General features: G+C 31.9%; 4 protein-coding genes and 5 long non-coding RNA genes across 9 annotated transcripts; 6 read left to right on the forward strand and 3 right to left on the reverse strand.

Annotated features, from left to right (window-relative positions):
* The first annotated feature begins 27303 nt into the window (after positions 1-27303).
* LOC143080185 (proteasome subunit alpha type-7-like) lies at positions 27304-38177 on the forward strand. The gene is made up of 6 exons (XM_076255914.1): positions 27304-27452; positions 29025-29151; positions 30541-30665; positions 31471-31593; positions 35185-35367; positions 37915-38177. The coding sequence occupies exons 1-6, from the start codon at positions 27351-27353 to the stop codon at positions 38002-38004; spliced, it is 750 nt and encodes a 249-aa protein (XP_076112029.1). The 5' UTR covers positions 27304-27350; the 3' UTR covers positions 38005-38177.
* A 3517-nt stretch (positions 38178-41694) lies between these two features.
* On the forward strand, positions 41695-43392 carry LOC143080184 (uncharacterized). Its single transcript, XR_012979647.1, has 3 exons — positions 41695-41833; positions 42500-42643; positions 43116-43392. It is a non-coding gene; the product is annotated as an uncharacterized LOC143080184 (long non-coding RNA).
* Positions 43393-48512: 5120 nt separating this feature from the next.
* On the forward strand, positions 48513-61887 carry LOC143080186 (uncharacterized). Its single transcript, XM_076255915.1, has 8 exons — positions 48513-48977; positions 50259-50441; positions 52106-52549; positions 53928-53975; positions 55528-55977; positions 57971-58018; positions 59806-60249; positions 60873-61887. Exons 2-8 carry the CDS (start codon positions 50375-50377, stop codon positions 61628-61630), a joined length of 2259 nt encoding a protein of 752 aa, XP_076112030.1. The 5' UTR covers positions 48513-48977; positions 50259-50374; the 3' UTR covers positions 61631-61887.
* Positions 61888-75989: 14102 nt separating this feature from the next.
* On the forward strand, positions 75990-85646 carry LOC143080187 (uncharacterized). Its single transcript, XR_012979648.1, has 5 exons — positions 75990-76156; positions 77773-78216; positions 79332-79379; positions 83404-83847; positions 84466-85646. It is a non-coding gene; the product is annotated as an uncharacterized LOC143080187 (long non-coding RNA).
* Positions 85647-90997: 5351 nt separating this feature from the next.
* LOC143080188 (uncharacterized) lies at positions 90998-96353 on the reverse strand. The gene is made up of 3 exons (XM_076255916.1): positions 96235-96353; positions 92695-92795; positions 90998-91832 (listed from the first exon to the last, which is right to left on the reverse strand). The coding sequence occupies exons 1-3, from the start codon at positions 96270-96272 to the stop codon at positions 91057-91059; spliced, it is 915 nt and encodes a 304-aa protein (XP_076112031.1). The 5' UTR covers positions 96273-96353; the 3' UTR covers positions 90998-91056.
* A 5513-nt stretch (positions 96354-101866) lies between these two features.
* On the reverse strand, positions 101867-109026 carry LOC143080192 (uncharacterized). Its single transcript, XM_076255922.1, has 6 exons — positions 108730-109026; positions 107967-108153; positions 106159-106248; positions 105307-105453; positions 103741-103790; positions 101867-102586 (listed from the first exon to the last, which is right to left on the reverse strand). Exons 2-6 carry the CDS (start codon positions 108151-108153, stop codon positions 102500-102502), a joined length of 561 nt encoding a protein of 186 aa, XP_076112037.1. The 5' UTR covers positions 108730-109026; the 3' UTR covers positions 101867-102499.
* Positions 109027-109319: 293 nt separating this feature from the next.
* On the forward strand, positions 109320-119008 carry LOC143080194 (uncharacterized). The gene is made up of 3 exons (XR_012979651.1): positions 109320-109478; positions 118005-118128; positions 118677-119008. It is a non-coding gene; the product is annotated as an uncharacterized LOC143080194 (long non-coding RNA).
* Positions 112466-125847, reverse strand: LOC143080193 (uncharacterized). Its single transcript, XR_012979650.1, has 6 exons — positions 125754-125847; positions 123458-123644; positions 121773-121862; positions 121076-121222; positions 120127-120176; positions 112466-112885 (listed from the first exon to the last, which is right to left on the reverse strand). It is a non-coding gene; the product is annotated as an uncharacterized LOC143080193 (long non-coding RNA).
* A 3821-nt stretch (positions 125848-129668) lies between these two features.
* Positions 129669-130530, forward strand: LOC143078290 (uncharacterized). Its single transcript, XR_012979157.1, has 2 exons — positions 129669-130070; positions 130393-130530. It is a non-coding gene; the product is annotated as an uncharacterized LOC143078290 (long non-coding RNA).
* The last annotated feature ends 13649 nt before the right edge of the window (positions 130531-144179 follow it).

Genomic DNA, 144179 nt, shown 5'->3' on the forward strand with positions numbered 1-144179 from the left:
CGTGCGTCTGGCGTAAATACAAAATTCAATCCTGGTATAGATGATAAGTTTATTCTCTAGGTATAACTTTCTCGTATATTTCATTAAGTATTGAATATTGATAATATATCGCAATACACGAAGAAGTTAAAGTATACCAGAATGAATACTATGTCATCTAATCTAGCATTATATAATGATTCCAATTCAGCAAATATCTAGTATTAATATAATGCATATCTGCCGTTTTAAAGTAACAACTAGTGTTGTCAACGGTTAACCGGTTAACCGGTTAACCGTTCGAACGACCGAATATCGAATACCAAAAACGCTAACCGGTTAACCGGATTTTTTTTTTTCAATTTTAATAGATTTGATAAAAATTTATATTGAAATCATTTCAATAGATGCGTTTTCTTTAAAAAGTGTCGTCGTGGTAATTAACTTGACTGATCAATTGTCCAGTATATTGATTGGTATTGTTAATCCAAAAATATAAAAATTATAAGAACTTATCTCTCAGCTCGGGGCTAGATCTTAAGGAAACATAATTAGTTACATGTTTTTAATAGTAATTTCTAATCAGTAACACGATTACATTTTACGATTTACTTCATTATTTCATTTTTGATCTTATATTGTGTAGACCTACATGTACATCTCAATGTGCAATCTCCGTCGTGCAAGTCTTTGTCATACTTTAAACTAAATGCTAACTCAAAAACTGTAAAAAATCAATGTCTACTTGATGGTACGAATAACAAATTTAATCAATTTGAATTGAAACATCTCACATTATGTTTTTGGAGACAACAAGACAAAATGGAAGAATTATCGGTTTCAGACATATTCAAATCTACGAGATCAAGACGTTTTTTTTCAATCTGAAGTAACTACAAACGCCAAAGCCTTTGATATCATGTATTTGATAATGAACTTAGACAGGAATCTTCACCGACCAGCCTTATAATACCAAAGTACAAACTTCAATTCATTGTATTATAAAAACGTAAATGTATGACTTGGATGGAAGGTAGTCACATTGACACTCATACCTCATCCTCTTATATCTATGTGTAGGGTACTATTTGTAAGGCCTTCGAACATCAACTTTAACTACCGGTTAATCGGTTAACCGGTCGAACGATTATACGAGTAACCGGTTAGGCAAAAGTGTACGATTTGACAACACTAGTAACAACACACTATATTTTACCATCGGATATTTTTATGTTACTGATACATGAACTATATCCTACTTCACCGAAAACAACACCTCACATTCCTGGGCATCACATATATAAATGTCTTTTTGATATGTAATATGATGTGTCGTCAACGGTCGAATCATTATGCCGAACCTATAAAAACTTGCAAAAATAATATGCTTGTTTTTTTTTTAATAAATTCCAAAGTTTGATGGATATGAAAATATGATCATTCCTCAACCTCTCCCGTCAAGCAGCTAATCCATGATATTGAGCGTCCGTATATTGAGCTGTGTAAAATGTATGATTACGCATAAAAGTCCGATCAAATAGGATCGAGCAATTTGGTGACACCTAAACGGAAAGTTTTGCACTATCTACAAATGAAACAAATCTTTTAACAACTCTTTGGATTATGAAAATAATTTGGCTCTTTTCTATCTCCATTTACAATTGAAATTCCAGTCTTTTATTCGAGCGTCCAATTCTGTTTCCATAGATATAGGAAACAAAGATAAACAAAAATCGAAATAAGAAACAAAGTACGCCACAGTTATGGAATACTTCATTTACTTATAATTATTCGCCTCCGTGTAAACTATCTGATTAATATGATCATGCAGATCATGCCGAGCATGCAGTAATTTAAATGTTTGAACTAAATGGAAACAACATCAATTGAGTTTCAGAAAAAGACCAAGCGATATTTCAAAGTGTGAAGTTAATTGAAAATTCGCATTTTTTAAATTTCTTCACGTACAAAATTAATGAAATTGATCTATATTTGGATTGAGCATGAACATTACCAGATTACTTCATTGTGAACACGTATGAAAATTTTATCATTCTTTCGGGTGTACTTTGAACCTCCCGGTTTTTTTAATTGTTTGCTCACTAGGACGAACTCTTTTAAACGTTAAGGGATATATTTTAAAGACAAGAAATCAATTTGTTACACTTATATTAATCAAACCAAGTAGTAAAATTGTTTTAATAATTAATCTATATTTGATCTGATCATATGGTTCAATAACTCTACAATGAGCACCTGTTACACAGTCGACCTATATAACCTCAGGTTTGCCCACAAAAAGGTGATCTTCATCAATAAAACTTGAAGAGGTGCTCAATCAACAGTTACGAAACTCTTAGGAAAAAGAATTTAGACGTGCTAAGTCAACACACACAGAACACTTGGTAAGAATATATGACTTCTTGAAATATATTTTATATGTTTACAAAGTAATTTAAAATAATGAAAATTGTTCAAAATATTTACTTGAAATTCATGATAATTTCTTCAATTTTATTTATCGTGTGTTTGTTTGTTTAGTTATTTAATCCCTTTACTCCGCAAGCATGAAATTCAAACCAAGTGAACAACATATTAGCATGTGTTAAATTAAGTATACATATTACAAAATATATGTGACGATAAGTTTAAACTTTTTGTACAGTAAAAAAAAATGTTAAGCAACACAATTTGGTAACAAAGACATCAATTTATATGAAATTAAGGACAAATTAGTATAGTAAATGTAGTAAGATTATTTTAAGAAGTTAGAACCTTTTTAATGACAAAACGGTACATATTTGACGGAGAAAAAAATATCTTATAGAAAACGTTCTAGTAAATAGTAAAAATAGAAATAATTTGAAATAAAACAAAAGTTCGCCTCTATGTCATCATTTTCCTCCTAAAGTAGCGAACTACGAGTTCCTCAGGCTATAGAAGGGTGTGAAATTTGTTTAAAAGGTTGCTATACGAATAAATTCCCAGAGTACCAACTTTTGAAACACTCCACAAATTGGTGACACGAAAGATCTGTCGATTGTGTATGTACATGATATTTTACAATCTTTTTTTTATCAATATGCAGCAAAGATTATCATTTTTAAAATTTCGCAAGCTTCTGAAGCAATACTCTCGATAAATACTGAACCTGATACATCGTGTATTTGCATTTATATTTCTAATAATACAGTTGAACAAATGTTTCTTTAAAGTACAATTATTATTTAGAAATAAGTTTTGATCAGTATTGTGACTGGTATTGTTTTATTATTGACATTCTCGACTCTATCAAAAGAAAAGTGAATTTTCTTTTGTTTTCGTTCACTGGAAATCCAACTGACGTATTTATACTGCTATGAAAACCTTTTAGTCGGCTATATCTGAAATGTCCATTATTTTTTTCTTTCTCTTGATTATAGTGTTTTAAATGTACATCCTTTTCCATGTTATTTAAAACGAATTTGGGAGGGATTTCAATATATATTATCATTTTGCATTGTGAATGTGTTGTATCTTAGAGGAAAATGATATCTCCTTTTTATATATATAAATCCAAAATATAGATAAGTTTAATAGCTTATTAAACCAATATTGTCGTAATTGCTACCTGCATATAAACTTCCTTACAGTATATAAGTTATGTTGATTTGCTTAATGTGTTTGTTGTTCTCATACCCTGAGGACCTTCCTGCACGAGGTCTCGAATTGATATAAAACTTGATATTTGAAATTCGACAAATTTGTATTCGACTAAATATTGTGTTGATGTACAAACCAACCGTCGACTTTTACTTTAAAATCATTCGAGGATTATACATGTTATAACAGAATGTCAGTACTTTCTTATTTTCTTTTTTGACATTGAAAAAATCACAAAATTTAGTGTAAATAGTTCAAACAAGCAACATTTTCGTCTACTAAGGTTTATCCAACTTACGATACCGTTGTTAACTGAGGATTATCCAACCATCGATTTAATTTTTTTTAAATGAAGATTGTCAAGCAAACGATACAGCTCTGAAAAAATAGAAACAATCAAAGTGAAAATTGCATGCGTGCGAAGCGCTTTTCCAGATTAACCTTCATCCGGAACGTTCTAAGCCTAATATAAGAAAGCCGAGGATTTATAAACCGAACCAGTTTAAGAGTAATGTGACAATGTAAACATTAAAATTTACTAATCCATCTAACGTCAACGTTGCCTGAGGGAGTTGAAGTCTCACTTTCTTCATAATTTCCAAATTTATAAACAGAAAATTTAGTAAGATTCTATATAAGGACAATAACAAACAAAACCAAGGAGTAAACAAAGACTCACAAAACCAAAGGACATTTACATCAACAGTTATAAATAATAATTAAGAAACTACACGAACTCCACTAATAACCGGGAGTGAAATCAGGTGCTCCGGAAGGGTAAGCATTTTCTGCACCGTATACGGCATCCGTCGTGTTATTTCTTTGTGTAGTTCGGTAATGATGGAAGGTTATTATGACTGAGGCAGAATATCAGATATGATTTCTGACACACTTTTGTCATAATGGCCAATCAGCTCATGATGGCGACCGTAAAATTTCTTGAGTGATGACCTTAATTTAATTAATCAGCCCTGTCTTACCAACTTTTGAGAAAGCAATATTCCTCGTTCAACAAAATCAACGTACTTTGAGCTAGCTCTAGAGTAACGTATCACTTGAGACACATATACTCCATTTGCTGGTGCCGCTGGGATGTTGCGAAACAGAAATTGACTATAGGAAAATTAAAATCATCGCGTTTGTCATAAATTTTGGTATTCAACCTACCATCAGTAGTCATTTCGAGAAAAAGGTGTAAATATGAAGCACATTTATCTGTGTCGGTAGTATCTATAATTTCAAGTTCACTTGGATATATTAAATGTAAGTGATCAATGAATCTATTATTATTAAGAGACAGTACATCATCAATATACCAAAAGGTGAAATTAAAAGACTGGGCTAATTTCTTTTCTCCTTTCTGTACAAGCCCTTGGATAAATGCTGCTTCATAGGAATATAAAAACAAATATGCAAGTAGAGGAGCGCAATTGGTACCCATTGGGATTCCAATAGTCTGTTGGAAGATCAAACCTCCAAATTCAACAAATATGTTGTTAATTAAAAAGTCCAGCATGGCAGTGATATCCTCGTCGGTATATTTTTTCCTTGACCTTGTATGATTTTTTTACAAAAATCATGTCATTTCCAGAAGTACTGACTTGATGATTTCCTCTTGAACTGATAGTTCAGCAGCTGAGGTATTGACTGATAACTCAAAATGGCCAGCCAACGATACAGTTTGTGAGTGAAGATTGTTTAGCCAACGATACAGTTGTTTATTAAGGATTGTGTAGCCAACGATACAGTTGTGTATTAAGGATTGTTTAACCAACGATACAATTGCTTACTAAGAGATTGTTCTACCAAAGAAACCAGTCGTACACTGGGGATTACCAGCCAACAATACAGTTGTCAACTGATGATTGTCCAGCAACCAATAAATATTTTAACTGAGGATTTTCCAGTCACCAATATAGTTGTTTACTTAGGATTGTCCAACAAATACAACAGTCGTGCTATTGGGATTGTCCAGTCATCAATACAATTGTTAACTGAGGATTGTTCAGCCTACAATATACTGTTAACTGGGGCTTGTCCATCCAACGATATGGAGGAGAGCCAGGCAATGTCAAGCAACTGATAAAATTTTAACAAAGAGTTTCACAGATGATACAATACCCTTCCCTTTTCACGAACCTACATAATTGTATTATTTAACGGGTTTGTAATAACATGTGAAACACGACGGGTGCCACATATGGAGCTGAATCTGCGTACCTTTCCAGAACACCTGAGATACTCCAAGTTTGTGGTGGCTTCGAATTGCGTAGTCTTTCGAAGATGTGTATTGTGTACTATTATTGTCTGTTTGTCATTTTCATTTTAGCCATGTCGTTGTTAGTTTATTTACGATATATGAGTTTGACTGTCCTTCTAATATCTTTCGCCCTTTTTCAAGACTGTATGAACCGATACAGTTATCAAATGAAGAACGTCCAATAAGTGATGTGGAAGTTAACTGGCGATTTTCCAGTCACAAATGCAATCCTTGTTATCGTCAAAAAAACGGTTGGTAACAAGAGGTGTCATAAAAAGGATAAAAGACTTTTACGAAATAATGTAAGATTTACATGTTTGATTCTCTAATAATGTTATGCGTTTCTGAAGCTTCGCATAGTATTTTAAAAACAGTTTGAATGTTTAGTTTGATGTAAGGGTAATTAAATAAAAATTTCGGGATCATGGTTTTTTGAGCGATCTTTGTAATCTGCATTCTTTTTCAGATATCAAAATGTTCTTCCTTACTGTAGTTAAGGTAAGTTTAAATTTTAAAGTAGTGGTTGAATACCTCCTTATTATTCCAGTCTATGTATGCCAATAGGTCTGAAAATATATTTGATTTCATTAATATTGTGGTTTTTCTTTATTATGAGTGTTGACTTTATATATGTGTTTTTATGTTGTACTTGGCACGGCTTAAGCAAACAACTAATTCACTTAAAACAATAGCAACATACCACACAAAAAGAAGAGCACTATCCCCATTATGTTTGTCGTAGAGATAACGTTTCTATTTTATATAACTTTAACAAAATATTTAAAATGCACTAAAATTCTTTGAAAATTAAGATATTTTATTATCAGTTTTGACTTCTTAGCATTGTGAACCCAAACAAAACCATTTTTTTCAAAATTTATTAAAACTTTTCACAAGACAAAAAAGGGTGATATCCGTTTGACATGACTCGGTACCTATACATCCCGTCAATGTGTTGTTTGTAATATCTTTCATTTTTGCTGGTGTGTTTCGTACGTGTGACTTTTTGTGTTTCTTTGGTACCTATGACGTGGCTCTTTACTTTTAAAGATTCCGCCATAATGTTAGTGTTCTGTTATAATGCAATTATGTTATTGTTCTGTTATAATGCCATTATGTTATTGTTCTATTATAATTTTGTAAATATTGAGTGATAAAATTATTTCACTCGCGTAGTGGTATATACATATCTGGATTCTTAAAAATTCTAAAGATCTTCTGGATAATTTTAAATCTCGGTCTTTTTCTGAAATTAGTTTTAACAAAACTTTTCATTTTTCAACCCTGTATACCACCATTCCCCATATGAAAATATAACTTTGAAAATACTTTGAACGACAAAATTATTTTATATTTCTTCCTGTGTGACGTTTACATTCTGACGTTAAACACGCGACTCTACACTATATAGCCAGAGTTGATGTGAATGCAGTCACAGGACTTCAAATATTTCAATCCTTTATAGGTTGATTTAATATGTATACATATGTAAGTAAGCAATGAATGTAGTTGTTAAATTTTATAGATACTTTTTGTGCCTATTTGTTAAATATTTGTTGTTGTTTTTTGTTCTAATTGCGATTGTGACACAGTGATGACTGTTGTACTCCTATTTTGACAATTTTACCGTTTATGTTTTGTTCGCGCATCGTTGTAAATATAATGGAACTTGATGCGACTGTCATACAAGTGAGAGGTTTAGCGCTATAAAACTAGGTTCAATCCACCTATATCTACATTTGAAAACCCTATACCAAGTCAGGAATATGACAGTTGTTGTCCATTCGATTGATGCGTTTTGTCATTTCATTTTGCCATTTGATTTGGGACTTTCCGTTTTGAATTTTCCTCGGAGTTCAGTATTTTTGTGATTTTACTTTTGAATAAGTTCTTTCCTGCTCAATTGTTTTTTTTCTAATAACAAATTTAGAACTGGCAAATTTAGAATTGACAAATTTCTAACTTATGATTATTGACTTTTTAAATGAAATCCCCATTTTGGCAGCAAAATAATATTTTCACTTTAAATCCGTGGTTTGGTATCAATTTTATGAGTGCATTGATCTAGTTGCTTGCTATTTGTTAGCAAAATCAAGAAATCATGAAAGTACTATGTATGGAAGAGAAATTGTGCTTTTTTTGTTGTGTTCTTGGGTATAGTTAATCAATATTTACTTACACAGTATACTCATACTTTTATTGCTGACTATGTATGGGTTTGTTCATTATTGAAGGCCGTATAGCGACCAATAGTTGTTAACTTCTACCTCATTTGGTTTACGGTGGATATTTGAAATCATACCACATCTTCTTATTTCTATATTAGCCATTATACATTATAACAGCCCAGAGAAATGAGAATATTTATATAATGTTTTACTTATCGTATAGGTGTTGGTTATACTTGCCGCAACAGAAGCGCATTATCATTACACACCGAAATGTAATGCAGTGGCAGACATCATTTTTGTATATGATACCAGTGGAAGTATTGGAAATCCAAACGACCCATCAAATTTTAATGACATGAAAATGTTTATGACAGAATTTGTGGATTTGTTCAACACAGTAGGAGTCACTGGGACCCAGTTTGCAGCCCTGTGTTTTTCGACATTACCAATTAAGCATTTCTACTTAAACGAAAATAACAATGATCCTGATCCTAAACAGGCAACAAAAGATGACATTGCTGCTTTCCCAATTGGTCCAAATGGCGCAACAGCAATCGGAGACGCTTTACAAGTATAAAACTAAAATAGAATGAGTATCTATATTTATTGATATTTATCTGGATCTGATTACCTACATTGTACATGTAATTAAACATTCAAAATAAGGGTATGATTACCATTCCTAGGAATATAATATTTAGGTCAAGTGTTTTAATCTCAAAGTATACAAAGTATAAATATTGAGTATTTTGAACTTGATAGGGAGTCAGTTACTGTGTGAACTCTTGATTACGTACATTCGATATGCAAACTGTTTTGAAATTATTACCTAGCAGATATCAGTTCTTATTGGTTGAAGTATGCTTTGGCTAAAAGTTGATCGGTTAGAATTTGAAATAGATATATAATATCACAGTTTCTGCATGTAAAGAACTCGTTCAAAAACTCTTTGTTTCCATCCCATCAACCTCCAATCACCTATTACATTATATATGGTTTGATTTTTCTCATTGGTGTATTTGGTCACGTGTTTTCCAATATTTATTTGGTATTCTTTCACTATTTTGCCATATTCACTCGACGTTACTATATTAAGAAAAGATATTGACGCTGTGTTACTAAAAATAGTAACAAAGCGTCGATAGCATTTCCCAAAATAGTAACATCGAAGTCAATATCTTTTTCAAACTTAAACTATGATCTACATAATTAATGTAATATAAAAATTAAGGACTTTCTCTCAGTAAATACTTTATATATGAGCCTGTTAGATAACACTGAACCTCGGGCTTTTTCATCGGTCAATATAGTCTGAACAGGTCCATATATAACGTAATGACCTCGTCAAAATTCCATTATTGATAAGTATTCAATGTGGACTTGGTTATGAACACTCGTGTTATATTTGCCACCGAACATTTAAACAAACAGCAATCAATCAAATCCTTTTGTTCATATGTATACTGGTATAGAAGTTGTTAATGAAATACAAAAACATATATGTCATTTCAGACATAGTTATTCCATAGATAATATATCTAATCAGTATTTCCAATGTTTTAAAAATCGAATAAACGATTCAAAGTTTCACTGTGAGTACAACCAATGAATTGCAAGAACGACACCATGAGGCAATCAAAATTTAACAATAACAGACAATACCATGGCAATACCATGGGGGGAAACTACAAAAGGGCAAAAAGCAATAACAAAACATTACGTAGCAAACTGAAGACTGAGCAACACAAATCCAACAAAACATAGGATGACATATACGATATATAACAAAAGAAGAAAATATTGATATGTGAAGGATCATAATATTTCAATCTTAGTAATTTAATTTTGTACAATATTTGTTTAAATCTAACTTGCTAATGGCCTTAATCTGGTATCTGCTCTTTGGTCGGGTTGTTGTTGTTTCTTTTACATATCCGCCGTTTCCATTCTCTATTTTATTGCTAACCTTCTATATCTTTTAATTTCGATTTAGATATTTGTTTCGCAAACTCCAACAGTAATGTTCACGACTGTTCCAATAACTTTAAACTAAATAAACAAATAATAATTACAATGATTGCAATGAATTACCATGATTTCGAGGTTATATAAACGAAGGCAACAGCAGTATACCGCTATTCGAAAGTCATAAGTCACAAACAAAAATCGAGAGAAACACCCCAACTTTAAGGTTCAAAACTTGACCAAATTACACTACTGATAAACTCATTCGATACGCACGTTCGTTAATAAATGTGTTGTTCGGTCACTTGTTGAATATTGTTTTATATTTGAATTATTCGATAAATTATTTCTTAAGTATTCAATAACCTTAAGACAATTGACGTGTGTTGTTTTTATGTTGAATATTTATTGACTTGTCTGTTTTATCTCAGTATACTGTATATATATTGTGACTTTATTCTGATTGCAAAAATATTTTAGGAAGTCAGTACCGATTTCCTTACTCAAGCGAATGGAATAGGTAGGACGTGTGCTCAGTGTTTTGTTATTTTGATAACGGATGGTACACAGAATGCAGGCGTCGCTGATCCCGTGTCAGAAGCTAATGGACTACGAGCAAAGAACTGCATTGTCTTCGTAGTTTCAGTTGGACTAGCAAATAGTCCACAAATAGAGGCAATAGCCGGAGGTCCAAATAACGTCTTTAACGTAGATCAGTTTGGTGATCTAGAAACCATTGTTCAAGAATTTGTGCAGGCTGTTTGCAAGAATGCAGCATGTAGTAAGTAAAATATTTACATTGGCGTACGACATTATGTACATACAATGTATAAGGTAAAAAAAGGAATAATGGGAGTGATTGACCAACATGTGGGTTGTCCTACTTAAATATAAAAATAAGTATTTTAATGTGTTCAAACAAATGAACATATACGGCAGAAAATTTAAGTATACGATCATTTCCATCTCCCTTTGGGAGAGGTGACAGGATTGTAATATGTGGTATTGTCCTATTTCAAAGAAAAGGAGAACAAAAATATGTTGGTTTTTTTCCCGTGATTTTCAGAACAACATTCAAATGCTACTTATTGTCCTTAAAACTAAATTGAAAAATGTATTATGTTTAAGAGAATGATAGTTATCCCGTGTACAATTCTGTAAGTTCAAACTTAAGTGCATTGAAGTCGCCATTGTAAGATGAATATGTTAGATTGTTCGGTGTATATACCATTAAAAAGCTATTGTTAATAAATTGACATGTATTACTATTTTGACAGTTTTGCTTTCAGTATGTCTCTCTATGAATGCCAATTTAGGACCTCCCAAAGATCTAATTTGAATTTGATATCTCAGAACTAGATCGTTATCACGAATTGTAGAATTAAGGTAGACGAAATAGCAAAAATAAAAAAAAAAAGTTTTACTGATTGATCTTTTTTTTTAAGTGGTCATCACCGTCATATGATTGTGAAAAAATGTTGTCTTGAAAATTACTTTAATTTCTGTCGTAATGTTCGATTACATACAAAAGTATGGAGTGGGTCATTTCAATTAAGTCTCAAAGTCGGTCGATATGTCGATATCAATACCAAAAAGAGAATCACGATTATGTCTGTGCTGTAACTATAAAAACATTAACATTGTCGAAGACGAATATCATTTTGTCCGATAAACAGACATGTGAGATCACATTATTCATCAAAATACTTTTGTCTTTAATGTCTGTACGCTAGACCAATTGTGTAAAGCTGGCAATACATTTCAGGTAATAAAAATATAGTTTAACTTGGACAGCACTGAATATGAGATGTCATATTATTTATCAACATTGTAGAATTTGTGTTCTTATCTCGTGTTTATCATATTTATAATAAATATGTTTTTATTGCTATAGCATGTATATGCTTTTTTGGAAATAAAATTATTTCAATGTTTGGTTTGTCATTCGTAATCACAGTTCGTGATAACTTTTGAAATCGTGATTTCTTGTTCACATATATATCTCGGTCCTTAATTTTCTTTTAAAGCTATTTAATACCATGAATACCTTACAATATCGAAGTAATTACCGAGAACTTCATGTAATTCCCAGTATTACGATACAATTTTTAAATAAATAGGAGGAATCTAATCGAACTTTTGAGTATATTAACGACATTTTCTTTAAACAATTTGTTTTAGTTACTAACCTCACACAAGTGTATCTGATGCCAAAAACTAGATACCAATATTTGCTGTGAAATAAAAGTTTGTTTAATTTTTTTAATAACTAAAATTTTGAATTTTCTTCATTATATAACGTCAAATATTTACTTGATTTTTTTAAGCAACTGACTCTGATAACAATGGTGGTGGATATAGCAACAATTATAAGAAGACTTACTCACATGGACATTACGGAGGAGGTATTTATTATAAGTTACTCATAGTTTATTTAATAATTGAATGCTTCTTTTTGTAAATTTATTGGGGTGTAAAAGCGTTGACCGAAGTACATTTTGTATGAAGCGCGGAAGCGCTTCATTCTAAAAATGTACGCACGGTCAACGCTTTTACAACCCTATAAAGTTACAAAAAGAAGCATTTAATACTTATAATTACATTTTTAGCTATGATTATGAAAACACGAATTTTATATATCTTATTATTTAATTCACCTGTGCACTTTATTGTTGGAGCACGTGTTATCATGAATGAAAAGTTGTATTGAGCAATGCAACTGCTTACGGAAAAACACGTGATGTGCAGTTAGCCAATCAGAATAAAATATTATAATGAAACATACATCTAATGTAATTATTCATATTTTAAAGTAAACGTATATATAATGTAAGTAAAATAATTAATATAGAACTGTATGACCAACATCTGGATTGTGAACTTTTAAATATAAAAATAGTTTAACGTGCTCATACAAAATTACCTCAGCTGAAGAAAATCAAATGTAATTATGTTTATTATTTTTCACTTTTGCATTTTTCAGATAAAAGTACAAGGCTTCTTGTTGACCTAAAAAAACAATTAACTAGAATATGTGTAAAGCAAATTGTTGTTCTTTGACATATTATCGCCCAATTTTTGGACTTTGACTTTGAACTCTTGTACTCTTCTATGAAAGAATTTCACAATGCACAATTTTCCAGTTGAAATGTTTTCCATATACAGACTATATTTTATTATGTATCGTACGATGTTTTGACTTATAAGTATAAATGTTCCTCTTGTATCTTTCTCCTGTCTTTTTATGATATGTATTGCCACCTACCGTTGTTAACCCTTTGCCTACATTTTATCTATCTACATAAAATTATCGAATTGAATGAAAAGAACGTATATATGTATTTACCTGATTTAGTCAACGCTTTCTGCTGTTCCGTTGTAAATAGCTATAAGACAGTACTCGTATTTAAACGTTGTACGTGGAACCTGATGTTAGTATAGATAAAAACAATTTTGTCACCTGTTTTATTGAGAGGAGAACTAGTTTTTTTTATCAACTGATTTAAAGTAAGTTGATTTTGTACGTATTTGTATCATCTTTATGTTCAAGCCGTTGGAGACAAAGAAAAACCAAGTAAAAAAGAGAATGTTTGGTCGTAGCAATCCCAAATCTGAGATCACCCCAAGATTTTGGTATGGTTCGTGTTGATTAGTCTTTAGTTTCTATGTTAGGTTTTGTGTACTATTATTTGTCTGTTTGTCTTTTTCTTTTTTAGCCATGGCGATGTCAGTTTGTTTTTTATCTATGAGTTTGAATTTCATTCTGGTATCATTCGCCCATGTTTAATTGAATACTGCATGTGTAACCTGCATACGTAGATATGATTGTTTTATTATGTTGTTTGTTTGATTTGTATAATTTCAGACATTTATTGTTTGTATTTTAAGCTACTAAACCTAATTATAATGGTGGATATAGCGACAATTACGGGAAGAGTTACTCATACGGAGGAGGTAGGTATTGACGGGTTTTCTTATTTCATTTCATACCTTAAAATTATACTGGTATATTTGTTTCTGGCATTCATTAGAATGATGTATTCTAAACTAGAGGTCCGTCATTTAAAGAATTTGTATTTATATAAGGAGAGTATTACCGACATCTGGATTGTGTTCATTTTAGATTAAAAAAAAATATTTCAACGTGTTCAAACACCATTACATGTACATCATGTTCATAGGCAGCAGAAAATATGTTTATGTCAATATGTGAGAGGGAAATGGGGGGAAGTGTACCATTTTCAAAGAAAATAATGCATGTTCTTTATTGTTTAACAACAACACAAACTATAATGTAGCCGTCTTTAGTAATCTATGTTGTGTTTTGTGCTCTATTATTTGTCTGTTTGTCTGTTTGTCTTTTTTAATTTAGCCTGCCGATGTCAGTTTATTCTCCACTTATACGTATAAATGTCCCTCTAAAATTTTTTGCCTCTCTTAAAAATGTATTTCCATCTTTTGCCCAAAACCTTCATTACATCTTTCTTAACAGTTCGAAATGAATAAAAAGAACTATCAAATCTACACTTTCTGCGCTTATGATATATCGAAATGCCTATCGTGCAGTACCCAATCAAAGAGAAAGTTGTATCGTCGGTCTTGTGTTCTTGATTATTTTTGTCACCTGTTTTGTTGCAGCGCCAATTGTAGAGTAATATCCAAATTGTAGAGCCAAGGCTCCGTGTTGAAGGCCGTACTTTAACCTATAATGGTTTACTTTTTTAAATTGTTATTTGGATGGAGAGTTGTCTCATTGGCACTCACACCACATCTGCCTTTATCTACTAACTAATATCGTCACATCTTCTGTCAATTACAATGCAGGGTTTAAATTGAAGTATGTGTGTGTGTGTTTTTCAGTTCAGTCATCCTGCGGTGTATGTTGTATTTTACACCTTGTGTTCGTCCATAAAAGAATGTGTATTGACAACATTACTTTGATAACCTCTCCAAAATTCATCTACGTTCACTTTCTACGTAGTCAATGGCCTATACTGAGCTTGATGTAAGATACTGACACTTATTATCCTTTCACGGATTTGGCTATACTTTTTGAACCTTTTGGATTAAAGCTCTTCATCTTTTATATAAGCTTTGGATTTCAAATATGTTGGCCACGAGCATCACTGAAGAGACATGTATTGTCGAAATGCGCATCTGGTGCAACAAAATTGGTACCGTTAATTTTATTATTGAAGACTGCATCAGTAACCTGTTGACATATCTGTGTTTTCTCATGTTATTTTGTGTTTGATTTCCTTGTCCTGGATGTTCTCCACGTTACACATATGCTTTCTTATATGATGTCAAACGTTTTATGTTTGATTTTTAAGCAACTTACCCTAGTAACAATGGTGGATATAGTGACAATTACGGAAAGAGTTACTCACATGGAGGAGGTATGTATTATCTGTTATTAATGTTTTATCTCATAATATTTCAAAATACTTTCTTAAACTAATGTAAATCCTTTTATCACTAGGTAACTGGACAATGCGACATATGCATTCAAAGAATACTAGTATATAATGAATTAGCATTAAGATTTTTATGATAATAGTCATTAACCGATAAAAGAGGGACGAAAGATACTAGAGGGACAGTCAAACTCATAAATAGGAAATAAACTGACAACGCCATGGCTAAATATGAAAAAAACAAAAAGACAAAAAATAGTACACATGACACAACATATACAACTACAGAATAAGCAACCGTGCTCCGGAAGGGTAAGTAGATCCTGCTCCACAAGTGGCACTCGTTTCTCATGTTATAACAAATCCGGTAAATAGTCTAATTCGGTAAGGGAGCTACCATTTGATTTTTATGGGGGGGGCTAGGATGAAATTTGAAAAAAAAAGGCAGGACAGGATTTTTGAGTAAAAAAAAAGGCAGGATGAGCAACTTGGCAAAAAAAAAAGGCAGGATGACATATTATGTATAAAAAGTCAGGATAAACTAATAAAAAAAAGGCAGGACCGAATAGAGTGAAAAATAAAAAGACAGGACCGAGATCACAACTAAAAAAAAAAAGGCAGGACAAAATTTTTCATCCTAGCCCCCCCATAAAAATCAAATGGTAGCTCCCTAAGTCACATTCATGAAAGATGAGGGGATTGTAGTTACGACGTAAGGAACATAACCGATATCATCTATGACACGGTTATTCCATAACGGTCAACCAACTCATGATAAACTCGATTAATTACTCGTAATTATAAACAAACAAATTAACGGTAATTATACATTATCAAAGGAATGATAAAGGGACCACCCTTCACCAAATCCTTTAATGATGAAGTTATCTACTAAATTAGTCAATGTTAGAACCAACTATATATATTATGAAAGAAATAACAATTAATTTTAAACAGATCGATACATCTATAAGTACTGTTACAGATAAATCATATGGAATTTCCATGTAACTGTATGAAAAGAATGTCTTTTTAAGTTAAATGATGTGTTCGCTGAACTAAAGAACTGATATTGGTTTAACTTTTCATTTGACACACGTCTAAATGTATATAATTATGCTTACTAGTATATGGAAATACAGATTAACATTCAAATGAGTATAGTTATAATGTCCGTTTATTCTGTTTTAGTGAACACCAATATGAATCCTGCACCAATGCCTAACAGGACACCAACAAGCTATCCTAAGTATTTAAATCAGAGGAATAATTTGAGAAATCTGATATCTAGATATGGTTACGGATATAACTATCAACCCAAACCCAGTCATAATCACTACGTTTATCCTGGTCAATATAAGAAGTGAAGACCCACAATGGGAGGTGATGGACATGCTTATTCTTGGGTGTAAAATCAGTAATTATTAAAAAAAAATCTTTTTGACTTTATATATCTTATTTTTTGTTTCACACGAAGAATTATTTACTGATGCAGTACATGGAAATTGAATTGCATACGAATTTCAAATAAATCATGTATTAGTTGTTTTGGTACGATCTAGGAAACTTTATATCAATAAAATTAACGTATGACCGATATATCAATTATAAATATCTAATGAGAAATTTTGAATTATTGCTTTCAAAGGGAAGGCATGTTGTCAATTTCATTCCCAGAACTTTATTTTCCAGTGTTCTGTCTAGTGTGTAGCACAGTTACACTAGTTATTTCCATACTATACATAGACAAAAAGGATTAAAATCATAAAAGAGGGACGAAAGATACCAGAGGGAGAGTCAAACTCATAATATTCTTATTTTATTTTTAAAACCGACAAGGTAAAAGTAAAAGTAACAGTATTTGGAAGATAAAAATATTTTGATGTTTGTCCAAAGTAGTACGTACATTGTAATCCTAAAATTCACAATATTAAAATGTAGTAGGATTGCCAAAGAGACAGGTCCACCAATCGGACGACAAATGTCTTGAAAATTAATTCATCAAAAAAGATTAACATATTTGTTATGTTTAGTTGCAGCAGTATTCTAGATACTCCACACATTACTACAAGTACAAGCGGAGCAACACTGCTCATGTCCTTGTTTGTTTGGTAATAAAATTGAGAATGGAAAATGGGAATGTGTCTAAAGTACCAGTCTTAAAGTTGAATATGCCAGACATGCGTTTCGTCTACATAAGACTCCTCAGTGAAGCCCAAATCAAAATAGTTAGAAAGCTTAACCAGTATAATATAAAGTTGAAGAGCATTGATTACCCACAATCCCAAAAGTGGTGCCAAATACGGCTAAGGTAATCCAGTTCTTGGCTTTTGCAAACATTTAATTTATAAAAATGACAATATTATTGATGTTCATGTCAACACCAAATTCGAAATGCCGACTACATTGCATTGGCTGTTGATAGCCTCGGGAACGAAAAAGACAACAATCCGACCAAAAAGCAGAAAACAACCGAAGGCAACCAATGGGTCTCTGTGATTGCGTACAATATATTCGAAAAGATTGCGTGAAATACAATAAGAAATTCTTTCTATAATATGTTCCTCGTAAATAGTACACCTGTGTCAAGTTAAGCATGATAGTAAAAGCAAGAAATGGACTCAGTATACAATTATATCAACTAGGAGAAATACATACTTCATATAAACGCCGCCTTTCCGAAATGGATTTGGTAAAAAAATATTGTATAAGTTTAATTCTCGCACGGCATTAAATGTTAGTATGGTAATAATGCAGACCATATTATATCCATTGTATCCTTTGTTTCAAGTAACTAATTTGTTTGAAGACAGACCTACCATGCTGCCTATAACTAAATATTTCGGCGTATAATTTGTCTACTCTTTAAAATTCCTTCAGTAGTTTTTTTTTATTATCATCTTAAATTATGACTTAATTTATTTATAATACAGGTTACATCTTCTGACATCAGACTCGGACTTCTCTTGAACTGAATTTTAATGTGCATATCGTTATGCGTTTACTTTTCTACATTGGCTAGATGTATAGGGGAGGGTTGAGATCTCACAAACATGTTTAACCCCGCCACATTTTTGCGCCTGTCCCTAGTCAGGAGCCTCTGGCCTTTGTTAGTCTTGTATTATTTTAATTTTAGTTTCTTGTGTACAATTTGGAAATTAGTATGGCGTTCATTATCACTGAACTAGTATATATTTGTTTAGGGGCCAGTTGAAGGACGCCTCCGAGTGCGAGAATTTCTCGCTACATTGAAGACCTGTTGGTGACCTTCTGTTGTTGTTTTTTTCTATGGTCGGGTTGTTGTCTCTTTGGCACATTCCCCATTTCCATTCTCAATTTTAAGAAAACGGGTGTCAAAAGTTGAACATGAAGTGCATTTTATAATCTTCTTTGATTTTTTTTTATTGTGAACTGTTTTACTTCTCTTTGTTTCTTCCCTTCTTTTGATAAAATATTGTTTCCACTTAAAATGTTTAATCTTAATATGCTAATTTATAAAGTTATGTGCATATGTCAAAAGACTAAATTAATATCAACACTGAAATAGTACTTAAAAAATTTACGTAATTCTTCCATAGATATAAAGATTTGGTTTTGAAGTTTGGTTGTACCTGTAAAAGACTTATTTCAATCGGTATAGCACATCCTCAATTTTACGGAAATGTTGTGGACCATGCCCAGAAATTTAGAAACGATCCTGGTAAACGTATCGATCCTTTAGATAAACTTATCCTAAAAGGTTACAAATTCAACGTTAACACTGTAATTAAATCATTGAATATTGTTTTTTATTGGTATTAATATTGATTTTGTTATCGGTAAATTAAAATCAAACTAAATATTATTGTTATATACATATAAAATACGCATTTATGGACCTACAATCTGTCGATACCTGTATCTTGGCATTCATTTGCACAATGTCAAGTTTTTCTCTGACTGTTTATGACGTCTTTAACCTAAATCCCTTGGATGTTGGATGTGTACTGATTGTAATTTAGTCTTGGATGCATGATTGTTTTTATTATTTGTTAGTGGCTTTGAACTAGATGTTAGCAACTGCCAATACTCTCAGATCAGTGCGTAGTGTTTTTTTGTTGTTGTGATATACAAGTACCCGACCACGTTCACTCCTTGTTTTATTTATATGTATTTCTATTTATCTATCTGATGAGTTAAGCCTTTGTAAACTGATTTGTATAGTTTGTTCTTATATTGTACTGTTAAACCACTGTCCCAGGCAAGGAGGAGTGTTGCCGGGACTCGCTAACATGTTTAACCCCGCAACATTCTGTATGTGTGTGTCTGTACCAAGTCAGTAGCCTGTAATTCAGTGGTTGCCGTTTGTTGATATGTTACATATTTGTTTTTCGTTCATTTTTTGTACATAAATTAAGCTGTATTTGTCATTTCAGGAAATTTTATAGATGACTATGTGGTATGGGCGTTGCTCATTGTTGAAGGCCGTACGGTGCCCTTAAGTTGTTAATTTCTGTTTCATTTTGTCTCTTGTGGAGAGTTGTCTCATTGGCAATTATAACACATCTTCCTTTTTATAAGCAGGGTACAAAGAGAGGCGAAAGATACAAGAGTGATATTGAAACTCTTAACTAGAAAATAAACTGACAACGCCAGGGCTAAAAAAGAAAAAAAAAGAGAAACAATAGAACACAAAACACAACATAGATAACTAAAGACTGAATAACACGAACCCCAACAAAAACTGTAAGGTGATCTCAAGTGTTCCAGAAGGGACAGCAGACCCTGCTCCACATGTTGCACCCTACGTGTTGTTCATGTTAGAACAAATCCGGATATGTGTTTTATTCTGTAGGTCACATTCAGGAAAAGGGGACGAAATTGTAGTTACGACATTAGGAACAATATAGTTAAGAAAGTTGGATCATTTTGACAGACATATTTCATTGTTTGATTTGTTTCAAGCAGAAACGTTAACCCTTCGTTAACTCGTATGAAGCCAACCAGGTTAGCTTACAGTCATGACGCCACGAATCTTACATATAGAGCTTATCGTGCTTTTCACTTTTAGTTAAGCAGCTAACCACACAAATCATGCAAATGGTGATACAAGCATGAAACTTTGTACGAACATGCCTTTAGGTGTATGTAATCATATTAGGGGGGTAGCCACGAAAAAAAAATCATTCGATCATGGCGGCCATCTTGGATTTTCGAAATGACGTCTTCACAGGGAACAGACATCATATGTATGGCCCGTTTTGCTTGTATTGTATCCAAAATGTTACAAATTGGAGTAAATCATTGTTATCTTAGATAAAGTATCACTTTCGGTCAAATATCGGTCGATAACCCACTCTTGGTTTTATGAATATCCCGAATATGAATGTTTTATAACCGAAATAATGTCAGTCGTTATATTCCACAAAATCTTCGACTTATCTTCGATTGCGACATTAGGTTCAATAGGTTATGGACAAATAGAGGGAGTAATTTTATTATAGTTAACCTTTTTGAGAGGGTGTGTTCTCATTGTTATAAGACGTGTCTCGATCGGTACTTGTCTATCCACCGTTCATATTTTTAGTTACGAAGTTTTATTTGCAATTCTAGATCTGATCGGATATTTATTTGAAGGAATTCTATCCCTATTACTAACACAGTTCTATAATAATACTGTTGTTAATACATCAAATACCATAATTAGAAAAGCTATCTTGAATTTTATACAATTTCTAGAATTTTACCTGTGACGTTTCTCTGTGTTGCGTAAATTTATTCATGTTACAGACATACACTCTTCGTGCACTTCACTAATAGTTGATTAGTTTCACTCGGTTATAGTTTGCTGTTGCATTTATTTATTGCTCAGATAATATTTGCGTTATTGTTCTATAAGTTCATTGTTGATTAATTTTGTTTATATAATAGTTACTTAGTTTTTGAAATGGCGAAACGAATTCGCTTATCAGCTTTTTCAGCAGATAGTTGGGAAACTGATTGGATAACATGTTGTTTGTGTCAGGAGGTCACAACAGACCTACTGAAATCGTCAGACAAAGGATATACAATGTTAGGCAAAAATATCCATCTTTTTCATGAATTAAATGCCCTCCCAATTACTCTTGATATTCGGCGATTAAACCACGGAGAGGGTTTTGAAAGCACAATGAAAAAAGAAAATGCCAAGTACCATAATTTGTGTAGGACAAAGTTCAATAATACTAAACTTGAGAGAGCCCAGAAACAAAATATGTCACTGATACCATCTGGAAGTTCTAGTGATTGTACGTCTCCTAAACTTTTTAGGTGTACTCCTCGTTCTATTAAAGATCAACAACAAAATCCAGTTGAAAATGTGCATAAATGTTTCATTTGTTATAAAGAGTGACCTTTATCTGTCTTAAAAGAGGCAATGACAATGAAACTAAACCAACGACTAGTGGGTTGTGCAACAGCTCTTCAGGATAAACAACTGTTAGCAAAGTTGAGTAGTGGTGATGTTATATCACAAGATATGAAGTATCACCCGTCTTTTCTCGCAGCTGTATATAACAAAGAGAGATCAAAGAGACAAACAGAGATCGAAGCAGATGCACACAGGAGGAAACTATAATGAAAGAAACTTCATTAGCTGAGCTGGTCACATACATTTTTGAAACTCAAAGAAACTTTGAAGAGTCGGTTGTGTTTCGATTAGCAGACCTTCCAAACCTGTACGAGGAAAGATTGGCACAGCTTGGTTCTTCTTCTGCACAGGTACATTCTACTCGACTGAAGGACAAGCTATTGCAAAAGATGCCAGAATTGGAAGCACACCTAAAGGGCAGAGATGTACTTTTATGTTTGAAAAAGATATAGGACCAGCTATAGCGTTTGATTGTGATTATAATGACACCATGCATATGGCAAAGACGGCCGAAATGATTCGCTGCCAATTAGCTACAACGAAGACAACATTTTCTGGATCCTTGGTCTCTGAAGATGTCGATGATAGCATTACTCCGCCTTTGTTACAGTTGGTGAAAATGATAGAACATGGACCTGATATCAAATCACAGTTATTCAACGTTTCTACAAAGTCTGACTTAGCTGTGGCCCAACTTTTAATGTTTAATTATCACCCAAAAAGCCAAAAGGTTACAGTACAACAAAGACATTCAGCTGATCGTGAGACACCATTTTGTGTGTATCTTGGACTATTACTCTTTGCAAAAAAAAAAACAGGAAAAGACATCTTATAGATACATTATTTCAACATGGTTTATGTATCTCTTACGGTCGGGTACGGGATTTCAACTCAACTAGGTGAAGCTGTTGTTGAACGTTATTTAAATGAAGGTGTGGTATGCCCGCCTTTATTAAAGGGCAAAGTGTTTACCACAGCTGCAGTCGACAACATAGATCACAACCCAAGCTCAACAACATCAAAATCATCTTTTCATGGGACCGGAATCTCTATTTTTCAACATCCAATTAAAGATAATATCGGTGTTAGAAGGGATGAGTTAATATACCTACACATAAACCAAAATCTAAAAAGGTACATGAACTCCCTGCTGCTTATATGAATATAAAACCTGCATATCTTAAAACAAAACCAGAATCTCTTATTCTGCCTGAATGTATTACTAATATACTTAACCACAATTATATATTCATGAGTTTACAAAATGAGTATGAGTGGCTAAATACGGTGAGGTTAACAAGTGAAAATATTACGTCCGAAAATATTTCATGGTCATCATTTCATTCTTCAGAGAGACGTGGACCAACTGTTGAAATGAGCCTTAGCTGCTTAATGCCATTATTTCAAGAACAAGCTCACTCAGTTGCTACCATAAAACATTCGATGGATAAGCTCAGGGATGTTGTGTCGTTTCTTAATCCTGGTCAAACTCCAGTGATTACAGAAGACCAACCGCTATTTGTTTTGGCAAAGCAAATTCAATGGGAATGGCCAAATGAATACGGTGAAAACAAATTCCTTGTTATGTTCGGTGGATTACATATTGAGATGGCATGACGTTGGAAATACTTAATGATGTAACCGAGGTTTTTAATCGATTTAGTAAGAAACCTGTATTGGTCAGTGACGCTGATATGGAGTTGATAGAGGCATTTATTGTGCTTATGTACGACAGAACTACAACATTTGGCATCAACGAATCCAGACTTGAACTATTTGCACGCAAACAAAGACAGTATGACACCATTGGACCCACTAGTGCTGCACTGCTTGATCGTACCAAACTAGCTACATACCGAGGTGGCCATGTATGGGGACAGGCAGTCACACATGATCAACATCTACCTAGTCCTGGTGATTGGGGATGGGTTAAGGAGAATGCAGATGGAATGTGGATTCCTCATTGGACACTGTTGGAAATCACGCACAGAAGAGAACGTTAACGTAACGCGGCATTATTGTATATCCAACGTCGTTTACTTATAACGTTATCTTGTACTTCAGTTATCAATACAAATTCATACAGTTTAGACGTCTTTGTTATATTACATGCAGTTTTAGTAAAACCACTTTACGATAGACACAATTAGCAGCAATTGCTGCATCTTGCCAGGAGTTACACAAATGTGGTTGCAAGAAAACTTGTTCTGGTAATTGTAAGCGTTACAAAGCTGGCTTGACCTGTACAACGTTGTGTTCATGTAGCTGTTAAAACGGAATACATCGGAAAATATTGTAGATTATTACACTAATCATTCCTCCAGCATGTCTAACATAATTACCGATATATCAAACGGAAATTTTGATCGTATATCTATACCACTATTATTTCACTCGTCGAGTGTACGAACTTTTTCGACCCAAACCGGAAGTGGTGATTTTTTTTTACAATTGTTGTCTGTTTGACATATTTTTATATCATTTTATAGTATCTCAAATAGTTTTCATGACATATATAGCGTTGAAAATGGTAAGAACAGTTTTTCAATCTCCACGATTGAGCAAAATGATGTCAATTTTGAATTCAACATGGCCGCCGTGCAAAAAATCGAAAACATGTTGGCTACCCCTCTAATATGATAAAGTACTTCCTGATGAACGTCTATGCCAACTCCCTTGCTTGTATCACCATTTGCATGATTTTGTCAAATTTCGGTACTAATTAAGCCGCCCCACTATTTAGACAACGTCTCTTTTTTTTTTAATTAAGTGCCACAAATATCATCATAATGGCATCATCCAAACAATTAAAGTGTTTCAACGAAATGTTCTCCCATTTTAATTACTATCCAATTTTGAAATCAATACAACCAAATACAAATTCAAATCAAAATAAATCTCTGGATATGCCTTGTGTGCCGCTGACAAAATCTAAAAAAAATGTTTTCACTTTTTTTTTTTTTTTTGTCGAACTGTTTTAATTCAATTTTGACATATTTCCCTATGCCTTGGATAAAACCATTGAATTCCAAACAACAAACCCAACAAACAAGTGTAATCTTACATATATGTATCTTTTCCAGAAAAAAACGTAACTAAAAACAATATATCACATGGACAACAGTAGCAGCATCGTTTGCCCAAATAACTCAGTGATCTAAGGGGACGACCCTTTGATATTCGGGGGGGGGGGTGGGGGGTGGGGGGCAGGAGGATTTTGAAAATAGATAACTCAGCCTTGATAATCACAAAAATAAATGGTTTGTTCTGTGGTAGTTTGAAAATAAATTACCTGACTTGCAATGTATAGAAAATAAATAACTCAGCAGGTCTAATCGAAAGTATATGAGATGGCACCAGATTTCTCATAAATTCATCTTTTTTCCCAAAAAAAATCGGGAAACACTTCCCAATTTTTTTAATAACAAAAGTATAAATATTATTTAAATATACTTGAAATGTCTGAAAATTGGTTTCATTTAACTTGAAGTATATTGTCTCAGGAAACCTTACCTCACCTTTATTTTAACAGGGCCGTAACTCCATGTAGGAAATTTCAAAACCAAACGCTTGTCTCCATATCAAATTGTGTTCACGGCCTTGCAAGAAGAAAGTTCTGTTTTCCCTCAGACTTATAGTCCTGATTTTTCGGGATCAATGTTTCTTATTTATTTGTCTTTTGTTCATTGATTGCCCTTCTGTATTCTGTTAGTGTTGCATTCCTTTTGTAATCTAGTAATTTTGTTATGAACTTGATCATGAGTTTAAAAAAAAAAAACAGCATCCACAGGCTTAACTATGTGAATTCCATTTTTGCTTTATCATGCACATTGGTCTTTTGATGTTTTCCTTACAAACTTCAGTCTTACACTGAATTTATACATTTTGCTTTGAGACCAAAATATTGTCAAAAAATTATTAAAACAAAACTTCATTTTCAGATTATGAAAGGGTCTTCCGAACACCCAGAAAGCATGATTTTGCATCATTTGTTCTATAGCTTCTTGGGCCTTCAGTGGCTCCAAAACCCTTCAAAAAAATTTTTGCCTCGCTCCTCTCGGCATAGTAGGTTTGACAAAACATTTAAAAGTGCCTAGTTATAACTTAACTTAATACTATGTGTATATGCAGTTGGGAATTTAAAAGGTTCATTTCTGTAGAGGGGGATGGTTAATCTAATTAAATGTTACATAATGACTTGACTATACTATATGTATTATTTATAAACAAAACATTTAAAAAATTGTATGTTTTTCGAATATCAAAAATATAGTTGTGAAAATGAATAATCAGTCCCTTGCTTTAATGAAAATGAAAAATCTTGCTTCAATAGTGCAGAAAATGAATAATCTGTCCTCTTAGTTTGCAAAGATAAATAACCGATCAAAAAACAAATCCTCCTGCCCCCCCCCCTCCCCCCAGAATATCAAATGGTCGTCCCCTAAACATGCTAAACGTTTCGAACCCTGAATGAAAAAAAAAATGTTTCTTTCGAAAGGTTTTATTTTAGGGCCATTATACCAGAAATCAAGAAGCACTTTGCCTTAACTTTCCCTTTAAAATTCATACATTTTTTTTAAAGTTTAATCGTGGTTTAACCCTATCTGACGGTTTCAAATGCAAGTGAATGTGGAATGTATACTAGCCGGGTAGCAGAAGACTATGCAAATCCTTGCTAAGACGGACACAGATGACCATGATGGGTTTGCATGTGTATTATCTTGATTGAAGTAATCTTTGTATAGTACTCAAAGTGTATTTAAAATCGACCCACTTTATTTGAACTTGGATGGATATTTGTCTCATTTGCAATCATACCACATCTTCTTATTTTCATAATACATCAAGTTATTCATGTGACAGTTGTGCATGTTTCTCTTCTTTTTTTAAGCCACCGGGATTCTGTTCTTGGAAAACTTCATTCTAGAAATAAAGAATAGGATTCAGATGCACAATTTTATATTATTCATTAAGTGTTGTTTTTTTTTTATTTGTCAAACACTATTAACCAAATGATGTGATTGTCGCTACTATTTTCTCCACATATTACTATAAGATAAGATATTTTTATTTCCAATTATGGGCCCCAAAGGGCATAAACATTACAACATCAATAATTTTTTATAATACAATACAAACAATGAGATAAAAATTAAAAAAAAAAGTTAAACGAGAACTATTTAAGTTCTTAAAGAATACGTAGATAAAGAATCTATAGTATGTTGGTTTTTTTTAATATATGCGGGAAGTCCCGTCTTCAACACTATTCACTACGGTAGTGATCCATTATTTATAGTGGTTATTTATAGAAGAAAATGCATACAATGAACTGAACTGAATAGCTGTATATGTGATAACATATATGATACCGATTTCAAATTGAAAAAAAAAAACAAACTTTTATTTATGTCCTTTCTTGTGATATGTTTAACTTGATGTTTAAAATGTTATTGGATGTTCCAATTAAAGCGTTTTAATGACAGCGATCACCGGATATTCAGCGCGAGCCTGTTAATTTACTCAGCAACATGACAGCCAGATACGACAGAGCAATTACAGTTTTTTCGCCGGATGGCCACTTATTTCAAGTTGAATATGCACAAGAAGCCGTCAAGAAAGGCTCCATGGCTGTACGAAAATATTTTAATCTTCATATTTAGGCTAAGTCAAATTGTTTTAGTCCTTCGAAACAGTAGACTTTCTAAATTTTTGCATTGTCATCTTCCATTCTGCATGCACTATATCAAATTGAAACCCAATGATATGTTAGAACTAGAATAAGCAAAAGACAAACCAGTTTTTCAAAACAATGAAACTTATCATATCTGCAAAATAGTCTAATTAATTTAGATTGTTAAAACTTCAATAGATTGGAAATAAACGAAAATGTATAAAATTTTTCAGTTGCAAACTTAGATCGTTCAATAGGTGTAATAAGGGTCTCACTAATTAACGACCTTTTTAGCGACAATAAATACAGTGGAATCTCTGGTGTCCGCACGGACGGTTATATCGCGCATTAGCTGATTTCTTCATATCAGCACAATAACACAAATAAAATAGTTTTTGTTGTTGTTTTAGCCTTTCAAAGGGATAAAAAAAAAAGGATGAAATTGATAAGTTGAAGAATTAATATTAAACTGCAATCCTGTGAAATACTGTAATTGGCCAATTTCCATTAAAAAAAATTACATCATCAGATCAAATTGGGTCTCACAAAATAGTGACAAGAAGAAAAATTTAGCAGCAAGAAAATTAAAAAAAAAAACCCATTAAAATAAATATGTTAAAAAATATGTATGGACATTTTTATTTTAATATACTGTACATGCTGTAGGGGCAGTAATAAAGTGATTTTCCTTTTTTTTTTATTACATGTATATTGATCATTTGATAGATAAAGAAATTAAACATTGGTGAAGAAGAAAGGGATTGTATATTTTTTAATATGAGGCAGGCATTACCTGTGAAAAGGGCTGAAGTCCGTATGAATTATTTTTGTTAATTCAAAATGGTTTAAAAAGACACTGAAATACCGTAACGTTTCCGATTTTGGTTCTTCAGGTTGTATGGGATTTTAGTTGTGACGTTATTTATGTTACATGTATGACGTCATATTCAATGTAAACAAAGAAACACAACATCCGGTTATGTTTTTCATATCAAAGAATTATTCAAAATGAAATTAGTATTGTGTTCCTTCTTATATTTTACTAGACTGATAAATATATATTTTACTCAAAGTCTCCTGACAACGAGACTGGAAAAAGGAAGTAGTTTCTGTGCAAATGGGGGAATTTTAAAGTCTGAAAATAAAAAAGTTAACAATTTTGAGTTCATCATTGTTCATTAGTAGAATGAATTTTCCCAATTTTTTTAAAATTTATTTTTCTACCATAATAGGGGACTTTGTCCCCATATTAGATAAAATACATTTAAGATCATGTATGTTCTGTATTCTGCAAAGTCAAAATAAATGAGTCATGATTACACTAAGTCTCAATGGTTTGCCTGTGGTCTGAACAATTAATTTCTCATTTTCAAAAAAGGATGTTTGTCAGAATTCATATTGATGACAGTTTGCATATATTATCATCAGCAATATTTTGTTTGTTTATAGATTTTTTTTTATTATTTATATGATCAATGTTAAAAGTGCTCAAACTGCTAGTTTAATTTATTTATATTAATTTATTTGTTAGGTTGGTGTTAGAGGTAAAAACATTGTTGTCCTTGGGGTAGAGAAGAAAGCTGTAGCCAAACTACAAGAAGACAGAACTGTCAGGAAAATAGCATTATTGGATGATCATGTTGCTTTAGCTTTTGCAGGTTAGTTTAAAATGTGTTGCATGTTTAACACTTTTTACAACAGTACACACATGACCTGTAATTCAGTGGTTGTCTTTTAATTTGTTTATGTGTTACATGTTTGTTTTTCTTTCATTTTTTTATATAAATAAGGCAGTTAGTTTTCTCGTTTGAATTGTTTTACATTGTCATTTCATGGAATTTTATAGCTGACTATTCAGCTTTGCTCATTGTTGCCCCGTACAGTGATCTATAGTTGTTAATTTTTGTGTCATTTTGGTCTCTTGTGGAGAGTTGTCTCATTGGCAATCATACCACATCTTCTTTTTTATGTATGACAAAAATACATTTGTGTACTTGTAAATCAGACATAGTGTTTCATAACATAATCTAAAATTACTCTTGTTAAAATGGTTTAATACTAGTAATTCAAATGTGTTTCATATGTCTCTGTATGGTAAAATTGTACTGAATAGTAAAACTTATACAAATATATATATATATGTACATGTATATTCAACTGTCAAAAGGACTTCTTGCTATGTCATGTATGTTGAAGACCAATTGATGGCCTTGGTTTTTTTTCTGCTTTTGTTGGGTTTGTTATACATATTGAACATGTAAAAGATACATGTACATGTATATGGAATTGCATAAGTAATAAAAATGAGTTGGACAAGATTAACTGCTGTCCATCATATTTTCTTTTTTGTAGTATATTGTCCAAAGCAAAATAACATTAAAGAATCTTTCTTATAGAAGAGAGCTCGAGGCAAAAGCCAAGAAAGGGATATATTTTCATGTAAACATGTCAGTCAAAAACAAACTCACAATGACAAAAAAAAATAATTACCAATCGACATTCAAAAATACACAAAACACAACAATAACAATAATAATAATAACATCATGAACATAGAAAACTAATAAGAACACACACACACACCCTCAAAATCTGAAGTTTAAAAAATAGCTATAGTTACATATTCCCACCACATTCATTATCAAGTTGTTTAAAAACTAATTAGGCGAGTCCTTAATTTTTTCAATAAAAAATATATACAAAAGTCATGAAAGTGGATGCACAACAAGGAAAAGGACACTGGTTTGGTAAATAGTAACTCATCATATACATATATATGTAATATTTGATTTTATTTTATGAAATTCTTTTACCTGTGTGATTTTGTCAGTCATTTTGGGGAATATTTAAAGTCGGTTCTGTTTGGTAACTTTTGAATTGACACTGAAGTTTGAACCAAATATGGATATATCATGATCACCCCTTCTAATTTTGTGTAGTTTTTGGTTTAACTCATGTATTTGTGAAAATTTGAAACCGATTGAAAACAAATATCAACATTTGTCATCTTAATACACATTGATTTATTTTACCATTGTTGTTGATAGGTTTGACAGCTGATGCTAGAATTCTGATAAACCGAGGACGTATAGAATGTCAGAGCCATAAGTTGACAGTAGAGGATCCTGTTACATTAGAGTATATAACCAGACATATAGCACAATTAAAACAGGTAAATCAACTTATACCTGATACACGTTTAGCACTTATTCAATTGTAAAATATCTTTCTTGGAAGTAGAGAGGGGTAGTATAGATATAAAAGAATTCAAAAAGAAAATAGAATGTGTAAATTTTGTAATATTTATAAGGTTAAATATGAAACCTAATTTTTTTTAAGAAGTGAAATTATTAACTCTTTACGAAAACAGCTTGAGAAAGACCAGGAAGTGCATTACGTAATGAATAACACAAGAGTTTTGTACTGGTTGATGTTTTGTTTTTGTCAAAGCAAAGAACGGTAAATTAAATATTTAGTCTTCAGTTTGGTTTTTCTGAGTCCTGACGAATGCAAGAGCTGAATTCAGCCATTTTCTGTACCTGAAAGAATTTGAAAGTACTAAGAAAAAGGCTTTAGTTGAACTTCACTGATCTAAAATGACTTTACACAAGTTTTTTGTCCCACCTAGCTATATATATATATATACATGTAGGGATTATGTTTTTTTGTTCGGTCTGTTCGTCTGTCTGTCCCGCTTCAGGTTCAAGTTCTTGGGTCAAGGTAGATTTGATGAAGTTAAATTCCAATCAACTTAAAACTTACTAGTACACATGTTCCTTATGATATGATATATTCCTAATTTTAATGCCAAAGTAGAGTTTTTACTCCAATTTCACCGTCTACTGAATATTGGAAATGAAAGTGCAAGTGAGGCATCCATATACTTTGGAAACATTCTTGTTCTATTAAATTTTTGGGTATGACATCATAAATATGTTTATATATACATTTTAAAATATTATGAATTTGTCTTTCAGAAATATACACAGAGTAATGGACGACGACCATTTGGTTTGTCAGCATTGATTATAGGTTTTGATTTTGATGGAACACCAAGATTATATCAGACAGACCCCTCAGGAACATACCATGAATGGAAAGTATGTATTGTGTATCAAAGGAATATATTGTGTATGATTTGGTTGTTTAAAATGTAAACTGAATAAGCACTTAGGCCAAATAAAAATATATGTGTGGTTCCAGTAACCCTACGTATACCGTCCCTACTTTTTCGGCTTAAAAATAGCCTACCCTAAAGATTTTTTTCGTCATTTTTCATTAAGCACTGTTAAAGTCAGAATGTTGCTCCCATAGACTCAATGTAAAGAAAAAACATAAAATAAAATAAAACCCTACCTACATTTTTTTATACCTACCCTAACTTTTTTTCAGATGTAACTGGAACCACACATACTTTTTTATTTGGCCTTAGTTCTTTTAAGGCCAGTTACAACTGTCTTCATATCTTTGTTTGGCATTCAACAATTAGAAAAAAAATAATCCCATAGACTATATACGTATTAGAAACAATCACATGTATGCATCTTTTGCTACTCACTTACCATACATGGATTGTAAATAAACTCATCATTTATACTTTTAATTATATTTTTTGTCCAGTTCTTAAATATACTCCAATCGTGGAGTGAAAACAAAATGCAGACGATTTAAGTGCATACATACTACAAATTTGAAGTTTACAGGTATATAATTACATTAGTTGTATGTTTCATTATAATACTTTATTCTAATTGGCTAACTGCACATCACGTGTTATTCCTTAAGCAATTGCATCACTCAATAAAACTTATCATCCATGCATATGATAACACATGGCCCCACAATAAAGTGCACAGGTGAATCAAATAAAAAAATTATAAAATTCGTGTTTTCATGATCATAGCTAAAAAATGTAATTATAAGTATTGAATGCTTCTTTTTGTAACTTCATAGGGTTGTAAAAGCCTTGACCGTGCGCACATTTTTAGAATGAAGCACTTCAGCGCTTCATACAAAATGTACCTCGGTCGACGCTTTTACACCCCAATGAAGTTACAAAAAGAAGCATTCAATTCTTAAATGTAATTCATCATTGGATTTAGTATGAATGACCATGTATGTTCTTAATTCTTGGAATGATGAAAAAACAGACTTACATTTCACAATCTCTTATTTTAATTTTATCCCCGAAATCAAACATTACATACGTTTGGGTTTGATAAAATCACTTAGGCTTAAATTAAAATATTGTTTGTTTGCAGTTTACCGACCGACCCTTGAAAATCCTCCCGACTGTGAAAATTTTATTGCTTTAAATTTGAAGAAATTTTTTTTAATACTTCTATTGACGCGATCCGGAACTTTGGGTCCTTTCCGGAAATGATTTAAAGTCTGTGTCAATTACGCATTTCAAGTTCGGTTTTTCTTAGCTTCCCGTCAACGTTCATGTGACCATTTAATGATAAAGCACATGGAAATTGTTTACAGGTATCCATGAAGTCACGGAGAAGTACTTTACGCTGTCGTCTCGTGTCAATTTTAAGACAAATAACAAACAAAAAAGTTTATTAGTAAACTGTTTATACAGATTCAGGCACATGTAATGATGTGTCATTATGTGTGATGATATCATTGACGATGATGCAGCGGATATTCATAACTGACACGATAACCATTCTGTCTCAAACAAATCGGGTACAGAATCTGTGGAGCCTGACTTTATGGAACCAATTTCAGTGGTTAAATAATTCGACAGCAGCTTGAAGTATGGCATATTTTCTACAAATCGTTGTGAAGACGACAAAGATGAAACCACTCCTCCGTGACTTAAATCTTCATGGATATCTGTAAACACGCCTGTACGGAGGAATTAAGGGCTCATTTGAAATGTTAATGAATATAGATCATGCCAAATCAATAAGAAGCAACCCTAACTACACAAAGATGTAGAGAAAATGAATGGTTAGCTCGAAAAATAAATAAACTCTCTCTATATTAAATCTATCTTCGATTGCAATGAGTATGCTCCTTTAGGATAAGGGGGGCTGCCCCACTCATTGCAATTATTCTCTTTCTTACAATATTTAATATACCCAAACTGTGTGGCCTGTGTGTTCAATTAAAACATGTCCTTAGGAGCTATGCTGCCAATTTTTTTTATGCATTAAAAACATTTCAGTACAGACCATTTACTTTTAATGGGGTGCTATGGATTTCACCCCAAACTTTAGATTTCTTTGGTTTTCAATAAAGCCTGGCAAAAATATAACCTTATCACATATAATTAAATATTGTTAGAAATATGAAAACAGTCGAATGTCTTAATACTTTTTTTTCAATTGAGGAAGATTCAATGGTTATTTTTTTATTTATTAAAAATACACTCTTTAATACATTGTCTTATAAATCTTTAATATCTACATTTTTCTGATGAAAATACTCTACTCATGAAAACATTCTAGTCAAGAAGCATACATGTCTGAATATATTTCTTTAAAACAGTTCTAGTCATAATGACATTCCTCGTTTATAAGTGTTCCAGTATTTAATAATTATACCATATTTTATGTCATAAATTGGATAATGACACTATGTTAAAGTTTCAGTTTTGATTAAAAAGTTTTTTATCTGAAAATGCCTGTTCATTTGATGTTGGTTTTCAGCATGTCCAGTGTTTGTTGTTTTAAAATGTTTTTTTTCTTCACAAGAAACTTGGTTTAGTGTAACTGCTTGTTTAAACTGTATTTTGGCTGATAAAATAAAATATTTTTCCTACCTACCGACCCTTCAGTCTGAAGGTACAGTCGGAAAACTGCAAACAAACATATTTTTAAGGTTGGCCTTAGTCACTTTAGAAAGTGAATTTGAAATGTTAACCTTGTATCGCATAGACAAAATATTTTCGTCCCCTTCATTGATATAATTGAAAGCTACAGTTTCATTAGGTATTGATTTTGATACAAAATGAATAGAATTACCTTTACATGCAAACTTCAGTAAGATATAGTAATTATGTTGATTACCTTCCCCCTACAATGTGAAGCCCTTATGTGAAGTCTAGGTTATTTTACACCTTTGTAGTAGTGTTTACTCCATTGTTTGTGGGAAAAAGTATTTCTTATAAGCTTTTTGTTATTTATTTTTTTGGTCTGACATTATTAAACATGCTAAACATGTTAAAATGAACCTGCAAGCAGTTGATTCCTGCCAACTTCTGTCGAAAGCAATGCGATATACAAACTTTTGTCCAGTGGAAACACAACTTGGTATGAATGTTCTGAAGGTATACATTGATGTAACAGTTCTCCACCTTAATTATGTACAAGAAAATATGGAAAATGTCGTCAGTTTATAAACAATATATAGTGTCATGGCTCTCAAGTTAACATAACAATCATCACGGAGGGTTGATTTGATTTCATATACTGTACATTCAGAAATTATTACATGCATTTATTATTGCCATTTTTGAAAAAAAAAAAAAATTGAGATTAATTATTACAATTGCAGGAAAATATGCATACAGTTATATGCATCAGATTCCAGAATGTCTATATGGGACTTCATATTGGTGCAATTCTCACTCAGTAGCATTATTCACATTGATAAAAACCTCACAATTATTTCTGAGTTTACAGTATAAATTAAATTAGTTCACCTTTTATTAGTAAAAAAATACAAATTTATTTTAGGCTAATGCAATCGGAAGAAGTGCTAAGACTGTTCGTGAATTTTTAGAGAAACATTACACAGAGGAAGTAGCAGCTAATGACAAGGAATGCATCAAACTGGCACTGAAAGCCCTGTTAGAGGTGGTACAATCTGGTGGAAAGAATGTAGAATTAGCTATAATGAGAGAAAAACAACCTTTAAAGGTAAACCAGGAAACTAAATGATTTATTTTTACCTTCAGGTTTTGTTTTATTCAGAATTAGATATATTGATGAAAATGTTGGTTTTAATAGTAGTAGTAGTTTAAATAAGAGGGAAATATTTATTAAAATAATTCTTTTAAAGGTTCATTGTATAACATGATAAAATAACAAAATAGTTCAATCTTGTTATTCCATCCAAAATTGTGCAATAAACTCTTTACTTTGTGTATTGGTTGTATTTTATTTTACCATGTTTACTGAATAGCAAATGAAATGAACCACAACTGTTTACCCGTTTTCATGCTAAATTTCAAAGAACTCTCGCTTTCTCTTTCACACAATGGATAAAGTTGGACAACTCATTGTTTTGTGGACAAAGAAAGCAAATTTTGTAAATTTAAAAAGTCTCTGAATTCTTCAGTTCTCAATAAAGCAAATTTTTAACCCAAAAAAAATTGAAGAGAAAAAAATGTAGCCTGCTGAGAGTCTCAAAAGAAAGGGTAGAAATTGATTGTCTTTTGTATCCTAGTCTCACTTTATCCCAACATATTGTAGAAAGTGTTGATTACTTGCTTTTTCCGATTTTTTCATTGTAACATCTCCAGTGACCATACTGTTGAGATTATTTTCATGAAATTTATGTAAACCTTTTTTTCAATTTGAACATTACCTCACGAAACAAAACTCTCTAAATATATTTATTTGTGTAACTTAGTTATATTTTTAGTTAAAGAAAGATAAACATCTAAGTAACTACTAATAAATGAACGTCATGGTTAATTAGAAGTACTGTGGATTATTATTCGTTGGATACCAATTTTTGTTGCAATTCATGATACAGGTGAATCATGAATTCCAATGTTCAAGTTTATACATTTATTTCCCGTGCCTGAGGGAGATATGAAGATTTGTTCACCCAAGAATATTCATATTTCACGAGGGCTCTGCCCGAGGGAAATATGATTTTTCGAGGGTGAACAAATCTTCATATCTCCCGAGGCCAAGAGAAATGAATGTTTTATTCCACTGCCTAAGCTTTGTATACTATCTGAACTTCAAATATTAGTTTGCATACCGGCATTTTTTCAGACTAATTCGCTTGTTTTTATTACTGAACACGACATACATATTGATAAACAGTACGGATAAACATTGATTATTTAATTAGTCTTTTTGTTTTAACGTCTGAAATAAATTTGAACACGATAATGATATTTTGCTATTGCTATTTAGAAAATAAGAAGTTCAAGACGTTATGTACATAAACCGCGCATAACGTCGCACGATTTAGTCCTGACATGTCAGAGGGGAATATGATACTCAGAGGGGAATATGATACTCAGAGGGGAATATGAAGTTTTGTTCGACGTCACGTGTCAAAGTTTCAACCAATCAAATGTTGATTTCGCTATCAAAATCAACATGCAGTGGAATAATAAGGCATATCTTATTTTTTATAGGGTTGTATGCAGACTTCAGCAAAAGCATGAAATTAAATACTGTGGATTCATTTACTTTTTTTGGGTACTAATTTTCATGGATGAAGGAAAACTTCCATGTTTGTGGATATTTAATTACTTGATTTTGCCGAAGAGTGCATACAAGCCTATAGGAAATTTGTAATTGGTTAAACCTTTAATTTCGGGTTTCACTAATACCCACGAAATCCATAAAAATTTGTATGCAACACAGCATCAAGCAGATGTCCTTGTTGACTTTAAATATGATTACTTATAGATCTTTAGACCTAAAATAAATAGATTTATGAATTCTTTTTATTTGATCATGTAAAATAAATATCTGAACATTGGCGGATAGTTGTGTCATTGGCAATCATATCACATCTCATTATTTTATAGTCATAATTTTGATACATTATTCAGTCTGCATCTAGACCTAATATGTCCAGATAAGTCAGGAAATGAGATACAAGTTATATTGAACAATTTGAGTTATCTCTCTTTGTACAGACTCTTTTTCTCCCATATGTATATAATTCCTAAAATAAAGTTTTTATATTTGTTCATTTGATTTTTTGGGAGGGGAGGTGGAAGGGGTCCTTTGTTCTTACATTGTTTATTTCATTAATCAAATAATTGTCAAATCTGTATGATTTTGGTATGTGAAAGCTTTCAGATGCAGTAAAATTTTATCAAAATACTATTTCTCAATACAATCATCAATTCATTCAGACCACATGTACAAGGCATGGACATAATATTTTAACAGTTGTCAAGTGAAAGCTCTTTAACCTAGCAAGACAGAATATAGATGCTGGGAAATTTGGTTCATGAAAAGCATTAATGCAATCCTTGATTTCATGTTGGGTCTTTACTTCTCCCTTGAATTCTAAGATGTGGTGACCTCTGAGTAGAAACAACCACATTGTATGGCAATTAGTATTTAAATGGCAACATGAATGTAATTCACAAACTAATTCATTCATTAGATACATTCTTGTTTACAACTATTCTCTTTCTTCATTCAATAAATGATCTTTTAATTGTCTTTTAAAAGTTATAACCTATAATTTGATTTTCATTTCAGATGTTAGAATTAGATGAAATAGAAAAATACATTGCTGAAATTGAAAAAGAAAAGGAAGAAGAAGCAGAAAAGAAGAAACAAAAGAAATAATAATAGTGCTATTAATCTGACTTATCATATTACAGGAGTTGTTCTCATTGTCATTGTTATCATAATAAGTGATGATTTCCTATTGTGTGTTGTGCTCTACAAGGTGTCACATTTTAGGACATTGAAATTGCACGTTACAATAAAATCAAACAATTCTAACACATTTTGATTACTGCATGACTTATAATTTTTGAACACTAAAGCAGATTAAGTAATAAACTTCCATTTTGTGGGCTTCTCATGAACAATTTAATTGATTCTTCTCTCATTTCTAAAGTTTTAAAGAAAAGTTGTATTTTTTTTAAGGAAATTGAGAACGAAGTAAATTCATTGATGATAAACCTTGATGTTTTAATTATGGATTTACAGGATTAATTGATATATCACTAAACAATATTGTTTTCCTATTAGCCTTTACATACAGGATTCCAATTGTGCCTTGAAAAATAAGAAAAAACTTTGATCTTTGTTCATCATTCTAGGTCTGGAAATGCGTAGTCAAATTTTGTCAACACATCATAGGAAGTGCATTTTTTATCTTCTTCAATTTTTGATGGGGAAGGATTTGTTTCGCCATGATGCCATCTCAGAGACAAGGTTTAGGTCGGATGTTTCCTAGGAGTGTTTTTTATGTTGGTAAATTGTTTAATTTTATGATTAGGTTAATTAAAAGGGAACCACCACAATTGTAATCACTGCTCATTTCCATGTGGATTATTTGGCCATTTACCCTCAATCTTGGACTGTTTAATTTGAAACTTGTGATCAGGTCAGTTGAAGTTAAAGTGAATGATATTTTTGCAGGCAGGTGTTTTATCATATCTTATTTCAATTGCTATTGAATGGCTCGTAGCTATCAATCATGGTTCATTGACTTTGAAACTTTCACATAGTTTACATGTTAAATTGGTTTTGTTTTTGTTTTTTTTGGTATACATTTATTATGGAAATTACACACAGGTGAGATACATATTTGTGTCCACATTTCATTTAGGTCTTTTGGTTTCTCTGCTCATTGATGAATATAAAAAAGAAGATGTGGTATGATTGCTAATGAGACAATTCTCCACAAGAGAACAAAATTAACTTAAGCTTGCCTCAACCAAATATAATGAAACTTTTTACACAATCCTTATTACCATAAAACTCCGATCAAGTAAGAATCTGGGTTACATCACTTATATCATTACTGAGTTATATATTAATGTCTCTTTGTACATAATGTGCAAGCCATCATCTTTGTCCCATACATATTCCCAATTAATTTTGAAAAAAGGTTAAGCATACAAACCTGATTTGTGTTTTGTTAAACATTTGAAATGTTTACAAAAGTGAGCACATGTTGTAAATGATTGCCAATTAGACAACTACCAAACAAAAAAAATATAGGTTCAAATAAAGTGGATGTAAGTAAAGGTTGTTTACCATCAGCCATAAAAGACAAAACAGAACCCAAACTGAAAGTAAAAAAATCCAAATAAAAAAAGGTAGAAAATCATTATGCCTGAACAGTCAAAAATTAATAATGGATCTAAGACACCTTAACATAAAATTGTCCTTATTCTGATATAGAGCTGATAGACTTTTCTACCATTTTGATAAACATTTGATCCACAAGTAGTTCACTGTAAAAAATCTTATTGGGATAGAGCAGCCTGAGATGCGATGTTTTATACGCACGTTTATGGGATGTATTATTAGTCTAGTCAAAATAAGTGAAAAATGTGGCCAACCTAAAAATATTCCATAGAATTATTTTTGGAATTTTTCGATTCTAAAAAGGCATTCTTTGTATCATACTAGAAGTGTACCAAGAGATTTTAGTGTGAAAATGGACTTTTTATGTTGAGAAATAGAAAAAAATGTTAAAAATAGTGAAAAAATGGGAAAAGCTGGTAAAACATTTATTTTCGAAGATAAGCATTTCAAAGCAAAAGTTTTTCAACAGTTTATACTGTGTTTATGAAACTAAATAATAAAGAAAAACATCATTTAGGTGAAAATATCAATTTTGTTTGAATTTGAGATTCACAAAGAGTGAATTGATTAAGTTGAAAAGACCAGAACTATATCATATTCATTTCAAAACTTAACAGTAATTCTTAAATGGGTAAATAATGATTTTGGGTGAAATAAAGCAAAATCATCCAGAAATCCGCCTGTCCGTCCATCTATCTACACTTTGCACAATATCTCAAAATCACTTCCCCTTTTCATGAAACTTTGATGAATTGTTAAAATCTATCGACCCTTTCGATTTTTTAAAATTTTTAAATAGAACGTTCCAAGTTAATGGATTTTATTTCTAAAAAATAGGTGAGTTCCCAGTTTTCTGACTCGCACTCAAAAATGCTTTGAACTTTTTCATGAAACTTTGGTGAATTCCTTATGGATAATGAAATAAGCTCCCTTTTATTTTGTTTTATATATCGGCATATATATTTGAATTTCTGATGAGGCATCACTTCCCTTTCGGTTTTAATATATTCTGGTTTTTGGAGTTTTTGGGACTATGTTCACGAAAAAGGGGAGGGGGATTTTCTAGTTTCGGACAATTTTTCAAAACGCTTGAGTAATTTTCATAAAACTTTGATGGATTGTTTATATCTTAAATAAATTATTGATATGATATTGCGTAGTAATGGAACTTTATTCGTTGAACAATCGTCGAAAGTTGTCACTTTTCATAGTTTGGACGGTTATAGAATTTTATTAGATGAAAACTATAGGCCACCAACTTATTTAAACTTGAAGTAGCTGGATAGTGCCAAATCATTCATGTTTTGTGTCAATGAGTGTGTATGTTATTTTTTTTTTTAATTTTCTATGAGGTCCTAGAAACTCCCGTTGAGCAGTACTCACAGTATTTCTATTTGATCATATACATTCATTTAAAGCATACATACGAGCTTAAATTACGACGGACGTATTATGCGCTCATGGCCAAACCCTTTATTTAAATTGTCTGAAAGAAATACACTACGGAATAACTGTATTCCCGGGCCTAATGCTTGGATTAAACAGGTATAAATTTAATAAATAAATGTCAGAAAAAACCAGTGTGTTATATTTGGATGTAATATCGGTCATATTAGTATTGCATTTGAAAGCATCTTAAACAGATTCACCACAATTTGAATTCATACCTTGCAATTTCAATATACAAGTTAACAAACAGGTTGTAAAAGCATGTATAGAATTTTAAGATGTGCGTATTTAAAGATTATACATTATATTGTCTCAAATTGTTTCTATATTTTATATGTCATTCACTTAAACTGTAAAACAATACATTCTAATACCTTTTTAACGTGTTTATCAATTAAAGAAAAAATCTTTATACTTAAAGGTCAAATGTGAACACTTAAATTATAAATGACTTGATTTTAAATTTTTGATTGTTAACAGTTCTTGGTTGAGTTAAATTGTAAAGCTGCGTTTTAACTTTCAAACTTACAATTTTAACATGATATTTGATCAATACAATACATTATACATGTGATTAATCAAATATTTTCTACGTGTACTATTGTATACAATTTGTTTTTATACTATTTTATGTATTAAGATTCAAATTCTTACAAAGACATGTTTCTACCGACTCCTCCTGAATGGTACACTCGTCCAAACTGGGTTGCTGGCGTTTCCTGTTTTTCTGTTCTTTCTGTAATACTTCATGTTATTGCTGTGATAGCACCGTACTGGGGAGTGTTTAGTATTTCATCTCTCGGAATAACAACATCAGTTTATTATGGACTATGGTCGAAATGTACTGCAATGAACACTGCAACTACAGTTTGCCTTGATTGGACTCCTAGTACAAGTTCAGGTGGGTTTATCAATGTGTTCTACTAAAGTATTTGTTGGTATGGCTATTAACTTTCAGCTGAAATTCTTTATAGGTCTCTAGTTTTATATTATAAGCAAAGGGGTGCATTAACTCCAAGAAACATTCAGCACATGTGTCATGCACATTGAAACGTGTGAATAACTTCATTTGAAAGGGGTCTTAACTAATATTATATCGGATATTCATCTCATTTTCTTCCGGACTAGTTTACAAAACAGAATTTATCAAATACAAAGATTATAGTTTTGTACCCCATACGCGTGTTTTGCCTTAAAAAGACTCATCAATGACGCACGAACCAACAGTGTAAGAAATACCAATTAAAGTACGAATTTGAAGAGCTTTTAGGACTCAACATTTCAAAAGGTTATGCCAAATACAGGTAAGGCAATCTTTTCCTTGGGTAGAACATTCTACAAATGTAAGTATTTCGAGAAAAAAATCAAATAAATTACTGTGGATTCATTATTATTCGTTGGATCTCAATTTTCGTGGGTAAAGGTTAACCACGGAATTAAATGTTTAAAGATTAAAAATTTTCCTATTGCCTTGTATGCAGACCTCGGAAAAACCACGAAATGAAATATCCACGAAAATACATGAATCCACAGTATTCTTAACGAACATATTACTTATACATTTTAGGTGCACTGAAAGCGACACAAACTTTCGGAATGATTGGAGTATTAACCGCCATGGCTGGTTCTTTCATATTTGTTTTAATGGCATTAAAGAATCTGATGTCTAAACCTGCCATAATTGTCAACATTATAGCATTCTTTGTCTCTGGTAAGCTACTATTTACCGACAGTGAATTAAGTCTCGAACAGCCCATTACTGAAATAGTTATTATGGTATAGCGTTTCTTGAAATTTACACAACTTTAAATAAAGAATCATGAAAAGCTACCTGTTTCCCTTCACGATATACAACATGCCAACATTTGGTTTGAAATTTTACAAATATTTTTTTATTGAAAAAAATAATCATATATATATATCCGTATAGGAGTATCGATTACATGTACCTTCAATGCTTGTTGGAATTACATAACTGATTCTATTTATAATTCAAGTTTCGATGGGCTGCATGTATTGTTTTGAACTTGTTTAATGAATATATAAATATGAATGTTATACAATTATATAATGTAATAAGTACTCAGGACATATCCCCTAGATCTAAATTTCAAAGTATACTAAACTTTTCCATTGACTAACCGTAACATTTATTTTGCAACAGCCCTTTTTTCAATTTTCAGCTGCTTCCAGTTTCCTGGCAATCATTACATTCGTTGTTACATTTGTGATGACTCCAGATTCCGATAGCCCTTCATGGTGTTTCATACTGGTATTTTTCCCTACAGTAATTACTGGTTTGACTGGAGGTTATCTGCTCTTGTTCGCTAAAAAGAAAGGTATATTATTTCAAAAGCCTCGAGAACCTATTGAATATATAAAACCTCCAGCTTCAGCAGGCTTACCTACGAAGTCGAAGATAAAGGTCAGGACGATCAATGAACCACACCCAGTAGACGAGGAAGAGGCTAAAAAGAACAAAGAATTAATTGACAGTAAAATCATATGAACTGGTTTTCCTGATTGTATTTTTCATTATCATACATACCCGATTCAAATACATGTATTTTATTTCACGGTTTTTTGTTTGTTTTCTTTAAAGTGACCAATTCTATTTAAAAATTTAGGGAGGATGATATCAATAACCGGTATAAATATTTAAGACGTAGCTTGATTATTAAAAAAAAAATATATATATATAAAAACCGAAAGAACTACGCCAAAAACATACATAAAATCAATCATTATTGGTGTTTAATGACACTTTCAACACACTTGACTACATCATGAGTCGACGGCCATTGTTTAAGGAATAATATTCCGAGCGGGGTTCGAATTCAATTTATCATATAAACGTTTCCTTACTACTGAGATCCTACATTGGTTGATTAAAATAAGTTTTTTTGTTTACAAATATATATTTTACTTTTTACTGAATTACATATCAATTAAAATTATTTGTTGACAATCTATCATTTTATATCCTTATACTGACAACTTTAAAATCGTTTAATTTCTTTTTTGGTTATGCTTTTATTAATTGGGAAATCACACAATATTATGTCATAAATTAATATAAACATCAGGGGCCTGTTTATCGAAACTATCCCAAGTTCCGTCCTAAAGACACCTAAATTGGTATCCTAACGTTAGGACAATTCCTATGATTTTCCTAAGTTGAGACATGTTTGATAAACCCACTTAAGAATAAAATGTGTCCTAAGTTAGTCTTAGGACACGTCCTAATCCTAAGAGAGCTTCGATAAACAGACCCATGCAGGTGCTTATTTAAATTAAAGACTCATACCTTTATGTATGTTAAAGGAAACCACCGCAATACATAATATAAGTTGAAGCACGAGAAACTTTGTTCAATTGTATACGGGCGTTTTTCAATAAAAACGTATTTTCTTGTCCTAGCCACTTTAAAAAAAATGTGTTTGGTCTTTGCAAGTAATTTTTTGTGCAGTCAGTACATTGAATTAGATTTAACATTTTAAAGCAAAGAAACAGTTTTTAAAGGGATTGCTAATTTATTGATTCCTGAATGGTCCAAAACAACCAAAATGGCATGTCCCTAGACCGCCTGTTCAACATTCATACTCTAAAATATCGTAAAAAAATGTAGAAATAAATGTTATTTTTACTTAATATAAGTTCTTTAATAATTCAAAAGTATGTTTAGAGCCAACATATTATAATAAACAGCTTTTAACATAGGATTTTTAATTTCAGAAGGTGTGTCCCTAACAAAATGTCCACTACGAAACGAAGTCATTGAAATTTGCTAATAAACCGTTTTATAAAATCAATGTAATTTTTGTTTGCAAGAGATATAAACATTTGGGTCTTACAAAAGAAGTGATGCTTTTATAACTGCAATTAAATTGTTGGTAAAAAAAATTGATCACATCAAATGGACCTGAGTGATACCGTATTTTTGTAAATGTCCACTACAAAACGGGTCAAATCTCTATCAGTATCTGGTTTTAAAATTATGAAAAAAATATCAGTGTACAGCTTAATACATGCTTTGATGAATACAATCAGTCTTGTTACTTTTGCAATAAAGGGATTGTGGGAAAAAAATAAAACATGTGAATACGTCCCCTACGAAACGGTCACCTACGAAAAAAGTATGGGAGAAAAACGTTTCGTAGGGGACACTACCACTACCATTCAGTCTTTTTTTACTCTTTTTTCAATTATATTCGTGCAAAGCAAATACAAAGGGTTAGTTTCATGTAATTTTTATTATGTTTTTATTAACATAGAATAGGGTTGATGTCAACTACGAAACTTTTTGTCCACTACGAAACGGATTTGTTACCTACGAAACGCATCAAAATGTCCCCTACGTAACACGAGTTGTACCTTCATATGTGAAGTACTGTTTAATTTTTATCGATAAAAAATGGTTCTCCAATTCAGAAAAAAAATAGATTTTCCTAGTATATAAAGTAAACAAACTTGAATGTCTATAGGAAACATTTAAAATTGCAAACATATGTGTGTTTAGAAGCAGTTTCGTAGGGGGCAAAAGTCCCCTACGAAACAGTACTCAAATTATGAAAAAAATATCATTTTAAGGAGTAATTAAGATTGCACTTTCTGTTTACAAACAGGTCTATAATAGAGGTATTCAAAATAACTCTTGAAATTAAATTTTAGACAAGTTGATTTTCCATTTTTTTTTTAGGTCTGAAATATACGATTTTATTGAAAAACGGTATATATACAGACAAAACAATAAATAAATACATAAATTTTGTTGTTATATTTTCCTTTCTACATGTTGTCTCATGAGCTGCATCGAATCATGCAGGTAAGCATAATTACATGAAACAGCAATATTTATTATAGGGATTTGAGTATGTAATATAAAAATGAAGGACTAGAAGTAAATAGATAAGTATCAGAGATTTACCAAAACATTTTTTTTTTCATATTCAAAATTTGACAATTTTCTTATATTCTTTATCAGTAATCCGAGTTTTTGTCCTTTTCTGAGGGGACTAAGCTTTACCAGGCAATCTAATTCCCGAAATTTTGATATCTAAACCTGTAAAATAACAGGAGGACATTAAACCAAATGGTTATGGAAAAGCTTACTCGTCAGGTTAATTTCACTCTAAGATATCGTAAATGGGCTATGTTACGGATTTTGGAAAAAACAAAATGTATGTATATGACTTTGGTTCCTTGAACAAAAACTGAAAATCGACAAAAAACGTTTTGAAATTCATAAATCATAAAATCGCAAATAACAAACGCATATATCTTTTTTAAAAATTGTTTTATTGTTGATACATATCTATTAATAATAATAATAATAATAATAATAATAATAATAATAATAATAATAATAATAATAATAATAATAATAATAATAATAATAACGGATTTGTTAAAGTGTAGTTTGCAATATTTTTTTTTAATATAAAATAGTTACATTACATTTTCTATTTTTAAAGGAATACTTTATAAATAAAACAAAGCATATTTTAACATAGAAAACGTTTAACCTTTAAGGTTTTGTTAATTATAATTTGATTTCATAAACATAAACAATAACAATTAAGCAAACACATAAGTCGAATTCGAACTGACAACCGCCATTGCAAAAAGGACAAAAAGACAAGCAAAAGTACTCAAGACTCAAGAACATAGAAAACTCTAGACTGATCAACACAAACTAACCCACAAAACTGGAGTGGTTGCAAGTATTCCAGAAGGGTGAGCAGATACTGCTGCACGTGTGGCACCATTCGTGTTAAATATTTTTTGACTTCATGTTCTTGTAATTTTTTTTTCATAGACATTTGTTTTCCATGACCACCATATGTAGTTTTAGTATGAAACTAATTATAATTCAGAAAAACAATAGTTAAGGAACAGAATAGGCTAAATATATTGTTAGATTATGTAACTCCATTTCGAGATATGTTATTAAAAAAAATGGCGTAAAAAACTGACTCAAGACTTTTACCGTATACATAGCATTGTCATAATTTGGATCCTTAATCATAAGAAAATAAATCTAGAATCTGTTTTAAATCTGGTAATGGAATTTTATCAGACAATCTGACTGTTTATTAGCTACTGGATAAAATTGAGAATGGAAATGGGGAATGTGTCAAAGAGACAACAACCCGACCAAATAAAAAACAACAGCAGAGGGTCACCAACAGGTCTTCAATGTAGCGAGAAATTCCCGCACCCGGAGGCGTCCTTCAGATGGCCCCTAAACAAATATATACTAGTCCAGTGATAATGAACGCCATACTAATTTCCAAATTGTACACAAGAAACTAAAATTAAAATAATACAAGACTAACAAAGGCCAGAGGCTCCTGACTTGGGACAGGCGCAAAAATGCGGCGGGGTTAAACATGTTTGTGAGATCTCAACCCTCCCCCTATACCTCTAACCAATGTAGTAAAGTAAACACATAACAATACGCACATTAAAATTCAGTTCAAGAGAAATCCGAGTCTGATGTCAGAAGATGTAACCAAAGAAAATAAACAAAATGACAATAATACATAAATAACAACAGACTACTAGCAGTTAACTGACATGCCAGCTCCAGACTTCAATTAAACTGACTGAAAGATTATGATTTCATCATATGAACATCAGGCACAATCCTTCCCGTTAGGGGTTTAGTATCATACCATCATAACATATATGAGAAGAACATAACCCGTGTCATGCCAACAACTGTTTTTAGAATAAATGTGTTTAGTTCCGATGCAAAGACCTTATCAGTGACTCAATATTAACGCCAAAATATGCAATCTTTAATGACTTGACAACAGTATCGTAATTATATCCCTTCTTAATAAGTCTATTCAAAGGTTTTGTAAGTTTCTGAGGTGAATACTGACACCTTTGTGCTTTATAAAGAATATTACCATAAAAAATTGGATGTGAAATACCTGAACGTATTAGAAGTCTGCATGTTGAGCTATATTTACGAATGATGTCTTTATACCGATGATAAAATTTAGTAAATGTTTTGACTAGTTTGTGATATCGAAAACCTTGGTGTAATAATTTTTCAGTAATACATAAATTTCTCTCGTTAAAATCGAAAACATTGTTACATACACGAGCGAAGTCTTCTTTTGTTTTCTATTGAAATGAAAAGTGTGTGATATAGAGGAAATTATTTTACTCTGTATCGTAGGAAATCCTCAAGGAGTCCGAACAACTGACAAAACAAATCTTTAACCCGAAATGACTACATCCTTAGGCATATATATTATCTTGTTTTTATATATATATTTAATAACGTGTTTGGATAGACTATTGTAAAAGATCAATTTTGTAATGTTTTCATGCGGTCTCAATTTATCATTTTATATCCTTATATTGACAACTTCAGACATCGTTAAATTTTTAGACATCGTTAAAAATGTTTTTGTATTATTTGATTAGTCGGAAAAGTAAATATAAACCACAGGTGCTCATTGTTAAATAAAGAATCATAGAGTGCATTTCTTTCTAACACAAACGATGCAAACGGTTATATGCGCGCACATGTTTTGATCATTTGTTTCTAACATACGCTTGCAAAGTTTACGTTAACTTTGACAAACTATGAACTCGCTAGAAATGCGTCTAACGTTTGTCGTTCATCGTTTGTTAGTACACACGCTACATTTGTTTCTAACTTCAACATGTTCAACCTGATTAAACGATGTATTTGTTTCTACGTTTGTAAAAAAGTCTGTTTACCAACAACATGTGCATGCATTATTGAAAGTTCAAACAGGGTCAGTAAACACTGATTGAACGATGTATTTGTTTCTACTTTTGTAGCGTTTAGAAAACAACAACAAACGCCACACAACGTTTACAGAAAGAAATGCACTCATAACTTCATCTACGTAACAGGAAACGAACGAAATTATTACATACGTTAACGCTCGAGAAAATTGTTTCTCAGTTTTATACAGACAATACGATAGGATAAACACATTTGTTTACCATGTTTACCGTTTGACATTTGACATCTTAAGCTGTACGGAATCATGCAGGTAAGCATAATTACAGGAAAACTTATAAATAGCAAAATAACATGTAAATATAAAGATTTGTGTATGCAATAATGAATTGAACAACTAAAAGTAAATAAATAAGTATCAGAGAAGAACCAAAACAATTGAGTTTTACATTTTCTACAAAACAGAATGACATTCTTTTTATAGTGACTGACTTGATTAGTTATCTGAGCATACATAAGAAATGTGGTATGAGTGCCACTGAGACAACTCTCCATGCAGGTCACAATGTGTGAAAAAGAAACAATTATAGTTCAAAGTACGGCTTTGTTATGGTAGAAAAAAGGATAACACGCTATTTAAATGAAAACCGTGTAGTGGTGAAAGGTCGCATACTGTAACAAAAATATGAACGTTTTATTCTCTATTCTATTTCCCAAGTAGAGCAAGTACCAGGAATGAAACTCTCTTCTCCTTATTTCTTTTGGTTTAAGTAAAAACATAATACCATGCTTTTTTTATTCATAGCAAAGAAAAGAGTTTTGATATTATTCCAATTCTAATTATTTACTAAAATGTAGCATGAAATTGAAAAGTGATACTAGTATATGAATTTTTTTAAAACAAAATGAAAAAATAACTGCAAAATAATCCCATGACATTAGATTACATAAACACGGTTTAGCAGTTAAATGTGAAAATGAAAATAGTGAGAAATTCAATGTAAATATTTGGTATGTGCTCTGAGGGTCTGTGTAGGTGTCGAACATATTTTGTGTAGATTAGAAAACGACTTCACCTACAAAACAAAATAAAAACGTCATATTAGAATGTTTTACCTGTCATATATATATATCAACTTGTACACACATTTAAAAAGAATCGAAAAATATGTGTGACCATATAAATTAGTTGTTGTGTAACAGATAAATCAAGACGTAATTTATTATTATAATTTTAAGACAGCAGTTGGGTCTCGTATAGATCTCTCTCCGAACATCACATATGCTAAAAAGAAAGAAAAAGGCATGGAAAACTCCAATCATTTTTTCATATTAAGACGAATAAAAAAGGATTTATTATGATTATAATATGAAAAAATACTTAAAGAACTAAGATCAAAGCAGTTGATAAACAAAAAAGACAATCTCTTTGATTTAACCTTTAATTAGGAAATGGAAAACTATGATGGCTAGAATATGTTACAACACATATCTTTTTCCCCGGTGTTCCAGGATACATTTATTCAACTAACAAATGACTAAGTGCATGTTTATCCTTAATCATGACATCCTTTATCCTAAATATATTTTTTAGATGCATTGTTAAAAAGACTTCTGAATTCATATTCTCGACAGAAAACGTCCGCAAGGTATACAAAAGTCAACATCCGAGAAACTTGATCCTCAGCTTTATACAGACAACATGATATAATGAACACATTTAGTGTCATAGTTATCGTTTTATATTTTGTCTCAATAGCCGTATCGAATAATTTAGGTAAGCATAGATACATTTGACTGCCATATCATATGTAATTTTAGGGGATTTGTGGTTTCAATTGAGGACAAAAAGTAAGTGAATATAAGTATCAGTCTTTGAGATGTTTTCATTATTCATGTTTTCATGTTTTCACGTTTTTATGTTTGAGTTTTGATGCATTTCAGTGTTCCTTTTTTTTTTTTTTTTTTTTTTTCCTCTTATAGTTGATACATTTCCCTCAGGTTTAGGTTGTCACCCGGATTTGCTTTCTCTCAACCGATTTATGAACACCGGTATACTGTTGCCTTTAATTATTTGATCATTTTTTTTTACATTTAATTTTACAGTCCTGGTCATTTGTCCGAGCATTCGGTTCCATTTACAGCCGAACCTAACTCAAAGGACGTAAAATAGCTATATATATCACCTAGAATCAAACGCTTTCGTTTGATTTCACTTTATAATCAAGGTTTCTGTTTGTGTTGTTGTTGTTGAATTAACAGATGGTGAAGGACCAAGTATTAAAACACAACATCTGTATAAATACATGTTTATGGTCAGAAAACTATATTTATTTTTGAAACAAAAAGTACTAATTTCAATTTTGAGGCTAATATCAATGCACATGTACACGTAACTTAAATGTCTTCAAATACTGAACAATATCCTCTTTATGATCATGAAATAATATTGGGTTGTTGGGCTTATTTAAAGGTTATTATTTATTTCACACGATCATGCTGACAGTCCAAAACCATCATTTCACTTAACAAATGAACATTAATTTGTGAAACGAGTAACACTGCATAGTATTCTATACTAGTTTTACTGGTTTATATTAGATTGCTAGTTAATATTACAACTCAATATTACGATATGATACCGATATCAATTACAGGTAATCCGGTAACAATGTGCAAAACCGCAATACTTATGTTCGTAATATTGCAGAATCATTTACTTGTACCTTAAACGTGTTTCTCAATGGCTATCTCACTTGGTCTGTGAGAGGCCTTCCAGTGGGGATTAAATTAGAATAAAAGATTAAAGATCATGCATGCTCATCATGATCATCAATGAGTTCATTCCTCAAACCTTAGTTCTGAAATCCAAGGACTATGAAAAACTTTCTGTTAAAAACAAAAATGTTTAGCCACTTGCTGTTATATATATGTAGGACTCATATCTATGGTGGGTTCCAGATCTATATATTCGTCATGCCATCACAAATCTATGGCAGATATTTTACAATCAAAATCTCTGGCAAGTTTTGTAATTAACATTGATAGTATTTTCATGTTACAACCTCTTGGTCTGAAACAATGCTGATGGACTGGCTGTCATTACGACCATCCTAACAGTATCTAGAAATTTTATACTTGTGACATGAATTGCTAAGAATATCAGTAAGTGCGTTTTGTAAGTTTTGGCTTTACGTGTACTTAATTGCTTAATTATATATCGAAGTGTGAAATGTTTGAAAAAGGGTTATATTTGAAATTGGTATTTGAAAATAAAAAGGATAAAAAATATAAAGATGGAGCAAAGATATTTTAGCTATTGCTAAGAGAAAAAACAAATTTACATTCAAATTACTTCCAATCAAGTTTGCTTAACACTTTCCGTGTAATTCGCATATTATATATTGTCTTATATTTATTTCATTGTCATTTTAATTTCAGATTGTCAGAGACCAAGTATTGAAACTCCAAAGTTATATGAATATATTCTTTTGTCAGATAACAACATTTGTATTGGAAATTCAGTAACCGATAGTATTACTTTCAATGTTAAGGCTAAGAGCGATGCACACGTAGCTTTGATGTCTTCAAATACTGACCATGATCCTATTTATGAAATAATAATAGGTGGTTGGGCTAACTCAAGGTCTATCATCCGTGACAGCAAAGAAGGGCTACCGTTGGCAATGCATCATGGAGCTCTACTCAAACAAAATGTGTATAAGACATTTAACATAAGCTGGAGTCATGGCCAAATCAGAGTAAAAGATGGAAGTGAAGCGACAATAATGGAATGGACAGATACTACAAACCCATTAGACATCAGAAATATCGGAATTTCTACATGGTGGAGTTCAACAGGGAATTGGTCATTCCCATGTCAAGGTACCAACGTTTTGTTTTGTGTAGTGCTTTATGTAAACGTGGTGACAATAATCACTTTGGTGATCATAGTTGTCCTGCAGATCTATTAATTAGTTCATTCCTCAAGCTTTAGTTTCTGAAATCCAAGAACTATGAAAGACTTTCGATTAAAAACAACAATGTTTAGCCACTTGCTGTTATATATAACACTGTTTTTTATTTACATTTTTTTTTTAATTCAAACGATCCGACTTCTAGTTCAAAACTACATTTATCAATTTTATTGGTTAGTTTGATATTGGTTATATTTCATGAACCAGTTTGGAAACTTGATAGGTATACTAACATCATCCAACAAAGCTTGATTTATTAAGTCTTTTTCTCGAGGAACATTCTATAACAACACAGTAAATGGTTAATCAATTTAGATACAAAATGACACAAACAAAAACATGTTTACCATATTTCAACAAATGTAGGTATAAATGTAAATGTACAATTGCTTTATTATGCCAATAATGTAATAGTAAATCAAGTACGATATTGGTTGGGTGTTTGAGTTTTAACTTACCTAGCTTAAAGGCCAGGGTAACTACTTTTCAAATCCATTCACTAGTAAACGAATATCAGTCTTAAATAGTTTATTTTTATCTGAAAAGCTCTAAAAAAGCTAAACATAAGAACATCAAGTCATTTTCAGTTAACAGTCAATCTAATTCACTGCAATAAACTCGTTACTATTCCGATAATTAGCCCGCAGCCAATTTAGATATTTTCAGCCTGTAGACTAAACATAACAGATATTAAAAATCAAAGAGTCATCGCTATTTATTTCATTTTGCAAAGAGTTGTTTTAATTGTAAATTTATCTTAGCATTGCACATTCTTTTCCAAAACTGGTTTCGGCTTATAAAAATAATAAATATAACAATATGATACTGATATTAATTATGCAATTGTATTTAGACTTAAAACAAACATGTCATCTCTTGCAGTCAAATTTTTGCACGCATTTAGATAGTTCTTTCTTATTACCATATGTGGATCCCAACCAATACTGGTGGACTGTACTACTAAAAGCAGTACGCGTATAATGTAAGACTTGACTGCCCACTGTACATAATTAGCGGTCAAAGTATAACATGTTTAAACAATCATGTCTTCAAAATAAATATTTAGATAGAGCAAAGACATCCCATTAATATGAAAGAGAGGCAAACGATACCAAATGGACATACGAACTCATAAGTCGAAAAATAAACTGACAACGACATGGCAAAAAAAGAAAAGAAAATAACAAAAAGACAAACAGTGTTCAAAACAATTAAGATCAAGTTAACTTAAAATTTTCAATGTAAATCACCTCTTAAGTTTGATTTCATTATCATTATAATCCCAGATTGTCAGGGAAAAGAAAAACAGTATCAGAGAAATACCGAGCTCCAAGGTAAGTTTGAAGGGGGGGATTCCACAAACATCAGCCAACGGTACTGTTGGAAAACTGCTGCCATAATTCTAAATTGGTACATGGACTTTCCTAAGAAAATGGTGGGTTTAACCTGTATTATAGCCACCTTTACCTCCCACTTATATTGCAATTGTTTATAGTTCCGTTGTAATGACACCATTGGGTGTGGAATCAAAGCCAACAGCCAGAACTGTGTAAACATACGTCAAAGACATACAACACAACTGACTAACACAATAAAACAAACATACAAAAATATCTAACAAAGACGGCAAGAAAACAATAAGTAATTGATAATTAATTTAACAAAGACGCAAACAAAAACGCTGTTAGTAGTTGATATGTAGTACATACATTAGTACAATAATAAGAAAAATATAAACACAAGGATATAGAAAAAAACCCAACACGGGTATATCGTCTTTCGTCTGATTTTTACCTCTGGATTTACCTGCATCAGGAACGCCCAACGCCAAAAACTCAACAGCTCGCTTGATAAATACCGAGCTATGCATAGTTTCAAACATCACATAAGAAAACATTACCGCAAAGATAAGAAAAGTAAATACTGTCGGCTGAATAAAATGATAAACAACCTCAGCACACAGAATCTATATCTGAATATAAAAATAAGAAGATTACCAATATCACAACACATTATCAGAGACCTAGTGACATATACATTAACAACTATAGATCACCATTCGTCCTTTAAGAATGAGCAAACACTATACCGCATGGTCAGCTATAGGAGGCCCCGATATGACAATTGTTAAGCGTTTCAAACGAGAAAACTAATGACCTAATTGATATGTCAACGATGAACATTAAAAAAAGGATATACAATAACAGGACCATCTTGTATAATTATTTGTTCAGACTGAATATTTCAAGCTAATACTATATATTAGACAACGATGACGTTGCAAAGTCAACAGCTGCAAGCAGACAAATATCATATGAGTCGAAAACGTATACTACATTCGCGGATGAAATTGGTATATCGCTGCAAAGAAGAGGAAACATGCATGATTTTAAAATTAAAATAGTTTCGTTTATCACATATACTGGTACTGAGATGACAACTGAAGATAATTTGGAGGTATATACATATAAGATGATGTTGTATGAGTGCCAATGGGACAACATGTCTACAAATGAGGAGAGGGAAGCCGTATCAGTAGTTTCTTTAGTCTCTATCCAGATGGATATATTAATCGGACCATCACCGAAAAGTTTGGATTTTTGATAGAAAGTAATTTTGCTAAGGATAGCGGTAAACGTTTATTTGAAGGCTTGACATGTACAGTGCAATGTATTGAATCAGATTTCGAAGTTTAGAATATTTTAGAAATAGCTATTCTTGAAATTAATATTAGAAAATTTAAAGATGGAAATAAAAAAAAAACATTAAGATGGTTCAAAGATATCTCTATTGCTAAAAGTAATTCCAATCAAGTTTCCTAAAAACTTCCGGTGTGATTCACATCATATATATTGTGTTTATGCTTTATTTCATTGTTCCTTATAGTTTCAGATTGTCAGGGACACAGTATTGAAACTCCAAACCTGTATAAATACATTCTGTTGTCAGACAACGGCATTTGTATCGGAAATCAAGTAACGGATAGTATTAGTTTCAAAGTTAAGGCTAAGAGCAATGCACATATAGCTTTAATGTCTTCAAATAATGAACAAGATCCTCTTTATGAAATAATATTGGGTGGTTGGGATAACTTAAAGTCTATCATCCGTTATAGCAAAGAAGGGCTACCATTGGCAATGCACCGTGGACCAGTACTCAAGCCAACTGTATATAGGACTTTCTATATCAAATGGAACAATGGACAGATCCGAGTAGAAGATGGAAGTAAAGCGACAATCATGGAATGGACTGACACTTCAAGCTCATTTGAAATCAGAAATATCGGAATTTCAACAGGATGGGGTTCAATCGGGAATTGGTCATTCCCATGTCGAGGTACAAATGTTTTGTTATGTAGTTCTGTTTGAAAAGAGGCACATATAATGTACTCTTGTGATTTTTTGATTCACTCGGATCTCTGAATTTGTTCATTCTCTATGAAGTTAGTTTTTGGAAATTAAATAACAAAAAATGAATACTTTTTTTTAAATAACAAAACTGTCTGTCAAACAAATTCAACCTTATATCTAATATCGATGAGAAATTTCAAAAAAATACAAAGGTAAAAAAAAAAAATCTTTTTCTTAGCTTGTATCCATACACTACTTACAATTATCTTTTAATATAAGTTAACAATTATTCCGCTTTCCATTTGTTTGTGGATAGAATTGTTTTAGATACATGATTTTTATATTACTTATTTTCTTTGAACTGATTTTTAAGTAGTTGTCAGTAAATCATGTAAATGAAGTACTCTCATATCTGTACTCTGTGAGTGATGCATAGATATCATAGGCCTACCACGTCCTGTCTGTTTTATTTTGTTTGGTGTTTTCTTTTTTGAACCGATCCGATCAGTAAAGCCATTTTCCACTGACTTTTATAGTTTGTTCTTATGTTGTATTGTTATAACACCGTCCAATGTAACAGGAGGAGTGGCGCCTTCAAACATGTTCAACCCCTACACATTAATTTTGTGCATGTCCCCAGCCAAGAGCATGTAGTTCAGTGGTTGTCATTGGTTCACGCCTGCACTTATTTTGTCATGAGCAACACGACGGGTGCCAAATGTGGAGTAAGTTCTGATTACCCTTCCAAAGCACATGAGATCCCCAAGTTTTTGGTGGTTTTTGAGTTGCTTAGTCATTAGTTTTCTATGTTGTGTCTTGTGTACTATCATATGTCTGTTTGTCTTATTATTTCTTAGCCATGGCGTTGTCAGTTTATTTTCTGTCTATGAGTTTGACTGTCCACTCTGTATCTGTCGCCCCTCTTTTGTCGATAAATTGTTTTATTTTTGTAAACCATGCCGGTTTTTTTTCAATTGAACAGTTTCATATTTTTCATGTCAGGGCCTTGTAAAGCCGACTTTATGCATTTTCGTATCTCTGAAACTAAAAGGTTGTCTTTAACTGTTTACATCTTCTTTGTCTCATTAGCAATTATACATATCACCTTATTTTTACTGTGATCGTACAATGCCATTTGGTCTGTTTGATATTTACCATTACATCTTATTCATTAATAATAATAATGTATGTGTGACCTGCATAAGTTAAATATGTTGTATATGATAAGTTATGATTGTCTCTATAGATGTTTATGCACAAACAAAACCATAAAACGTACATCATTGCCGATTTTTTATAAAAAAAAGTACAAAACATTGTTTAATTGAAACTTAGGAAAACGGTCGTATAACTGACTTGACATAGACATTTTCATAAGAAAACGGTGAGTTGAACCGGAATTTCTAGCCTACACTCATAATTGTATAACACTATTTTTTTATGATCTGTTATATTGCCAAATTGAGTGATGAACCAAAAAGACATAATTTATTTGCAGCTACTAGTAAACTGTGTAAGCATAGACACAGACATACAAAACGAATGAATTCAACGTTTATATCTCACAATTAAACCAATTCGTTTGTCCTTGATTTAATCTGGTGCGCATCATGTTGCAAAATCTTGCATTTAATCGACAATTCCGCCAGCAAAAAAAGTTTTTGTAGTTAGTATAGTAAATCATAATGATCATGGCATATTAATCACTTTCTCGATGAAATACAAAAGCATTGGAATATAAAAACAAGGGTCAACAAAATGAAAACAACACTATGAAAGTCTCTTGCGACCGAATGGCATCTCTAGAATAGACCTAACAGCATATGGAGCATCTAAAGCCAAACACATGAAAGCTGCATGCACATATTCCGGATCACGTTAACAGTCATACGACCAATAGGAACATAATAGAACAGACATTTTTTTTCGATCAAGTTATTCACATCTTCTGTTTAATTTTATTGTCGTTATAATTTCAGATTGTCAGGAAAACGATCAAAAGATTCAGAAAAATACCACACTCCAAGGTAAATACAAGAAGGGGAAGATCATGAAACTTGACACCAACTGACATATTCCTCACTTGGTATAAGCATTTTCTGAAAATATATGGTAACACATGGTTTTATATATAGCTAGCTAAAGCTTCCACCTTTATGAAAGTTGTATAGTTTTATTATATTGACCAAAGTATGTGTGAAACCAAAGCAGATATAATATATTAATGCGAAAATGATAAGTATCTAGCAGCCAGAACAGTGTTAATAGACATCACAAGAAATTCAACATAACTGACTAAAAAACAACTGCAATTAATAACGAGTTTATAGTTGATAGTAAACTTGACAATGAAGCCAATATTTTCTTTTATATTTGATATTATTGTATAGCAATATAATATTTCCAACAGAAAGTAACCAAAAGTTAGCGTGCAATAAATTCTAATATTGCACTAGTGCAATAAATCATTAAAATTCATGACGTGATCAACGACAAAATCTTAGTTTAAACCAGTTAGTACTTTTAAATATTATATTACTATACAATAAAAGGGTTATTGCATGAATATTGGGGAATATTGTCCCTCGTAGAACATATATTGCACTCGCAACCTCGTGCAATATAAAATTCTACTCGGGACAATATTCCCCAATATTCATGCAATAACCCTATAGTATTATATAGTATATACTTTCTCAATATGGTAAAAAAAAAGAGAAAAAGGTAAATAAAATAAAATAGAATGAAAACACTACGACAAAACACCGCTTGTGTTTGAATATCAAATCTGGACCCACGTGAAACGCTGAAAAACATACATGACCTTATCTCGTCAAGCAAAAATCATACGACCAGAAAGACCGTAAAAGTGCAAAGACAAATGAAAAGGAAAATTGCCGAATAAATTAAAGGGTACATTTAGAGCCATGACTTAGTGCAACAAACTGTTTACAAGACATTTTAAATAAAATGAAGTCATGGCCATTGCAGAGTAGAATTTAAAAGTAAAGCGAAAACTATTAAATGAATCATTATTTCGATATAAAAATAAAAAGACAACTGTAGATTTGATTGTGAACGAGATAACTCTCAACTGGAGACCAAAACGAAATAGAAGATAACTGTAAGTCACCGTAAGGTCTTTAACTCAGCTATAAAAGGCTCAAAAACGACAAGTGCGATTTGCAATTTGTTAGTTCAAGGCTAAAAAAAATCAGAAATATTAGAATTTCTACAGGATGAGATTCTACACGGAATTGGTCATTCCAATGTCATAGTACAAACGTTCGTCTTATATAAAACTGGGAAGATATTCAATGATTCTTATAACACAACTTTCTGGTAAAAAAATGACAAATGAAAATCCATTTTGTTATCGTCGAAAAGTGACGACTAAATGCATGTGCCGATCTTTTGTGCACATTATAATTATGACATTTCTTCCTCTTTCTACATCTTGGACCGAATAACGCTGGTGAACTGTTCACCATTACAAAACGATTCTCACAGTGTCTAAGAATTTCATTCTTGTAGCATGATTTACTTATAAAAGAGGTTATCGTTTTATGAAAGGATTGACTGTCCATGTTCTTCATCAGCTGTCAAGGAGTAAAATATTTATATAACGGTTCTAATCGAAATTGATTTTACAAAATATAAAGGTGGTAAAAAAACATATTTCGACAGAGCAAAATCATTGTCATAGCTAACAGGAATAACTAATCTGCAATTAAATTATTCCGGGTAAAGTTTACTAAAAATACCCTCATTATCCACATGTTATGCTTTATTTTTTTTGTCGTTATAATTTCAGATTGTCAAGGACCAAGTATTGAAACCCCAAACCTATATAAGTACATACTTTTGTCAGACTATGGCATTGTTATTGAAAATCTAGTAAACGATAGTATTAATTTCAAAGTTAAGGCTAGCAGAAATGTACAGGTAGCATTAATGTCTTCAAATACAGATCAGGATCCTCTTCATGAAATAGTATTGGGTGGCTGGGTTAACTCAAAGTCGGTCATCCGTGACAGCAAAGAAGGGGTAGCATTGGCGACGCATGGAGGACAAGTACTTAATCAAACTGAATATAGGAAATTTTACATTAACTGGCGAGATGGGCGTATTAGAGTAGAAAATGGAAGTAAAGCGACCATCATGGAATGGACTGATACTTCAAGCCCATTAAAAATCAGAAACATAGGAATTTCAACAAGAGGGGGTTCAACAGGGAATTGGAAATTTTCATGTAAAGGTACGAACGTTTTATCATAAATAAGTGTTTTTTAAAAGTGGTGATCATGTCCATTGTGGTATTCTTTGCTGTTTTGTAGATCTGTAAATAAGTTCATTCTTTAAGACCTATTTTTTTTAAAAAAATGTCATAAACGATGTTTAAGATTTATCAAACACTATTTTTTTAACCATAATACTAAGCCATCTGTTGTTAGAGTCAAATTTACATGACTTATATATTTACACTTTTTTTTTATTTCACTCGACCCGACTACTAGCAAATTATGAAATGAACAAATTATGCTGGTAAGTTCGAGAAAAATATATTCATAATACAGTTCGGAAACTTATCATTACTTCATGCAGCATAGCTTGTATTTTGAACTACTTTTCGAGGCAATTCCATAATGACGAAGTAAATCCATTTATATAGGAACTCACATGATTTATACGTATGACTCGCAGTGTTTTGTATTCATACAAATTTCTTTGAACTCATACTATTGGTCAAATAAAATACGCCTTAGTAATCATGACTTATTCCAATATTTTTTGCATTGCCGAAAGCTCGAGGCCAAAATTGATTCCTCACAAGTATACTTTCACATTTTACAAGACAAACGGTTTTTGTTTGTTTTGCAGGAATTCAAGAACAGGAGAACATTATATCAAGCAAGAAAACAGAAATTCTGTTCATCTTATTAACGGTGATATTATTTGTCATTGTGACTTTCATTTTGGGATGTCTTTTTATTCGACACTATAAAAGAAATCGGGTAAGATTACCATCATCTAAAGACGAAGTTGATAGAGGAAATACCAATGAAATATATGACGAAATCGATATAGCCTTGGAAATAAATGTCAACAATAGTGTATATTTAACGCCGCCGGGAGATGATCAAATTGGAATACATGAAATGCGTGATGCAGAACAAATATCGACGTCGACCTGTAAAAAACCGATACAAAATATTGTAGAACAAAAGATGCGTGATATTTCGATGGGACATCGGATAAGATCCCCATCACCTAGAGACCAAACTGATACAGGAAGTACCAATGAAGTATGTAAAGAAAACGATATAGCTTTGGAAATAAATGTCAATAATAGTGTATACATATCGTCTTCGGGAAATGATCAAATTGAAAATCGTGAAATGCGCGATGCCGAACAAATATCGATGCCGACCTCAATGCAAACGATACAGGGAATTAAAGAACACACGATGAGTGATATGTCAATGTCAGTACTTCCGGAAACGACAAAACACGTGGTTAGTGAGACAGTTCAAGTAGCAAGTGAGGATAACCTTTCAGAACTTAACAGTAGACGCTCTTCCTTGAGCAGTGAAAGTGAATATGACAAATGTTTCAACAGTATATCAAGTTATATATAAATATTTCGGACCTAAGAAAAGCTACGAATACACCTTATAGCGCATTTAGCTAATTATCAAAGAGATGTCATCAATGGTAACTCTTTACATGGCAAAACAAATACATTCACAAAGTATTTTACTGTAAGAAGGTAGATAAAGAATTCAAAATTCATATTCTCAATAAAGTGAAGAAAGATTTTGAATATATAATTATTTCATTTATATCTCAAACTAAAATCAGTGCATTTTGAACTCCTGTTGTACAATCTATTTAACCGAGCAGAATAAAATTCGATAAGTAACATTTGTTCGCATGTTGTGTAAGTAATAACAATAATCCGTGTGCATATTGATTGTTCCTTTGAATATCGTATTATATCTGTTTTTTTTTTAAATCAAAATTTAAGAAGAAACTGCGAGCAAAACCTAAGATAAGATAATTATTTATTAACTGAATGTAGATTGCTTAACGTCCAGAAAATGACGTTTGATTATTGAGGTTTTGTGAATGGTATGATTCAATTGGTCATGAGAAAATCATAGCGGGAAATTAAATCCATATTGATAACCAGTAACATGAAAATGTGAAATGAACACAAAGCCTGTGTTTAAAAGACTGTTATATTCAGCCTCATTGTTTGAAAGATGAAATCAAATCCGATAAGACTCAATGACATAGATTACTAACACTATCATGGGTATGCGACGTGTGTGGGTGGATAAGTGGGTAAGGTGAGGGGTAAAAACAAAAATGTAAATCTCATCAAGTAAACTTTTATTTGATGTTAAATCACGAAACATCGTATTTTATGTGTTCATTGCATTACATTTCAAACAAAGTCCATATAATATCATGATCTTGGTATTCCGAAAGAGGAGTAATTTGCTATTAAAGCGAAGTAACAGACAAACGGATGATAAGCTAAATGTTTCCAGACACTCCAGATGTGTATTATCATTATCCAATAGCCGAACCAGTTGAATCATTGTCCGTAGTATGAAATAGTTGTCCACCCTTGTAGGAATAAAACGACTTTTTATATTTTCTTTAATGATTTTTACTTAATTTTTTGTTTTGTTTTCTTCTATAATGTTGAAGACTATAAAGAATAGATACAAACTTTAAATTACAAAAACGTTCAACAAGATGAGATCTACAAAGAAGTCAATTTTGCCAAAATTGTAAACAGACTCTTTATAGAAGTAATTGCACTTAAATAATGCATGTGTAACCCTTTTTTGTGTTTTAGATGAAAACGAAAGAAAATAGACTAAAATTGTAAACCGAAAAAAAAGTTATCAATGCAAGATAAAAAAAAAAAGATTTCGTCTACAATGTCATAGAGTTACATTGTCGAAGATGCAAACAGACCTAAAATATCGGCACATGCTCTTTAAAGCCTCTTAGTTTGAGTTTAGCTGTTATGTATTTCCAAAACTGGGTTTAATGACATCTCCCATCCTATTTTCGGCATACTTGTTGCATGATTTTGTTATTTCAATCTTTATTGATTGGAGTATTCTCCCCATTTTTATTCTCAAATACTTCTGTTCATTTCCATTACCGTATCTTTGTCCGTTTGCGCCGTTAAAACCACACAGTTTTAAGAAGGTGAAAGCAATTAATATTAATATATCATTTTCATATCCTTATACGGACAAATCTAAACATTGCCTCAATTTATTTTCTGGATTCTTTCATTAATCTTAAAGCATATTATATAACACTATGAATATATACATATATATGTATAACTCTAACGTACTTTTTTAGATAAAGATGCATGTCTTTATATACGTAGCAGGTAACGTCCACAGGTAATAGACAAGTTAAATCTAGGAAACCTATTCCCAGTTTTAAACATACAAAACGATAAAATGAACACATTTATAGTTATATTTTCCCTCTTTTGTCTGATCTCATCAGCTGTACTGCGTAATGGAGGTAAGCATAGATACATTTAAATTTACAGTCAAATTGGTGATTATGGATTTGTGTATGAAATGAAGGACAGGAAGCAAATTAATTTTAGAATCAGAGATTAACCACAAAAAATAGTTTTAAGTTTTGTGCACAACTCGTTAGGTTTTTGCTTTTGCATTAATGATCTTTTATCCAAGATTTCGTTTATTTCTTTGCGAATTGGCCTACAGAATAAAATCAACAGCTATAACATTATCATGATCCCTGTGTTGAAACTAATGGTGCGACCCTACAATCATTACGCAAACCCCATTTAAACAGTACTTAACCATAAGTTAAATGTTATAAGTATTTTTTTCTGGGAAATGATTTGTTGCGATAAGCATTGAATAATATTTCCAAAAATGGGACTCAATATTGGTAAAACTGTTAAAACCTTCCCAAATTATCAACGTAGAAATAAAATTGTTACCCGTCCAGGAAATTGAAAACGTCTGTAGCATTTTACAAATAACAAAATATTAGGATGAGTTCCAGTGAGACAACTATATACCAGAGACCTAATGACGTAGGTGTAAATAAATCAAATCTCTTACTTTATTGTTATCTTTACAGATTGTCAGGTACCAAGTATTGAAACCCCAAACCTGTATTAATACATTCTTTTGTCAGACAATGGCATTGGTATTGGAAATCCAGTAAGAGATAGTATTAGATTCAAGGTTAAGGCCAGCAATGATGCTCATATAGCTTTAATGTCATCAAATACTGACCACAATCCTCTTTTTGAGATAGTATTAGGCGGTTGGGCTAACTCAAAATCGGTCATACGCGACAGAAAACAAGGTAGAGCACTGGCAACGCATCATGGATAAGTTCTAAACCAAAACGAATATAGAACATTTGATATTAAATGGAGCAATGGACATATTAGAGTTGAAAATGAATGGAATGAGCAAATCGTGGAATGAAATTATACCTCAAACCCATTAAATATTACAAATATTGGAGTTTCTACAGGATGGGGCTCAACTGGATATTGGTCATTCGGATGTCTAGGTACCTATTTTTTTTATATTCAATTTGTACTTCTACGAAATCGCAGTCATACTCCATTGTTCGTGGACGTTCATTCACGTACACGTAATGCCGTAAAATCATTAAAAATGTTCGTACAATAGTAACATGCATGAGTAAGGACGAAAACAATAATTGACATTTGCTTTTTACACAATCTTTTAACACCGTACTATGGTTGTTGTCATCAATCATGTGGTTATTGGGTATAGAAACAATCCAATAGTAAAAACAAATTTGTTCTTTTTGACTTTTAAGTGATATTTAAGGATACACCAATGTAAGAAACATTACTGATGGCCAACAAAACAAAACACTCCTTTGTCTTTGTTTTTGAAGTTAAACAAGTTAAAAAGTTGAGTACAGAGATATTTACGTAATTCCTCCACCTTATTAAGAGTTTCTATTGTCAAATTTCCTGTTTACGGTCACCCATATTTGAAGACCAGACAGAATATTAGAGTATCACAAATATAAACATACAGTTATATCTGATAATGGTTAATTATTTACATCATGTGATTTAGCCCGGAACATATTAAAAGCTAAACAAATAGCTTTAAGAGAAGAAAAAGGAAACAAACCAAAGCGTTATGAAATCTAGACCGATTGGGATATACAATTTCTATTTGGAAAATTATGTTTTTGCGGCTGCAACCGACATACATTGCTGAACATAAAGAAATGCATAGACAACTCAATTCATTTATTTTACTAGGTTTATTTGGAATTAAACACTGATGACAGCCTTTCAAAGTATGCACTCACGATATATGTGTGCTGAAAATAAATCGAATAGGTTCACAATCATAAGTTTGCAAAAGGTTTATGTTATAAAAAAAAACACACCATCTAGTGTTAAATGACAGGTTCTCTTCGTTAATCGGTATAATGTTGTCTTCGCAATTTTTCAATCTTGGTTCAACATTTGTTTTGCCTATATTAATGGTTGTTTTTAGGCGGTATGTGTCATTAATATACCGGTATACCACTTTGCCATCACTTAGGATTTTTTCAAATATATTTCATAATAACAGACGATTCTTTTTAAAGTATTCGTTGATATTTTACTAGACAAATGTTTTCTGTATTTATTGCAGGGATTCAAGAACAGGAAAACATCATATTTGGCAAAATAACAGAAATTATAATGATCTCGTTAACATTGATATTACTTGTGATAGTTACTCTTAGTTTGCGTTATCTTTTTCTCCAATGTTATCAAAGAAATCAAATGAGTCCACCATCATATACAAATAAAGGGATACAGTAAATACCATTTAACACTATGAAGAAATCAATATGGCTTTGGAAACAGGTATCGACGATAGTGTATCGCAGTCGCCGGAAAATGATCAATTTGAAAATCATGAAATGCGCGATATCGAACAAATGTCGACATCAATTGAAACAATACAAGAACAGGTAGAACAAACGATGCATCAAAATACGAACACAACTTTAGGCGTTAGACATATGTAGGAAATAAACCAAATATTATTCCACTGATGTCTGATTTTTATTCTGAAAAAGCAACATCTGAATTGTAACTAGGTCTTTGTTTATATACATGTGAGTATGTAAGTTTAAATCAAGTCGATGTAAAAGTGAATATATTGGCTTATCAAACTAAAATCTACAAGGAACGGTTTGATTTCATTGGAGTTATTTTGTATATGATAGTCTCCATAACCTTCTAGAAACTATTAGTTGCTAATAATTAATTAATTTGTTTACATAATAAAAAAAAATCTATATATTTTCATTCATAATTTTAACCACACATAAAAATGTAAGATTATAAAAGGATCAAAACATTGCTTATAATTTTTCGGAAAGTATGACATAACGTGAAATAGTGTTTCGATACGTGGGACTACACCAAAATGTAGTCATTACTTCATATAAAGACTTCTATTCCAATATGTGGGACAACACCACCATGTGGTCATTACTTCACATAAAACTTCTATCCCAATATAAGAAAGAAGATGTGATATAATTGCTAATGAATAAACTCTCCACAAGAAATCAAATGACACATAAATTAACAGCTATAGGTCATCATAGAGCCTTAACAAAGCAACAAGCCCATTACACAAAGTCAGCTATATCTAGGTTTCTGACACAAAATAAATGTGGTCAAAGATTTTACAAATCTATTTCGCAATACTGTTCTAATGAGCATTTCTTCTTTCTTTCTGAAACTTTTTAAAAATAGAAATTCAAAAAATTTTGAAAAAAAAAATATGAACCCCTTTTTTGAATCCCTCCTTGGAGCAATTACCCCAAAACTTAATCCTAGCCTTTCCTTTGTGATATGGAAACTTGTGGTACAATGTCAGAGAGATCAATACACTCACACACACGTTATCGTCCAGAAACTACAAACATACTTTTTTTTGCCCTTAATTTCTAAACTATTGAAACCATAACCCAAACATGAATTCTAACCTTCTACTTTTGGTATTAAAAATTGTGGTACAATGTCAGAGCTATCAAAATACTTATACACAAGTTATCCTCCAGAAACTACAAAAATGATTTTTTTTTGCCCTTAATTTCTAAACTATAGGCACCATAACCCAAAAATGAATTCTAACCTTCTACTTGTGACATTAAAAATTGTGGTACAATGTCAGAGCAATCAAAGTACTCGTACACAAGTTATTATCATAAAACTAGAAAAATGCTTGTTTGGGCTCCTAATTCCTAAACGGTTTCGGCCATCATAAAAACCTTCAAATTTGTCTTTGTTGACCTATATATTTGTAGATCTTTATTTGTTGCTTTTTCTGTTTACAAAAATAAATCTTCTTTAAAGATTCAGCTGACAATTACGGCAATACTGTTTTAATTGCAGATCTTATTTTGCTCATCATATTTACAGCTTTCAGTTTTTAACTACACTTACACAGCTGCACATACATGTTTTTTGTTTTTGCATAATATGTCTGAAATCATGATTTAACATATGCATGTTAAAGGGCAGACACTTATATCAGAGAAGTCTTCTGTACACTTGACAAATTTGTAGATCTAGCCCTGTTGATAATTTTGTTCAGTTAACATACATGGTTAACAGTTGTTGCTTTATCTACATTTCTGTACTCTATTGTGGGCCATTAATGCATCATTAAGGGAGATATCCATTTTTATTCTGCAGTTACATGTTGTAATGTACTATTTTATCATTTATTTATCGATTTGTCTGTGCTGAGAGTTCTTGTGTTTGTCTCTGTTGTATTCCTGTCACTAAGTGTTATCATTTTTACCATATTTTAAGCATTGCAATATAAGCTGGAGGTTTGGTTAGGTATTAAACCAGGTCTCAACATGTTCAATCCACCATGACCATTAGACTGTTGGACTGGGATAAGCCAGATCATTTTTACCACTATGCCATACGTTTGTGTAACCCAGCTGGTATAATTCCAAGCAAAAGTTGGAATAAGACGGTCTCATAGGACATTGTGTACAATGATGCCTTTACTACTGTCTGAGTAAGGTCAGTTTATTTTCGATTTATGAATTTGACTGTCCCTTTAGTATCCTTCGTCCCTCTTTTATAAATTAATATCTGACCTACATGGACTTTTGACCTATTTCTTATCTAGAGAAATGTTTCCTTAATGTTCAGAAGTGTAAAACTATAAACTACACAAGCTATTTCAAATTTAATATCATAAAAAAATACAATGTTAATTTGATCATTAAATGTTATTGGTCGTACACACCAAATGCCTCGGAGAACAATTTTCAATAAAATACTGAAAGTAAGAAGCACAGCGAGTTTCATGCCTGATGTCAGTATCACCTAATGGGACAGAAAATTCATTATAGAATGTGTCTGTTGGCTTTTCTTGAGGATTTATGAACGTAGCTCGATGATTTTTATCTTCGTTAGCATTTTCCTTCATCTCATAACGTTTTCTCCACTATTCGGGTATTTGTTCAACGCTATTTTCATTCACATTAATAATTGTATGGATATTTTTACAGGAAACTGATGGTTTCATTTTCCCGCCATTACAAAGTTCTACAACTGTAGTGAATGAGGTATTTCCGACCCGTTTCAATTTACAACTAACTTCCACTGGAGCTTTGGGAGTAATAACTTCATAAAAGTCCTTCTTAATATCAACTGAGCAAGCTTTGGTAATGGTTGAGTAGTTTTGTTTCAGTAAGGTATTATAGTCAAGGAATGACTCTAGATTATACAATGCTGCCGTCTCTACTGTATTCATCATGTCAAATACCCTCCATATGTCTGTTTGACCTTTATGGAAAGAAAGGTACACAAATTATACAAGCTAAAGGGTATGCTAAATGTACATGTATGCAATTAAGTATTTTAGTAGGCCAACACATATAACATGTTTAACAATGTATAACAGATGTACTAAAGTAAAATTAAAATAAGAATGTGTCCATAGTACACAGATGGCAACTTGCACTAGAATTTTCTTCAATAAGGCAACTAATTTCAAGAAAATCCTTAGTATCACTTAGTATTTAAATAAATGTCAAAGTTCTGGTAATACAAATGTACATGTAGTTGATATATACATAATCATCACGATAATTCACCGAAGTTCTGGCAACTAGGCTGGTGAAAACCTCGGAGAGGAAACCCCTACCAGCATTGGTTTCGATCTAATGGGTGTAAACAAATTTATCAAAGATACAAAGATTATAGTGTTGTACCCCAGACGCGTGTTTTGCCTTAAAAAAAGACTCATCAATGACGCACGAACCAACAGTGTAAGAAATACCAATTAAAGTACGTAGTTGAAGAGCTTTGAGGACTCAACATTTCAAAATGTTATGCCGAATACAGGTAAGGTAATCGTTTCCTTGGGTAGAACATCCTAAGTATTTCGAGAAAAAAAAATTACTGTGGATTCATTTTTATTCGTTGGATCTCAATTTTTTTGTGGATTTAAATGTTAAAAGATTAAAAATTTTCCTATTGCCTTGTATGCAGACCTCGGAAAAACCAAGAAATGAAATATTAATGAACATTTCAGTTTTCCTTAATCCACGAAAATTGGTACCCACGAAAATAAATGAATCGATAGTTTTCTTAAGAAAAATATTACTTATACATTTTAGGTGCACTGAAAGCGACACAATCTTTTGGAATGATTGGAGTATTAACCGCAATGGCTGGTTCTTTCATATTTGTTTTAATGGCATTAAAGAATATGATGTCTAGAACTGCCTTAATTGTCAACATTATAGCATTCTTTGTCTCGGGTAAGTTACTATTTACCGACAGTGAATTAAGTCTCGAACAGCCTTTTACTGAAAAAGTAATTATGGTATAGCGTTTCTTAAAATTTACACAATTTTAAATAAAAAATTATGAAAAGCTACCAGTTTCCCTTCACGATATACAACATGCCAACATTTGGTTAAAAAAAGAATCATATATATATCCGTATAGGAGTATAGATTACATGTACCTTCAATGCTTGTTGGAAATACATGACTGTTTCTATTTATAATTAAAGTTTCGAAGGGTTACATGTATTGTTTTGGACTTGTTTAATGAATATATAAATATGAATGTTATACAATTATATAATGTAATAAGTACTCTGGACATATCCCCTAGATCTAAATTTCAAAGTATACTAAACTTTTCCATTGACTAATCGTAACATTTATTTTGCAACAGTCCTTTTTTCAATTTTCAGCTGCTTCCAGTTTCCTAGCAATCATTATATTCATTGTTACATTTGTGATGACCCCAGATTCCGATAGTCCTTCATGGTGTTGCATACTGGTATTTTTCCCTACAGTAATTACTGGTTTTACTGGAGGTTATCTGCTCTTGTTCGCTAAAAAGAAAGGTATATTATTTCTAAAGCCTCGAGAACCTATTGAATATATAAAACCTCCAGTTTCAGCAGGCGTACCTACGAAGTCGAAGATAAAGGTCAGGACGATCAATGAACCACACCCAGTAGACGAGGAAGAGTCTAAAAAGAACAAAGAATTAATTGACAGTAAAATCATATGAACTATTTTTTTTATTTTGATTGTATTCAACATTATTAGACAGACCCGATTCAAATATTTAGTACATGTATTGTTTTTCACGATTTTTTGTTTTCTTTAAAGTGACCAATTCAATTTGAAAATTTGATGATGATGATATCAGATATCAATTATAGTTATATAAGACGTAACTTGATTATTCTAAATAAAATTAATATAAAAACCAAGAGAACTACTCCAAAGAACATACATAAAATCACTTATTGTTGGTGTTTAAAGACACTTTCAACACCCTTGACTACATCATGACGGCCATTGTTTAAGGAAGTAGGACTCAAATTTAATATCACTGAGTTAACAGGCTGGTGATTACTCGTCGTATTTAGTTTAAGTTTAATAAGAGAGGTGAGGATACCGAAGTTGCATTCAAACATTAGTCGAAAACGAACTGACAACACAATGGAAAAATCTTGTCAATAACAAACAAAATTACACGTGGCACAACACAGAGATTTAAATACTTAGTAACAAACTGGAGTTGATACATGTATTAGGTGATCTGGAAGTACAATGCATAAGATGATTCTATTGCGCACGTGGCACCTATCGAGTTAAAACTTTCTTGACATGTTTTTAATTTGAATGTCTTTTTTCATGGACAGTTATTTTCCGTGGTCATGCTCTGTAATTCTAACATGATTTAAACCATTTAACTGATACAATTTGATAACATATGTAGCACTGTTATTCGTTTTAATATGTAATTGCTTCCTTAATACTGAGATCCTATATTGGTTGTTTGAATTAAGTTTTTTGTTTACAAATACATATTAAACTTTTTACTTACATATAAATTACAATTGATTTGTTCACTATTATATTTATCATTTTATATCCTTATACTGACAACTTTAAATCGTCTAATTTCTTTTTTTATTTTTTTATTTGGAAATCACACAATATAATATCATAAGTTAATATAAACATCAGGTGCTTATTGTAAAATAAAGACTCATACCTTTATGTATGTAACGGGAAACCACCGCAACAAATACCGAAGCCCGAGAAATTTTTTTCGTGTGTATGTACAGACAGCATGATAAAATGAAATCATCTGTATTTTCCTTTCTACATGTTATCTCATGAGCTGTAGCGATACATGCAGTTAGGATATTATAATTACATGAAACAGTAATATTTATTATAGGAATTTGATTATGCAATATAAAAATGAAAGACTAGAAGTACACAGATAAGGATCAGAGATTTACCAAAACCTTTTTTTTCATTTTCAATTTTTTCCCCATTTTTCCTATATTTTTTATCAAGTAACCCGAGCTTTCGTCCATTTCTGAGTGGACTAGGCTTTACCGGGCTATATAATTCCTGAAATTTGGATATCTAAACCTGTAAAATAAAAGGAGGGCATTTAACCAAATGGAACAGCTCTCACGTCAAGTTGATTTCACTCTAAGGTATCGTTAATCGGCTATGTCAAGGATTTTGAAAAAAAAAAAATGTATGTATACGACTTTAATTAGTTCGTTGAACAAAAACTGAAAATCGACAAAAAACGTTTTGAAATTCATAAATCATAAAAATGCAAATAACAAACGCATATATCTTTCTTAAAAAAATGTTATATTGTAGATACAATAATAATAATGATAATAATAATAATAATAATAATAATAATAATAATAATAATAATAACATAGAAAACGTTTCACATTTAAGGTTTTGTTAATTATAATGATTTCATAAACATAATCAATAACAATAACACATTTAAGGTTTTGTTAATTATAATGATTTCATAAACATAAACAACAACAATAAAACAAACTCATAAGTCGAAATCGAACTGACATGGCAAAAATTGCAAAACGACAAAAAGACAAACAAAAGTACTCAAAAAATCAAGAACATAGAAAACTCTAAACTGATCAACACAAACTAACCCTCAAAACTGGAGCTGAAGTATTCCAGAAGGGTGAGCAGATACTACTGCACGTGTGGCACCATTCGTGTTAAATATTTTTTCACTTCTTGTAATATTTTTTTATGTTCATCTACATTTGTTTTCCATGATCATCAAATGTAGTTTTAGATATAGGAAGATGTAGTGTGAGTGCCAATGAGACAACTCTCCATCCAAATAACAATTTACAAAAGTAAACCATTATAAGTCAATGTACAGTCTTCAACACGGATCCTTGGCTCACACCGAACAAAAAACTATAAAGGGGCCTATAATTACTAGTGTAAAACCATTCAAACGGGAAAGCCAACAGTCTAATCCATATAAAATAAAAAAAATGAAAAAAAAAAAAAACCGAGAAACGAGAAACACGTATAAATTACATAAACAAACGACAACTACTGTACACCACTACATTTAGTATGTAATTAATACTATAACTCAGAAGAGCTTAAGTTAAGCAACAGAATAAGCTAAAAACATTGTTAGATTATGAAACTCTGGATATATTAATTTTTTAAATAACGAGAAAGGCTGATCTTTTTACCTTATACATAGCATTGTCATCATTTGGATATTTAATCATAAGGAAAGAAATCTAGAATCTGTTTAAATCTGGTAATGGAACTTTACCAGACAATTCGACTGTTAATAAGCTATTGGAGTCTTCTCTTGTTTTCTATTGAAATGAAAATTTGGTTATCTAGAGGAAATTAGTTTACTATGTATCATAGGAAAACCCTAAAGAGTCCGAACAACTCACAAAAAAAACCCTTACTAGAAATATGCTTGTAGCCGCCGGACTAAAATAACTACATCCTTAGACAAAAATATCATCTTGTTTTATTATATATTTAAGGATGTATTCTTTTGACGTTTCAGTCTCGTTGATATCTAGCTCTGGAGTTATTTCTAAAATATGTAATACAAGTGAAAAATATCAATGAATTTAAAAAATGTTATAATCAAATTTAACTCTGTGAAAAAATGGGTATTTTCAATGAGTATTTTTTGAGTAATCAATTTTTCAAATTTTATTACAAATCAAGTCAGTCTTTTTAGACATTGTTTTTTAGAAAATGTGTGAGGGATACAAAAAATGATTTTTCCAGAAACATGTACATCCCACATGCCTTTTTTCTTTTTAAATTTCTAAGATATATATTTTTCCAATCATTTATAACAAAGAGGTTGACAAAAATATGAAATTTGTACTTATAACAGAGAAAAAATCACAAATTGACAAAATTGACAGCATGGTAAATTTGACACAAAAAAGCATTAAAATATGATAAAACTTTCTTTTTTTAACACCTACCTATATTTTTTTTTTAATTCAAATTTATTCAGATTGGTCCCTTGCATTTTATTGAAAGTATGACAAAAGTTTAAATGAGGAATTGTGATTTTTTTCATGATAATAGCCCCAAAAATAGGTAAAAATTGATGAAAAATTAGGAAATCATCAAAATTGGGTACTTTCAAAGGGCCATAGCAAAAAAATAAGTGGACCACCATATGACTTTTTTCTTCATCAATTGTTTTTACAGTCACATAAACCCAAAAATCAGGTTTAGAAAAAAAGTTTAATTCTAGAAATTTTGGCTCCTCAGAGGTGTACATCCTTAATTACGTGTTTGGAAAGCCGATTTAAAAAAAATCAAATTTGTTACGCTGTCATTCGTTCTCAATTTATAATTGTATATCCTTATATTGACAACTTTAGACATCGTTAAATTTTGTCTGTATTATATGATTAATCGGAAAGTAAATATAAACCTCAGGTGCTCATTATTAAATAAAGAATCCTTAATTTATATATAAGTAACAGGAAACAAAACGAAATTATTACATACGTTAACGCCCGAGAAACTTCTTTTCAATTTTATGCAGACAACATGATGAGATGAACACGTTTGTTGATATATTTACCTTTCTACATTTGTAATCCGATGTACAGACCCATTCAGGTGAGCATAATTACATAACATGTAAATATGAAGATTTATGTTATGATACATTGAACAACTAAACGTAAATTAATAATTATCAGAGAAGAACCAAAAACATTTTCTAGAAAACGAAATGGCATTTTTTTTTATAGTCACTGACTTGATTCGTTATCGGAGCTTAAATAAAAAATGTGGTATGAGTGCCAATAAGACAATTCTCCATGCAAGTCAAAATGAATGAAAAAACAATTATAATTCAAAGTACGCATTGTTAGGGTAAATAAGATAACACGCTATCTAATTGAAAACCGTGTAGTGGTGAAAAGGCGCATATACTGTAAAAGAAATATGAACGTTTTAATTTCTCTCAATTTCTTAAACCATGATGTTTAGTTAATATTAAATAACAGAGTTTTGTTATTTTTCTAACTTCAATATTTTATAGCAATATGCAGCATGAAATCAAAACGTGATATATGTCACATTTTAAAAACAAAACAAAAACATCAATGAAAGTTTATCTAACTTGAATTATCTCATGACATTAGATTACATTAACACGGTTTAGCAGTTATATATCTTGTAAAAAGTGAAAAGGAAAATAGTAAGTATGTAAATATACGATATGTGTCGGACATATTTTTTTCTTTTTATTAGAAAACGGCTTTACCTACAAAGCAAAATAAGAACGTCATACATTGTATTAGAATGTTTCACCTGTAATATATATATCAACTTGTACACATATTTAAAAAAAATCAAAAAATATGTGTAACCAAAGTAATTAGTTGGTGTGAAACATATAAATCAAGACGTAATTTATTGATATCATTTTTGGACAGGAGTTTGGCCTCGTATCGATCTCTCACCGTAAAACACATATGCTAAAAAGAAAGATAAAGGCATGAAAACCCTCAATCATTTCTTCATATTAAGACGAATAAAAAAGAATTTATTATGATAAGAATGTGAAAAAAATACTTAAACAACTAAGATCAATTTGAAATCAATTACGAAACAAGAATGTGTCCATAGTATACGGATACTCCATCCGATGGGTAAAAATCTCTAATTTGGCAGTACAATATCATATCATAGTGAAAATGTGTGCTAAGTTTCAACTTCATTGGACTTTAACTTCTTCAAAAACTACATCGACCAAAAACTTTAACCTAAAGCGGGACAGACAGACGGACGAATGGACGAACGGACGAACGAACAGACGCACAAACCAGATGACAAAATGCCCATAAATGAGGCATAACAAAAAAGACAAACTCTTTGATTTTAACTTTTTTTAGGAAATGGAAAACTATGACGACTAAAATATGTTACAACTCATATATTTTTTCCAGTTTTTCCGGAAGCATTTATTCATCTAAGTGCATGTTTATCCTTAATCATGACATCCTTTATCATATGTTTTTTAGGTGTGTTGTTAAAAACGTCTGACTTTATATTTGTGACAGAGAAAGGCATACATAAATCAACAATCCGAGTAACTTGATTCTCAGCTTCATACAGACAACATGATATAATGCACACATTTAGTGTTAAATTTATCGTTTTATATTTTGTCTCAATAGCCGTATCGAATAATTCAGGTAAGCATAAATACATTTAAGTGCAATATCATATATAATGATAGGGAATTTTTGATTGGAATGAAGAAAAAAAAGTAAATAAATAAAGTTTCAATCTTTTAGAGATTATTCAACAAATTGTAAATAAATGTTTATATGGTTTCATGTTTTTTATTTTTCATGTTGTTAAGATCTTTCCACTAAATAAGGAACAACCTTATTGTTTTTCTAATTATGTTTGAGATTTGTTGCACTTTAGTGTTCCTGTTAATACTTTATTTCCGTTTTATAGTTGATTTATTTCCCTCGGGTTTAGTTTGTAACCCGGATTTGTTCTCCCTCAATCGATTTGCAAACACTGGTATACCACTGTTGCCTTTATTTTTTCTACACAAAATTTTTAACTTTTAATTTTACAGTCCTGATCATTTGTCTGAACATTCGTTTTATATTCTAGCCTGACCTGTAGAGTTACAGGGGCAGATATTCAACAACTCAACAGACCAAAAAAGCTGTACATCAGCTTGAATCACACGCTTTCATTTTGATTTCACTTTACAGTCAAGGTTTCTGTTTATTTGTTGTTGTTGAATTAATAGATTGTGAACGACAATGTATTTAAACACAAAACCTGTATACATACATTTTTATGGTCAGATAACGACATTCGTTTTTGAAATCCAGTAGCCGAAAGTATTATGCTGGTTTATATAAAAACCTCAATATCATGATATGATACTGATCATCTGATATCAATCATAGATATTTCGGTAACAGTGTGGACAACCGCCATACTCATGTTGGTAATAATACTGAGTCATTTACCTTCAACTTGTCTGTCATCAGCTATCGATAACAATAATTTTACGCTCAGAGGCCTTTCTGTGGGGATTTAAAAAGAATAAAAAATTAAGCTCATGTCAGGGAAAAGGAATGTTTTAATTATTCAACATTAAAATCAACAAACAAAGTATAGTCATCTGCTAGTTATTCGTATTATTTGATTTATGCGTTCATAACCTTTGGCGACCCCACAGTTTGAATGATTATATCATGTACGATGTGATAATTCAGCATCAAAGAGGAACGTACACATAATCTGACCCAGCCAATTGATATTCTGAGCGCGCCAAGAAATGGTTTCGTCCACACTGTTATGAAAACGATTCTATGTAATTGTATAAAAACGTGACACAAACGTTACATGTCACTCCAGCAGGTAAAATTGCATGCGCATTTAATTAATGATGCTTCTTTCATGTTACAACAGTTTGGTCTGAAACGATGCTAAAAGACTGTCTATCGTTACGAAACCATCCTAACAGTATCTATACTTCCGACATGATTTGCTATGAATAGCAGTAAGAGCATTTTCTAAGGTTTGGCTTTTCGTATACGTACCATGTTTTATTAGATATTGTAAAATAAAGTGTAAAATGTTTGAAAAAGGGTAATACTTGAACTTGATATCCGAAAGTAAAAAGGATAAAAATTAAAGATGGAGTAAAGATATTTTAGCTATTGCTAAAAGAAATAATTAATTTGTATTCAAATATTTCCAATCAAGTTAACTAAACTAAACACTTCCGTGTAGTTCACATGTTAAATATTTTATTTAATTGTCATTTTGTTTTCAGATTGTCAGGGACCAAGTATTGAAACTCCAAAGTTATATGAATACATTCTTTTGTCAGATCACGGCATTTGTATTGGAAATCCAGTAACCGATAGTGTTAATTTCAAGGTTAATGCTAGGAGCGATGCACATATAGCTTTGATGTCTTCAAATAGTGACCATGATCCTATTTATGAAATAATAATAGGTGGTTGGGCTAACTCAAGGTCTATCATTCGTGACAGCAAAGAAGGGCTACCATTGGCAATGCATCATGGACCAATACTCAAACAAAATATGTATAAAACATTCAACATTAGCTGGAGTCATGGCAATATCAGAGTTAAAGATGGAAGTAAAGCGACAATCATGGAATGGACTGATACTTCAAGCCCATTAAAAATCAGAAATATAGGAATTTCTACATGGTGGGGTTCAACAGGGAATTGGTCATTCCCATGTCAAGGTACCAACGTTTTGTTGTGTAGAGCTTCGTGTAAACGTGGTGACAATATTCACTTTTGTGATCTTGGTTGTCCTGCAGATCTATCAATAAGTTTATGCATGAAGCCTTAGTTTCTAAATTCGAAGATTAATGAAAGGCTTTCTATAAAACACAACAATGTTAAATCACTCGCTTTTATATTTAACACTGTATTTACATTTTTTACACGATCAGACTACTGGTTCAAAACCACCTTTATCCATTATTATATTGGTTAGTTTGATAAGAAATATATTTCATAAAACAGTTTGGAAACTTAAGAGCCATACAAAATCATGCAACACAGCTTAACAGAAACTCAATTCAAAAGAATCATCGCTACTTATTTCATTTTGCAAAGAGTTGTTTCAATTTGTAAATTAATTTAAGCATTGCATATTTACTTCCAAAACTGTTTTTGGCATATAAAAAAATATAAATATCACAATAAGATACCGATATTAATTGTGCAACTGTATTTAGAACTAAAACAATCATGTCATCTCTTGCATTCAAAGTTTTGCACAAATTTAGATAAATTTTGTATTACCATATGTGGGCCACAACCAATACTAGTGGACTGTGCTACTAAATGCTGAACGCGTATTATGTAAGAATTGAATTTCTACTGTACGTAATTAGCCTTCAAAGTATAAAAAGTTCAAACAATTATAGCATTAAAACACATATGTAGATGGAGAAAAGACATCACCATTGATTGAAAGAGAAGCAAACGATACCAAATAGACATTCGAACTCCTAAAAAACTAAACTGACAACGAAATGGAAAAAAGGAGAAAAAGACCACAAGACCAAAAGAAAAACAATGTTAAAACCCCAAAATAGAAAATTAGATACTTAGCAACACAAACCTCACCAAAAGTGAGGGTGGTCTCAGCTGTTTCTAAATGGTAAGCAGATCCTGCTCCATATTTGACAAACGTCGTGTTTCTCATTTAAATTTAAACCCGGTAATAAGTCTAGTTCGGTATGAGAAATAATCAATTTTCGTCCAAAATAATTCCGATAAAGTATAACTTAAAAACTCTTGTGTAATTCACATCTTACGTTTGATTTCCTTGTCATTATAATTTTAGATTGTCAGGAAAAAGAAAAAAAGTATCAGAAAAATACCGAGCTCCAAAGTAAGTATAAGAAGGGGAATTCCACAAAAATCTGACGAAATCCAGCTCATTTGAAATCAGAAATATTGGAATTTCAACAGGATGGGGTTCCATCGGGAATTGGTCATTCCCATGTCGAGGTACAAACGTTTTGTTATGTAGTTCCTTTTAGAAAAGATGCAAAGATATGTTCTCTAGTGATTTTTCGTTTCACTCAGATCTCTGAATTTGGTCATTCTCTATGACGTCAGTTTTTGAAAATTAAATAACAAAAAATTGATACTTTTTTTCAAATAACAAATCTGTCTGTCAAACAAGTTCAACCTAATAATTAGTATCGGTGAGAAATTTCAAAGAAATAAAAAAGTTAAAAAAAATGATTTTTTTCATAGCTTGAATGCACAAACTACTTACAATTATCGTTCAATATAACAGTCTACAATCATTCCGCTTCCCATTTGTTTGTGGATAGTACTGTCTTAGATACATGATTTTTTTTATTAATTTTTATTGTCTTTGAACTCATGTGGAAGTAGTTGTCAGTAAATGAAGTACTCTCATATCTGTACTCCGTGTGAGGGAGGTATAGATACACTAGGCCTGCCACGTCCTGTCTGTTTTATTTGATGTTTTCTGTTTGTTTCGATCCGATCACTTTCCACGGACTTTTATAGTTTGTTCTTACGTTGTACTGTTATACCACCTTCCCAGGTAAGAGGATGATTGGCGCCTTCAAACACGTTTAACCCCTACACATTAATTGTGTGCCTGTCCCCAGCCAGGAGACTGTAGTTCAGTGGTTGTCGTTGGTTCACACATATACTATTTTGTCATGAGCAACACGAAGAGTGCCACATGTGGAGTAGGTTCTGCCAACCCTTCCGGAGCACATGAGATCCCCCAGTTTTTGGTGGAGTTCGTGTTGCTTAGTCCTTAGTTTTCTATGTTGTGTCTTGTGTACTATTATTTGTCCGTTTGCCTTTTTATTTTTTAGCCATGGCGTTGTCAGTTTATTTTCTGTCTGTGAGTTTGACTGTCCCTCTGGTATCTTTCGCCCCTCTTTTGTCGATAAATTGCTTTATTTTTGTAAACCATACCGTTTTTTTTTCAATTGAACAGTTTCATATTGTTCATGTCAGGGCCTTGTAAAGCCGACTTTATGCATTCTCGTATCGCTAAAGACTGAACGGTTGTTTATAACTGTTAACATCTTCTTTGTCTCATTAGCAATTATACACATCACCTTATTTTTATTGTAATCGTACAATGCCGTTTGGTCTGTTTTATATTTACCATTACAACTAATTGTTTAATAATAATGTATGTGTGTCCTGCATAAGTTATATATATGTTGTATATGATAAGTTATGATTGTCTCTATACATGTTTATACACAAACATAACCATAAAACGTAGATCATTGCTGATTTTTAAAAACAGGTACAAAACATTGTTTAATTGAAACTTAGGAAAACGGTCGTATTACTGACTTGACACAGACTAAGAAAACGGTGAGTTAAACCGGAATTTCTAGCTTAAACTCCCTATCCACTTTTTGAATGCTCCGTTATATTGCCAAATTGAGTGATAAACCAAAAAGACATAATTTGTTAGCATGGTCATAACTTAGATCAAGCAGCTAATATTAAACTGTGTAAACATACATCTTCACTGACATACAACACAACTTAATTCAACGTTAATATCTCACAATTAAACCCAAAAAGAGTTGTTGGTAGTTCATAATTCGGTCAGTGTAGTAAAGCATAATTACCGAACACCTTAACTGACATATATTTATAGATATTTTTCGTTTGTCTTTGATTTAATCTGGTGCGCATCATGTTGAAATGTTACATTAAATCGACAAATCCGACAGCAAAAAAGTTTTCGAAGTTAGTATAGTAAATCATAATGACCATGGCATAATCACTTTCTTGATGAAATACAAAATAATTGAAATATAAAAACAAGAGTAAACAAAATGAAAACAACACTATGAAAATCTCATGCGACCAAATGGCATCTCTAGACTAGACCCAACAGCATAAACAGCGCCTAAAGCCAAACACATGAAAGCTGTATGCACATATGCCGAATCACGTCAACAGTCATACGACCAAAAGGAACATAATAGTATACAGACAATTTCTTTTTCGATCAAGTTTACTAAAAACAACATTTGTTATTGACATCTTCTGTTTAATTTTATTGTGTTTATAATTTCAGATTGTCAGGAAACCAAGAAAAAGATTCAGAAAAATACCACACTCCAAGGTAAGACAAGAAGATATTGAAAATTGACACCAACTGACATATTCCTCACTTGGTATAGGCATTTTCTGAAAAATATGGTAACACATGATTTCATATATAGCTAGGTAAAGCTTCCATCTTTATGAAAGTTGTATAGTTTCGTTATATTGACCAAACTAGGGGTGAAACCCAAGCAGGTATAAAGTATTAATGAGAAAATGACAAGGATCCAGCAGCCAAAACAGTGTTAACAGACATCACAAGAAATTCAATCTAACTGACTAAAACATTTCAACAAACATACAAGCTGCAATTAATAACGAGTTTGTAGTTGATAGTAAATAAAGCCAATGTTTTGTTTTATATTTGATATTATTATATACACTTTCTTTCTTAATATGGTAAAAATAAAGAAGAAATAGAGAAAATGGTAAACAAAATGAAAACACTACGACAAAAAAAGACGCTTGCGTTAGAATTGCAAATCTGGACCAACGTGCAACAGGAACGCCAAAATCCACAAACTAGATAGCTGAATGCAGAAACACATAGTACATGACCTAATCTCGTCATGCAAAGTCATACGTACAAAAAGGCATAAAAGTACGAAGACAGATGAAAAGGAACATATAAGGAATGACTGTAATATTTTTTCTGTCTATGAAGAAATAACATAAAAAATTTGGTGCACACTGAATAACACGCGTAGCGGGTTATTTAACAGTGTGCACCACATTTTTTATGTTATTTCGACAGAAAAAATAATACAGTCATTTCTTATAATTTAATTCTAAATTCTATTTTAAACCGTAGAAAACCATGAAAAAACGTTGATGACGTCACGGTCACATGACTTAATTATGTCTATGGGCTCATAACAAAATAACGTCAGCCAATCAGAAGACGCGTTACATCCAAAATTAAATTATTGCAAAATAAATTAATGGATACATAACTTCATAGCAATGACTTAGTGCCACAAACTGTTTACAAGACATTTTAAATAAAATGAAGTCACGGCCATTGTAGAGAAGAAGTTGAAAGTGAAGCGAAAACTATGAAATGAATTATTATTTTAATATAAAAATAAGAACACTACTGTAGGTTTGATTGCGAATGCAACAACTCTCCACTGGAGACCAAACGATATAGAAGATAACTTTAAGTCATCGTAGTGTCTTTAACTCAGTTATAAAAGGCGCAAAAATAAATTATGCAATTTGAGATTTGTTAGTTCAAGGCTAAAATAAATCAGAAATATTAGAATTTCTACCGGATGAGATTCAACATGAATTGGACATTCCAATGCCATACTAGTAGTACAAACGTTATGTCTTATGTTAAAATAAGAAGATATTCTATGATTCCTATTACACAACTCTCCACCAGAGATTAAATGACACAAAAGATAACAACAATATGTGATCCTAAGGACTTTAACAATACGCTAATCCCGTACCGCATAATCAGCTATAAAAAGTTTTGAAATGACAAATGAAAATCCATTTTGGTCCCTTTCAAAAAGTAACGATGATATGCATCTGCTGATCTTGAATGTCCCATGTTCTGCATCAGTGACAAGGAGTAAAATATGTATATAACGGTTCTCGTCGAAATAGATTTTACAAAATATAAATGTGATTAAAATACACATATTTCAAAAAGGAAAATCATTGTCATTGCTAGCAGGAATAACTAATCTGCATTTAAATTATTTTGGGTAAAGTTTACTAAATATGTCCACATTATCAACACGTTATGCTTTATTTCATTGTTGTTATAATTTCAGAATGTCAAGGACCAAGCATTGAAACCCCAAACCTGTATAAGTACATACTTTTGTCAGACTATGGCATTGTTATTGAAAATCTAGTAAACGATAGTATTAATTTCAAAGTAAAGGCTACCAGAAATGTACATGTAGCTTTAATGTCTTCAAATACAGATCAGGATCCTCTTTATGAAATAGTATTGGGTGGCTGGATTAACTCAAAGTCGGTCATCCGAGACAGCAAAGAAGGGGTAGCAATGGCAACGCATGAAGGACAAGTACTTAAACAAACTGAATATACGACATTTTACATTACCTGGCGAAATGGACATATTAGAGTAGAAAATGGAAGTAAAGCGAACATCATGGAATGGACTGATACTTCAAGCCCATTAAAAATCAGAAATATAGGAATTTCTACAAAAGGGGGTTCAACAGGGAATTGGACATTTCCATGTCAAGGTACGAACGTTTTATCATTATAAGTGTTTTTTAAAGGTGGTGATCATATCCATTGTGGTTTTCTTTGTTGTTTTGTAGATCTATCAATACGTTTATTCTTAAAGACCTAATTTTTGAAAAAAACATGTTAAAGAATTATCAAACAGTTTTTTTTACCACAATACTAAGCCATTTGCTGTTATTGTCAAATTTCTATATTTCCAATTTTTTTTTATTTCACTCGACTCGATCGGTCTCTCGACTAATAGTTAAATTATCAAATAAACAAATTATGCTGGTAAGTTTGAGAAAAATATGTATAAAACAATTTGTAAACTTACTTTATAACCAGATTTATTTCATGCAGCATAGCTTGTTGTTTTTACTAACTTCTCGAGGAAAATTCCATAATGACAAAGTAAATCCATTTCTATAACAACACACATGATTTATACGTATGACTCGCAGTGTTTTGTATTCATACCAATTTCTTGGTCCTCATACTATTGGTCAATAAAATACCCCTTATCAATCACGTACATGTATGCCATATTCCAATATTCTTTGTATTGCCGAAAGTTATTCCTCACAAGCATACGTTCACATTTATTGGATAAACGGTTTGTGTTTGTATTGCAGGAATTCAAGAACAAGAGAACATTATCTCTAACAAGAAAACAGAAATTCTGTTCATCTTATTAACGGCGATATTATTTGTCATTGTGACTTTCATTTTTGGATGTCTTTTTATTCGACACTTTAAAAGAAATCGGGTAAGATCGCCATCATCTAAAGACGAAGTTGATAGAGGAAATGTCAATGAAATATATGACGAAATCGATATTGCCTTGGAAATAAATGTCAACAATAGTGTATATTTAACACCGCCGGGAGATGATCAAATTGGAATTCATGAAATGCGTGATGTAGTGTCGACCTCTAAACAAACGATGCAAAATATTGTAGAACAAAAGATGCGTGATTTTTCGATGCGAAAGCGAATAAGATCTCCATCGCCTAAAGATCACACTGATACAGGAAGTACCGATGAAGTATATAAAGAAATTGATATAGCTTTGGAAATAAATTTCAATAATAGTGTACACTTATCGTCTTCGGGAAATGATCAAATTGAAAATCATGAAATGCCCGATGCCGTACAAATATCTACGCCGACCTCAATACAACCGATACAGGGAATTGCAGAACACGCGATGCGTGATATTTCAATGCCAGTACTTCCAGAAACTACAAAACAAGAGGTTAGCGAGACAGAACAAGTACCAAGTGAGGATAACCTTTCAGAACTTAACAGTAGACGCTCTTCCTTAAGCAGTGAAAGTGAATATGACAAATGTTTCAACAGTATATCAAGTTATAATTATTTCGGACCTAAGAAAAGCTACGAATACACATCATAGAGCCTTAAGCTAATTAACAAAGAGCTGCCATCAATGGTAACTCTTTATATGGCAAAACAAATACATTCACAAAGTATTTTACTGTAAGAAGGTAGATAAAGAATTCAAAATTCATATTTTAAATAAAGTGAAGAAAGTTTTTGAATATATAATTATTCCATTTACATCTCAAACTAAAATCATTACATTTTGAACTTTTGTTGTACAATCTATTTTACTAAACAGAATATAATTCTATAAGTAACATTTGTTCGCATGTTGTGTAAGTAATAACAATAATCCGTCTGCATATTGATTGTTCCTTCTAGTATCGTATTATATCCGTTTTTTTTCAATTCAAAATTTAAGAGGAAACTGCGAGCAAAACCTTTTAAGATAACTATTGATTAACTGAATGTAGACTGCTTATAGTTCAGACAATGACGTTTGATTATATGAGGTTTTGTGAATGGTATGATGCAATTGGACATGATAAGTCACCTGACAAACATTTTGGAATATACATATTATTTATTATAAAAAGAAATTAGTGTTATGCAGATGACGCTTCATAACTGTTTGATCATATTCATGTTCAAAAATTTGAAATTAAATCCATATTGATGACCAGTAACATGAAAATGTGAAATGAACACAAAGCCTGTGTCTAAAAGACTGTAACATTCAGCCTCATTGTTTGAAAGATGAAATCAAATCCGATAAGACTCAATGACATAGATTACTAACACTATCACGGGTATGCGACGTGTGTGGGTGGATAAGTGGGTAAGGTGAGGGGTAAAAACAAAAATGTTAATCTCATCAAGTAAACTTTTATTTGATGTTAAATCACGAAACATCGTATTTTATGTGTTCATTGCAAAACATTTCAAACAAAGTACATATAATATCATGATCTTAGTATTCCGAAAGAGGAGTAATTTGCTATTAAAGCGAAGTAACAGACAAACGGATGATAAGCTAAATGTTTCCAGACACTCGAGATGTGTATTGTCATTATCCAATAGCCGAACCAGTTGAATCATTGTCCGCAGTATGAAATAGTAGTCCACCCTTGTAGGAATAAAACGACTTTTTATATTTTCTTTAATGATTTTTTGTTTTGTTTTCTTCTATAATGTTGAAGACTATAAAGAATATATACAAACTTTAAATTACAAAAACGTTCAACAAGATGAGATCTACAAAGAAGTCAATTTTGCCGAAATTGTAAACAGACTCTTTATAGAAGTAATTGCACTTAAATAATGCATGTGTAACCCTTTTTTGTGTTTTAGATGAAAACGAAAGAAAATAGACTAAAATTGTAAATCGAAAAAAAAAGTTATCAATGCAAGATAAAAAAAAAAAAGATTTCGTCTACAATGTCATAGAGTTACATTGTCGAAGATGCAAACAGACCTAAAATATCGGCACATGCTCTTTAAAGCCTCTTAGTTTGAGTTTAACTGTTATGTATTTTCAAAACTGGTTTTAATGACATCTCCCATCCTATTTTCAGCATACTTGTTGCATGATTTTGTTATTTCAATCTTTATTGATTGGAGTATTCTCCCCATTTTTATTCTCAAATACTTCTGTTCATTTCCATTACCGTATCTTTGTCCGTTTGCGCCGTTAAAAACACACAGTTTTAAGAAGGTGAAAGCAATTAATATTAATATATCATTTTCATATCCTTATACGGACAAATCTAAACATTGCCTCAATTTATTTTTGGGATTCTTTCATTAATCTTAAAGCATATTATATAACACTATGAATATATACATATATATGTATAACTCTAACGTACTTTTTTAGATAAAGATGCATGTCTTTATATACGTAGCAGGTAACGTTCACAGGTAATAGACAAGTTAAATCTAGGAAACCTATTCCCAGTTTTAAACATACAAAACGATAAAATGAACACATTTATAGTTATATTTTCCCTCTTTTGTCTGATCTCATCAGCTGTACTGAGTAATGGAGGTAAGCATAGATACATTTAAATTTACAGTCAAATTGGTGATTGTGGATTTGTGTATGAAATGAAGGACAGGAAGCAAATTAATTTTAGAATCAGAGATTAACCACAAAAAATAGTTTTAAGTTTTGTGCACAACTCGTTAGGTTTTTGTTTTTGCATTAATGATCTTTTATCCAAGATTTCGTTTATTTCTTTGCGGATTGGCCTTCAGCAGAAAATCCATTGCAAAAAAAACGTGTAGAATTACAGGGGGATATTTAACATGATCGGCATAAAATATCCAAACATCAGCTAAAATCTTATACTCAGTAATTCAAATAAGGAACAAGGTATAGTAAATGGCCTGTGTGACCGATTTTGTTAAAATTTGGTATACAACCTTGGTTATCTGGTTGCACTATAACTGAAAATCAACGAATTAATATTTTAGATTGGGCTAAAAATCACCAAATCTCAGATAACAAATGAACAGATTTTTGTTATAATTGATATGTTGTAAATGTTAATTAATTATTTTTTTTTTGAGAATTTATTATAGGGTTACTGACTACGTTTAATGTGTATTAACTAAACTGTTACACTGATGTTACACATATTCGTGTGTGATAATTTTTCTCCTAAAACAACAATTTTGAAATTCAATCGGTCGTATAAAAATTAATAACACAAAAAAAAACGAACTCTGAGGAAAATTCAAAACAGAAAGTCTCTAATCGAATGGCAAATCAAAAACTCAAACATATCAAACGAATGGATAACAGCTGTCATATTCCTGATTTGGTACAAGCATTTTGTCATGTAGTAAATGGTGGATTAAACCTGGCTTTAGAGCTAGTTAAACATCTTACTTGTATGACTGTCGCAAAATTTCGTTATATGGACAATGATGTTTGAATAAAATCAACAGCTATAACATTCTCATGATCCCTGTGTTGAAACTAATGGTGCAACCCTACAATCATCACGCAAACTCCAACTAAACAGTACTTAACCATAAGTTAAATGTTATAAGTATTTTTTTTCTGGGAAATGATTTGTAGCGATAAGCATTGAATAATATTTCCAAAAATGGGACTCAATATTGGTAAAACTGTTAAAACCTTCCCAAATTATCAACGTAGAAATAAAATTGTTACCCGTCCAGGAAATTGAAAACGTCTCTAGCATTTTACAAATAACAAAATATTAGGATGAGTTCCAGTGAGACAACTATATACCAGAGACCTAATGACGTAGGTATAAGTAAATCAAATCTCATACTTTATTGTTATCTTTATAGATTGTCAGGTACCAAGTATTGAAACCCCAAACCTATATTAATACATTCTTTTGTCAGACCATGGCATCGGTATTGGAAATCCAGTAAGAGATAGTATTAGATTCAAGGTTAAGGCCAGCAAGGATGCTCATATAGCTTTAATGTCATCAAATACTGACCACGATCCTCTTTTTGGGATAGTATTAGGCGGTTGGGCTAACTCAAAATCGGTCATACGCGACAGAAAACAAGGTAGAGCACTGGCAACGCATCATGGATAAGTTCTAAACCAAAACGAATATAGAACATTTTATATTGAATGGAGCAATGGACATATTAGAGTTGAAAAAGAATGAAATGAGCAAATCATGGAATGGAATTATACCTCAAACCCATTAAATATTACAAATATTGGAGTTTCTTCAGGATGGGGCTCAACTGGATATTGGTCATTCGGATGTCTAGGTACCTAATTTTTTTATATTCAATTTGTACTTCTAAGAAAAATCGCAGTCATACTCCATTGTTCGTGGACGTTCATTCACGTACACGTAATGCCATAAAATCATTAAAAATGTTCGTACAATAGTAACATGCATGAGTAAGGACGAAAACAATAATTGACATTTGCTTTTTACACAACATTTTAACACCGTACTATGGTTGTTGTCATCAATCATGTGGTTATTGGGTATAGAAACAATCCAATAGTTAAAAAAAAGTTTCACTAATATGTTCTTTTTCACTTCTAAGTGATATTTAAGGATACACTAATGTAAGAAACTTCACTGATAGCCAACAAAACAAAACACTCCTTTGTCTTTGTTTTTGAAGTTAAACAAGTTAAAAAGTTGAGTACAGAGATATTTACGTAATTCCTCCACCTTAATAAGAGTATCTATTGTCAAATTTCCTGTTTACGGTCACCCATATTTAAAGACCAGACATAATATTAGAGTATCACAAATATAAACATACAGTTATATCTGATAATGGTTAATTATATACATCAAATGTTTTAGCCCGGAACATATTAAAAGCTAAACAAATAGCTTTAAGAGAAGAAAAAGGAAACAAACCAAAGCGTTATGAAATCTAGACCAATGGGGATAGACATCTTCTATTTGGAAAATTATGTTTTGCGGCTGCAACCGACATACATTGCTGAACATAAAGAAATGCATAGACAACTCAATTCATTTTGTTTACTAGGTTCATTTGGAATTAAACACTGATGACAGCCTTTCAAGGTATGCACAAACAATATATGTGTGCTGAAGTTAATCGAATAGGTTCACACCTTCTACTTGTGGTATTAAAAATTGTTGTACAATGTCAGAGCAATCAAAATACTTATACAGCAAGTTATCGTCAAGAAACTACAAAAATGATTTTTTTTTTGGCCCTTAATTTCTAAACTATTAATTGCCACCATAACCCAAAAATTAATTCTAACCTTCTACTTGTGGTATTAAAAATTGTGGTACAATGTCAGAGCAATCAAAATACTTATACAGAAGTTATTATCATAAAACTAGAAAAATGCTTGTTTGTGCCCCTAATTCCTAAACGGTTTCGACCATCATAAAAACCTTCAAATTTGTCTTTGTGACCTATATATTTGTAGATCTTTTTTTGTTTCTTTTTCTGTTTATAAAAATGAATTTTCTATAAAGACTCAGCTGACAATTACGGCAATACTGTTTTAATTGCAGATCTTATTTTACTCATCATATTTACAGCTTTTAGTTTTAAACTACACTTACACAGCTGCACATACATGTTTTTGCATATGTCTGAAATCATCATTAAACATATGCATGTTAAATGGCAGACACTTCCATCAGAGAAGTCTTCTGTACACTTGACAAATTTGTAGATCTAGCCCTGTTGATAATTTTGTTTAGTTAACATATATATATTTAACAGTTTTTGCTTTATCTACATTTCTGTACTCTATTGTGGGCCACTAATGCATCATTAAGGGAGATATCCATTTTTATGTTGCAGTAACATGTTGTAATATACTATTATATCATTTATTTATCGATTTCTCTGTGCTGAGAGTTCTTGTGTTTGTTTCTATTGTATTCCTGTCACTAAGTGTTATCATTTTTACCATATTTAAGCATTGCAATATAAGCTGGAGGTTTGGTTAGGTATTAAACCAGGTCTCAACATGTTCAATCCACCATGACCATTAGATTGTTGGACTGGAATAAGCCAGATCAATTTTTACCACTGTGCCATAGGTTTGTGTAACCCATCTGGTATAATTCCAAGTAAAAGCTGGAATAAGACGGTCTCATAGGACTTTGACAAAATAAATGTGTACAATGATGCATTTACTACTGTCTGAGTAAGGTCAGTTTATTTTCAATTTATGAGTTTGACTGTCCCTTTGGTATCCTTCGTCCCTCTTTTATAAATTAATATCTGACCTACATGGACTTTTGACCTATTTCTTATCTAGAGAAACGTTTCCTTAATGTTCAGAAATGCAAAACTATAAACTACACAAGGTATTTCAAATTTAATATCATAAAAAAAAAATACAATGTTAATTTGATCATCAAATGTTATTGGTTGTGCACACCAAATGCCTCGGAGAACAATGATATCTGTCCATACCATATTGGAATTCTATCAATCTGTGAACTGATCTGACAATGCAGTATTAGAGGATTTTTTTCATCTTCCCAGCTCTCTGAATATAACCCGTCACCCCATTTACTTGTTTGGAGGTATAACAAATTAAATTTCTTGATATGAAATTCATGAAAGTTTCTTTGAATATTTCTGTAAAACTGTTTGTTTGAGGCAATGCTGGCATTTTCAATAAAATACTGAAAGTAAGAAGCACAGCGAGTTTTATGCCTGATGTCAGTATCACTCAATGGGACAGAAAATTCATTATAGAATGTGTCTGTTGGCTTTTCTTGAGGATTTATGAACGTAGCTCGATGACTTTTATCTTCGTCAGCATTTTCCTTCATCTCATAACGTTTTCTCCACCATTCAGGTATTTGTTCCACGCTATTTTCATTCACATTGATAATTGTATGGATATTTTTACAGGAAACTGATGGTTTCATTTTCCCGCCACAACAAAGTTCTACAACTGTAGTGAATGAGGTATTTCCGACCCGTTTCAATTTACAACTAACTTCCACTGGAGCTTTGGGAGTAATAACTTCATAAAAGTCCTTCTTAATATCAACTGAGCAAGCTTTGGTAATGGTTGAGTAGTTTTGTTTCAGTAAGGTATTATAGTCTAGGAATGTCTCTTGATTATAAAATGCTGCCGTCTCTACTGTATTCATCATGTCAAATACCCTCCATATGTCTGGTTGACCTTTATGGAAAGAAAGGTACACAAATTATACAAGCTAAAGGGTATGCTACATGTACATGTATGCAATTAAGTATTTTAGTAGGCCAACACTTATTACATGTTAACAATGTATAACAGATGTACTAAAGTAAAATTAAAATAAGAATGTGTCTATAGTACACGGATGGCAACATGCACTATAATTTTCTTTGTTCAGTGGACCATGAAATTTGGGTCAAAACTAACTTTGTATTAAAATTTGAAAGATCATATCAAAGGGAGCACGTGTACTAAGTTTCAAGTCGATTGAACTTCCAACTTCATCAAAACTAATTTGACCATTGTTGACCAAAATCTTTGACCTGAAGAAGGTCAGACGGAAGAACAAATTAACAGACTGAAAAACATAATGCCCCTAGGTGGGTCATAAAAAGTTCAGAATAACAAATCTTACAAGTACAGATTCTAGTAAAATTTACTTGCATATATCAAAGTATATATAAACATGACCTGAGCTTGACTTTATTGACTGCATCTTTTTATTATAGAAGAATATTTCATCTTTTCACTATCACAGTATGTTTTTCTTTTCATTTTAATGTGGTTGATGTGGTTTGTTGGTACATGCACACACATATTTTTTGTTATCTCTTATCATGTACAACTACTTAACACATGTATAAACTATTATGGAACTAATGCCTTATATAATATTTGCTAAATACACTGGACACTTGCCAGCCTTTCATGGCCTAGTGGTTAACTCTCGACCTAAATTTTTTTTTGGTAAACTTTAACTATCTTTTTACAAATGCTAGGTTCACATTTCACATATACATTTGTATTGTCATGACTTAACATGTATACATTTCATCTGACTTACCAAAATGATCCATATCATCATATCGTAACCCTGGTAACACAATATCTACTTCATTTTGCTTGCTATTCACATTCAACCTCAAATTCAGTGATGGATATGCTCTGTCAATAATAAAAAAAAAAATCATTAAATTTTAATTTGCAGATCTAGAGTAAAAAAAATGTACATGTACATGTAGATCTCCAAGACTTGCCGAATAGTCTTCATAAATCTTGGAGCTCTTTGCTGAATTTTTTTCTATCTTTTTTTCTATTTATTTGATAAAAGAAAAATAATGTTTAACCTCATTTTTGCATTTTATTTCAATATCATCTACAAACAAAAATTGTATTGTTTTTTGTCTTCAGTCATGTTAGTTTTTACCTGAACTATTGCCTGAAATTTTCTGGATTAGCTTTATTTACATGTATTGAGAACCAATCAATTTAAATTTTACTTTTATCTTCTAGAGTAGTAAATAATTTATTAACACTGTAGAATATTATCTGCATATATTTGAACAAAATGTTGAGTCATTCAAATAAAATGTCATTTAAAGAAATATTAAATAATGCCATTATAGACATGATAGAACCTTTTGACACCCCTTTGAACATTAATTAACAGGCGCTGGAATTAAAATCTACATGTACATTAACCCATTCTATTCTATCATAAATAACTTTCAAACTGTATGAGAAGAAATAGATTTTAATTTTATAGCAGATGGAGGTCCTGAAGTAGACAATCCAAAGCCTCTGACAACTCAATCAATACTGTTCATGTTGCTGCTATATATTTATTTATATATATGTAAAGCCTTTTAACCAGTTTTCAATTATTTTAATACAGCTATTTAGCAGTGACCATGGTGACATGATTCTTATCCATTTTCCAAAAAGCTGACAGGGAAATGTGAACAAGTTAGTCATGTTAGTTAAAAAAATTGTTTCTCATTTTTTTTTCATCAATGGCAATATTCGTATTTATAAGATGTGGTAAAGAGACAACTCTCCATCCTAGTCAAAATGTAAAAATAATTATGTCCAAATATAGCCTTCAAGACAGAGCCTTGGCTCACACTGAACAAACTGTAACATGTATAAACATGATAGAGGGTCCCAAAAATGGTTAGAACAAAACAATTTAAACATGTTAAACAGGAAAACCAATGGTGTAATTTTAAATCAATAAACATGAGAAACACATTGTAAAATACATATTGAAATTTTGCTAACAATTTGCATATATATAGCATGTATAGGCTATTTTTTGCCGGATTAAATCAAATATTTAATAAAAAATATACCTTCATGTGCTACGTACTTTTTAAGTAAAATGAAGACCAAATTTTATATATTTGTTACAAATTTAGATTTGTGGATGTATTTTTCCTTTCGACAGAAATACATAACTTTTTTGTTTTAAAAGATAAACACTAGCTGTTTTTTGTTAAATTATATATGTAAATTCTGTTTTATATAAATTTCCTTTAAATATGTGCCATTTGTTTTTCAAATATCTCATATTTATCAAATGTTCACGAATGTAGTAAAAAAACATCATTTTTTGCCGCATAATTACATTGTAGTTAGGCCTAAAAAAAATAATGTTGTGTTTCCGATCACCCCCTTGAAATTTTGAAGGGACGGTAGGTAGGGATTTTTTTTTTTTTTTTTTTTTTTTTTTTTTTATATAATATTATATAAAACTCAATTTCCAGTTACCAGACAAAAGTTTGGGATTTAATAGAAAGAGATTGATTACCCACTTTAAAAATCTCCCTGAGATAACTTTTAGTTTACCGCTTTTAAAATCCCCCTTAAATAACTTTTAGTTTACCCCCTTTTAAAATACCCCTGAAAAAAAATAAGTCCAAACCTAAAAAATAATTGGGCTGCACTTCCCCTAGGAAATTAGCTTTTTAAACCCAATTCCCCTATTTCAGGACCAAAAGTTTGGGATTGTCAGAGAAAGAAATTGAGAAGATGTGGGGCAGATTCATTTATAGGAACATGAACCAAACATCATCCCAAACTTACAGATAGACACATATATTATATACACTGTTCCCTGGCAGGACACTTTCTTTTGGCAAAGCATCTGTGGCTTTTCATCAGAATGTCTAAAGCGTTGATTGGCTGAATAGTTTCAGATGGATTAATTTCAGGTTCATTTTGAAGAAGGGTCTGGCATGAAAATTTGATAAATTTAATTCCAAAAGATTGCATTGTTCCAATAGTTGTGTTATTGTCATCAATCTCGGTCTAGTCATTTTTGCCGGTGGCCGAGCACAAAATTTGTGTTGTGTATTTTTTTTCATCGATGTTAGACATTGGATGAATTTCATTGCTAATTAATGTCAAAAAAGGTGTTACTTTCTGTAAAATTTAGAAATATTTTTTTCTCCGCGAAATGGTCACATTTTCCGCATTGAACATTGAATAGGACACGTTGTGTTGCCATGTTCAAACACTGACAAACGAAAATAACTACTGTGCATGCTCCTGCATATATAATTAGCCAAGAAGATTCCACTTTCCAGTACATACTAAAAATAAGCCTCGAGTTTAAAATTAGCGTTGTTTTCTTTTGGGGCGATAAAAAGATCGAGGGACTTAGAATTTTTTATTTTCTTTCAGAAAAAACGGTCGGTAGGTATACAAATTATTTTTTTTCCCACATCAGCTTTAAAAACTTTTGAGTCGCGGTCTGAAGGACAGTCGGTCGGGTGACCGGAAACACAACATTTTTTTTTTAGGCCTTATCAAATTTAAAAAAATTACACTATTTACATTTTCGTGAAGATTGGCACAAATGATCTTCTTACCTAATCAAACCAAATGGCATTTTAAAACAGAGGGGTCCATGAACTCGTTTTCAAGTTACAATGTAGATGAGTTTGAATGTCAATGATGATAAAAATCAGTGGAAAACTTAATGTTTTCCCGATATGTCATAGTTTGACCTCACGAAAATAACAAATTATATGCCCTTAAGAACCACACAATCAAACGACAAGCACTGAACAACAGGCTCATAACTTAGAACATGTGCATGATATGCTGCAGATTAAAACTACAGTAGTAAGGTGCTGAAATCTCCCCTAACCTGGGGCAGTGGTGCAAACAGTACATCACAGGAAAGCATTATACAGACTATAGAACTGTGGACGGAGTCTCTTGAAATATTTATTTTCAAATTGAGAAATATATACAGAACAGAACAGAACAGAACATATTTTATTTCCAATTAAGGGCCCACAAGGGGCATACAGAGTATACATGAATAAGGCAAAAGAATATTGATTTGCATAGATACATAGATACAAACAACTTTTTTTTTTACATACAGTTACAATACAATTACTAACTCATATATGTACATGTTGTGTCACAGGAATCGGAAGTTCTATCAATAAAATTCTGTAAATAATAAAGTTGCTATCAATAGAGCTTCTCGATGTTGTGTCAAATGCTATAAATGTATGATGTAATGGAATAAAGACTTCAATTGAATCTAAAATAAGCTATTTTCTTTAGAATTTAATTTGCTGTCTACCTGATAAGTTTTCTTATCGAATGTCTCAATGTTGTCATGATTTGTAAGCAAGATCTGGTCACTGCGAAACTGAGAAACAGGGCACCAGTAAGAAATGAAACACATGTTAGGATGGTTCTTTGTCGGAATCATAAAAAAAGTACACTATTACCCATTTAATGAATCTAAAAACTAAAACTACAACGAACCATTAATTTATATTTTTCGTTATATGCAAATATGAATCCACTTGGACATCAGAGAAAGTCCATTTTCAACACAATGCTACATAATTTTCAAAACAAAACAAAAATCACTTTAAAAGATCCTTTTCATTGACTATATGCATCTTACATATGACGTGGCCAGCCAGTCTGTGTTTATACAACCCGTCGCTTGTGTTTTTTTCCATGGTTAATATTTGCTATTTTGTTTGTTTGTTTCTCTCTATGTGATTTAGATGATACCACAATGTTGACTGCTGTGCCATTATAGACATTCAGTTTACCTATTGTGTCTGGTTATTTTTTGTTCACTCAGCATTTGGCATGAAATTTTAGACGACTGTCTATATATTTATAAGTGAGAGGTTTAGCAAGCAATTAAACCAGCTGGTTTAATCTGCCATTTCTAAATGAGAAAATGCCTGTACCAAGTCAGGAATATATGACAGTTGTTATGATCCATTCGTTTGATGTGTTTGAGCTTTTGATTTTGCCATTTCATCATGTTGATTAGGGACTCTTTTTTATGATAATTCGGCTCGGAGTCCAGTAATTTTGTGATCTTACTTTGTTCATGTGGTAACCCGAAAGAGCCCGTCCTTTTTCATCAGTCGATTGTACATGTGACACTATCGAAAACGAATTTTAATCGTACTTAAATTCCTTGATAAAGTAAGTAAGTATATTAAGTAAAACTTTATTTGGATTCGGCATATTGACAAACAATACAAACATAAGCTCTAATGAGTTTTTCACCGAATATAAAAACATATCGGCAATAACAAATAAAGCAAGGCATGCAGCATGCAATAAATAATAAAAAGCAGCACCAAAATTTAACTCTAAGCAAATAGCATATACATGTATCTTTCAAAATACCAAAACATATATATGAAGCACTAAATTTTTTTTAAATTTGCAGTTTAAAATATTTTTTTTTTAAATTTATGATTTATAAAGTAAAAATTTCAAATCTTTCAAATTTTAAAAAGTAAAAAACAAAATTTCAGTTGCAATGCAAGCTGTTAATGCAGCATAAAAAGCATAACTTATTGTAACACAAATTATCTACAGGCAGAGCAAAAACATTCTGTTCCACTCCAGGACTGAACAAGACTCTTAAAATGTGAGAAGCTGTTAACAGTCCTGAAATGGTCTGGTAAGCTATTCCATAAAGAAGCAGCAGCAAAACTAAAAGATTTGTTTCCATATGAGGTAGTTCTTACCTGTGTTATTTCCAAAACATTACTGTATCTAAAAGAATATTTAGTGTGTTTAATTTGGAGTAAATTTTGTAAACATACAGGAGCCAAATTATCTTAAATTTTATAAGTCTCAAGTGCCATTGATGTCCTGATGTGTCTTACTTGTAGGGTTGGAACCTTTACGTTCTCAAGAAGAGTTTCAGAGGATGATAAATAGTCGTCATATACAAATCTTAATGCTCTCTCTTGTATTTTTTCAAGTTTTTTAGAATTTTTCTCTGTACAAAAATGCCAAGCCAAAGGGCAAAAATTAAAATTACTCAAAATAAAAGTATGAAAAATTGTAAGTTTATTTAATCTGTTTAAAAATGATCCAATTCTCTTGAGAACATTCAGCTGTTGTGATGCCTTTCTACACAAATTACTTATATGTGCATCAAATTTTAGTTGGTAATCAATATCAATTCCAAGTAACTTTACTGTTTCTTCACATGATAAAATATTTTGCTAAATTTGTATAGATGGATTTTTTGCAAAGGTTTTTTTCCCTACAGCAATAACTTGAAATTTATCAGGATTTGCCTGCATCTTATTTTCTTTAAACCAATCAATAAGCACTCGAGACTGTCAGATTCTAATATGGATATGAGATGGTCATAATCCGGACTACTAAAAGACAGAGTATTGTCGTCCGCATAATCATATAATGTACTATGTTTAACAAAATAAAAAATATCATTTATGAAGATATTAAATAAAAGGGGCCCCAATATGGAACCTTGGGGTACCCCTTTTTGGATGTCAGCCCAGCTACTCAGAACACCGTTTACTTTAATTTGCTGTTTTCTATCAGAAAGATATGATTTTAATAAAGATACTGAATTTGGAGAAACACCATATGCTAGTAATTTATCTAGTAAAATTTCATGAGGTAAGCAGTCAAAAGCTTTTGATAAATCCATAAGAACTGCAGCTATACATGTATATAAGTTTTTGTCTAAAGCTTTACGCCAGTCTTCCAGTAATCTGAGCAACGTAGTCCACTCTGACATCCATGTCCTCTACGGAAAGCACCTAGATAAGGATTAAAAATGGAATCAAAGAAATCGTATAACTGTATTTCAAATATCTTTTCGTAAAATTTTGAAAAAATAGGTAAAACACTGACTGGTCTGTAATTTGATTTCAGTAGTGGGTCGCTCTTTTTATGTAAGGGTGTAACTTGGGCTTCTTTAAGTTTGTCTGGAAATATGCCCGTGTCCACAGTCAAATTAATAAGACTGGTCAGCTGAGGTGCAACGACAGATTTACTTGCTTTAACTATTTTGCTGGTATCCCATCTGCTCCAGTTGCTTTTTTGACATTAACTTTATTGATGATTTTTTCCACTTTTTCTGATGTCACCTTTTCAATACGATCGAACCAATAACGATAATTTTAGCTTTGATTTGTGTTAGCTGTTATTTATATAACGAGGTTTGAGAGAACGGCAACCGAACAGCACAAAACAGTACATCAAAAATCATCTAGAATTCAACACATTGCCTTCGAATTCGTAGAAAGACACATCATGTCGCTTTGATTTTGAAAAATACATTAATCTTAAAACATCTTTGGACGTTTGACAGCCAAAATCAGTTAAATGGGACCATAGCAATGACCAAAACGGCAAGAATCAGCCTAACACATTTAATTTTTTAATGTGGTATATTGCAACTTCTTAATTTTTGATTACGAGCACTGAATAGTCTTATTATATTTTTTTCCCAGCAACTCATTTGAAACATGTTATCATGGTTATTACGTGGTGTGTATTACGTTACTTGCTCTGCTCTAACCTTTCAACAGATGAATAACGCGTGTGCTTTTCATTTTCCTTTTTCCATTAATATTGTTGACGGTTTTGACTTTTCAACTTTTTACACTAAACGATCAAACAATCTTATCAAGCAAACGTGTTCCTGTTTGGTTATTTGATCGTTTGAAAAATCTTATTGCAGTTGCTGCAACTCAAATACAGACTCTTTTCTAATGACAAAGGTAAATATGTAAGATATATTCTAACCGGAGATGTAATTAAATGATTGATGCTATGTATTTTTTCTTGGCATCATGTATGTACGTTTGGGCAATCGTGTGTACCGGTTTGATGAGGGTATTGATATGGGCACAAGTTGTCCCACTTTAATAGCAGACATGTTCTTGTACTATCATTAATCACAGTTAATGGTCAAACTCAGTAAAATGGTAAAGTTCATTCTAAATTCCATTCAATTGATAAATTCAACAAAACTATCCGTTATCTATATATGACATTTTGTCGCGAAGTAACCAACATTCTATTTTCTTAATTTTTTGGACGGTTTGGATTTCAATGAACGTAATTTGTGTACATATTTTAAACTGTTATATTATTGAGTCAACTTGAAGGCTTTTTTCATCACACATTGTTCAAAACCTTTACTAAATGCCTCCATTGATACAAATATTTGGTTTGGATGTTTGGCTCTACTCAAAGAAGAATGATTACAATCGGAATAGGGTGTCCTTATTTTTACGACCATTTTGTATTCTGAGTCCATAAACGATCCGGGTAAACTTAGTGAATTTAAAAGTTACCAACTCAGCCTTGTGATTAGATCTTTGAAAATAGTTTCATCGGTATAATTATAATTGAATTCCTTATCAGTAAATAAAAACTAAACTGAATAGTATTTTATACACACCGATGTATGTACATTAACGGTTCTGCATTCTGTTGATACCTTAATTTTGGCATTCACAAGATCATGTTTTTTCTCCGACTGTGAATGACTTTTATACAATATATTCATTGAATGTTGGGTGTGCTTTTATACGCTAAATCCATCAAATATTGGATGTGAACTGATTGATATTTTGATCTTAGACACTCGTTTGAATTGTTTTACATTTGTCATTGCAGGGCCTTGGTATGTGTGTTTCTGATTGTAGAAGGCCGTACAGTGACCTGTAGTTTTTAAATTTAATGTCAGTTGGTATCTGGTGGGGATACGTCTCATTGACAATCATACCACATCTTAATTCTTACTTTTTTAAAGACTGTGCAAAACGACCTCCAACATAAAAAAATGGCTTAGATGCAACTAAGGATCACGCACGTATATTGTTTACTTATTGACTGGCTATGAGTAGAATGGTACGTTTATTGTTCCCGAGGTTCAACTATAATTGCATTGAGGCGTAGCCGAGGTCAATAGCTGTATCAGAGATGATAATTCACTTACTATTATTTTATTGAAAAAGACAACAGAAAATAAATGGCGGGGGTATACATGTATATATCAACTAATCCTATTATAAAAAAACAGATTATTTATAAAGAAAATAATAATCGAGGCATATTAAATAAATATACAAACTAGGGATGGAATCATGAGGCAGATAATTATGCATACTTTCTCTCGATCATCTGGTCACTTGAAATTCACTGGTCCTGAACTGAAATTTCTATTTTACTTCTTATCATAGATATTTTAAGCAACTACTATTTTTTTATACGGGTGTTGTCATTTATAAGTGTGGATTTGTATTTGACCTCTCCATTTGGATTTGTTGTCTGATTTTGCAGCTAGACAGTAGTAATTTATTATATATTTGTTTGTATTTGTTGTGTTTGGTTGCTGTCTCATTGACTGGTCTCCGCAACTTCTGCCTCATTGACTGGTCTCCGCAACTTCTGTCTCATTGACTGGTCTCCGCAACTTCTTTTATCTTTACAACATATCCTTGTATATCATATCATTATTAACCTATAGTTACAAATGTATCAATAAGACTGGTGTTTTAGTCTCATGCTCTGGTTACTTTTCACTTTTGTATTAAAAGGTGACGGTGGCGATGGTAAGAGTTGAAGTAGTAGTAGAAGTTGTTTTTTTTTTTCTCGAAAAGATTGATGATTCAAAATCTCATGAAAATTCATAAAGAATAGAGTGCTTCAGGAAAAAATAGTATGTTTCTGTCTTAAATTAGTATAACTGAAAATATATGCAACATTGATCCCGAGGGAGATATGTTGTTTCGTGTATGTTGTTAAAACATTGATTGCTTACTAATATTCAAAGTAGAAAATATTTGTTTGTCCACGTAAAACCCAAACATCCTTCCAACGTAAAGAATTTATAGGAAATAGTTCATGGACTCCAGGAAGAGTTTGACAATTTAAAAATATTTCAAACACATAACAACATGTGATATCAAGATTTATTTAAAAAAGAAAATGAAATGATTTTTAAAAATAGAAATCAAAAATATATATACACATATCCTCGTCATTTAGTTTTTTTTGTGAATACAATGTAGTTGCGTAATAGGCAATCATATCACATCTACTTACTTCTATATTTATTGAAAATAAAACAAAAGTATGTTTTTAAATCTAAGTTGTTAAGGACCCAATCGATTATCATTTTGAATATGTGCTTAGTCTAGTCTATTAATATAATAGTTATGTATAGTTATGTATTGTATGGTACAATGCCATTTATGAAACAGGAAATAATAATTTCTAATATACAATAGCAATGTACAACCTTCTTATTCGCGGAAGCTTTTGTAATGTGAGAGAAAAAGAGAAGTCTAAATATAACCTCTAAATAAAATAGAGATTACACTTCAAAAAGACAATATTAAGCATTTTAATAACAAGAAAGTCAGATCTATGTTAAGAGTTTTTGGGGTCTAATGCTCATTTGACGAAATAAATTGTTGATGTAAAAAAAATCTGGAAAAAAATCTGTGATGAAAATCATTTACAAAAAGGTATAAATAAAAGAAAATAGAGTATTTTGCGTTTTCTCAGATTGACTTGTCAGCTCTTCAAGGGGTAAGTTCCACACTGGCTCGTCCGCAAGCAAACAGTTCGTTTTTGTCGTTCGTTATCTTGACCTCTATCGTGTAATTTCCCTGCAAAAAAATAAAAATGTCCAAGCAGATGTGATCATGAAAGAGAAATACAACTTTGAAAGGTACATGTATCACATTTAGTAAATTTGCAATATGTACGCGAAAGTAGTGGCGAATCCAAAACTTTGTATAAGGCAAGGGACCACTGACTGCTATACGTGAGGGGCCCGCCACAGTCATGCTTCAGTGATTCCCTGTATTATAAACCAATTAAACAATAAATTTTCCCCTGCAAAGTAAATCTCACCGAAGGCTTAAGTTAGACTAAACATGTCACCGCAACGACACTTTTTAGTTATCTATACAAAGAATTAGCACTGTAAGTCATTTTAATGAGACAGTAACGCAACAGGATATTGAACACAAACAGACAGCAATACAACAATATAGAATCAACACATGCCAAGCAAAGATCTTAATTCGATTCTAAACAAAGTCGTAAATTAATTCAACAAAGATTAATACCAAAGACATGCTATCGTCATAAAATCAGTGTAGCCTCGGGAAAAAGAAAAAAGTCCTTCCTCGAATTAATCTTGAATAGTATTTCTAAATAAATACGGAAATATACTTTATGAAAAACAAAAAATTGTAAAATCAATATAATAATGTGATCACTCGCGTTGACTAAATAGGTTTTCTTCGTTTTAAAAGGAAAGAGGAAACATTTACAGCCTAAAGTTATAAATACGTACTAGTCACGTCCGAACTACATCAAATACAAAACACTATTTGAGGGAATGGGACCACCTCGCATATCCATTGACCAAGCAACAACTTCCTCGATGGGTCTAAAGATAACCGACCAATTTGCGACCTTATCCAGTATAGTCATATCTTTTTATTAAATGGCAATGAAAACATCAAACCCATACACCCGTTCACGCAACTTAAAGACCTGAAATAATGTAAGTTTATACTAGTTGTTCTGAATATGCATGGCATTATCAAAATTGCCCAATTCTACGCTAGCAACCACCTGATCTGAGTGCATACGCATTTTGTAAAAGTTTATAGACGCCTCAATGCTTTGCTATACGTTGCTACACGTTGTTTCCCTTCTATACGAATGACAATACTTTTCCGATTTGCAAGACGTTGCAACTACATGTAATACAAGTTAAACTAAAGAAAAGTGACTAAAATATACATACGGTTGGCAATCTTGTCAAATCACTGGCAGTCAACTGACCCTTTATCTCGGCTGAAACATTTATAAGACAAAGTTAACTTTTTTGGTTTTAATTTGAAGTAATTTATCCAATCAAGGTTGACAGTGTGCTTCATATTTTATATAGTAAATATCTATACATGTATATCTATAAAATTTTACCATTTGCGAAATATTAACGTATACATGTATGCAAAAAAAGATACGGGTACAGACAGATACGTATACTTATATAGTACTCTTTATCATTATAATTATGTATTCTAGAATTACACCTTCGATCTATGTGTAAGGATTTATATCCATATAACAGAGTATGTAAATGATAGATTCAGATTCAATAGTTTATTAAAGTCTCACCACGTACATACAAGTATAAACACAATATACTATCAAGTGCACAATATAAAATTTAGAATGAATGTGCCATTCTTAAAAGAACTACGAGAGACTGTTATAAACAATTATAAAACAACAGAATTAAAACATAAGTTTTGTTATTTATACAAAACATAAAAGTGCAATATCACCATACACATCCAAGGATAGAACCTGATACATGTACATAATAAAGATAACTGATTTTTAACAGTATAAGATACTATTTCGTCGTAATAAAATATTATTGCAGGTTTTGGCAACAGAACTACAAACATTTTCATTTTTGAACAAAAATATAAATTTTTCATCATCTGACAAAGTTAAAAACATATCATTTTGTTGAATTATATCAATAAATAAAGACTGCCTTAAATCTTCATATAATGGACATGTCAACAATACATGTTTTTCATCTTCTATATTACCACAATTGAAACATAATCGTTTATCTAAATATAATAATCTTTCGTAACGACCAGTTTCAATTTTTAAAGGTGCTACTCCATAAGAGAGAGCCATATCTCTTGCACGTTAAAGACACCCTTGTAGATTTCGAAAAGGAGCAGGCTAATGCCGCTACAAGGCAGCACTTGCACCCGCAAATTGGAAAGGGATTAATATAAGATGCAAAACTTGTTTCCCAATCCACTATAAATAAATATGTTTAAACTAACATCAAAATTTCGCATATGCACTGCGATATCGAATAGGTATATTTTGCAACAAATATTGTTCAGTAGAGTATGAAAATTTAAACAATTTATAAGTTTTTAACTTATTTCCTTGACCATAAGAATCAAGCCTTGTACTCCATTCAATTTTATAATTATCAAAAATATTAACTTCTAACTGATGAATTATATTTTTATCGAGTATATAATCATCTACATTACAAAATCTTTCCATATTGTAAAGTTTCAACATTTCTATCACTTTATAACTCCAATTTTTAATTTTATAACTACTTTTTCTAATTGACCATATAAATACTTTATAATTTATCCTGTCTTTATCCATTTTTGTACATCATGCCCAGTGTCTAAAAATGTTTGACCACTGTATAACATATGGAGGCTTAATATACCATACTTTTTTAAAAACTGCATAATTATATAGAAAACATATCTCAAGAGTAAGCTAAAGAATAAGATCATCATTTAACACTTACCATCCTTCTTTATGGGACATGTTAAATTCGGTACTGTCTTTTTTATGTCCCCGCATGTACCTTTCTGGTCCAGGGAAAATATTGGGCTGTCCGGAATTTCAGGGAGGTACACATCAATATGTGCATTTCCGCTGTCCATATCACATGCTGAAAGTATATTTAGTTTTAAAGTCGAAAACGATGCAGATGATGGTGATAATAAAAAGGCATACAGAAATCTACATTTATGAAATCATACAATTGCGCTAAGTGCTTTATTGACCTCGAAGCAAAACTTAATCCTCTGTTCATATAATAGGCAGAAAATAGTCAATTTAGTTGAAATGTCGATGACGACGCATATTATGTATTTGTATTTGATGTGATAAAAGCTCGTTATAAGGCCCTTTAATTAGTTATCTCATTGGCCATCATCCTTTTAAAGCTGTCTATGCGGTATGAGCTCTGCTCATTGTTGAAGGTCGTACGGCGACCATTAATTAGTTGTTAATTTCTATGTCATAGGGTCTCTTGTGAAGATGTGTCTTATTGGTAATCATAGCACATCTTCTCTTTTATAGATCTTTGTATGTGCATATTTTGCGGAATAAAACTTTAATATCTATAAATTTGAGCATTTTTATACAGAATGGACATAATATCAATTTTTGATTTTTTTGCGAAGTTTCCCTTTAATATATATAATGTACACGCTAAATGCGCAGTCATGTAGATTCGATACATGTATGTAATCGTGTTTTTCATTTGTTATACTTTATTATCAATATGCATCACACTTTGGTATTTGTTGCCTTAGTATTAATAAAACGCTCACTTATGTATCTGACATACATACAAGAACACATAACTTACGAGCTACAAGATCCCAGTACACAGTGGCGACACCTTGTGTATTTAAAATTTTTGGTTCCCACTGGATAGAAAATTTGTTCTTTTTATCACCTGAAACAATATATAATTAGCCTATAAAGAACTATAAATATGCATACAGTCGTTTATGGCCCATTTATTTAGCATGATGTCATTTTTTCTTCTTCATATCTTCCCTAGTTTAGTTCTTATTTATTTCGTAAACATTATCGTCGTTTTGTCACAAATTATTTAGCTGTGTTATTGACATTGACATTTATAATAGTAATTATACTTAGAGGAAAATTCTAATAATTTTATGCATGCATTACACATAATCTATAACGACAATTGTATGTATAAAATTGAGAATGGAAATGGGGAATGTGTCAAAGAGACAACAACCCGACCAAATAAAAAACAACAGCAGAGGGTCACCAACAGGTCTTCAATGTAGCGAGAAATTCCCGCACCCAGAGGCGTCCTTCAACTGGCCCCTAAACAAATATATACTAGTCCAGTGATAATGAACGCCATACTAATTTCCAAATTGCACACAAGAAACTAAAATTAAAATAATACAAGACTAACAAAGGCAAGAGGCTCCTGACTTGTACGTATCAGCCATCCGTGTTCAGCATTTCGTTGATAACGACACCAATAATGTTGCGCAGGTTTTATCAAACCTCAACAGATATAAACAAGTATTCAGTGGCTTATATGACTTATATGAGTGAATTTTTAATATGACCCACCGTTTCATCATAACAACTAAATAATCGCAATAGCAACGCTCTCCACCGTGAAAAACAAACAAGTTGACTTATGACCGGAGTAGCTATTGCTCACTTTAAAATTTAATACCCCGCTAGATGTAATCAGTAAACAGAAATTTGATTGAAATAAAAGCGGAACAAATGCTTTCACATGCCTTAAAAAAACTATTAAAAAATGAATTAAAATTCTTAATTTGGAGTTCATCAGAAACATTCGACGAACAATTCATAATTAATGGCCATGAACAAGAATATATGCACAATCTGAAACGGAAAGTGGATATGGATGCATGATGAACATGATGAATGCATCATAGAGTAAATCATGATTCCAGTACGGTTGATACAAATTTGAGAAATTTTAACTCTTAACTTGTAGAAGTTAAAAAAAAAAAACAACGAGACCAAAGTTTTATAGATGGTAATTATTAAATTTTGTATTCAATCAACAGAAAGTTGTTCTGTAGCGAGTAATGTTTCGTTTAAAAATACATAACAGAAACTGGTCTAATTTCTTCATTTGTTGGATCGAGCTGTAACAGTTTGCAGATTTTGCAGTATGTAATGTAAAGTTTTGTAAACAGTTAATTAATAATTACAAAAATTGGATGATCATATCAATGATAGTTCATGTCAACAAAACATATGTTGGTGAATAAAAACTTTCCCAGCAGTGGCATCGACCCAGCTGTTGTAAATTAACTCATTATAGATATCAGGATTGAAATTTTGTATTTTCGGTAGACAATGGTAGACCTGCGTTTCATCCACAAGATGCTCATCAGTGAAATATACTGTTTGACTTTTCAAATACAAGTTTTAAAGATAATGCGGAAATACGTCATGTGTAATTATTTCCTCAATAAAGTAGGTCTAAGTATAAAAAACCGGATATTTGATATGGGAAATGATCAAGTCCTTAGACAATCTCTCAGTAACTTATGCACCAAATATCCTGTGTATTTACCTGATAGTGCATATGTATACAATGTTCCTGATACATGTTAATTAAAAAGCTATTATATAAGAACTTACCACAGTTTGTTAGATTTCCTCTTTGTTGGAGGGACTTCCTCTTCCCAAGTAATGAGAACGGATTACTGTCCATTTCAAATTCTCGAACCTCTACCTTTTCTGTCTTTTCCATTTTATAATATTTGAAATGTCCGGATGCGGTCGCCATAGCAACAAATACCAAAAATATCAAAATCATGTGTTCCATCTTCAGAAGAAAAAGATATCAAGAATTACCCATGACCTGTTACCATATACAGCTTTTCATTGATTTTAACCCATCATAAAACGGAGTGTGTAAAAAAAAAAACTGAGTAGATTTTGTAGGTTTATTTTGTTCAACCAAAACCTTTTGTGCATCATCATGTGGATTATTTGTCTGTTGTCAAATTGTATATGTACTTTTAATTGCTCCGCCCTTGGTTATATCCTAGTTTTTTTTTCTTCTAATGTTTTAAATGGAAACTTTAAATTTTTAAAGAAAATCTTATTCAAAACTAAATACCACATGTATGTTTATCTGTCTCTTGTCAACCATGGACCAATGACATTTTCTTTTAATTTTAATGCAGTGAATTTAGGGATCTCCTGTAAAATGTTGCAATTTAAATGACCATAAATTAGAAATCTTGAATCTAAATACAAATTAATGTATACTATCACACCCCAACCTATCTTATACTTTGACCTTCCCATTAGACAAGTTTCCTCGCTTGATAATCTTAAGGTTATATAGTTTTCTATCCAAAATATACACTAAAATCTAGAAGTTAAGTTGACTTACCTTTGAGACCGAATTTGGAAAGCAGATGTAGGCACAGTCCTTAAAGTAATAATGCAATACAATAATGTGATGACAGAACGACAAGGAAATTTTTAAATGGGACAATCTTCAAGTCCAAACTTCCTCTTTCGATTTTTACAAAATATCACATGTTTAAATACCTACTCGAAATATGTCTATTTATAGTAAAGTTGATGGTTAGAATATTATGACTTAAATCAAATGAATGACATGAATGCAAACTTCCGCATTTGTAGCTGTGTATATAGTAATACTAGTTCGAAAAAAATCAATTCATGCGTACGACACCGAGACGTGACTTTGAACGGTACATTTTGATTTATTTTTAGAGTAAATTATCGTTCAGAGAATTAAAGGGAATTACATACTAGACAGCCATGACAATTTTTTTGCGAGCCTTTCCAAACTGTTCATGCGAGTTCCTTCTGAAACTTTTTTTAAAAAGACTTCAACTTGTCATGCACCTTGATATCTTAATTTATTTGTACAATAAAGACCCACGGACATCCTACTCTATACCTACACATATTCATAAGGTAGGTATTCATTCTGTGAAAAAAATGGGAGTCGGATCCTTTTATTAAATAAATTAACAGCTATCTATGTCTTTAGGTATAAAAAGATGTAGTGTGAGTGCCAAAGAGACGAATCTCAATAGGTCACAGTACGGACTTCATGATCAACACAGAGCCTTGTATCACACCGAACAACAAGCTACTTTAATACTTGTAATTCTTAAGATGCATATCAAATGTACATCTAAACTGTACAGCTGTAAAGCTGTATATAAACTGTACAGATGTACATTTTAAAGCTGTTTATAAACTGTAAACTCTGTCAAAATGTTCACAAACTGCACATTTTCAAATCTGTGTATAAGCTAAACATATAGATTCTACCACTGCATCTTGTGTGATACAATACGTATTCACAGTTTTATATACAGTTTTACAGATGTAATCTTTATATACAGCTTTACAGATGTACAGTTTATATACAGCTTTACAGATGTACAGTTTATATACAGCTTTACAGATGTACAGTTTATATACAGCTTTACAACTGTACACTTTAGATACAGCTTTAAAGATGTACATTTGATATGCATCTTGGGATATTTAGTGTATAAAGGGCCCCAAAAATGACTATCGTAAAACCATTCAATCAGGAAAACCAACGGTTTAATCTGTATAAAAACGAGAAACGAAAAACACTAATGAACCACAACAAAAAACGACAACTGAACATCAGATTCCTGACTAAGGACAGGTGCAAACAAATGCAGCGGGTTCAAACGTTTTAATAGGAACCAAACTTAACTCTTATCTGAAACAATAGTGTAACATTTCAACACAGAAAAACAAACTATAAAATATCAACTGAAATGGCTTAACTCAATTAAAAGACATATTAACACAAGTGTTCAAACACTGAACATCGAATAAATTTGATCTGTGACACAATGTTTTGATTACTTAGAATAGACCTTCAATATTTGAAATACATTAACAAAATGTGTTAACATTATAAGACAGGTGCTCCACGAGGAGCTGCCGAAAGTAATTCAAAAATTTGTTTTTAACAAGAGGAATTTTTTTAAATGATAATGTTACTTGTCATCTATCTTTTCGGCAATCAAATGATTTAGACAAATTGAATACTCAATGTTGATGTTATCATAGACTCCTATTTAGAGTGGAGAGGATATTTTGGACCCCCGTTATTGACCATGAGCTACACGTATGGTTAAATCCGACATTTTACCCGTTCCACTCACTATTGTGTCTGATGTGGAGGTTCTGTCGCAAAATCATGGTTTCGCATCAGATTTATTTGCGAGAAAAGTCTAATTTTGAAAAAGAACGATTTGATTCAACGTCGAACCATACTTGATGCAGACGTAGAACTTATATAAATACATTTTTGAGACTCCTTTAGATTTATTTCTCTGTTGTGTACCCTATCGTTCAAACATCATTCTCATTATTGTCATTAATAAGATCATATGTGCAAAATGTACTAGACTGATACACAAATCTAATCTGGAATGAATCATTAGTAGAATTAAAAACCAATAGTTCAGAGAACAATTGAAAGTCTTTCCACATCAAAGAAATTTTGATAAGAAGATAGTTTGTTCATACTGATGCGATAAATAATGGTTTTATTATATTAATGAGTGATATAACGGAGATAATATGCTACTTCTGGTGAAATGAATGTCACTTCCGGTCTCAGATGATAGCTTCTTTCACACTGATTCATAAAATATATAGTTTCTATATGCTTTTGTATGTAGAATGGGAGATAATTGGCCACTTCCGGCATGTTGGAAGTCATTTTTAATCTTCAGGAATCAGTTTATGTATATATATGACAAAATATATGGATTCTGAGTACTTTTATATGAAAAAATTGCAAAAAAGGCTACTTTCAGTTTTCTCAAGGTCACTTCCGGTAGTCATTTTTCAAGGTCATTTGTCACCTAATCTTTTGTACAAGGTCAAATGCCTTCATAATGAACTTAGTTGAAGTTATAATCAAATAACCTCATATCAAGACATTTCAGGGGCACCAACTCATATAAGATGCCATTAAATTGTATCAGACTAAATATAGCATATCTTCATTACAATGAAGCAGACATTTTGCACTTGTTCTTTTATATGTATCTTTCAAAGTGTCTGAGAAAATGCCAAAACAAGCAAAAGTCACAATTGAGAACTTGACCTTGACCTTTGATCTTGACCTCATTTTCTAAGTTAGGACATAAGGGACTCAAATAAAAATATCCCAGGCTTATACAGTTAACGGTTGATGAGTTGAAAACACATACCGACAAATTTATTGTGTAGGGGTAGATAACTCCTATAAAATATCATCGAATCGCTTCGATCCAAATTAGCCAAAAATTCCTGAGGATGTAACAAACAATTTGTAAAAAGAATTTTGTCGCTATCTTTTTTTGTTACGAAGGAGATGCACACAGATGAAAAACAGTGAATAGGGAAATAACTCTTACAAAGAAAATGGTTCGCCTTAGCAGGGTGAAATTTAAAAGCGCATAAACTATACGATACCATATGAGAAATATCTAAGCGACATATTGCGAAACAAACATTTATCGCAAGAACAAAATTTGGCGGAAAAAAAAATAATAATCAGAAGAAAAACAATAAGACTTAGTCTTTCCACAGAAAAGTGGAAAGACTTAATAAATAGGAAAATCTGTTAAGTTTTTCTATGAAATGTTCTAAAACTCTTGCAATGCTGGAAAGTGAGAAAATATCGTGTTACGGAACAAAGAGAAGAACACCCGATACCACAGTGGGTGATCGGTATACAATGTATCCAATGCCATTTATATATTGATCATTTTTCAAAAAATGACTATTTTTTAGTACATTTTGCATCCAAATAGCATATTTTTCATTAAAAATGCAGTTGTAAGTGTTTAAATAAAGTTTATAGGACTAATGAGTGTGGAAATCATAAATAAACAAGCTTTTGATAAGATTGAAATATATTTTAGTCCGACTTATGCGTTATATATATGCTTACAATGTCAGGGTAACACTTATCAAATGATTATTTCCGTTATTTCCTATTTGCTTTGGTATCTGCAAATATATGGTACATGTAGCATTAAAGAACGAAAGTCTTCTTTCGACATTTAAAACAGTAAATGCAAAGAAAATATAAGATTGGAACTGAACACATGTTACTACTTTATAAATTTGAATCGAACATAAAACGATATGCATCGTCATGAACAAAACTGATATACTTGTAAAAGTTGGCACCGGTCTGGATTTATTTAAAACAAGCGATAAACAATAATTGTCTACTTGTATAATGTTTCTTACAATTGAATGTATTACATTCTGCTTAATATGAATTTCATAGTTGTTTATTTTGAAAAAAATAAATAAAAATAAATGAAAACAGTAAATACAATATCCATTGCTAAGGCTTAAACTATCAATATCTCGAAAATATGACAGATATGAGTATATAGAGTCAAATAAATTCGAATTGTTAACTCTGTTCAAGGGATCAGTTCCAGGCTGGTGCGTCCACAAAGAAAGACTTCATTTTTGGCGTTCGTTATCTTGAACTCGATATCGAACTTTCCCTGTAAAAAAGAGATACATATATTAACAATAATTATGCAGGTCTTTACAGATGAGTAAAAATGAATCAAATAAGGCATGTATGTGTCTATCTCAATTGGAAAAAAGAGAAAATATAGGTCTTGTATCAAATTTATTGTTACAATATCCGATTAATTAGTAACACATAACTATGCACTCGTTTGTAAAATATTGATAAAAGATACGAATTGCTCTTTATTCGATGTTTACAGTGTTGTAAACTTTGTTAACCTGTAGGTAGTATGTGTGTTTTTCTGACTCGTTATGTTGTTGTCTCAACGACAATTGACGCAAATCTAGGTCTCTTTTTGTTCATAAACAATCCAGAAAATTTAAAACACTAATATTCAATTTTTATCTTATTTTTTACAACTTGAAAAACTTTAAACAAGAATCAACAAATTAGGTGCTCGGTACAATATATCCAATGCCATATATGAATCATTTTCAAAAATGACTAATTTTCAGTATATTTTGCATCTTAACAGTATACTAGAACACACCCGCGAAATCGCGGGGAAGTAGAGCGTACGTAAACTGTAAAAAAAATATACTGACTGGAGAATTTCAGGAGAGATATCAAAAGTCAAAGGTACTTAGGGACTGGGCACATTTTTTGCCCTCCCCCTATTTTCCAAATACCGATTTTTATACCTTCTGTTTATCTGTACTCTATGAACATGCATTTATACTTTAATTACTATACAGAGAGAGGTATCAAAAGTCAAAGGTACTTACATATAACTCGTCTAAACATCAACCCAACAATGTTAGATCTGCAAATTTGCTTTCGCTTTCGCAAATTTTTGGTGAACGCCATGAATAATAGTAAAGAGCCCCCCCCCCCCCCCAAGATAACCATTGGAATTTATTAGTAAATTATAACAAATACAGTTATTCATAGTAAATGTATGTATACAGAAATATATCCGCAGTGACCGCCGTTGATAGTAAACCATACATAGGCGGATCCCAAGGGGGGGGGGCGTTGAAAAATTTTTGTTGATTAAATGGGGAATCACTGAAGCATGAGAGGAACGCCCACCCCCTTTTAGGTCAGTCAGTGCCCCCCTCCCTTATGAAAAGTTCTGAATCGGCCACTGTAAACTAATTGATAGTAAATAGCAAATATTATTCATTTTCGTTTTCCTCCCAAAATAACCCAAACTGAAACACGTTAAGCAAGTATGATAAATGCTAGAACTCAAAATGATAGCAGAAAGCAAATTTATATACTTTATTCATAGTCTTTGTATGTTCAAGGTACAGAAAAGGAATTTATAGTAAATTATAACAAATACAGCTATTCATAGTAAATGTATGTAAGTATGTACAGAAATATATCTGCAGTGACCGCCGTTGATTATAAACCATAGGCGGATCCCATTGGGGGCCTGGAGGTCCTGCCCCCGTTTTCGTTGAAAAAAATTGTTGATTATATGGGGAATCACTGAAGCATGAGAGGAACGCCCCCCCCCCCCTTTTAGGTCAGTCAGTGCCCCCCTCCCTTATGAAAAGTTCTGGATCCGCCACTGTAAACTAATTGATAGTAAATAGCAAATATTATTCATTTTCGTTTTCCTCCCACAATAACCCAAACTGAAACACGTTAAGCAAGGATGATACATGCTAGAACTCAAAATGACAGCAGAAAGCAAATTTATATACTTTATTCATAGTCTTTGTATGTTCAAAGTACAGAAAAATACAAACCGGAAGTCTAATCTGACTTAAAGTTTTTTCCAATGACGGGAAAATATCCGGACGCATTCTTTTTCGTTTTTATCCCAAAATAACCCCAACTGAATGATCATAAGAATGGATGACAAATGCGACTATACATGTTACCTATAGGACACAGAGGCATGATGATTAATTTATTGTGGAAGGAGGAGAAGCGACACCCAAAATGAGGTCTTCTCGTTTAATAGTATAGATATATATACATTGAAAATACAGTTTCAAGTGTTTAATTTTGAAAGTTTATAGGATTTATGAGTCGGAACATCATAAATAATCAAGATTTGTTTCCTTTATTTTCTATTTGCTTTGATATCTGCAAAATATGTGGTACATGTAGCATTAAGAAAGTTTGCTTATCATGTTTTGGGATTTTTTGTCAGATTTTTGGAACCCTCTGGTTTTATCCACTTGAATGCCTTAAAAAAAATTGTCCATTGACCACCATTTTTCTTTTTATAAATCTTTTACATGTATGAGGATAAGCCATCTGTAAAAGTCTTATAAATTTTAATGATTTTTTTAATAGTTTTTGAGAACTTAACATTGACCTATATTCAAGTTTTGCTCTTTTGATTCTTTTATTAATCCCCTATCAATATAAAATTATAAACTAGTGTTTTGAAAAGTTAATTATTTTGAAACTGAGAAGCAAACTCCCTTAACGAACGAAAGTCTTCTTTTGGCATTTGGAACAGTAAATACAATGAAAAATGTAAGATTGAAACTCAACAAGTATTACTACTTTATAAATTTGAATCAAACATCATACGCTGTTGTTGTCTCAATGACTTTTGACGCATACCTACATATCTTTTTGTTAATAAACAATCCAGAAAATATAATACACTAATATTCTATTATTTTACTCTGTTCAATTTGGAACTCATTAAACAAGAATCAATCAACCAGTCAACGTAGACCAACTCGCCTAACTACTGCACAATATTTGGAAATGGATAGAGGGGGTGTAATTGCACATACAATTTAAATTAACAGCTTCTTAAACTCAAAAGGAAACATTACGGAACATTGAGTGTATAATAAAAATACAAATAGTATGAGTCTTATGTAAACGAAACGCGCGTCTGGCGTACTAAACTATAATCCTGGTACCTTTGATAACTATTTACACCACTGCTGCATGGTGGACGTTTCGTCCCCGAGGGTATCACCAGCCTAGTAGTCAACACTTCGGTGTTGACATGAATATCAGTAATGTGGTCATTTTTATAAATTTCCTGTTCACAAAACTTTGAATTTTTCGAAAAACTAAGAATGTTCTTATCCCAGGCATAGATTACCTTAGCCGTATTTGGCACAACTTTTTGGAATTGTGGATCCTCAATCCTCTTCAACTTTGTACTTGTTTAGCTTTATAAATATTTTGATATGAGCGTCACTGATGAGTCTTATGTAGACGAAACGCGCGTCTGGCGTACTACATTATAATCCTGGTACCTTTGATAACTATTAAAGGTACAATGTATACCAATATTCATCAAAGATTCTAGACGTATAATTTAATACGTCAAACACGGCTTCCGTCTACAAAGGAAACGTCAACGGCGCTCTAATTAAAACACATGGAAGGTCAAAACTAAAATAAGTTAAAGACCTTAAGGTTGCACTTTGTAAATACAGATGTTTCTCAAACAACGCCTCTTTTGGGGAGATCTAGAATATTCATAAAAAATTAATTTTGTTTACATACTGGTTCCCAGTTACACTCTCTGTGTTCCATATCATAGAGACATAACTTGGGAATGTTACCAGTAAAAAGACATGTGCATTTTGTTTACATTGAAATCCTTGGTAACCCTTCATTGAAGGTAGGGGTAGTTTTAGTGTTAGTTTAAACTCTGAAAACTTCAGCGCATATAAACGTTGAAAATATGCCGCACAGCCCTATGTTTTGACCTTTGAAAAAAATTGTAGTGCATACGAACTTTCAGTTCTAGGATAAGATTTTTTTCAAAACTTCATAGTAAAAGTGGTACAATTTTAGCCGGAAAAGGAGTTCCTATGGAAAATTGCATTGTCAATATTTACAGAAATGCAATCTTAAAGTTTATAAATAAAAAAAATGCTACCCCCATCCCCCAATTCAAAAAAATAAATAAAATATAATGCAAAGTGCGGCTATGTTAATCTATACCTAGTGGTAGAACACAGTAAATTTATAGAAAACGAACACATTAATGATCATGAATTCATATGTCATTGACAACATAAACTCGATGACTAGTGGTTTGGTGATATCCTCCTGGACACAACGTCAACCAGCAGTTGCATCGACCCACTGCCTGATTGTAAAATCTTATAAAAGTCAATGGGCCTTTGCATTTTTACATCAGACGCGCCTTTTGTTAATGCTAAATTTTTATACACAATATAACCTCATTGGTTGATATCTTTGTCGGAAGTACATGTGATACATCCTCATTCTTTCAATATCCAAGCTGTGGGAAGGTCGTGCTCCACGTGTTGTGGGCAAAGTAACTACATACTTTTACTTACATTTGCCTTGGTGGCAATATAGCCTTGGTGGCTTTAAGACATTGGTGGTCATTTATATATGCCTTGGTGGCAATAGACCTAGGTGGTCATTTATATATGCCTTGGTGGCAACAGACCTAGGTGGTCATTTATATATGCCTTGGTGGCAATAGACCTAGGTGGTCATTTATATATGCCTTGGTGGCAATAGACCTAGGTGGTCATTTATATATGCCTTGGTGGCAATAGACCTAGGTGGTCATTTTTATAATTTTTTGCATTTGCCTTGGTGGCAACGTTAAATTAAAAATACTAGCCTTTGGGGCGTTAAGACCTTTGTGATCATTTATATTCGCCTTGACGGCTTCTTGATAGAACTAGATGGTAATATTTGACCTTGGTGGCAAAATGTTTTGAGATTTAGACCATGGGTAGTTATAATCAACCCAGGTGGTCAGATATTTGTTATGCCGTGCGCCGGTTAAATGCAGAGCAAAGTGTAATCGATATATAAAATCTATATGGAAGTGGGGGCTATGGCCATTTCGGGAACCTCTAGTTGAAGGGAGAATAATAAATTGTTTATAGGGTAAATAGTTTTTTTTTTTGTTACTTTAGAGTGTTGCGGACTTTTCATTAATTATTACATCGTACATACTGATAGAAAATGCTCTTTAAAGACTTTGTTAGAAAAGAAAAGAAATATTGATAACGTGGAATAATTTAGTGTGACATGTCACATGATATTAATGTTGTTTACCGGAGTGATGTGTATTGAATTATAAGGTGTCTTCGTCGAGGTCCGCGTTTAGGGGTCTGTTTGATTGTACATAGAATTGAATAAAATGTTTTTGTTTTCAGATTGTGTTACCTACAACTTTGATAGGCTGACGAATGAAGGAAAAGTAATATGACATTGCACGATGATTCATGTCAATGTGTGCGAACAACCTAAAAGCAAAGGATGTTTTCTGATCAGAATATGGTGAGAACAAATTGCAATTTCTGAAAATAGGATAATAATTATAATAAAAGAAAAAGAAAGAAAAACAAATGAATGGGAGAAATATGGATATAACTCTTATTAAGTATGTCTGTGTTGAGATGGCACGGTACAAAAAAAACAAAAATCTGTGATGGAAGCAGCTTTATGTTTAAATTTAAAGTAATTCTAATAAGTTGTCCGTAATTTCATGATGTTTACTATTGGATGTGTATATAATTTCACTGATGTGTTGAGATATGTCACAAAAATCTTTTTGTCTCGGGAGATTAAATAATGGTTGCAATATTTTTGTTTTGTTTTATTTAATAAATATGTTGAATGATTTTGTATACTAGTACAAATGTATACTAATTTTATGTATGGTTAAATTTTTTAATTTAAATTTCTTTGTCTACAGTTCGAGGGACACTGATTCCCTAGTGGTTTTCCACGTGGATTGTAGGCAAAGGGATTTTTCTTTTTCAAAGTGTGACTAATGCTGTCTTAAGTGCAAATAAACAAGTTGTTATTGGTTAATATATTTTCAGCAGACATGTGAATAATCAAGTGGAAATACAATTGTCAATGTTCCTGATTAGGAAGTAAAAAGTGTGTTTGATTCAACAACATTAAAGAAAGAGACAAGCCAGCATAGTCTACACTTGGAGGTGAAGTCCCTTTGCTTACAAGCTTTCCACATGCTGAAGATGTTATTAAAATAATAAAATAATGACAATGTTTATTTTGATATGAGTTCATTGCTTTAACGCAACTTTTAAAAGTCTGTATATGGTCAATTTCATGAGAATTTAGTGAATTATGAAACTACTTATAAAGAACTGTGTACATGTATCTTGAAATGTTTAGTAGTGTTGTAAAGTAATTAAGGAATAATGTTTAATAAAAAAGATATTTTTGTTTTGAGTATTGGGAATACTATTCTTTAAGGGAATGCCTTGCTAGTGGTGTAATTTGAGATTGGCCTGCAAATATGATGTATGAACTATAGAGTTTTCTATGCCCATAACTTAACATAAACTGGATGCAAGATTATATCAATCACTGAGGATATGTGTAGAACCCCATTGGTTGATATCTTTGGCGGAAGTACATGTGATACATCCTCATTCTTTCAATATTCAAGTGGTGGTTGGTTTAAGGGCTATATTTGGTCAGACAATACATATTGCCTGTTTGGGTTGATGAGGTTCTTGATAAGTTCCCATCTTTCATACCCATAAGTACCAAAATGTGGATATGTTTTTATATTAATATTTAAATATTGGTATTACATGTATGCATTTTGGATTGATGAGCACGAGATAACATTAGAAAACCATAAGGATTACCATGAGATCATGTTGACTAAACAAACCTTCCCTTTATCGATTTTCAAGGGAAAGGTCAATTAGGGCAAGTGTATCCGTTTGTTTGTGCTTGCTATGTCATTACAATGATAAAAATAAGATCATATATCTCGGATGACAATAATGTTGATTATAATTAATGCTTCATTTTATGAGCTCCAGAGTAGTTATATATAAGAAACAGCTGCGCACTATATCCAGTGAGCTCTTGTTTATTGCATTGTGCATAGTAGTCCACATTTTGGTTTCTGAAACGTATATATATTATCTTGTATTCGGTTCTTTCCTCTAGAGTTTTCTATGCTCATAACTTAACATGAACTGGATGCAAGATTATATCAATCACTGAGGATATGTGTATTTCAACAGATAAAATACGACCACCATATGTCCAGCACAGACCAACTTCACACTGCCATCATATCTAGTGTACTATTCAAAATTTGCCCCCTTGACTAGAATACAAAATGTGGAATAAAGTACCTGTTATACCAATGTAATAATGACTATTTACTTTGTTTCTTTGACATATAGAATATATATTTTTTCTAATAGTTCAGTGCTTTTCCTAGACTAAGTGCTCAAATTAATTGTTCTAATACAAGCAAAGAAATGTAAAAGAAATACGTACTGTTGGGAGTCTTCTTAAATCCCTGAAAGTGAACTGATTTTTTGATATATCTGAAATATGAAAATCGATTACATTGAGTTGACAATTTTACTGTTTTTTCTAATTTTTTGACCGTAATTGTTTTGATTGGTAGTTTTTTAATCACTTGAATGTAATTAATGAAGGACAATTTCTTGTTTACTCAAAAACTAACTTCCAATTAAAATTAATAGTGACATTCTGAAAAGAATAACCTGCGTAGAAGATTTCAAGTACGTTTGAATTTGTGAGTCTTTAAGATCACGATATGAATACAGGTACAACTAAAACTGAATAGCCGTAAAGAAGACTCATGCAAAATGTAAAGGCAGATAAACTCTTTTTTATATCATATGCGGCCTACAACATGTACAAAACCTCTTCCTAAATCATTATTAGAGAGGTGGCGTAAATCAGATCTGGATACAAAAATATTCCAAAGATCTTTTAGAGTACATCCAATTAAGACTCATTCATGTTTTAAAAGTATAAAAAATATTTGACTTTTCTATACTTTATTCAAGTACTCTTCATATAACTAAAAGACAAATTGAAAGAGTTTCTCCTGCTTCGTATCTGAAAAGAATGTTTTGTGTACTGTTGTTTGTCTGTTGGTCTTTTTTGTTTAGCCATGACATTTCAGTGTATTTTCGACTAATGTGTTTGGATGTCTCTTTGCAATCCAATTAGAATTGAATCCTTGAATTGCTACCGTTCTAATATATCGCGCATCAAAGCATTTTCAAGGGTATATTATTAATTAGATTGGTATTTTTCGCCCCTCTTGTATTTAGTATCAACTCTGCATTTTTCCCCCATTTTTTAACAGTTACAGCGTTAATCCATAACCGGAATGATCTTCCAAAAAAACAAAATACAATTTAAAATATATTAAAAAAGTAGCAAAACGAACAAAAATTATTACACTTACCATTCTTCTTTATTGGACAAGTTAAAGTCGGTATAATACTTTTCAAGTCCCCACATGTACCTTTTTGGCCAATGTTTAATATTGGGGTGTCCGGTTGTCCAGGGAGCCACGCAACGAGTTCTACATTTCCACTGACTAAATCAATTGCTGAAAACAATTTCATAAAGTAACGATGATGATGACGGCAACCATTAAAAGGCATACACATGTTTCAAAATTTTACTCACAAGAAACTACCTAATAAGACCAAGGCGCCAATCGACATTATACAAAACATAATAACTTCCACATGTCAGCATAAAAATCTAATTGTAAAAGGTATGTTGAATTTTCCGACTTATATATAAGGTGAACATTGATTCTATATTAATTAGATGCGTGCATGTATACACAGACACAAACGCTCGCATGCAATGTTTATTTAAATGCTTATATTCACATTGATTATCTAAATCAACATGTTTTTGTAGCATTCATTTTTGTTTGTCGTATCTACATTGGTAATGTAATAACTATTCAGTTTAAAGCTTATTTGAAGTTCGATTTAGCCTCATATTTCATTGAGAATCTGTATTTGCAGCTCGTATAGGTTGTTCTTTTGTAAAAACATGTTATAAAACTCGGTGTTTTTTGTTGACATTGTATCTGTCAAACAACATGATGGATCTAACAATTACAATTATAATAAATCACTTACGAGCTACGAGATCCCAGTACACAGTAGCGACGCCTTGAGTATTTAAAACCTTGGGCTCCCACTGGATGGAAAATTTATCTTTTGGATCACCTGGAAATGACAATCAGAACATTTTTAAATACTTTTAAGTATACATATAGCTGTTTGTGTCCAACATATCATTTCTTTTTGTCATCTGTCATGCTTCAAAATTCATCTAAATCTCATAAAGTTTGTCTATAAACCACAATTAAATATTATTCTGTCATTTAACTTAGCAACCTGTTGATACGGTGCATTATCTTACCTCAAATAAGTTACTAGGATACGATTCGTTAAAAGCAACTTCGTGGAGACCGTGTATATTTCACATGGGCTTAGTAGACGTTGTTAATTGCAATGTTCGGTTTGTATCAGTGTTACGTCCTCTTGTAAAAACAACATGGTCTTCGGGGAAAATCTGCAAAGGTTTCATCAGGCGAAGAAATTGATGATGAATAATAAAGGCAACAGTAGTATACCGCTGTTCGAAACTCATAAATCGATAGATAAAACAAATCCGGAATACAAACTAAAACCAAGGGAAACGCATTAAAGATAAGAGGAGAACAACGACACCACAATAGAATGTAACTAAGAAAAAAGAAACGAACTAAGCATTAGACAATGAGATGAGAATAACAATATAACATCATGATGAACAATTGAAATAAAAGCTATCAAGTTGTTATTGTTGGCATTTGTTTTCGTAAAGATTATGCATTAAAAGAAAGTTCCTAATGTTGAAGACTTGATAGGCCACAAGTATATAAATGCCACATTTTAAAATAATCGGTAAGATAAATTCGTTAAGCACTATGCTACTGAACTAATGCGATATATACATTTAAGGGCAGAACGTTTATATTGGGTTCGAGCGTAACTCTCAACCCATATGAACGCTCTCAGTCCATATATTATTTACTGACCTATATATACCGTGTTTGCATACTATGTTCCTGATATTAATTTACCAGGGAATAGGACTTCAATCGGGGCTTCAAGCAAAAGAAGACAACAGTGCGACATTTACTTTACTGGCAATTAATAAATGTGTTCAGTCACGAAGCATGTCTTTAATCTGTTAAAATGTACACCAATGTGCACAATACAAATGTAGTTTTGAACGATTAGTCACTGCTTAAACTCCTCGGCAGTTCCAGCTCTGATCCGCATACTACTTTAAACTAATGGAGTAAAGGAAAATAGTTCCGGAACGGAAACGATCAATGTACGGAGTTTGGTCACTGCTACCAATATTTCAATTTAATAAGCATATTATCAAATCTACCTTCGTAGGAAAGAGTTCCCAGTAGTATAGAGTTCGTTGTTCTGTGATGGATTTGATCAGATGCTTCACGTTCTATGACTACATATAAAACAACTAATATTTCTTATACCAACTTCGTTAAAGTTACAATTAGTAAACGGTTTCCGACATGTACAAAATATAACAATGTTTAAGTAAGTTTACGAGATAATCTTGGCAATATCCTTTATAAAAACATTTGTTGTTATTTTGTTTCCACATAAGATTTTTTAAGGAATCATTTACGTTTTCGTTATGATTGATAGTGTTTTGAAAACTGGAACAATTAAAACTTAACATTTAATATAAAGATTCATCAACATATATGTATATCAAATTTCGGAATAAATATACCTACCACACGTTGTAAAGTTGCCTCGTTGCTGGAGGACATTCCTCTTCCCAAGTGTTGTGAAAGGAGTTTGTTCCATTTCAAATTCTCGAACTTTTATTTTTCCCGCTTTTTCAATTTTATAAAATTTAAAATGGCCGGATGCCTTTGCTATGCCAACACTTAGGCAAAGTATCAATGTGAAAATGTCCATCTACAGAAGAATAACATACAACAGATAAGATTTGGGGGTAAATTGCAGTAACTGCGAAAATTCTAAGTATGGTTTATCTTGTTATTTTTTTGTGTTTTATTGTATTTGTGGTACCACTAGTTTTGTAAAAAGTCCAGGAGTTGAAAAAACCCCGATGTAGACTTTTAAATATTGAATTTGCACTGGTCTATTGCCTACCATTATATGTTGTTCAGCTAAGTAACTTTTTTTGTGTCTTGTTTTGTTTTTGAGTCGCTGTCATCCTTCATTCAAATACACAGTACATAACTATAAACAACACAAAATTACTTATTTAAAACCGGACCTGAAGGACTTAACATTTGCTCCATTTTGTTCTAGAAGAGCACATGCAATAAGTCTTGTTCTTGTTGGTTTATATACAAAATAAGATTTGCTTTGATTGCCAATATCACAACTCTTCTCAATTCAAGAGACAAACTGACACTTAAACTATCTGTCAACGAACGGTCTACAATAGTACAGCACAGTCACCTGTAAAAGGCACCGTTTTACAAATGTAAAACAATTCAAACAAGAAAAAATAACAACAAAATTAAGTGTTAAATATATTCACTTGTTCAATCATTGATTTATGTGCATTGTTCATAAAATTACTTTTGTGGATACTTAGTCTTTCAACATTGATTTGCCTAATATGTTTGGTTGAACAATACTAATCTATACTATTAAACGAGAAGACCTCATTTTGGGTGTCGCTTCTCTTCTTTCCACAACAAATTAATCAACACGCCTCTGTGTCCTATAGGTACACTGCATAGTCGCATTTGTCATCCATTCATATGATTATTCAGATTGAGTTATTTTGAGGGAAAACGAGAAAAAAGGCATCCGGATATTGTCCCGTCATTGGACGAAATTTTAAGTCAGATTAGACTTCCGGTTTGCGTTTTTCTGTATACTTTGAACATACATATACAAAGAATAAAGTGTATTTTCAGAATTCTATCTGCTATCATTTTCAAGTTTACTATCTACGGCGGTCACAGAGTTTATTAAATAGAGATGAGTCTGTATACCATATCAATGACCACCATGGATCGATTAGTAAACTTAGAATTTACTATCTACGGCGGTCACAGAGTTTATTAAATAAAAGAGAGCCTACTCACGTGTGTATACTATACCAATGACCACCATGAATCGGTTAGTAAACTTAGAATTGAAAGTAAATACACTATATTTATATAGTTACTGTAATGAATGTTCATAATATACAGATAAGCGCTAAAAATATTCATGTGAACTTTTGATACCTTTTCTAAAATTCTCCAGTCATTAAATCTTTTACAAAATTCTTTGATTACAAAAAAAAAAGAAGATGTGGTATGATTGCCATGTTGAGACAACTCTAGATAAGCGCTAAAAATATTCATGGGAACTTTTGATACCTTTTCTAAAATTCTCCAGTCATTAAATCTTTTACAAAATTCATTGATTACAAAAAAAAAGAAGATGTGGTATGATTGTCATGTTGAGACAACTCTCCACAAGAGACCAATATGACACTGAAATTAACAACTATAGGTCACCGTACGACCTTCAACAACGAGCAAAGCCCATACCCCATACTCAGCTTTAAAAGGCCCCGAACTGACAATGTAAAACAATTCAAACCAGAAAACTAGCGGCCTTATTTATGCACAAAAAATGAACGAAAAACGAATATGTAACACATAAACAAACGACAACCACTGAATTACAGGCTCCTTACTTAAATGTTCATAACATACCAAATGTATGTTCATATTGAAATTGATAGAAAACCAAAAATTGGGAATTTTGGAAATAATGACCTATGACTTATGATACTTTCGCTGAAATTCTCCAGTCATTCAATATTTTACAAAATTATTCCAACAACACTTTACATACTTTAAACTACGCTCTGAATGACCGCGATTTCGCGGGTGTGTTCTAGTTTATTCTATAATAAATACATTATATACGTACACAATATGCCGCTGTTATTCTAATAATTATACTTGAACATTAGGCCTTTTGGTATTTGACAATTACATACTGTTCGATCTTTACCCAAATCGAAACATAAAAGTAATGTTGGCTTACCCCGAAGAAGGTTGAAGGCAGTTGCAGTTGCATTAGCACACAATAAAGTATGATAATGTGTTGACAATGAACACGTTAATTATAGATTAGGATAATGTTGAAACCTAAACTTCCTCTTTCAATAGTAACAATACACCACTTTTAGTAATAATTACTTTATTTATAGTAACAACTCTCGTTTGAACCATGTAGAACTTACCTGTAATATGATTAAAAAACTTCCTCCTTTGCAATAGGGTATGTGGAGAATATTGAATGTCAATTCATAGTGAAATATTGAGACCATAACTAAAATGGGCAAATATTACTTTCTAAACAATGTTTAACTACGGTTGCACAACCCCTTAAGCAACATTTATCTTGTTTGCCTTCTGATGTATTTAGTATTAAGTTATATTAAGGTCCCCCTTTTTCTTTGCTTCGAAAGATATCCAATTGCAAAAAATACATGTAGTGCAGGTAGAAAAATAAATTAGAAGCCTATTCATATAAGTTATCCACCATGGGAACATATTCAGAAACTGTTTGGTTTAAGATATAAAAAATGTTCCTTTCAGCTGTAAAAAAGTTCATATGCGTGATAATTTAAGATTTTCTTTTTTAATGCAGGTCGTCATTACTTGCATTTTGCATTTTCATTTTTATAGGTTGCCAGGCTTGTACTTGACCAATGCAACATGACAGTTTATTGTCGTTTCTTGTTTTCAACATACTGTAGATGCCCTTTTATGTGATAGGGGAAACACTTAACACCTGACGATGGTTCCATGGGGGATTAAAACCGAACAAGTATTTACTGAAAGTAGTGAAAGAACCTTTATTAAGTAGTTTGTAAGTACAGTGTCTGAGCAGAAAGTAGATGAACCAGGAGATTGCCAAGGAACGTCTCGTCCTTTTTCTAAAACAAATCACCGGGAGCTACAAATACCTTGTTGATCAAAAGTCCATATAAACTTTGCAAATAATAAACTATAGAATCTGGGTATGTGTTATAGTTTTTTATTTGTCGTTTTGAATATTACTTTTACTATTTAGTATATTTTTGTTGATATCCATTTGACATGCTCAGTACCTATGCATCGCGACATTGTGTCATTGTGCAAATGGTAAAAAAATGTATTCTTGTCTTTCATTTTTGCTTATTATATGTACTTTGTTTATTTGCCTTTTGTTATTCGTTACATATTTAAAATTGAGAATGGAAATGGGGAATGTGTCAAATAGACAACAACCCGACCAAATAAAAAACAACAGCAGAGGGTCACCAACAGGTCTTCAATGTAGCGAGAAATTCCCGCACCCGGAGGCGTCCCTCAGCTGGCCCCCAAACAAATATATACTAGTCCAGTGATAATGAACGACATACTAATTTCCAAATTGTACACAAGAAACTAAAATTGAAATAATACAAGACTAACAAAGGCCAGAGGCTCCTGACTTGGGACAGGCGCAAAAATGCGGCGGGGTTAAACATGTTTGTGAGATCTCAACCCTCCCCCTATACCTCTAACCAATGTAGAAAAGTAAACGCATAACAATACGCACATTAAAATTCAGTTCAAGAGAAGTCCGAGTCTGATGTCAGAAGATGTAACCAAAGAAAATAAACAAAATGACAATAATACATAAATAACAACAGACTACTAGCAGTTAACTGACATGCCAGCTCCAGACTTCAATTAAACTGACTAAAAGATTATGATTTCATCATATGAACATCAGGCACAATCCTTCCCGTTAGGGGTTTAGTATCATACCATCATAACATATATGAGAAGAACATAACCCGTGTCATGCCAACAACTGTTTTTAGAATAAATGTGTTTAGTTCCGATGCAAAGACCTTATCAGTGACTCAATATTAACGCCAAAATATGCAATCTTTAATGACTTGACAACAGTATCGTAATTATATCCCTTCTTAATAAGTCTATTCAAAGGTTTTGTAAGTTTCTGAGGTGAATACTGACACCTTTGTGCTTTATAAAGAATATTTCCATAAAAAATTGGATGTGAAATACCTGAACGTATTAGAAGTCTGCATGTTGAGCTATATTTACGAATGATGTCTTTATACCGATGATAAAATTTAGTAAATGTTTTGACTAGTTTGTGATATCGAAAACCCTGGTGTAATAATTTTTCAGTAATACATAAATTTCTCTCGTTAAAATCTAAAAGATTATTACATACACGAGCGAATCGTACAAGTTGAGATATATAAACACCGTAAGATGGTGACAAGGGAACGTCACCATCTAAAAACGGATAATTAACGATAGGAAATGAAAAATCATCCCTTTTATCATAAATTTTAGTATTCAGCTTTCCATTAGTGATATAGATATCAAGATCGAGAAAAGGGCAGTGGTCATTGTTAGTATTAGCTTTATTTAAAGTAAGTTCAACAGGATAAATTTCATTAATATACATACTGAAGTCGTCATTATTGAGAGCCAAAATATCATCCAAATATCTAAAAGTATTATTAAATTTGTTTATCAGATGTTGTTTCGATGGGTCTTTGCTTATTTTTGTCATAAATTGTAACTCATAACAATACAAAAACAGGTCCGCAATAAGTGGTGCACAGTTAGTCCCCATTGGAATTCCGATAATCTGACGATATACGGAATCCCCAAAGCGAACAAAAATGTTATCTAGTAAAAATTCAAGGGCATATATAGTATCAAAGCATGTCCAATTAACATAGTTTTTTTGTTTATTGCTACTAAAAAATGACCTAAAAGAGTTTGAACATATATATTCACATTCTGATTTTTTGAATGCCCATTTAATTAGGCGTGTGAATTTTTTCTTAATGAGAATGTGAGGCAATGTGGTATACAGGGTAGAAAAATCAAAACTTTGAACAGATTCAAAATCACCAATATAAGCATGCAATTTATCAACTACTTCCAACGACTTCTTGACACTCCAAAAGTAATTTATTCCACTATTTTCAAAGGCCTTATTTGAACAATTTATTATCAGTTTTTTAATTGTACCAAGTGTGCTCGTAAGAAGAATAGACAATTTAGTAGTTGAACAATGGCTTGAAGACGAAATAAATCTATATTTGTAACATATTTGTCTGTTTTAAAGAGAATAAGATTATAACACAATATTAACTTTTGTTCCCTTATTTTGACATTTTTATTTATTGCGTCTGTTTGTTTTATTCACGCATCGTTGTCAATATAATGGTTCAGTATGCGACTGTCATACAAGTGAAATGTTTAGCTAGCTATAAAGCAGGCTTAATCCACCAATTTTTTACGTAAGAAAATATCCGTACCAAGTCAGAAATATGACAGTTGTTATATGTTATCCATTCGTTTAATGTGTTTTGGTTTTTAAATTTGCCTTTGTGAAGGGACTTAAAATTCCCGTTTTGAATTTTCCTCTCTGAGTTCGGCATTTTAATGATTTTTACCTTTTAAATGATTCTTTTTAAAAGCATCTTCCTGGTCTTTCTCACACCCACACATTATGGTCATTAAATATTTTGTTTTGAAACACATATCTTTTCTTCAAAATCTACACTTTCCCTATGTTTTCCATTTCATTCTGTTGGAAACCCATGGATGGGTGCCATTGTCCTTAAATTGGTAATTCATCTAGACGACATGATGTTAGTCCTAGTTATCCTTATGTTCCTGATGTAATCAAGAGATATATCTATCACAAGCGGCGCAATGCTGAGTTCATTTGGCTCATCTGTATATGTGCATGTTTAAGGTTTGCTCTTCAGGAATCTGTAGTACAGTGATTGCCGTTTGTCACTGTATATCATATTCGTTTTTCGTTATTTTTTTGTGCACAAATCAGATGATAAGTATTGTTGTTTAAACTGTTTTATTTTTTTTTTTATTTTGGGGCCTCCTATGGCATACCTTGCCAGTAAAGGTTTTTATACGCCCGTCAAAATTTTGACGGGACGTATTATGGTATACAAATGTCCGGTGTCCGTCCGTCTGTCTGTCCGTCTGTCCGGCGTAAACATGTCGCACCGTAACTTGAGAACGACTTATCCAAATTTCATGAAACTTAATACAGTTGTTTCTTATGATGGTCAAATGATCTGTATACTTTTTGGTGAAAATAAGATTTAAACTTTTTGAGTTACGGCACTTTATAACTAAAACAAGGGTGTGTTTTTTTCACATGTCGCACTGTATCTCAAAAACGATTCTTGATTATGACTTAAAACTTTAAACACTTCTTAGTTATATTAATCTCAATATCTGTATACTTTTTGGAGTTGATTCAAAATTTCATTTTTGAGTTATTGAGTATTTTGTAAAAAAGGGGGAGGTTTTTTTTTACATGTCGCGCCATATCTCAAAAACTATTTAAGATTATTGCTTAAAACTTTACACATGTCTTTGTTATATTATTCTTAAGATCTGTATACTTTTTGGTGATGATTCAAAATTTCATTTTTGAGTTATTGAGTATTTTGTAAAAAAGGGGGAGGTTTTTTTTACATGTTGTGCCATATCTCAAAAACGATTTATGATTATTGCTTAAAACTTTACAAACTTCTTTGTTATATTAATCTAAAGATCTGTATACTTTTTGGTGATTATTCAAAATTTTATTTTTGAGTTATTGAGTATTTTGTAAAACAGGGGAGGGTTTTTTACATGTCGCGCCGTATCTCAAAAATAATTTATGATTATTGCTTAAAACTTTACACACTTCTTTGTTATATTAATCTAAAGATCTGTATACTTTTTGGTTTTGATTCAAAATTTTATTTTGGTAATATTTAGTTATTTGTAAAAAAAAAAAAGGGTGGGGGTTTCACATGTCCCGCCGTGTCTCTAAAACAATATATGGTTATTGCTTAAAACTTTCTCAGAAACTATTTATGATTATTGCATAAGACTTCCACATAAGACGTCGGGCGTATCATGCGCTCATGGCGCAGCTGTTTATTATAATTGTTGAAAGCCGTTTTATGAACTTTAGCTGTTAACTTCTAAGCCATTTAATTTCTAGTGGACAGTTATCTTTTTGACAATCATACCGCATCTTCTTATCTGTATATCCTTTTGTAATCTTTAACATTATAGCACAGTTTTATGATTAAATCTTGGGCTTTGCCTTTACTGATATGACCAGTGCATTCAGTGTAGACGAAACGCGCGTCTGGCGTAATACTAAATTTAGTCCTGTTATCTATGATGAGTTTATTTCCTGTTGTATATCTTTTTTAAGGAAACGTCTGGGTATCAAAACCCGTTTACACTTTGTATACCACAATCAGCTACGTGTGTGCCTCAATGTCAAGATGTTTTAGTGGTTGTCGTTGTTATGTATATCTCCATGATCTTAACATTTTGGTAATAATACATTTGTTAACGAACTTTATTAGTTACTACACAATATCGAAATAAAACCAATTTGTCATCTCGGGTCCTTTTATAGCTGACTATGCGGTATGGGCTTTGCCAAATGTTCAAAACCGTACGTCGACCTACAGTTGTTAATTTCTGTGCCATTTGGTCTCTTGTGGAGATTTGTGTCAATGGCAGACATACCACATCTTCTTTGTTACATATAAGTCCGAATTCAGTATACACTCGACCTAAAATTTTGTGTGTTTCTGTTATTTATATGTATGCCATAATTCCGTTCCTAAGTGAGGAATATAACAGTTGTTCTTTTTTTAACAACATCTATACTATTAAACGAGAAGACCTCATTTTGGGTGTCGCTTCTCCTCCTTCCACAATAAATTAATCATCATGCCTCTGTGTCCTATATGTAACATGTATAGTCGCATGTGTCATCCATTCTTATGATCATTCAGTTGGGGTTATTTTGGGATAAAAACGAAAAAGAATGCGTCCGGATATTTTCCCGTCATTGGACAAAACTTTAAGTCAGATTAGACTTCCGGTTTGTGTTTTTCTGTACTTTGAACATACAAAGACTATGAAGAAAGTATATAAATTTCCTTTCTGCTGTCATTTTGAGTTCTAGCATGCATCATCCTTGCTTAACGTGTTTCAGTTTGGGTCATTTTGGGAGGAAAACAAAAATGAATAATATTTACTATTTACTATCAATTAGTTTACAGTGGATCCAGAACTTTTCATAAAGGAGGGGGCACTGACTGACCTAAAAGGGGGGGGGGCGTTCCTCTCATGCTTCAGTGATTCCCCCATATATATAATCAACAAATTTTTTCAACGAAATGGTGGGCAAGGCCTCCAGCCCCCCCCCCCCCCCCCCCCCCCCATGGAATCCGCCTATGGTTTATAAACAACGGCGGTCACTGCGGATATATTTCTGTACATACTTACATGTATACATTTACTATGAATAACTGTATTTGTTATAATTTACTATAAATTCCTTTTCTGTACCTTGAACATACAAAGACTATGAATAAAATATATAAATTAGCTATCTGCTATCATTTTGAGTTAGCATTCATCATACTTGCTTAACGTGTTTCATTTTTGGTTATTTTGGGAGGAAAACGAAAATGAATAATATTGGCTATTTACTATCAATTAGTTTACAGTGGCGGATCCAGAACTTTTCATAAGGGAGGGGGCGTTCCTCTCATGCTCCAGTGATTCCCCATATAATCAACAAAATTTTTTCAACGCCCCCCCCCCCCCCTTTTGGGATCCGCCTATGGTTTACTATCAACGGCGGTCACTGCGGATATATTTCTGTATACATACATTTACTATGAATAACTGTATTTGTTATAATTTACTATAAATTCCAATGGTTATTCTGGGGGAGGGGGGGGGGGGGGGGCTCTTTACTATTCATGGCGTTCACTGATGTATATATATATATATATGTAAGTACCTTTGACTTTTGATACCTCTCCTAAAATTCTCTGTATAGTAATTTAATTAAAGTATAATATGCATGTTCATAGAGTACAGAAAAACAGAAGGTATAAAATTCGGTATTTGGAAAATAGGGGAGGGCAAAAAAATGGGCCCAGTCCCTAAGTACCTTTGACTTTTGACACTTCTCCTGAAATTCTCTGTATAGTAATTAAAGTATATATGCATGTTCATAGAGTACAGAAAAACAGAAGGTATAAAAATCGGTATTTGGAAAATAGGGGAGGGCAAAAAATGTGCCCAGTCCCTAAGTACCTTTGACTTTTGATATCTCTCCTGAAATTCTCCAGTCAGTATAATTTTTTTTACAGTTTACATACGCTCTATTTCCCAGCGATTTCGCGGGTGTGTTCTAGTAATATTAATTTTTCATCAAATCTTACTTGTTAATTTTTTTCCCGAAAGTCCAAGCTTCACTTGATTCACCCTGTTACACTGTATTGATTATCCAGGGAAAAAAACAGCTGATCCAGCTTTTTAACGTATACATGTACGAATATAAAAAAGATGTACAATTGTCCTATAAAGAGACTTATTAATGCTCAGATTCTTTTTTATTGACAATAACATTGGGCATCTTGATTTATATCTATATGTTAAATTGAGAATGGAAATGGGGAATGTGTTAAAGAGACATCAACCCGACCAATGAGAAAACAACAACCGAAGGACACCAATGGGTCTTCAATTCAGCGGACCAGGTCCGTATATATCTGCGTCCAATCGTTTTTTGTTTTGAAATATCAAAAACAAAAAACAAAAAACGAAGTGTTTTCATTTTTCGTTTTTGATTTCTTAAAAACCAAAATGAAAATCAAAAGTGTTTTCGTTTTTCGTTTTTGATTTCACAAAATAAAAAACGAAAAACAAAAGTATTTTCATTTTTCAATTTTGATTTCTTAAAAACCAAAATGAAAAACAAAAGTGTTTTCGTTTGTCGTTTTTGATTTCACAAAACAAGAAACGAAAAACAAAAGTATTTTCATTTTTCAATTTTGATTTCTCAAAAACTAAAATCGAAAAATGAAAGTGTTTTCATTTTTCATTTTTGATTTCACAAAAACAAAAAACGAAAAACGAAAGTGTATTCAATTTATCTTTCCCCCACACTGTTTAATTGTCATTCAAAAAATGACAATGTTGTCATTTGTCATTCATTTAAAGGTCGGTAAAGTATACATGCACAGCGGTTGTCAGATCAATACTACTTTAATCGAAGATAATGTCGACGGATGCAAAAGTCTTTATCAGGGTGCGTGAACTTTACTTTTAAGTTTGGAGAGGTTAATCTAAGATTATAATACAGAAGCGTAACTAGCCTCTTTTACAAATAAAGCAAACTGTATATTGTTGGCGAGGGAAGGCCTCAAGGACCCCAGAAGAACTGGAAAAAATTATACAAAATCTTTCAGACCCTTTTTTAATCTAAAGCGCAAGTTTTGTTTTATCTATTTTATTATGTTCTGGTCTCGGAGCAAAATATATAGATACAGTGTAAGACTTTTAGTATTTACATGTATGAACAATATCAAAAGACATATGTAGGATGAAGAAAAAAATAATGTAATCCAAAAAGTCAAGTGTGTGGCTATTGTTAGTTTAAACATATTTATTAATAGTGGATTGGAAATTTTCTCCCCGGAACGGGGATCGAACCAGGAACTTATGTTTTTGTAGTCCGATGCACTAACCTATGTTACTTTTGTATAATGAGGATCAATGGTCTAGTTCCTCGTTGAAGACCCTCCAGCTCCTTTCAAGATGAAGAACAGGAATAAAAGCCCTGTTCATTAATAATTTGTATTTTTTTCTATATATTGTGTGCGATTTTGTCCCGTGTACATTTACTCCACATCTCTTTATTTTCTATTTAGGACCTGGACACGGCTCAATGCTAGTTTAGCCCTCCAATGTTAAAGGTCATATATGTTTTTTTTTAAATTATTTGATGCCGTGGGATTGGGATTTTTAGCTTTAATGTAAACCATGTCCGGTTTTTAACTTGTATTTACAGCAAAGATAGACAGTTTTGTGTTCTGTAATATACTGTAACAGCTTATTTTTACATGTTCGGTAGCATCGTTACTTATCAAAACATCTTCCGAACAATATCTTGACATCGGTGTCGTGGGCATGTACAATTGCCAAACCACACATGAACATTCTTTTGTCTTCGTAGATCTATTCCAACTTGAATTCTTTTTGAGTCTAAGACAAGCAGAACATGATATTTTATACCATTGAATATTGGAGCCATAGTCATGAGATCGATTACTTGATTGGTGTCCCGTTAACGTAGCCGCAGAACAAAAACGCGAGAGCTACTTTTGAATATTTCTACAATTTTAAGTAGTTTTCCACTCACAAACACAATAATATTTTCAACATTTATTAAAATATTTTATTTTGCACATTTTTACTTTTACGTTCTTTTAAAATATCAATTTGACTTGAATTTGGGACCCCGCTAACATGTTTAAACCCGCCACATTAAAAATGTATGTGACTGTCCCAAGTCAGGAGCCTGTAATTCAGTGGTTGTCGTTTGTTTATGTGTTACATTTTTGTTTTTCGTTCAATTTTTGTGCATAAATAAGGCCGTTTGTTTTCTTGAATTGTTTTACATTGTCATTTCGGGGCCTTTTATAACTGACTATGCGGTATGGGCTTTGCTCATTGTTGAAGGCCGTACGTTGATAATTTCTGTGTTATTTTGGTCTCTTGTGGAGAGTTGTCTCATTGACAATCATACCACATCTTCTTTTTTTTATATTTATATTAGTATATTAAATAAACATGTATATACCAAGCTAAGTCAGTTTAGATCTTGTTTTTCGTCTAACTATACAAAAGGCGAGGAGAGCTACTTTGATAGATAGGTTGACTGATAAGCTGTCTATATAAAGTAATGGGACAATGCATGACATGAAGACATCACCAAATCACCGTATGCAATACTCAAAAAGACATCCAGAGCTTACCATATAGTCATCAACTACCCACCAACAGGCCGGGAGCTTTGGTTGGCTCAAATCCAAGAGCACAGCAAAATGTCAAAATATTCTATTCAAACTGGGTGACCTGGGAGAAAAACATCGAAATTGAAATACACACATCCCTCAACTTTTAATAAGGAGATTTGGTATTAATGCAAATGAATCAACTATCCCACAAAGTTCAAATGTAGTGGATGTGAGCAATTATATATTGACAACCATATAATCTTCAACAATGAGAAAAAAACATACGGTATTGTCGGCTACAATAGTCCATGAATTGAAAAATATGAAACAGTTCAATTGAGAAAAATAACGGCCTATTTTAAAACAATATGAATTACGAAAAACACATATAAAAGACATCAACAAACGACAACCACTGAACTACATGCTTAAGAGTTGGAGCAGGCACATGCAATATATTGTGGCGTTTAACATGCTTGTAAACAGCTGGGACAGTTTTGTTACAGCACAGCATAAGAACAAACTATACAAATCAGTGGAAAAGGGCTTAACGCATGAGATCGATACAAAACAGAAGAAAAAAAATACTCTAACAAAAACATATACCGAATGTGGCAGGGTATTTTTACCTCGTTTTCAAACAATCAAAGTACTGAAGTACTGAACATCGAATGACTGCAAGTTCTTTTGAATTGCCACAAGCATTTGTCTCAGAAAAAAAATCACATCTCTATACCTGAAAGTGAAGTTAATGTACAGATATAATTTTTTTGAAACTCAGTACACATATTCTATATCATTTGATCTTTTTAATTTTAATGCCAAATATAGAGTTCTGACCCTCAATTCCACGGTCCACTAGACATGGAAAATGATAGTGCGAGTGGGGCATTTATGTACTATGGACACATTCTTATTCAAATCCGTTTTTAAAGAAGTCAGTAAATTTACTACAGATAATACTACATTTGTAAATTAGACGAACTAATCTAATTAAAAGGTATATCTCTTATTTCGTTATACTTATTTGTATAAGAAAATATATATATAGATTAATTTTAATAAGATTGTTGAACGAACGCGTTCAATCTTAGGATTTTATTCTAAGACTTGTCAATTTTTCCGAGCAGAGCGAGTCGAAAACAATTAAATAGACGACTTTCAAGCCAAAGTTAATATGTTTGCTATACACACATATGTTTGATTAAACTTGGTAATCAATTATTAATCAAAAATACAGTCCTAGATAATAAAAAAATCATGAAATATTTGGTCTAGTAATAAAAAAATCACACAAAAAAACAGTAGTTGTCGTTTGTTGATGTCGTTCTCGCTTCTCGTTTTTTAGCTCACCTGACCCGAAGGGTCAAGTGAGCTTTTCTCATATCTTGGCGTCCGTCGTCGTAACTTTTACAAAAATCTTCTCCTCTGAAACTACTGAGCCAAATTCAACCGAACTTGGCCACCATCATCATTGGGGTATCTAGTATAAAAAATGTGTCCGGTGACCTGGCCAACTAACCAAGATGGTCGCCATGGCTAAAATAGAACATAGGGGTAAAATGTAGATTTTGGCTTATATCTCAGAAACCAAAGCATTAAGAGCAAATCTGTCATGGGGTAAAATTGTTTATTAGGTCATTATCTATCTGCCCTGAAATTTTCAAATAAATCAGACAACCTGTTGTTAGGTTGCTGCTCCTGAATTGGTAATTTTAAGAAAATTTTGCAGCTTTTGGTTATTATCTTGATAGAGATAAACTGTAAACAACAATAATTTACAGCAAAGTAAGACCTACAAATAAGTCAACATGACCAAAATGGTCAATTGACTCCTTAAGAAGTTATTGCCCTTTATGGTCAATTTTTAACAATTTTCATAAATTTGTACATTTTTACAAAATATTTTCCACTAAAACTACTAGGCTAAGGGAGCTACCATTTGATTTTTATGGGGGGGGGGGCTAGGATGAAATTTGAAAAAAATAGGCAGGACAGGAGTTTTGAGTAAAAAAAAAGGCAGGATGAGACAATTGGCAAAAAAAAAAAACTCAGGACGACAATTTAGGTAAAAAAAAGTCAGGATAAACTAAAAAAAAAAAAAGCAGGACCAAACAGAGTGAAAAATAAAAAGGCAGGACAGAGATTACAGCTAAAAAAAATGCAGGACAAAATTTTTCATCCTAGCCCCCCCCCCCCCCCCCCCCCCATAAAAATCAAATGGTAGCTCCCTAAGTACATTATAGATAGAGATAATTTTAAGCATCAAAAATGTTTAGTAAAGTAAGATCTACGAACACATCGCCATCACCAAACACATAGACCAAGGTGAGCGACACAGGCTCTTAAGAGCCTCTAGTTATATATATAGTTTAGACCTTTGATTGGTTTTACACTAGTCATTTTGGGGATCCTTATAACTTGCTATTCGGTATGAGCCAAGGATTTGTGTTGAAGAGGGTACTTTAACCTATAATAGTTTCCTTCTACACACTGTGACTTGGATGGAGAGTTGTCTCATTGGCACTCATGCCACATCTTCTTATATCTATATATTATTTCGATATGTTTAATTGGGGTCTGGAACTGGCATGTCAGTTACTGCTAGTAGTTCTTTGTTACTTTATGAATCATATTCATTTTGTGTAGTTTCTTTTGTTTACTATTTTGTCATCGGACTCGGATTTCTTTTAAACTGAGTTTTTCTGTGCATATTGTTGTGTGTTTGTTTATTCTACATGAGCTAGATATAGTTGTATAGCGGGAGGGTTGAGATCTCACAAAGCAAGTTTAGCCCCGCTGTATTTTTGCGCCTGTCCCAAGACAAGAGACTCTGATCTTTGTTAGTTTTTTTATGTTTTTTTTTTTATCTATAAGTTAAGTGTGACGTCCATTTTCACATAACTAGTATATATTTTTATTTAGAGACCAGCTGAAGCCCGCCTCTTGTTGCGGGATTTTGTCGTTGTTTTGAAGACTCATTGGTGGCCTTCGGCTGTGCTCTTTGGTTAGGATGTTGTTTCTTTGACACATTTTTTATTTCCATTCTCAATTTCATTGATTGATCAATTGATTGATTGATTTATTGATTGATTGATTGATTGATTGATTGATTGATAATTTTACTACAAGCAAAAGTCATGATCATTTGAGAATCCTTTATTTGTATTGTAGTGTTAATTTCACCAATGAAACTCTACATTAATTTTTGTCTTAATATTAAATTTCTTTGTAAACTCTAAAATTCCCGTCTGATTATAATAAGACACGCAAGAATAAAAAAAAAATATTTCGCTTTCAATGTCTCAACCTTTTTTAAGCTTTTTTTTTGTTACTTCATTGAGGTGTAAAGCATTGACCGAAATACATTTTGTATGAAACGCGGAAGCGCTTCATTCTGAAAATGTGCGCACGGTCAACGCTTTTACAACCCTATGAAGTTACAAAAAGAAGCATTCAATATTTATAATTACATTTTTTAGCTAGGATCATGAAAACACGATTTTTATCAAGTTTTTATTAAATTCACCTTTGCACTTTATTGTAAGATCTCGTGTCATCATGAATGATGAATTTCATTGTGTAATGGAATTGCGTAAGGAATTACATGAGATTTGCAATTAGCCAATCAGAATAACGAAACATACATCTTATGTAATTATTAGTTATATACAGGCAAAATCAATCGCTTTCGATATATTACACAGCGTACTCAGTCTGCCCGCTTTACATTTTGAATAGTCAACACTTTGAGTGTTTATAGAATCGTAAATAATTATGATTTTTTTTTAATGATGGCAAAATTGCACTATTGGGTGAAATAGCTTTCCTTATTATCGGCATCCTGTCAAATAGTTCATGAAAAGTAATAATAATTCTGCATCAAAAGAAAAGAAAGTTAAACACGTGTTTTAACTATTTTTGGCAACACAAAACTGTTTTTACAAAACATTCTACCTCTGAACTCGGGATTTCGCTTAAATATGACTGGGCAAAAGGTTTATTTTTTGTATTCAAAGTATGGTGGGCCAGTAAATTATTTATTAGCTTAAAAAAGATAGATCCGTGCTATAAATTAACTTGTAATTTTGATCAAGTAGGCCCTAGATCTCTAGCTTACGTTCTCACCTAGTGCAGATAAAAGTATTGCTGCAGAATTTTTTTATTTACTGTCCGGTAAGGGTTGGTAGGGTATACGACCTCAACTTTGGACCTACTGTAGATAAAAAAAATAAGCAGAACAACACCCTGGATTTTTCTACTGTAGACCCCAGCTACCCAGCTTCCCTTTGCACCTAGTGAGGACAATTTTTATTACATTTTCGGTAAGGGTGGGGTGTTCGACCCCAACTTTGGACCTATCTTTGAAAAAATATAAGCTAAACAGCAACCTTGAGTTTTTTTCTCCAGCAGACATCAGCTACCCAGCTCCCCTTTACACATTGTGCGGACAGAAGTGTTTCCGTAGACATTTGTTTATTAACTTTTATGTAATGATAGGGTAGGGTGGGTAACTGAGGTCCACTTGAAAATAAATTACAGGGACTCCAATGTGGTGTGGTCTATGCAGAACAATTACCGGAAATCTATGGTAGTTTGCAAAATAATACTCTTTTTTATAATGTGATATGTAAAAAGTTGGCAAATAATGAAAGCACGCTTCTCAATTAATAAACATAGAAATAAAGAGAAACCGTATGATAACCAATAACAATCTCCCAGAGACAAACTAACGTTCATTAAGGCAACTAGTATGATGGTCTGGATTCGGGGTTCTTAATTTCTGTATTCTTTGATATTTTAGGCCATATTTCTCTATTCTTTATACTTTTTGACAATTATTCTCTTATCATTACATTTTAACACCATTATTCTAGCTATTTTATTTATTTCTTAGTCCATTGTCTCTATTATTTATATTTTTTGTCCACTATTCTCAATTCCATAATCCCCCATCAACGGCCTCTAGTTAATGTCACCTTATAGTCTTCACAAATAAGCAAAATTATAGGCTCCAATGGCAAACCAATTGAAGGCTTTAATATCCCAGTTTGAATTGTGAAATGGCGGAACTTTTTAAAATTTGATCAAGCAAAATACATTATCGTCCTCGTAGTTCGTAAAATACTGTCAGATGGATCTTGGTCATCAATTCTAATAATCTTGGATCGACCTTTCTAAACTTAAAAGTAATAAAGTTCACGCACCCTTATTGTTCCGATTGCTTAAGACTTTTGCATCCGTCGACATTATCTTCGATTAAAGAGGGGGGCAAGGGGTTTAACTGTTATGCTGTTATGGGGCAATTTAATTCTTCGTTATCTGTTATTATGAAAATATAATTGCTGTTAGCTGTTATTGTCTTATTCTTTGTTAGCTGTTATTGGGCTTTTAGTTTTTTTGTTATCTGTTATTGTGATAATGTATTTGCTGTTAACTGTTATTGAAAATTGGAATGTTAGCATTTTTTTTGACAGTCAATATTCGGTATAAATTGAAGATCATTGGACATTGGGGTCTCAGACCACTACTAATATGTTTGTCCCGTATTCAGAAAAGGATTCCATAATTAACATATACACATCACAGAAGTGAGGTCCAGAACAATTCAAGTATATCTTATGATTATCCTTTGTAATAAATTCCATTTTTTTTATGAATGTGTATTTAGAATTATCTTATTTTTTGTATGAGAATAATGTTCCTTGTTTCCCGTACGAACATATTAAATTAAAACAATTCTTAATATGACAAAAAGGAAAACATATGGCCAGGAATATCGGACAAGGATCTCAATTAAGGACTAGGTCCTAACAACCACTTAACCTTTTATATAATATGGTACATAGACTCAGCTCTGTGATTCTTTTCAAAGCAGAACCAAATGCATTGTACAATGAAAGTTCCAACCATGTACTTGGTTCCGAAGCTGCACATAACTCATTACAAACAAAGATTTATTTCGTTTCAAGCCATTGTTTCCCGACTAAACTATGTATTCTAATTACTAGTACACTTGGTACAATAAAAAGCCTCAGCTGATAAAAAATTGTTCAAATAAGGCCTTTGAAAATAGTGGAATAAATTGCTTTTCGAGTGTCAAAATTCGTTCCAATTACTTGATAAATTGCATGCTTATAATTGGTGCTTTTGGTTTTTCTACCCTATATACCACTTTGCCTCATAGTCTTATTAAGAAAAATTTACACACCTCATTAAATGGTCATTTAAAAAAGTCAGAATATTCAAACTCTTTTAGGTAATTTTTTTTATTAGCAACAAAGGGAGCTTCCGTCAATATATATAAACAATACAACAACGTTTCATGAGAACTGCTGAAAGCATTTTTGAGTTATTTTTGAAAACTAGAAAATACCACTTTTTTTCTAATGAAAAAAATCCCTTAACTCAATAACATAAAATCTAAAATAAATAGAAATCGAAAGGGAGTTTAAAACAATAGATATAAACATTTCAGCAAAGTTTCATGAGAACTGCTGAAAACATTTTTGTGTTAATGTCTCAAAACTGGAAAATCCCCCTTTTTAATTAATAAAACCCGTTAACTCGGAAACGTAAAATCTAAAATTTATAAAAATTGAAAGTGACCTCAAGTTAATAGATATAAACAATTCACCAAAATTCCTTGCTTTGCGAAAGCATTTTTAAGATATTGTCAGAAAACTGAAAAAAAAACCACCAATTTTATTGAATAAAAACCCATTACCCAGAAACTTAAAATCTAAAATTTATAAAAAACAAAACAAAAAGGGAGCTCACGTCAATAGATATAAACAATTTCCAAAGTTTAATGCAAATTGGTTAAAGAGTGTTTGAGTTAATGTCCGACATGTTGACAACAGACGGACAACAGTATACCATAATACGTTCCGTAAACGAGCATATAAAAAATATTATAATATATTGAGTAGTAATTTAAACACATTCTAGATACATAAATTAAGTACAGCTCTTTGTAAGAACCAGGCAGGGTGCCATATACATGTGATTTATGAAGGTTTCAGATTTTATCTATAAATGGCCTAGAAGAAGCAGTAACTGAATACTGCTCAAAAAATAAATATGAGTGGGAAAATACGAGTGGTTGCCATGGTAACGGACACTCTATTTTTTGGTTGTGAAGCATAGTAAAATCTTCCAAAAATCAGCTAAATCACTACAATTCAGAGCCTGATTAGGAATAGAATCAAGCATTTTTCATTAATTTTCATATGTAACATTGATACAACTTGGTTTTAGCATCATTTTAGTTCAGATTGCATGTAAACCAAATTTGTAAAAAAATTTTAAAATTTTGACAAAAAATGCATATTTTCAACTTTTCTGAATTTGGGATTTTTGCGACATTTTCAAATTTTCTGAGGTGTTTTTCAGAAAAGAGCAACTGTGTATAGCATAGTTAGCACTTTAGTTATGAAGTTTAGATACTACTTTACCAAATTAAATAGAAAAAAGCTTGGGACTTTCTTTAGTTTTATCACCATAGCAACCGATTTTTTCCTTGGAAACGGAGTTATTATTTGCAGAATATTGCAGTTTTAGAGCTTTAATGTACTGAATTGTTCTATAACTGATAAAAAAAATATATTTAAGCATAAGCTTACTCTAAATTACCATCGTTAATAGTTGCTGACTTCAATAGTTACCATGGAAATACATATTACTCATAGTAAAATCTATTTTAAAATGTATCAATAGAAATTTATGTAAAAAAATACATATATTATATATAGACCGTGTTTATATTCATATTGGAATATGACTGCATGCTTTGCTTCACTCACAGTCTTGTCTGTATATAATATATAATGAAACATTGAGGTTAGAACCGAAGGTAAGGGGGAAAAAAGGGGGGTAGGTTTATTTAACAAAAAAATCATACATGTAGATTCTTGAAAAGATAACGTTTGGTCGGAGAGCCTGATTATGAATAGAATAATGATAATGAATAGAATCAATTTTATTTTCAGAAATTTCATATGCATGTATAACATCGATATAACTTGGTTTTAGCTTCAGAGCTTAGTTAGTATTGCAGTTCAACCCCGACTTTTAGATTTTTTGTTAAAAAATACTAAAAAACATTCATTTTTTTCGAAATCTTGAAGTATTGTGAAATTATCAAATTTCCTCGTGTGTTTTTCCGAACATTGAAAATATGTAAATCATAGCTAGCATTGTAGTAACAAAGTTTGAGTACTACCTGACCAAAATAAATAAAACATTGAGTGGGGCTTCTCTTGAATTTTATCACCATGTTAACGTATTTTCCCCTTGGAAACAGAGTTATTATTTATTGAATTCTGCGGTATGGGGGAATTCAATGTTCTCAATTGTTTCCAAACCCTTATGAAAAGACATGCATTGAAGCATATATAAGATCTAAACTGCAATCGTTAAGTATTATTACAACAGTTGCCATGGTGACAAATATCACCCATAACAGTCAATCAAATGATATATATAATATAGTTTATGTAAAAAATTACATATAATTATGTTTATAATGTTCATTTTTCTAATGGGAATATAACTGCATGCTTTGCTTTGTTTCACTC

This window comes from Mytilus galloprovincialis, chromosome 6 (assembly GCF_965363235.1).
Source record: "Mytilus galloprovincialis chromosome 6, xbMytGall1.hap1.1, whole genome shotgun sequence".
Lineage (NCBI taxonomy): Eukaryota > Metazoa > Mollusca > Bivalvia > Mytilida > Mytilidae > Mytilus > Mytilus galloprovincialis.

Coding starts and splice junctions, on each gene's coding strand:
- LOC143080185 (XM_076255914.1), top strand. CDS start 27,351: ATGACAGCCAGATACGACAGAGCAATTACAGTTTTTTCGCCGGATGGC. Junction 30,666..31,470: donor ATATAGCACAATTAAAACAG/GTAAATCAACTT, acceptor TTTGTCTTTCAG/AAATATACACAGAGTAATGG. Junction 35,368..37,914: donor GAGAAAAACAACCTTTAAAG/GTAAACCAGGAA, acceptor TTTTCATTTCAG/ATGTTAGAATTAGATGAAAT.
- LOC143080186 (XM_076255915.1), top strand. CDS start 50,375: ATGAACACATTTAGTGTCATAGTTATCGTTTTATATTTTGTCTCAATA. Junction 50,442..52,105: donor AGCCGTATCGAATAATTTAG/GTAAGCATAGAT, acceptor TTTTAATTTCAG/ATTGTCAGAGACCAAGTATT. Junction 58,019..59,805: donor GAAAAATACCACACTCCAAG/GTAAATACAAGA, acceptor TTATAATTTCAG/ATTGTCAAGGACCAAGTATT.
- LOC143080188 (XM_076255916.1), bottom strand. CDS start 96,272: ATGACAACATTGAGACATTCGATAAGAAAACTTATCAG. Junction 92,796..96,234: donor TCGATAAGAAAACTTATCAG/GTAGACAGCAAA, acceptor TATTATTGACAG/AGCATATCCATCACTGAATT. Junction 91,833..92,694: donor TGATGATATGGATCATTTTG/GTAAGTCAGATG, acceptor CTTTCCATAAAG/GTCAACCAGACATATGGAGG.
- LOC143080192 (XM_076255922.1), bottom strand. CDS start 108,153: ATGGAACACATGATTTTGATATTTTTGGTATTTGTTGCTATGGCGACC. Junction 103,791..105,306: donor ATGTCCCATAAAGAAGGATG/GTAAGTGTTAAA, acceptor TAAATGTTTCAG/CCGAGATAAAGGGTCAGTTG. Junction 102,587..103,740: donor ATTTGACAAGATTGCCAACC/GTATGTATATTT, acceptor ATTTTTTTGCAG/GGAAATTACACGATAGAGGT.